This window comes from Saccostrea cucullata, unplaced genomic scaffold (assembly GCF_032062105.1).
Source record: "Saccostrea cucullata isolate Sc308-1 unplaced genomic scaffold, CSIRO_AGI_Scuc_v1 ctg473, whole genome shotgun sequence".
Taxonomy (NCBI): Eukaryota; Metazoa; Mollusca; class Bivalvia; order Ostreida; family Ostreidae; genus Saccostrea; species Saccostrea cuccullata.
Window position 1 is genome coordinate 90,373 of NW_026938446.1, and position 144,179 is coordinate 234,551.

At 33.2% G+C, this 144,179-nt stretch overlaps 8 protein-coding genes and 1 long non-coding RNA gene across 17 annotated transcripts; 5 read left to right on the forward strand and 4 right to left on the reverse strand.

Moving 5' to 3' along the window:
- Positions 1 to 3,734: 3,734 nt before the first annotated feature.
- LOC134250287 (major facilitator superfamily domain-containing protein 1-like) lies at positions 3,735 to 15,568 on the reverse strand. The gene is made up of 13 exons (XM_062732632.1): positions 15,205 to 15,568; positions 13,371 to 13,477; positions 11,550 to 11,662; positions 11,225 to 11,280; positions 10,768 to 10,911; positions 8,902 to 9,060; positions 8,492 to 8,607; positions 8,203 to 8,303; positions 6,791 to 6,899; positions 6,430 to 6,567; positions 5,890 to 6,029; positions 4,889 to 5,003; positions 3,735 to 4,647 (listed from the first exon to the last, which is right to left on the reverse strand). Exons 1-13 carry the CDS (start codon positions 15,362 to 15,364, stop codon positions 4,516 to 4,518), a joined length of 1,590 nt encoding a protein of 529 aa, XP_062588616.1. The 5' UTR covers positions 15,365 to 15,568; the 3' UTR covers positions 3,735 to 4,515.
- A 2,516-nt stretch (positions 15,569 to 18,084) lies between these two features.
- On the forward strand, positions 18,085 to 26,649 carry LOC134250288 (dynein light chain Tctex-type 5-B-like). Of its 2 annotated transcripts, none has more exons than XM_062732634.1 (2): positions 18,085 to 18,323; positions 25,856 to 26,649. In XM_062732634.1, exon 2 carries the CDS (start codon positions 25,877 to 25,879, stop codon positions 26,522 to 26,524), a length of 648 nt encoding a protein of 215 aa, XP_062588618.1. In that variant the 5' UTR covers positions 18,085 to 18,323; positions 25,856 to 25,876; the 3' UTR covers positions 26,525 to 26,649. The 2 variants fall into 2 exon arrangements, with proteins under 2 accessions (XP_062588618.1, XP_062588617.1); XM_062732633.1 differs by lacking the exon at positions 18,085 to 18,323 and adding an exon at positions 23,112 to 23,494.
- Positions 26,650 to 26,909: 260 nt separating this feature from the next.
- Positions 26,910 to 30,754, reverse strand: LOC134250289 (uncharacterized). The gene is made up of 3 exons (XM_062732635.1): positions 30,565 to 30,754; positions 27,713 to 27,931; positions 26,910 to 27,366 (listed from the first exon to the last, which is right to left on the reverse strand). Exons 1-3 carry the CDS (start codon positions 30,731 to 30,733, stop codon positions 27,134 to 27,136), a joined length of 621 nt encoding a protein of 206 aa, XP_062588619.1. The 5' UTR covers positions 30,734 to 30,754; the 3' UTR covers positions 26,910 to 27,133.
- Positions 30,755 to 31,289: 535 nt separating this feature from the next.
- LOC134250290 (phosphoglucomutase-1-like) lies at positions 31,290 to 46,280 on the forward strand. The gene is made up of 9 exons (XM_062732637.1): positions 31,290 to 31,609; positions 32,770 to 32,932; positions 33,306 to 33,566; positions 36,012 to 36,202; positions 36,605 to 36,759; positions 37,456 to 37,707; positions 40,830 to 41,013; positions 42,357 to 42,491; positions 44,981 to 46,280. The coding sequence occupies exons 1-9, from the start codon at positions 31,367 to 31,369 to the stop codon at positions 45,068 to 45,070; spliced, it is 1,674 nt and encodes a 557-aa protein (XP_062588621.1). The 5' UTR covers positions 31,290 to 31,366; the 3' UTR covers positions 45,071 to 46,280.
- A 995-nt stretch (positions 46,281 to 47,275) lies between these two features.
- Positions 47,276 to 54,277, reverse strand: LOC134250307 (MAP kinase-interacting serine/threonine-protein kinase 1-like). 3 transcript variants are annotated; one of them, XM_062732672.1, is made up of 8 exons: positions 54,191 to 54,277; positions 52,043 to 52,244; positions 51,230 to 51,327; positions 50,945 to 51,098; positions 50,513 to 50,673; positions 50,201 to 50,397; positions 49,791 to 50,090; positions 47,276 to 49,671 (listed from the first exon to the last, which is right to left on the reverse strand). In XM_062732672.1, the coding sequence occupies exons 1-8, from the start codon at positions 54,197 to 54,199 to the stop codon at positions 49,350 to 49,352; spliced, it is 1,443 nt and encodes a 480-aa protein (XP_062588656.1). In that variant the 5' UTR covers positions 54,200 to 54,277; the 3' UTR covers positions 47,276 to 49,349. The 3 variants fall into 3 exon arrangements, with proteins under 3 accessions (XP_062588656.1, XP_062588655.1, XP_062588657.1); XM_062732671.1 differs by lacking the exon at positions 54,191 to 54,277 and adding an exon at positions 53,668 to 53,894; XM_062732673.1 differs by lacking the exon at positions 54,191 to 54,277 and adding an exon at positions 52,808 to 52,934.
- Positions 54,278 to 54,490: 213 nt separating this feature from the next.
- Positions 54,491 to 107,086, forward strand: LOC134250301 (calcium homeostasis endoplasmic reticulum protein-like). Of its 2 annotated transcripts, none has more exons than XM_062732660.1 (19): positions 54,491 to 54,545; positions 55,291 to 55,461; positions 55,573 to 55,802; positions 58,366 to 58,503; positions 62,194 to 62,303; positions 65,867 to 65,941; positions 66,236 to 66,347; positions 67,564 to 67,614; positions 93,291 to 93,329; positions 93,549 to 93,762; positions 94,433 to 94,641; positions 104,314 to 104,452; positions 104,972 to 105,195; positions 105,416 to 105,549; positions 105,636 to 105,965; positions 106,088 to 106,186; positions 106,305 to 106,387; positions 106,569 to 106,763; positions 106,983 to 107,086. In XM_062732660.1, exons 1-19 carry the CDS (start codon positions 54,521 to 54,523, stop codon positions 107,009 to 107,011), a joined length of 2,607 nt encoding a protein of 868 aa, XP_062588644.1. In that variant the 5' UTR covers positions 54,491 to 54,520; the 3' UTR covers positions 107,012 to 107,086. The 2 variants fall into 2 exon arrangements, with proteins under 2 accessions (XP_062588644.1, XP_062588645.1); XM_062732661.1 differs by having other exon boundaries at positions 62,194 to 62,273.
- A 1,161-nt stretch (positions 107,087 to 108,247) lies between these two features.
- Positions 108,248 to 111,526, reverse strand: LOC134250293 (LYR motif-containing protein 1-like). Of its 4 annotated transcripts, none has more exons than XM_062732642.1 (5): positions 111,461 to 111,526; positions 110,916 to 111,135; positions 110,682 to 110,742; positions 110,152 to 110,183; positions 108,248 to 108,372 (listed from the first exon to the last, which is right to left on the reverse strand). In XM_062732642.1, the coding sequence occupies exons 2-5, from the start codon at positions 111,066 to 111,068 to the stop codon at positions 108,253 to 108,255; spliced, it is 366 nt and encodes a 121-aa protein (XP_062588626.1). In that variant the 5' UTR covers positions 111,069 to 111,135; positions 111,461 to 111,526; the 3' UTR covers positions 108,248 to 108,252. The 4 variants fall into 4 exon arrangements, with proteins under 4 accessions (XP_062588626.1, XP_062588625.1, XP_062588627.1 ...); XM_062732641.1 differs by having other exon boundaries at positions 111,448 to 111,511; XM_062732643.1 differs by having other exon boundaries at positions 111,370 to 111,506.
- Positions 111,527 to 111,535: 9 nt separating this feature from the next.
- Positions 111,536 to 116,606, forward strand: LOC134250292 (TGF-beta-activated kinase 1 and MAP3K7-binding protein 1-like). 2 transcript variants are annotated; one of them, XM_062732640.1, is made up of 8 exons: positions 111,563 to 111,652; positions 112,688 to 112,724; positions 113,390 to 113,535; positions 113,925 to 114,078; positions 114,210 to 114,296; positions 114,542 to 114,680; positions 114,976 to 115,204; positions 115,498 to 116,606. In XM_062732640.1, the coding sequence occupies exons 2-8, from the start codon at positions 112,689 to 112,691 to the stop codon at positions 116,330 to 116,332; spliced, it is 1,626 nt and encodes a 541-aa protein (XP_062588624.1). In that variant the 5' UTR covers positions 111,563 to 111,652; position 112,688; the 3' UTR covers positions 116,333 to 116,606. The 2 variants fall into 2 exon arrangements, with proteins under 2 accessions (XP_062588623.1, XP_062588624.1); XM_062732639.1 differs by lacking the exon at positions 112,688 to 112,724 and having other exon boundaries at positions 111,536 to 111,652.
- Positions 116,607 to 130,708: 14,102 nt separating this feature from the next.
- Positions 130,709 to 133,847, forward strand: LOC134250261 (uncharacterized). The gene is made up of 4 exons (XR_009988454.1): positions 130,709 to 130,985; positions 131,082 to 131,405; positions 131,707 to 132,509; positions 133,301 to 133,847. It is a non-coding gene; the product is annotated as an uncharacterized LOC134250261 (long non-coding RNA).
- Positions 133,848 to 144,179: the final 10,332 nt, after the last annotated feature.

Genomic DNA, 144,179 nt, shown 5'->3' on the forward strand with positions numbered 1-144,179 from the left:
TACTCTCGACATTAAGACTACCGTGAAAAAGGTTGAATAATAGATCTAATCCTATGAGAAATATAAATGCTCTGATGAACTCAATACACAGGAAAATCAAGACTGTGCGCAAGGGAGATTATGAGAATTTTTATTTTAATTTTGGGGGTTTATCGACATATCAAGTTCAATAACTCATGAATTATCAGTTAAGGTATAATCCGTTCCTTCCTCAGGTTAATAAAATTAGCAGTTAAGTAATCAAAATTACTCATTAAAGTATCTCTGAATCCACAAAATTATGTAAATTTATCACAATATATCTTTATAGTTAAATATTAAAGTTAATCATTTTATATAGGGAAAATTGTCAAATCTCCAATATTTTTGCAGAAAAAGCGAATAGGAATATCAGCAATGCATTTTCTAATTGCAAATTGATCAACAAATATATTTTAGGTTAAAAAATGATAGGTATCCAGGCATTCAGAGAAATTGTCATGATTTTTATACTTATTTGGTATTTTTTTGTGTTACATTTCCGTCATGTATTCTATAATACATAGTGTAAAAGGCTTTTGCTATCATTGCAAGACACCACAAATCACTTCTCATTTCACATCATGCTAATAAGCATTGGTATCTAAGGCTATTCAAGAAAATCTTATTTCTCTAAAACCGTATTAATTTTTTCTCCTTTTATAGGATACAAATGTCAACTTTTCTAAGACTTCCAAAGACCTTGAATCTTATAAAGATGAATAAAATGAAAATTGTTCCATGAAAAAAATTCATTTTCAAGCTTAATTTTGATGCATTTCAAATTTAATATTGATTTTTGGAGTTATCCTTCCTGGCTGAGGATCGGATATCCTTAAAATCACACAAGATTTTGGTAATCTGTTGAGTAAAGGTGAATTAAAGTGTTTGATAACAATACAAGAAAAACATATTCGAAATAATTATAGTTTCAAATTAATTCAAAAGTTTACTATGTGTTTCTTTTTTCTTTCAGTATTCAGTCTAAATTGTATTCCGTCTCTTTCAGATATCGGGTTTACAACTCAACTTGATAATTCGTATAACAGCAGATCTGACATTATCAAGGGTAAAAATTCTCAAATATTTAACTCGGGGAATGCCTACAATGGATCAGTGTTTACTTGTCCCAGCCAGGGATTGTACCTGTTCCAAGTGTCTCTGATATCTAACACAACAGGTTATGGTGCATGGATCTACAAAAACGGTCACCATCTTACATTTGCTTATACGAGTGAACGCAGTCAAGGCCTCAATACCGGATCGGTTTCATTGGTCATTAACTTAGATATTGGCGATCAAGTGTACCTGAAACCCAACGGTGGTTTACTCAGAGTTGACGGTGATTCTGTATTCACTGGAGTCAAAATAAATTAGTAACATTTATTCTAAAAATATTGAAATGACATATATTTACTTTCAAAAATGAAGGTATATGTGAAGCTAATCGTATATTATGGTTAATCTTATATTTGTGTGACTTGCATGCATTTGAATTTCATACATGTATGACTTTTAGGATTTATTGTCTTCTTTTAATTTATAAATATTTCAAAATTTTCTGAAAAACTAAAATTGTTCAATACTTATACTCTGTTGGGGAAGTCATCAAAGAGTTGAAAATAAATGAATTATTTTCCACCATTAAAATCTAGTTTAGTTTGACGTTGCTGAAAATAATGAAATGTATATGGTTGAAGAATGAAGATGCCTTGCATCCTTAGGTACTGGGCTTCCTCTGTAATGGGCATGGTTGTAAGATCATTGCACAATGAAAGAAAATACACTATAAAACAAACCTAAAATATGTGCCCGACCAATAAGTAAAATAGGATGAGCACCATGACGCTATATAACAAAGATCCTGTGAAAGTTTAATTTTTTAATGAATGGTATAGGAGGAGTTGCGAATAAGAGATGAGTACCCCAATGCATAACAGACGGACAGTATAATTATGGTTAGGAACTTAAAATGATGCTTGTTTTAAAACCACCACTAATTTTGATTCTTCGCTTACATAGAGGGCACAAGAAGGTGCATAAGTTGGACATTTTCACGGATTTCCTAAATTCTCTTGGAAATTGCAAATGTTGGTACTTTTCATTTCTGGAAACACAGAGCACAAGCTTGTAATCTGAGATTTGTATTTAAAAGATGCATCTGATATCAGTGTACGAAATGTATAAATTTGGTAATTAGGCAAGCTTGTGCTATATGTTTTCTGGAACAGAATTTGCTGTAAAATCAATGAAAATTTGCATAAAAATGAGAAAATTTGGAAATAGTTATTTTTCCTTACCTTCATGTGACCTCTTGTGTATCCCATAAATTAGAACCAGTACTCTTTATGTGGTAGGGCTGACAACAAATTTTTATTGAAAAACTTGCACCATTCTAAAAGAAACCCCAAACCATGGGCCAAATAGGGGTCTTAAGGTATCTTGTCCTTTATAACCTACACATACAGGTTACATTTGCTAATGCTGGCTAGTTACTGATAAGGAGAGCTTTTGCGTATTTCGAAACTCCTACCCTTTTTATGTTTAATCACTCATAATTTTTTCACCCTGAATTTTGGATTCATTTTTCATACCAAGCAAAAAAAAACTAAAGTGAATTCCATCACAAAACATAGGTAATCAAAGATTACAAAGCTCACCTCGACGAATGTTATCAGTGTAAGTAATGCAAATCTCACATCATATTTTCTTAATATCTAGTATTTATCCCAACAACAATATTCTTGCAAGTTGTGTTTAACCCCTTACAGGGCATATACACATTTCTACGCACGTAGCGTGAAAAACATGTATAGTGTAAACAAATATTTATAAATTTGATAATACTGCAGATATCAAGGACTTCAAGGTCATTGGGATTTATCTGTTCCCAAAACATTAACCTGGTCTCTTGTATGGAAAATATAGGTCAGATTCAGCATCCGAAGCAAGGCTGGTAGTGTCCATCCCTAGATGCATCATCCATGCAAGTTTGGTTAAGGTAGGGTTTATAGTTACCGTACTTGGGAATGAACATATAGGTCAGATCCAGCATCTTAAACAAGTCTGGTAGTGTCCATCCCTAGATGCATCATCCATGCAAGTTTGGTTCAGGTAAGGCTTATAGTTACTTGGGAATGAAAATATAGGTCAGATCCAGCATCCAAAGCAAGTCTGGTAGTGTCCATCCCTAGATGCATCATCCATGCAAGTTTTGTCCAAGTAGGGCTTATAGTTCCTTGGGAATGGACCTGCTCCAAAAACTTTAACCTGGTCACTCATCTGGAAAATGTAAGTCAGATCCAGCATCTGAAGCAAGTCTGGTAGTGTCCATCCCTAGATGCATCATCCATGCAAGTTTGGTCTGGGTAGGGCTTATAGTTCCTTGGGAATGGACCTGCTCCAAAAACTTTAACCTGGTCACTCATCTGGAAAATGTAGGTCAGATCCAGCATCCGAAGCAAGTCTGGTAGTGTCCATCCCTAGATGCATCATCCATGCAAGTTTGGTTCAGGTAGGTCTTATAGTTACTTGGGAATGGACTTGCTCCTAAAACTTTAACCTGGGACGCCGACGCCGGGGGTGTAGCCTAGGCTCATCTCGACTTAGTCGAGGTGAGCTAAAAATTGTGAATCAGACAAACATTTCTTCCCTGAATCCTTAATGTCTGAATAAAATATAATGTCAAAGACTTTAATTGTAATAAGTAAAAAAAAATATGCTTTATTCATCATTTAGTACAACCTTTCCAATATTGTATGGAATTACATGTAGCAAATACTTTACCGTTTCAAAGCAAATAAAATTACTTTTTAATAAAAATATATCTTGCTACTCCACTTCCCCACCCTATCCCCCAAAAATATAAGAAGCAGAAAATTCAAACTTGCATACATTAATAACAATTCCATTATTTTGGCACTTTTTATATGATAACCTTTTCACAGAAAAGTGAAGTGTTAGAGATGAGACAAGATTTTCAATGTTTCCAAAGAGTGTGAAAAAAATATCATACAATACTTATATAAGTAAAACCAGAAACTTTACAAATTGTGTGTAGTTTATGTCATACATTTTCTTTACCAAGTTACATGTAAAATGTAAAACAAAAACTTTTGCATCTAGTTTTTAAAAGTTGTTTGCACTTCCACAGTCATCTTTATTTAACCCCCCCTCCCTCTATACAGTAAGTGTCAAGGACAATAAAATATTTTTTTTTAAAAACCTAAAACATAACAATATTGTTTATATTGTATTTGATCAGCCAAAAATTTTTTTAAAAAATTCTGATGAGGTGCATTTGCAGTGCAGTTAACATTTTTTTCTTTATTTTTAATCACATAGCAAATGAACCTTCTTCCTTTATCAAAAAATCAAATATTAACTTCTTTTTTAATTCTTTTTGACAACAACATGTTTTATAATCTCATTCCAAGAAACGCTTATTTTCACTATATGTCTGTGACTAGAAGTTAAGATGATACATGACCCAGATCACTAATTGATCCTGTGCTGCTGTCGTCCTAACAATGGCTCCTCTTCATCGTCTGATTTTGTTTCACTCTCTGGTACAGATTTTTCTTGTACTTGCTGCTGTCGTTGTTTTCTGCTGATGTTTAATATTCCTCCCTGTGCAAATGAAAAATAAGAAGGTAGAAGTATAAAAAATTTGAAAGATGAAATGCACTTTTTTTTCATTTTTGTTAAAAAATTCATTCTTAAGAAATATTTCACATGCATGTACAATATATATACTGAATAAACCTAGATGCAAGATATGAGATTTATAAAACATATAAATAAAAATTTAACACTGTTCAGTAAAATTGGTGTAAAAAATTTGCAATAGCACTCCTCATGAACAACATACCCTTTTTTTGTCTGTAATGTTGAGGAAGGTAGTAGCTGCTACACAAGCTAGAGAATTGGCCAACAAAAATATCATTACATACTTCCATCTGTGTAGAATCTCCTCATCATTTAAACTGAAAACAGGAATATAAAAACTCATTCTGGAGGGAAACATTTCAAATTGTGTAAACAATAAAGTTAAAATCTGGTATTGTTATTCCGGGGGCCTTTTTACAAAAAAAAAAAACAAAACAAAAAACATTAGACTAAGACCAAATTTACATTCTGCTCATAAATTTCTATTATTAATACATGTATATTGATTTGAAAATTATTTTAATCTTTCCAAAATGAAGTTAGCAGGATTTATTTATATGCTAGCTACTGGGTATTTCAAACTAAATAATTAAATTAACAAAATTTTACAATCAGAATAAGTTTTTGGTCTTAATTGTAAGTTCTTTTGTAAAATGGGCCCCTGGATTTTATTATGTAAGACTTAATACGTGGTTTTTTCCTGTAAAAGGTCCATCTGCAAACCAAGGGTAAAACTAACATTATATTAATTATAAAGCTTGCTTTCAGGCCATTTTATTTTATTTTTTCTGCATCATCATAATAGAATAAATTGCAACACAATGGGTCTAAGGACTCTAATATATATAAATTTAAATTTGTAAGTGTTATTTGTTAAAATCAGATCCTTTGATCCGCTCGCATATATCGCTACACAAGGATCTGAAGAAACCCTTTCTAATAAAAATATCCATTAAAATTTTGACTAATCAGAAAGATCATACTTAAGCAACATTCTGGAAAAATAAATGTAAAAGTGAAAGTAGCTGTGGAAAAGATGTTATCGTTTCATATAAAACAAAGAGCCAAAAAACAAGGCAAAAGCAAGTACTTATCATGTTTCTGTACAGAGACTACCTTAAATAGGGTTTCCTCAGATCCATGAGTAAGGATCTAGGTGAGTGGATCTGATTTAATCGGATTGTACCCTGATGGAGTGCTTACCCTTCATTCTTTCCAAGAATTTGTCCCACCACCAAATTAGACACACCGATACCAATCATCTGTATGGAGGTAGTGAGACCCATGGCAGTCCCCACGGTAGCCTGGGAGACGACTAGGGGGATAGAAGGCCACATACTGGCCTGAAAATAAAATCAAAATTAAACATTACCAATAGTAATGAATGTCCCAGTCTGACTAAAGTTAGCTCCTACTTATTTCACTCCTAAAACAAAATGAAATACAGTAAAACTCTATTATAGCCAAGTCCTGGGGACCTGTGAATTTTATTCCCTTTATCCGTATAACGAATTCCTATAACTTTATATAGCGTATTCACAATATGCACATTTTCCTTCAAGTATTACTATCAAATATGTAAGAAAAAAACATTACATCGTACAAAACAAAGTGCCTTGGATAAATAAGGTTTTATGGATGAATTGAATTTTATATTCCGGCATATAGTTAACATGAAATAATTCTCGAAACATAAAATAAATATTAAAGATTCCATACAATGGAGTAAAAGTTACAACTCACAGCTGCAAATGAGTATGTGATTCCCAGCCAGATGGTACAGACTAGGGGGTACACCGTGGTGAAGGCCAGGAGTCCAAAGAGTGGGATAGTCAGCAAGGCACACAGGAGGGCCAGGATACCCCGCTTACCTATTATATCCTACAACATATAGAACAGTTTATATGCAGCAGAGGGAACTTTCAAATCAGATTTACTGACCAGTAACTGAAAAGAAAAAAATGTTTTCCAGGTTATTTTACTTAACGAAATTACTAGTAATTAGCAAAATTCTGAAAGTAAAAAAAAATGACTTTCTGTGTTCAACCATTTTGTTTAGTTTATTTGCCAAAGACATGAAGCAAAAATGTTATGATTTACTCACAATGATACCTCCCAGAAATGGAGACAGAATCATAGAGACATCATAGACAGCCCCGGCGATATAGGCACTAACATCTTTATGCATCCCATACTTCATATGAATGAACTTACTGGAAAAACAACCTCATTCAATCAAATACATGTATGAAGATATGTAACAAATTCAAACTCCTTCCATAATCTTGGGGTGCATTAGGGATGTGCAATATTACCGGTATATCGGTATATTGCGGTATTATCCACCACGATAATATATCGCGATATGAAAATCAGATACCGGTATTTCACGATATTTATAAAAATATATAAAAACTTCCTTTATTGTAGAAATTGTTAAAATAAAACTGGAAACTTCTAAGTCTTTTTGTTTCTCGTTGAAAGAATTCTTCGTCAGTTTCATTCGGGAGAGAGAAAGAGAGAGGAGAGAGAGGGGGTGGAAGCTTTTAATTCACTGTTGCAGTTTTGAATATCTTACTTTGAAATAAAATTACTAATTAATAAGGCTTTAAAATAAAATTTATAAGAAAGAAAATATATAAAACATTTTTACAGGGTGTATACCATATGCATTGCGGTTCTCAAAATCTCACATTGAATCTACACGATCGACATCGCGGTGAAATGTCAAGTTCAATATACCTGTACATATTACAAGTAAATGGTCATCCATGTTTCCACTTGTAGCAGTGTTGTTTTAATTATTTTTAATAACTTTCATGCCATTTTAAACACCTTATGCTATAGCAGGAGCAGGTATATATTAAAACAGGCCATTTCCTGATTTTACGTCTTGATCACTGTGAAATTAGGTCGGGTTAGACTAAATTACCAAAATGCACGAAAACAGGTCACAATTTCTTTCTGATTTTTTAAATTTTATTTTGTAACCACAATAAAATTATTTTCATATAGGCCTAATATGTTACTATATTGTTTTAATCTTTAATAACATTTTATGCTACTTTATTACCCCCCCCCCCAAAAAAAAAAGAATTGAATGAAAAAAGATTATATATTCTGTAAAAATTTTTATTTCAATGTGAAAATTCTCCAAGAGAGTTCATCTTGTTTTACTATTTTACCTGGCATTTGATTAAAAGTAAAGTGTTAATTTGGTGTGCAATCAATGTCTTATCCCTCCTCCCCCTTTTAAACTTAAAGATAAATTCAAATAGTCTCTGAACTTGACAGCATTTCAAATATTCTGCTCAAATTTATTAATGATAATTAATCTACAATATATTGCAATATATTGCAATATTCAAAGTAAAATATTGCAATATATCGCAATATGGATTTCCTTCGCAATACCCAACTCTAGGGTGCATATTGATTTATTTTTTTTTATTAATGAAAAATCATAACTTCATAACACCAAATGATACTACATTTGTATTATTCACATCATCTCACCTGGCATCAGCCACAAAAGGGAAGACTCCATTGTAGAAGAACATAATAGACAAGGCTAACAACCAGTAGGAAAGGGAGAAGTTCTTTATATCGGTCAGTTTCTGTTAAAAAGAAATATCATTATTCAAGTTATGTACCTGTTAGACCAAAAACCAGAGCCATTAATTATAAATTTTGCAAAAAATGTCTGCAAATTTGTCATTAACGTGTATATACTAATAAAATTCATAAAAATTTTTTTTAATGAATAATATTATATAGGCATATAACACAACATAAAAATACATACCAATTTCTTTGACTGTGATTTTAGATTGTCTTCATCCCCCAGGGCTCTGACACCCATTTTGTCCAAGAAACTGACAACTATTGCACTAACAAAACCCAATCCACACAACATGGCTCCTGTAAAAGTATTAAAACTTAAAGTAAGGGCATTGGGGATGAAGTAAGGGTATATCACAACAAATCAGCTTGATTAGGCAATTCTACAGGTTATCTTTAATTTCTTTCTAAGTCTATTGCTCTCCATTGAATTATTAAATTCATATCACAAACATAAAGTTTTTATGTTTCAGTGCTCTCCTTAGTTTGAATTTGTTTTTACTTCAAGTCTAAAGAACATAATTACTTTGAGAAAAAAAAAATCAACGACACAATATGCTTAAAATTTAATGCTCGTATTTTCCAAAATTTTACCTCCCCATAAAGTCCATGATAAACCATAAATGTCTTTGAAGTTTTGCGTAAGGAAGAAATTCAAAACACTTCCCAGTCTGGAAAATGCCAGAGTTATTCCGAATGCCAAAGCCAGCTCTTTGTTTCTGAACCAGTATGCTGTAATTCTGTTCTGCACAACTTCAATAAAAGGAAAATAAATCTTTTATAACAACTTAAATTTTACTAAAATCAATGTATATTACTCTTTTTTGTTTTCTGAAATGTAAATGTTTTTTTCCTTTTGCCAATGTGGCTCAAAGACTGGCATATTAACCCCCATTTTTTAAAAAAAAAATTTTAATTGAAAACAATTTTGCTGAAAATTTTATAGAATGGATAAGAATGATATATACAAATCTGCATTTCACTATAAAAAATAATGGCTGGATTTTGAGAAAATGCAAAATGGAAGAGGAATATGGCAAGGATGTCCGCTTTCAGCATTGTTGTATTTATTTGCAATGGAAGTTTTAAATGAAAACATAAACAGCTCATGTTTAGTTAAAGGTTTTAAGCATGAAAATATGGAAAACAAAATAAAATGCATAAAGCATGCAGATGAAGTACTTTTCCCTTAAAAGATATACACTCTTTGAAAAATGCTATAAAAATAATAGAAAAATTTGGAAATGTATCAGGAACAAAAAAACAGAATGTATATTACTAAAAGAGCTAAAAACATCGAAGAAATATTTGATAAGAATGTGGCAGCATTTAACTTTGAATTAATGCATAACTTACTGGCTTGTAATAAGTATGTTAGTAAATGGAAAAAGGACTTAAGTATAAACTGTTCGATTTGTAATGTAGAGAAGGACCTAAAGCACCTTATTTTTGATTGCTGTATAGTAAAACCCATTTGAAGTAAAATAACATTGCCTTTAAATATACTAGTAGACGTGTCATGAAAAATTATTTTCATTGGTTTTCCAGCATATTGTAATAAAAATTCCTTTATTTTAAATAATATATTGTCCTTCATTGCCTACAAAATATATAAATGTAAAATGAAATGTAGACTTTTAAATCAGAGTGTGACTAATGAGAATTTATTTTATTTCTTAAAAAATGCACTTACTCAGTTCTGTTTTATAACAGAATTATCAAAAAGTATTGAATGTTATTTCAATGTCATAAAAGAATTGGCAGAAAAATTATGATACATATTATATATTTATCCAAAGGTGACCTGGAGTATAGATTCATACGGGGAAGTGTGAACTTTTATGCATTGATGAACCCTACAATTATCTCTTGTGAAATTCAATTCTTTTCTTAAAGCTAAATATACACATATGAAAATGTTATGTAAAAGTATGTGGACTTCTGTTATTTATCTATACATATAACTTCTTTTCAAGCCTATTTTACTGAAGTGTGTTTGAAAAATCTCAAATGATTTGTACATATAAACACATGTATATCAAATATCAAATGTATTTAAATATAAATATTATTTTTTTTAAATTCTTTCTATCTGATCCAGGGAGCTCCTGGCACCCCAAGTGATGATATGTTTGTGACAGTGAGGGTCTCTGAGGAGTTACTGTCATTTGACTGGTTTCATTAATTTTCGTTGGTATCAATTTTTGTGGATTTTGTAAAACAGACGTTTTCGAGGATACATAACTTCGTGGACAAAAGCATTGCCTATACAACTGAATAACATATTTTTTAATTCAATGAACATTAAGATTTATGGATCTGCTCAACAACAAAATTCTCGAAAATTGGTGCTCAACGAATATTAATGAAACCACAATATTACCTCCACTTTCTTGTTAACAGATTATTGAAATATTTTTTTTTTTTTTAAATTTCACACACAGTGAAGGAAATTCTTACTTGTAAGAGAGCCATTGCCTGAACCAAACAACAGTCTTCCCAGTAACATGATGGGTAACATGTAGGATGTCCCCTTTAACATGGCTCCTACAGCAAAAGTGGACGACCCCAGGACACAGAGAAAGGAAAAGAGGAACACGCCCACTACAGAAACATACAGGTTTACATGAAGTAAAAAGCAAATATTTTATATAAAGTGTAGTTTGTAGGTATTTTCACTTTTAAATCATTTTTGAAGGTCATTTTATAGCTTCATTTCATAATTTTTTATCATTGTATACAAATGCACAAATAATTTTTTTTAATTTAGCTAATCTGATGCTTTTAAAAATTTTTCCTGATGACATAATCTCAAACCAAAAGCATTTCAAAAGTAACTGCCTGTTTGAATGGATCATAATAAATAATCATCTTAGTTCAAATAAAACATAAAACAATGAATGTATGTGAAACTTACATCTATTTCCTAGCTTGTCAATCAAAAATCCAGCACCAATAACTACAATGGCATTTCTGTAATGAAATACCTAGTTACAAGTATATGAATGTGAACAAGTGTATACCTCTACCACAAACAGAAACATGTAAGCCAAATTCACTCCCTCAAATCATATTATTATAATATAAGGATATTTCCAGTTGAACAAATTAGCCAAGTTAAAATCACAGGTCCTATCACTTTGTTACAACCAAATTCAACTGTACATAAAAAAAATTTCATACCATTTACTTTATGTTTCAGTTATAAGCTGTTCTGTCTTTAAAATATAGAATTAACTTACGTCCAAGCATAAATGGCATACAGCAAGTTGTAGTCATCATCTGACATTCCCAGACAACCTTCACAGACACATATGTCATGGCTTGTATTTCCAGTAGTAAAGTTGGTACAATTCTAAAAAGAAACCAAGTCACAATGATATTTTTTCAGTTTTTAAAAAATACTATTTCTGGTAATCTAAAAGCATTTTCTTTTATTAGTAAGGTCATTGTTGATGATATTGACTTAAGATGCATCAATCGTGATTATCTTTTGCTAAAGAGATGCTTATAGTCTAAATGCAACAAACATGCATTTCTTTTTTCTTTATTCTTTTTTGTCTAAAGAAAGAAATGTTTAGTCACTGATTATCAAAACCTATGTTGTTCCAAATAATGTAGTGGAACAAATTTTCATTTCTCTAACCATATGCAAGATACTTAAAGGGGGAGGAAATAAGCACCTCCTTCAAATTTACCTGGTATTAGAACCTCTGTCAATCATCTGACATTAAGCCTGGGATTGGATACTTTGATTTGATTGACATTCAGTTTGCTGCTGTTGTGTATATCTTGTGTACCTTGTCTGGAGATCGTACCGACCATGGAATTAACTTTCAGGCTTTTGATGCCTACCGCACTGTATGCCAGCGTGATAAAGAAGCCATCAAATCGTTCTTTTCTTTTTTAATTCATAAGAATATGCCATAAATATAATCAATCTATCAAATTATTAAATAAATGACAAGAAAATCATGGCTATATAATAAATATTATAAATTTAATTTTAAAAGGGAGGATTTCATATCACGATTACAATCGATAATTTTAATTTCCGTGTCAAAAAATGAGTTAACGTACATTTATTCCTCCATTAATTAACAAAATAAACCGACCTGCGTTTGAAGCTAGTATCATGAAATTAAATAAAATTATTTTTTAAAACAAGTACGACAACATTGTAACATTGTTCATGAGTCAAGCGAATTTATATTTATAAGCAAGACAAACCTGTGCGTGTCGCTTTTCCTCGAGACATGATGAAGAAGTTACAGTATATTAATAAGTTTTAGAAGAGAAATTACTCGGAATATAACATCTTGCTTTGTATTTAATGTTTGAAATTAATAGTGAATCCCGAAAGAAAAAAAAACGATGCAGATGATTCTTTTCCCGTTTCATAGCTGTCGGGGAATCAACCCCGGTCCGAAGCCCTGGCCATTTTTACCGACCATGCGTTATGGAAAAATCAAGTAGGGTTTATCTTAAAAAGATATTTATTTAGACAATAATATTTCTACTTCAACATTTTATTCTCAAAACATCGTTTCTAAGTTTCATTGTTATTTACCGAGAGACTGTTTTATGATTCACTTTCTTCTTTCGTTTTGCGTAGTCGATGTGTAATTTGAATTACTTCCCTTTTTGTCGCCAGATTACAACGACAGATTTTGGTGCTAAATGTATGTTCGTTATAACACTTCATTAAGAAATGCACTGTATATAAAAAATGTCGAATTATTAAAAATATCAATTATTTTAAAAGAAAGAAATTGAGAAGGATTCTGTCTGGAACAAAAAAATGCTTTATTTCGCATTTCAATTCATGAGCTAAACATGAAAAAAAACTGCCTCGGTTTACAAAGTCGTAGGAAAACGCATACAGGTAATACACTTAGGGGCTCAGGTAACATCCTGTGTTTATAGGTAGTATACACAAGCCTGTGTCGTTCCCTCGGGGCTTCTCAGCCGCTTCGATTAAGCTCCACCCCACACCAAACTTACCTGAGGAAAACCGTACGGTTGAAAACCTCGGCCTTTAACTATATAATGGTTTGACTTACCTCACTACTGGTGAAATCATCCTGCAAAACACTAGGCATGTCAAAACAGAAATAACTTCCAAATGTCAGCATACAGTTGAAAAATAGGATTAAAAATCTGTAATAACCTGGAAAAAAAAAATAAACATAAATTTTATTCATGATTATTTATCTTTATCCTTATCAAGAACATTTATTTATAAGTTTTAAAGTTTAAACAAATGAGATTATCAGCCTATATCATTTAAAATATAATACTAGTGAAAATATACTCTGGTTACATTGTTATTAATGACTGAGAAACTTGAAGGAAGCACAATTTTGTTCTTTTCATAAATTCATGTTATTCACAAAGGTGCAACTTTCCTGCAGGGGAATAGCATCTTTTTTCTAAAGTGAAGACCCCCCTTCCCCTAAGGTTTCATCGCTATTGGCCAGGTAGCTCAGTAATTGATAGAGAACCTGATTTGAGATTCAGGGATCTTGGATTTGAATCCTGGATCGGCCCATCACATATTCCTCCTCTCCTGTCGCCTTTAGTATTGTGACATGCCCTGGCAGTGACAGCTAAAGGACCTGCCAGGGAAGAGCATGGGTTAGAGTCTTTGGAGACCAAAAACCTTTAAGGAGGGAGGAATGTAGTGGTTAAATGGATTTCATCTTCGTTGGCTGCCAGACATCTCAGTTGGTATAATCCGAGATTCCTCTGACTCTAACCCCCGCTTTTATATTGTGACTTGTGCGGGGGAGAGATCAGCATGACTATGTTGGGCTCCATATTGAAAATGGGGAATCTGGCGAAACCACCTGGTATCGCTACTCTGCCTACCTTTTACAACTTTATTTCGCGGAGCTAACTCCCGAGACGCGAGAAATCAGTAAAATAATTATTTTCCTACTTGTTAATTGTCATTAAAAGGATGCTTCCACCGTTTAAACAGCCCTATCACCGACAAATGAAGCATCACTTGAACTAGGTCGCCTCCTCGCCATTCGACTGCTTTGCGCATGACGTCAGCACACAAATACACAAAATTCCAGTCAGTTTGAAAGTAACACGTGCTCAAACCACGTGTGGGGCTTTCGGAAAAATATGAAAGTGTTGCGAAAATACATATAAAATAACATAATGATGTTTTATTTCTTGATTGATAAGGAAAGCAACTGTCAAAAACGACTTTTATCCTAATATGAGGTTTAAAACACCAAACATGATATTTTCACGTGATAGTTTGTTTGTGTATTTGTGTGTGACGTCATGCGCAAAGAAGTCGAATGTCGAGGAGGCGACCAAATTCAAGTGATGCTTCATTTTTCGGTGATAGGGTCGTTTAAACGGCGAAGGCATAATATTTATGATGATTAACAAGTAGGTGAATAATTGTTTTATGTAATTTCTCGCGTCTCGGGAGTTAGCTCCGCATAAAATAAAGTTGTAAAAGGGAGGCAGAGCAGCGATACCAGGTGGTTTCGCCAGATTCCCAGTTTTCAATATGGAGTCCGCTCTGACTCTCCCCCGCACAAGTCACAATATAAAAGCGGGGGTTAGAGTCAGAGGAATCTCGGATTAAGTTGGTAGAGCACCGGAGTGAAGATTTGGGGAGCCTAGGTTCAAATCCAGGCCTGGTCCATTGCATCTCTCTCCTTATCACACAGACAGGATCATGTGTGAAGTTGGTTCTATAATAAGACCTGTCTAAGATCTAAGACATTTCAAGGACCGAGTCCAAATGCTGATGTGGTATGTTCTCTTTCATCTTTTCTGTTACACCATATACAACACAGTACCCCAGTTGCAACAAACAACATACTGGTTTTCTATCAGCTGTCTACAATAAATAACAAGAAAACTTACCCCTCGAGGGATCCATATTACATGGACCTTCCATCTTCCGTTCTTTTCCGATATCAAAGCCAAATACAGTAGAAATAGTAGTTTCAACTAACAGTATCACGTGTAATGAAACCTCTTCTTCTTCAGCAAGTTCAGGTCGATGAACTTCGAACCAAAACATAACATGACATATTTTCACAGTCACATAGTTTTGAATCACTCGTCAAAGATAGATAGGCTTAATATTTTTTATTTCACAGCTTCGTTTTCATGTTCAATGTATTCTTGTGAACTACATTACCAAAATATACTAAAAGATTGTACATTTCATCAACATTTCAGAAATACAGAGAAAAATTCAGAATTTTTCAAAATCCATCAGCTGATGCGATGTTAACTCGTACGAAAACTACTTTTGGTTTTTTAGTAACTCAGCCACAGAAATATTCGGAGTACAGTGCCTTGTACACCACATACCCTGGTCCAAGTCATACTGCGTGGAACAAGACCCCTTGTGATACCCGAATTGTTCAATAATCTCTTCTTTAAAGTTCGGTGTCATAATGGATGGGATGCAATTATTTCTGGCATAAACCAAATTCAAAGAATAGTGGTCCTCCGCTTTCGGTATCTAAATGCCTTAATAATTCAATAAATGGATGAAATCTATGGAGAATAATGAACAGTATTCAAGCTCAAAAGTCCAATAAACAATACAAAATTAGAGCAGAGCAAACACGGACCTCCAAATCATCAGAGGTGGGATCAGGTGCCATTGAGGTGTGAGCATCCCCTGTCCACCGTTTACAGCCTCCGTACTGTGCTCTTTGCCATGATCGGTTAAAAAAAAAAAGAAAACCGAAAAAGTCCAACAAAAATTCAGTGTGTATATAATGGCTACATACAATTCAGTCCGCACATGACTTAATAGCATTATGTTTGCTGACAATGTAATCGTATCGACCATAGATCTTACGAAATGATGACTTTAAGGGACTGCTGATATTCTTGTTTCAGCAGCTTGTTTGTCAATAATTTACCTCATTTCAGAAATTGTTCATACGTAGAGCATGCTCTCGCGTTTCGAAGCAACTGAGAGATCTACATAAAGCACGTATGCATATGTGATGAAGATATTGCTGCATAAGAAAGAGAAGTTGACGATTGAGAAAGTCAATGTTTATCATTAAGCTTGGTTGTTACATTACTATTAACGTCCTTTTCAAATATCTAGATATGAAGCAGATATAATAGATTATATAGTTATAGTATCTTTTATTTCAAGCAAAGGCTTAATTTATAGAATAGAGGGTTAAACATATGTAGATTATCATTTCGTTCTCTACAAACTTACATAGGGAGCGCCTATGATTTCAAGCTCACCGGGAAATATCATATCGACATAAGAATGGAAATAACCACTGTTATTGACAAAACGTCGTCGATATGTCTAAATTTCTATTTGAAGGCCACAGCAAGTGTTTTCTTCTTTAACATTTATGATAAATCCTGTTTCATATGAATACAAAAATAGGTCTGCCGATAACGGGGCTCAGTTTGTACCCATGGGAATTCCATTGCTTGTTGGAAGATCTGGTCTACAGAAACACATTGATATTGTCAATCAGAAACTCAAGCATCTTTTAAATATCAACTTCAGAGTACATGTGTGTGCAATCATTTTAACAAAATAATTTTACAAATGACCAATGACAAGGTAAGTAACTTTGCGAGTTCCATTTTTATTGGAAAAAAAAACAGCTGTCAATGATATAAAATAGCATGAACGTGGAGGATTGTTGTTTATAAAGTTAAAAAGTCGTAAGTTTTTATGCTGTTGATTTTGGTAAAAATTATGATTTCAAATTTTCCAAAAGTTCCTTGGAATTTTTAATTATCCACATCTGATTTACACCACTTCTCAAATATATTGTTGCATAGTACTCCTCAAGTTTGTCCTTTACTACTGTTAATGGATGGGATGCCGGTATTTATGGCATATTGTGTTAAATACAAACGCCTTATCATAATGTTATTAAAAAGTAACCATCAAAGTTAACATTTTTTTAATTAGGCCAAATATTAAGGCCAATGGCTAGGAAACATTTTATCTTGGGTAGTACACATGTCAAATATAAGTAAATCGAAAAACATACTAGTAATTGTTAACCAATTCACAGTAAATGGGCCAGTGTTAGTTCCAATTTATCGGGGAGGAGGGGTGTACAATTTTACCTAAAGACTTCCTTTTGCAGAAAAAAATAAATTTACAAAATTGTCTTGAATCTCAAGAAAAAGGTCAGAATAATTTAATTTAATACGAGATGATCCCTGTTTAACACTGTTTAATTAAGTGTTGATTCAAACGATTTATTTAAGAGACTATATATAGAGACAATTGAACGTGGAGAAAATATCTTTTTATAGTTAACGAAAGGAAAAAATCGACTTTGGATCTTATGCACTATATAAGTCCCCTCAACTAGTGAAAGACGCCTTAATATTTCAACAAATCCACTTAAGATACAAACGCTGGAAAATACCAAGACACCACATTAACATTTCGATCAAATTTTACAACAATTCCCTATAGCTATTAATTTTTCTCCGCATAACGCATTAAAAAGATCAATTCTTTGAAACCACATTAATTCAAACAGGAATTGCAATGCAATAATTCCATCAAACTTAAAAACTCACGTTTACATTTTTTATTAAAAGCTACTTTGTTGGGCAACCCGATAAACATTCGCTACAAGCTTGTAAAGGAATTTATCTGCAAAAGCGATACGGCTTGTTTGGAAACATTGAATATAATGCCATGTTCCATGGTTTCTCTCCGCTGAGAAAACAACCACATGCAATGTTTCTTCATTTACAAAATGATAACGATTTGATCAATACTTGACTTAGGGCTTTCCTATCGGACTTTGAAAATTGTTTAAAGTGGGCCTTTTCAGGATTAATTCTGATTAATTCCTTAAGCAACAGTAACGATTACCTGTTCTAAGGGCAATTTTGCAGAAGATTTCCGATTCGGGGAGAACAGATTGGAATTTTTGGGAACGGAACTTGTACATTCTATATTCCATAGAAACGTTCTTCTACTAGTGTATAGCTATTTGTGATTCTTTCAAAAAGTAAGTTAATTTCTCATTTGAAATTACTATTTTGTTATTTTTTTTATTACAGTTCCGATATTCATTATACCCCCCGCTTGAAAAGCGGGAGGGTATATAACGCACTTTGAAAAAATTTTTTTTTTCGGTATTTCCGTCCGTCTGTACGTCTGTCCGTCCGTCCGTCTGTGGTGAAGTCGTGAGAAGCTGTCCGTCTGTCCGTCCGTCCGTCTGTTACGCTTTGGGGTACCCATCTCTTATCCGCAACTCCTCTCATACCACTGAAGGAAATTTAATGAAACTTTCACAGAATCTTTATTACATATTGCCATTGTGCACCTCCTATTTTACTTTTTGATCTGACATATATTTTGGATTTTCCAGAGCAAAACATGAATCCTGCCAATATAGTCATATGGGAGGCGGGGGGTATCATTTAGTGAGCTCATTGCTCACAGTACCTCTAGTTTCAAATATTACAATTACAACCCACTTATCACTTTTTAAAAAATCTTTTGGTTTACCAATTAAATATTGATATTCTACAATCATTTCCAAATTGAAGAAAAATTAAAGGAACAAGTTTCCTTGCATGACACTTGAAACATCCTGATCAATTATAGATAAACAACTTTCTATAGTAATCTTTCAAAATGCATTTTAAATTCCGTGCCAGTTACATTTGTTATATACTTACCTGCATGGTGCATAATAAATATATGACTAAATAAATAACTGAAAAATTACATCAGTTGGCAACAAAGCTGCAAATAAAAAGAATATAATTTTCCTAGATTTGATCGTTCGATTTGTATAAAATCTGGTAAATATGCATCTCTTATTAGATTTTTTAACTGAAGAGACCTTTGGTGACGGAAAAGGGGGGGGAGGGGGGGGAGGGAAGTTCATCTTTCTTACTGAATTCATACATACGAAAGCCCTTTGAGCTCATTTTCGTAGGCCATAAAAAAAATACCGCGTTATAACGCGAAACTTTTGCGATATAACACATAACTTTCGCGAATAAACGCGTAATTTTCGCGAATAAACTGTTGAACCAAAACATTTGCATAAGTTTTAACTTTCTGTTGATTTTGTGATCTATATGTAGTTTATTCATTACAAAGAAAAGCAAAAGGCTATTTTGATCTTGGACCATCACTAGCTACAATTATAAGTTGTCTTGCTATTGAATCCATATTACCGCCACATTTTATTTTTCTCAACGCTATTCAAACCATTCAAAGTTAATGTGAGTTTTTCAAAAGTTAAACTTCATGATAATGAATTTCGGAAAAAAAAAATCAATCCTTTCAGGCGTTTTTTTATACACTATCAGGAGAACTTCAAATAAAATTGTAAAGATTTAGATCTCAGAAATTTGACAAAATAAGGTAAATCTGTCAAATGTGACACACCACATGGGTGAAATTTGAATGGCGAATTTTCATTTGTCTCTGTTAGATTCACTGTATGAATATGACGTATTTTGAGGTTGCGCCACGTGGTCATTCCATTGCCTACGAAAACATGTCAATTTTTTGAGATCTTAATCTTTACAATTTTATGTTTAAATTCCCCTGAGAGAGTATTAAAAAAAAGACGGCTGAAAGGGTTGAAATTCATTATCATGAAGCTTAACTTTTGAAAAACTCGAATTAACTTTGAATGGTTTGAACAGCGTTGAGAAAGACAAAATTGGCGGTAATATGTATGGTAAGACGGATAGCAAGAAAACTTAAAATTGTAGCTTGTGATGGTCCAAGATCAAAATAGTCTTTTGCTTTTCTTTGTAATGAATAAACTAGATGACAAAATCAAAAGAAAGTTAAGATACTTATGCAAATGGTCTTGGTTAAACAGCAAAAGCTTCGCGTTATAACGCGAAAGTTTCGCGTATATTTGCGCAAGTTAAGCGTTATAACGCGAAGGCTACGCGACATCGCAAAAGTTTCACGTTTATTCGCTAAAGTTTAGCATTGTAACGCGATTTTTATGCGCCTGGATCGATAGATCCGAGGCGTATATCGTTTTTGTCCTGTCTGTTTGTTTGTTTAGCTGTTTGTCTTTCTGTCTGTTGTCAACTGTAACCTTCGCCATAACTTTTGAACCATGAGAGATAGAGACTTCATATTTGGTATGCATACTTGACCAATGAAGCTCTTTCAAATGGCACCAAGGTCAATGACCTTGTGACCTTGACTGTGACCTATATGCTAAAAATAGCTTTTCCCAACTTTTGCCATAACTTTTTAACCATGAGAGGTAGAGACTTCATAATTGATATGCATACTCCACTAATAAAGTTCTTTCAAATGACACCAAGGCCATGACCTTGTGACCTTGACTGTGACCTATATGCTAAAAATAGCTTTTTAGACTTTTCGCCATAACTTTTGAACCATGAGAGATAGAGACTTCATATTTGGTATGCATACTCCACTAATGAAGTTCTTTCAAATGACACCAAGGTCGATGACCTTGTGACCTTGACTGTGACTTATCTGCAAAAAACAGGGTTTTTTTTTAACTTTGTTACCACTGGGCGCGTAGTGTTTCACAAACACATCTTGTTTAAAAAAATTTTACCCCATGAAAATGAACTCAATGGGCTTTCGTAGTTAATGGATAAAATAATCTTAATAGGTTTATCTAAACTTTATGCGCCCGGATCGATAGATTCGGGGCGTACATTGTTTTTGTCCTGTCTGTCTAGCTGTTTGTCTGTCTGTTGTCAACTTAAACCTTCGCCATAACTTTTGAACCGTGGGAAATGGAGACTTCATATTTGGTATGCATACTCCACTAATTAAGAACTTTTAACTGACACAAAGGTCAATGACCTTGTGACTTTGACTGTGATCTATATGCTAAAAATAGCTTTTTCGAACTTTTGCCATCTTTTGAACCATAGGAGATAGAGTTTTCATACTTGGTATGCATACTCTAATAATTAAGGTCTTTCAAATAACGCCAAGGTCAATGACCTTGTGTCCTTGACTATGACCTATATGTTAAAAATAGCTTTTTAAACTTTTGCTATTATTTTTTAACCATAGGAGATAGAGACTTCACATTTAGTATGCATACTCCACTATTGAATTTCTTTCAAATGCCAACAAGGTCAATGACCTTGTGACCTTCTTATATGCTAAAAATTGCTTTTTTCGAACTTTGTTGCCGCCGGGCGCATAGTGTTTCACAAACACATCTTGTTTGATTCTTAATATAGTACATATTGTGAACGACTAGCTGTTTTAGGAACTTGAAACCCCCGAGAATAAAATTTCTAAAACGTAGTCTTTATCTGTATCATTATTCATGTAATAATCAAATAACAGGTACACACTTCAAATGCGGACCCCAAAGGGGTTCAGCAGCCCCCCCCCCCCTGCGAAAAAACACTCTCTGAAGAGGAAAATATTAAAAGTGTTGGTAGTCTGTGTACACAATAAAAAAAGGGGGAGTAACTGACCCCTCATAAACGGTGGGGGGGGGGGGCTTTCATGTATGGAAATCTTGTCCCGTTTAAAAAATTCTTCAATCCGCCTTTGCCTAATATACTTAATATATATACTTGTATGCATGTTTGGTTACCATGATAAGTGAAATCCAACTTATGTTAAAAACCTTTAATTGGGATGTTTCTTTCGATGACACATGCTAGATACTAATACCACATGATTCGTTATTATTAATACACATGTATTTGATCAAAATGATATTTTCTTGACAGTTTACTCTACGTTTAAGATAACAAGAGGCTCCGTGGTCTCGTCTTTGATCCTGAAAATCGATTGAAAATTGTGCATACTTTTACAGGATTTTAAAGTAATAAATAGAAGTAATAAATCCAAGATTACCAAAACTACATTTCGGCAATTACACAATTTAATACCATTTAAATTTATTACTTCATTAAAAAGTGAACGTAATTTTTAAGATTCCTTGAGAGGGGGTTTATTAAACATGATTTTGTATAAAATTTAAATTCACTTTTTAGACAGCTCTTATCGTTTGCAGCTAACAAGCATATCAAATTTACGGGTACCAAGAATTCTGAATACTTTGTAGTTCGTGACGTCTTTAAAATAGGGGACCTTCAATTAAAGTTTAATCAAAAGAGAATGGAAAATATTGAGCACTTTGGATAACTACTGAGTATCGATTTCACACTATTTTCTTAAGGATATTGAACCACTTGACGAAGTTTGTCTAAATTTTATGCGGTTGTTTTGCGCCAAGTGACAATCGTCTTTACAAACGCTTGACGTATGCTATCATTAAATTATTGGGAAAAAAATCAACAAGTCCAAACAACTTTTAAAGAAATCGCCATAAGAGCGAAAGAGTTCTTTTAAATAATAGTTTGTTGCCTGGAAGTTACTTTCTCAGGTTTATTATAAAAGCTGACTTTTTTTAAAAAATAAAGGTTTTAAGTGCAATTTGAAATGCATGTACTAAGTACCTTGTGGCTAAGAAGCGAGCAAATTTTCATTATAAAGAAGATAAAAGTTATTATACGGAAGTGCATGTTTTTCCCAGCCATAGACGTTTCCACTTTAAAGTCTCTATGTCTACGAGAGAACAAGGACTTTATGTTTGGTTGAGTTTTGTATCTGTAAATTCAAATATTTGTCAAATTTATTTACATTTAAACGTTCTCCAAAACGTCAAGAAGCTCTTCTAACGATTTTTGGTCGATTTTTATTTTACAAGGAAAGTTTTTCAAACAGGTGTTTGGTATTTGTTTATACAACTCTTAAGCGTCTCTTCTCCTAAACATTTTAAATCGAAATGATTCATCATAATAAAAAAAGACAGGAACTTGGTTGTACAGTAAAAACCAATTCACAACATAAATGTTGGCATAGTGGTAGTTTAAGCATTGTAGGTAAAGTTTGACGAGTGTTAGTTCACAGTATGACAGATAGCAACTAACAACAGAAACACGTTTAAAACCAACTGGTCAAAAAGGACCGAAGGAATATAAATCCATCGGCAAATAAGAAGGGACGATTTCGTACATTTAGGGCACACCGTTCTTCACGTCCTATAGCGAGCATTCCCCTTTCGTTTTCAGACATTTATTGAAATTGGACATGAGAGATATTTCGATGTCTTTGACAAAATCTAGAATTAAGACTCCTCGCCCGAAAACGGGTAGGACAAGGAGGATTAAAAATGAGCAAGTAAGTTTTGAAATTTATTTTCAAAAAGTAGATATTTAAAATTTGAAAATGGTAAAAAGTTGAAATTTTTTCTCAATTTTTTTTCTAATTAAACAAAAGATAATACGAAGGAAAACTAAATGATTTGCTCAAAAACAACTACCAAAGGTTTCATTTCCGAAAATGATGAAAATTTCAAACGTTTAATCATAAATGTTTTAAACAAGTTTAGAAATCTAAATATTTTGTTCGCTGATTAATTTATGTATATAATGAATAAGATTTTGCAATTTTATCAATGGAAAGAAAATTGATGAAAACAATTGGTTTATTTAACCCTCTGAGAATTACTATCTCCCGGCTTTGTTACATGGGAAGAGCAGTTTTGAGAGTGCCAAATACACTTCAAGTCTTTCGCATTTTTCAAAGATAAGCGCATTACAGTTTTATTACCTGTCCCCTTTTGTCTTGTTATAGTCGGGAATACCTAAAAGATCTCTTTAAACACACTAAAAAAGAAGCGATATTATGACAACGGTATACACAAAAGTCGAATAAATGAATGTTTTTGTAATACTTTTAGAATTGAATAGGTTACTTCCAACATTTGTATGAATCGCGTTTAAAATGTATATGTGGCTTTTTAAAAGAATAACAATTTTACTGTCATTCAATTGTTATAAAGTTATCATTCTCGCCAGACTAATCTGTTTAGCCTTGGCTTACTCAATCAGCTGATTGGGAAACTAAAGAACAGCGGTTTAAAAACGGATGTCTTTTGTATGGCATGCCAAATTCACAAAAATGAGATAATCATAGTTTCACAATCGATAAACTAGGTTTATCGGTTGTAAACTATAGTTTACAAACCGTAAACTATAGTTAACAACGTTAATCTATATTTCACATCTGTAAACCATAGTTAACGCGATAATCTATGTTTCACAACCGTAAACTATACTTAACACCGAAAACAATCATTTGCGATTGCAAAACATAGATTATCTGATAAATACAGTTTCACGATTTGTAAACTATAGTTTACAAACCGTTAACTATAGTTAACGATCTGATAAATATAGTTTCACGATTTGTGAAACTATGATTAACAACTCTTAACTATAGTTTACGATTGTAAACTATAGTTTACAAACGTGAATCTATGTTTATCAACAAAATCTACTGTTAACGCTTATTACAGACAGATAAACTTAGATTATCATTCGTAAACTATAGTTTACAACCGTTAAATATAGTTTTACAGATGAAAACTATACTTAACGAATCGTTAACTATAGTTTACGGTATGTAAACTATAGTTTACAGTCGATAAACCTAGTTTATCAATTGTGAAACTAGGTTTATCTCATTTTTGTGAATTTGGCGTGCCATACTTTTGCGTAAAATTTTCTTTTCAAGAAGATCTATTACATTTTAGGATTTAAAATGAAACTACAAGGTCATGTACCTATTGAATCAATAATTGTTGATAACAGTATACATGTATATACGAGGAAGAGATAGGAATGCTAAAAAGATTGATCATCGCTTAATGGTGCTTATATAGAATCATGTGTTAACTTTTGATTTGTTTTAGCACTGAGAGATATTAAAATATTGAACATCAATTCATACCATTTTTTTCTGTAAAGATTTAATGACGTTCATCTTTTCATTGCTTCTAGGAAACCTAGGAAACAAAGCGGTACCCCCCCCCCCCCAGTCATTGTCTGCAAATTAAAAAAAATCATTTCGCGATATTTTTCTTCCTTTTGCTAACTATAGTACCAAGAGACTGGTTTTATCATTGAAATCAAGTAATCAGTTCTGAATACCAGAAATTATATAAGAACACGAAAGTAATATACTGCGCATGTAGTAAAGCCATAAACTATCCTGGAATTGCAAGTACAATGCCTTATAATCCCATAATAAATCTAGTTTCATCAGTTTATAGATACCAAGATACAATGCTTCAAGTCCTGAAAAAATCAGTCTTTCCGTGGATGAGAGAGAGAGAGACAGAGAGATTTTATGGGCATTCTTACTTGGATAACACAAAATGAGTCGATTGAAATTAAACGAAACGGGGGCAAATCAAACACAAACCTTTTAAACATTTGAGGTGGGATCAGGTGCCATGGAGGAGTAATTAAACTTAGAACTTCTGTTGCCATGAAATAAATTGAATAAACTAATAAAACCCATTCTTTCACAAACTACTTTCAACTGTATTTTCAATAAATGATTTACTTGTACTTGCATGTTTTACATTGATAGGTTAATTACTAAACTCATGTAGTGCATCAAACTATCAATTAAAATATAATCAGTAAATTTTAAATATTGTAAATCAAACTCGGATATGCATCGTCTTTGTAGGAAGATAGCGCTACACCAATCATGAAAGAAAAGGGTGACCACAAATCAGCAAAAGACAGAAAAGATCACCACAAAGACAAGCATCCACATCCCGAGGACCACCACAAGACACCACACCACGGCGATGGTCACGGAAAAGGGGCAAATACGAGCCCTGCGCATGCGTCGCACACTGCACGTCAGAGATCCTTCTCCTTCCGGGATACTTCACACTCTATCTCTTCCGTCAAAGGTCACACTAAACACCCGCCAAAGGACCACGATCGCCATAGCATAGCCACTTCCGGGGATCAATTGCCTCAAATAGATGTCAAGTATGAGAACACCTATAAAATGGTGCCTGACGCCAAATTCAGAGAATCTTCTATACGGAAAATAATATCTGATGTTCTGGAGGAAAATATCAAATCTTTAAAAGCATACGATTCCGCAACATTAGGAGGAAAATGCAAATTAGCCTGTGATGTTATAAAAGAAAGAGTAAAGCACTTGAACATTACCCGCTATAAAATCATAGCCTCTGTGATAGCAGCACAGAAGGGAAGCCAAAGCATGATCGTGACGTCACGGTGTCTTTGGGATCACAAGAACGATAACTATGTATCGGTTAAAATGGAACTTGGTGAATTCTTTGTTTTAGGGACCGTTTACGTAGTGTATGCCGAGTAATGTGTTCGTCTTGCTCTTAGTCTAAAAACATTGTTTGCTGGACTTAAAATCTACGCTTTCCTGTTCTTATTACAATGTACTTTTTAAATATGTTTTGATTCAAATTAAAAACGAAAGAAACATGATGTTTCAGATACAGATTCTTTATGAGATTGTTTACTAGTATTACTTACACCACGGAACATTAACTGGCAAGATTGGAAATATGCAGCTTACATCAATGACAGTTATTTTCTTCGTGAATTTTCATCTCTTTTGATAAAATGAACTTAGATAAGATCATGATAATGTTTCATAAATCTCAAAATTAATTTAAAATACAGAGGGAAATATTGAAGCTAGAACAGAGAAGCAAGCACTCAGTGCTGAAAAAAACTCTGCTTGAAACCGTTAAATCATCGAAATTTTAATCAATTGAGATGATAGTTGTTCCATAAATGTACCAGTATGACTTGATTTGTTTTACTTCGCTGAATTTTTAAAACTTTATACCGGTATATAAAATTAAAATAATCAAAAAAAAAATTCTGTAATTATAACTAACTTTGAATAAATAATTTCGAGTACAACTGCATTGATAAAAAATAGGATTCATGTCAACAAATATGCTTAGAAACTTTCTTGCAAAAAAGTTACGTAGATAACATATAATGTAGAAATTAAACTCAGGTTCCCATATCTTCTTGAGGCGGCGGTGATGGCGGATGCCAGAAAATGGAATACTCCGTATAGGATGCCGCCGAATTGTGGCGGCCTTTCTGTATGGCTCCAGTTAAAGCGTTCAACAATTTCTTCCAGGAAATTTACCAGTGTTTGAGTACGATGTTTCGGCAGAACAAAACCTTAAACAAATACATGTACAAAAGGTTAAAAAAATGAAGAATTTTTAAAAGTTTAGAAGAATTTGAATTATTCAGAGAATATGAAAGTTCAAACTCAAAGGTAAAAAGTCAGTTAGTCAAAAAAAAACAAAAAAAACAACTCATTCTAGTTAGTGTATATATGATACATGAATCAATTTTAAAAAAAAACTTCAACATGTGGGTGACTTAGGCATACAGTAATATACTAAAAAAAGAAAACAAGCAAACTAAATTATCTCATTTTGAAATCAACTCTTGAAAAATATATTGGACAATATTGGCAACTAATCCATACACACTTTATAATGTATTTCATATAACATACCTGAATTTCTAGTAATAGGCTGAAACCAATCTCCAACATGATTCCAGTAACAAATAAATCTTCCATTTTGTTTAATGCGTGCTTTTCTGTTTGGACCGTCTTCCCATACAAAGGGAAAGAGTGTCTCATGCCAAACCAGAACACATTTCCACTCAAACTCTATACCAAATGGAACAGTTAATCCAACGACCCATTTCCCAGAATTCTTTGGCACTTCCTCTACAACATTGCAATAGGTAATATGATAAAGTAGCAGAATAATGGTGCACTTCTGGACTTCTGATTAATAAAAAATGGTTTTTAAAACATCACTACAAAAAAATGGGGTTTTATTGTTCTAATTAGCATTTAATGATTGTTGAAAAAAATGACAATGGTAATCATGACTATGCCATTTTCACCAAACGCAACATTCAACAGAAACACGTGTTGCATTGCAACATTTCCAGCGAGACCAGAAATAATTCATGATTACACGGGTATCTGAATCTTTGAAATATGGTTTAAAAAGTTCGAGCGAAAATGTAAGAAACTTCATATCGAAATGTTACACAGCTCTTAGTCTATAATATGTATCCACTACAAACTTGAAATAGCCGTGAATCAAGCTATAGGTCCAGTTCGCCAGGTGTGTCCAACTTCCCTTTGATTTTTTTTTTTTTTTGAAATTTAGTTTGCACTACTAGTATCCTAATATAAAGGGAAAAACATTATTTGTTCAAATTTCCTCAGTTTTCCGGGAGCTTTACCCCCAAAACCAACCAGGACTTTGCCCTGGACGCACTGGGGGGGTTTCAATCATGCAGCCTCAGACCCTATACCTTCAATCCTCCCCCTTTTGATCTTCCTGTATCCGCCGCTGCGAGCATTCTTACAACGCCTGCGGTCCAGGGTCTACATGTTGCCATAGGACCTCTTACAATATCATTGATATTCTACGGGCTTGCTTCTCGCACAGGAAGCACCAAGCAGATCGGGGCTTTCATAAACAGAAAGTGGACAGTTGACACCTCAATGCTCGTCGCAAATTTTTGTTTGTAACCAAGAGGGTAAGTGTACTGTCATTGGTCGATAGACGAGAAATACAATCAAGATACTAGTATGCACTTTCTCCAGCCCGTATGATATCGAATGAAATTTGTCAGGTGTGCAACGGAAATTAACGTGTAGACGTTGAAAGGATGCTAGGAGCTAGGCTTGTTGAGCACCACGATCTTGAATGCAGTTTCCGTAAAGTAGAGCTTTATGATTGTGATTTTTTTTACCATGTTAATATAATTGTAATAAATCGGATATATTTATTTAAAACAGAGGAGGAGGGTTCGTAAATGTCGTGGACTTTTTAAGAATTAACTTCAAAAAGAAAACATACCCCCCCCCCATATGATCGACCAGGGGAAGCAGAAATGGTTCCAATGAAAACACGGGGACATTTCCCTAACAGGAGGTGATTTTAACTTTTTTTATCTCTCCCAAAACCTTGTCGTTCAGATGTGAAATAATTCTAAAAACTAAGAAGGTTAGAGTGATTTTGGTTTAGTTTGACTGGTAGATTAATCTACATGTCCGTGGGTTTGGGGAAAGGATAGAAGAGCAGCGAGTGCAGAAGATGGAAGACGGAGAAATGAAGAGGCAAGGAAGAGGAAGAGAATAAAGAAGACGAAGAAAAAAAATCCCTTAAGAAGAGCAGAGAAGAGGGACGGGATACAGTATCAAGGAGAGATTGGAGAAAAGGAACAGAATTTCAAGGACGTTATAATTTAGAAAAGGACAAACTTGACTTGACCAAACGATCGTATATTATTATCGATTATAGCTTCAGATCTGTAGATCTCTGGTTGAAAAAAATTGGATAGACAAACCAGATTTGCAGCTATATCGATTAAACTTCTAGGAGAAACTCTATTATTATAACAATCCTCCAGATACCAAGTGTTTTGTAGTAATCCCTCTTGCAATACTGAAGTTTTATAACGTATGAAAAATTCCAGATTGCAAAAATTCCCACCTAACTATAAATGGTAATGTTCCGGTTTGGAAAAACATGGCTTTTTGCTTAACAAATCCACATACACGTATCGCACTTTAACAAATTGATCGACCGATAAGAAACACGAAGTATTTACCAAATCAAACAGGAAAAGCGTTGAGGAGATTTAATTAATCAGAGTTAAAAAAAAACCCCATAATTTTGATTATTTTCCTCAAAATTAACTTAAATTTTTTGAATACGAATTGTAATAGGCCATTATTTTCACACTGAATTGTTTGCGGATTATCCGCTTAACCGAATAGAGAATTCGGCTGTGACCCGTTGGCAGGGGATGCTTACACCTCGATGGCACCTGATCCAATCTCTGTTTTCAGAAGCTCGATCGTAATTTTTATAGATTAAGCGGGCTCTTGAAATGGTCACTAGTTGTTCGTTCCTTCACATTTCATGTACACAATAAGCATGTCTAGTAATATTTAACTCGTGGCCGATCTATACAATATTGCAAATCTATACAATATTGCAAACATTATACTGGAGAATAAAAACAGGAGGGGAAGTTTTACTATGTAGCAAACATTCCTTGGAGAATATTCCATACTAGTATAGCATTTCTTCCGATTTTCCCCGATGAAATTCTGCAAGAAGGAATCATTAATGTGCCGGCATTCAAAATGCTACCGTACAGGCGTACACATAACCAAACATTAATAAAAAAAATGTTATACTTTTTCGTAGACATAAATACATGTAATATAAATTCACTGAATAATACCAATGCATTGATATGCAATATAATTTTAATAATAATAATTTTAAAAAAATCACCCTCAAATTTAGGTCCTCGTTCTACACATACCTGCTATTAAGCCCTTATTTGAATTCCAATTCCCTAACTGGGAGATTGAGCCAGTAACAACTAGGGCCAATTTTTCCGTTGGTATATTATTTAACTCACATTCCATTTCAATTTTTATCAAGCCGCGTACACGGATCTCGCCGCGTACACAGTCGCATGATAAAGCCATTTTCCGCTGGAACTAATGCGATGTATTGTGACGACAATGATACTTAACTATGACGTCACATCTGAACTTTTGATTATGACGTAGCTCCCCCTCCCTTCCCTATTTATTTATTTTTTTTATGTTGACAAGAAAGACGATGACAGACTATATTTTGTTTTAGGCCTACCTAACACAGGTAGAACAGTGGCGGATTTAAGGGGGGGCGCACCCGGCGCGCGCCCCCCCTAAAATTGTCAAAGTTAGCGTAAATCAAATATGTCTACTTGGTAGACCTCATTTTAACCCTTCAAAATCTCTAGAATCCAGGAGCTTCCGGGGGCTTCGCCCCCTGGGCCCCCACCAGGGCTTTGGTAGACCTCATTTTAACCATACAAAATCTCTAGAATCCAGGAGCTTTGCCCTGGACCCACTGGGGGCCTCAAGGCGGCCCCCAGACCCCTTGCCTAATTTTGGCGCCCCCCCTAACTCCAAATCCTGGATCCGCGCCTGTAGAAAACATTGATGGGGTTTTTCGGGAAAAAATGTTTGGATTTGAGAGGTTTTAATTTTACACTGCATGACTCATTTCCTACATGCGGCAGAGGTGACTGTCAAGGCCAGTTTCTCTGCTTTTGCACGTTATACCTTGGAGCAATGTCATACTCATCAACTACAGTGTCCACCTCCCCGTTTGAGGGTCAGAAGCCAGGGACAAGTGGACTGAGGAAGGCTGTGAAAGTGTACTTGCAGAAAAACTACACTGAAAATTTTGTGCAAAGTACTTTGGAGGGAGGTCTTGGAAAAATAGAAGGATCTACATTAGTAGTGGGAGGAGATGGTCGTTACTTTGAAAAAGAGGCAGCATCACTCATTATCAAAATGTGTGCAGCTAATGGGGTATGTAGCTAGCTAGCAGAGGATCCGTTTGCATGGTTTGGATGTTTTTAACAGGCATATCCTAGCTTCGGTCTTATTGTGTAGGTTGCTCTATTTTCGCCCCTCACTCTGTGAAAATTATTGACAATGTCTGGGCAAAGAGAAAATTTGGACTTTACACATTGGCCAAAATGATCTTTTTTTTCAGAAGTTACCTCAGGACTCAAAATGCAGCAAGACTGCAACTTAACACTAACTTCATTCTCACAATAATTGCTTTTAAAGAGTCACAAAGAATAAACTCACCTTGATTTAATGATATTGCAAGCAATAGCAATAATCCCAATACTGCATTATTGTTAGCAGAGTAGGTAAATATTGTGGATTCGCTCAGAATCATTTTTAAATTAATTTGTTGATGTCAATGTTCATGGGCAAGCAGAATTTTGTTGGCTCATGGATATTTCATGGGTAATTTGTATTAAGTTGTAGATATATGAGACTCAGTGAATAATTAAATGATAAAATAATTGTTCGTGGGGATAAAAATTTGTACTGAAAGATGACCAAAGAAAGTCAGTCAATATATCAGCTAGATATCAACAGTGGTTAGAGCCCTCGCACATCAGCCCAGAGGCCCTTCATGGGTTGAGTCCCAGTTGAGACTTTTGATTTTTTCACTACAAGTGACACTTGGCAACCAGCAAAGTTGGATACATTTAGCCCACTATTCCTTTGGAATATGATATACAGCATTTCCTGACCTGATAGAATTTGGCCCTATGGGGACGAATTTCTACAAAGAGGGGGAATACGTTACCGGTTTCACAGTTGCATGAAAATCAGCCAATATATCAGGTCTCAATAGCTCATTGGTTAGAGTGCTTGCAAGGTATGCCAGAGGAACTGGGTTTGAGTCCTGGTTGAGACTTGATTTTTCATCACCGGTGACACCAAATATTATCAGGGAGGGGAAAATTGCAGCGCACCAGACCAGGCCCCTTGAATCTCCAGTCACATGCTTTACCAACTGAGCTTTCTGGCAATTGGATGTCAAACCATCTGACTGCCAGACTTAAAATATCATTGTCAAATCTGAAGCAGTAGTCTAAGTCTTTGATCATTCTTGTCTTGAAATTAAATGCACCAAAAAACCCATGATATTCTCTTTCTTATTTTAGGTATCCAAAGTAATAGTGGCTCAGAATGCCTTGATGTCAACTCCATCTGTGTCCTGCGTGATTCGTAAATATAAAACTAATGGAGGAATTATACTGACGGCCAGTCACAACCCAGGCGGCCCTGATGCCGATTTTGGTATTAAATATAACACAGAAAATGGAGGTAAAATACTATATGGAAAGACATCTCTTTAAATTGTCAGATTCAATTTTTCATAGGCAATGTTTATTTAAAAGAAAAACAAGCTAAAAAGGGGTGCAGTGCCACATATAAAGCCTGCACTGTGAGAAGGGGAATAACTCAGGCTGATCATGAAACTTTGTGATTCAAGATAATCTTGAGTGATCCTATTTATGATTATACTTTAATATGAGAGTAAAAATGATTTGAAATTAATATGATGATAAATGAAATTTGCAATAATTTACAAAAAATGCATTTAAATTGATCTACTCTAAAGACTTAAAAGTTTTTCCAGATATGATATAGTCTATACTCTATAGTACATGTCTATATTTTCTGTATTTTTTTTCAGGTCCTGCTCCAGAAAATGTCACCAATAAAATATTTGAAAGAACAAAGAGCATAAGTCAATACAAAATCTGCCCTGATCTAAATGTTGACCTATCCAAAACTGGCCAATCAACATACACAGTTGATGGAAGAGAATTCACAGTTCAGATAATAGACTCAGTGTGCGATTATGTGGAATACATGAAGGAGATATTTGACTTTCCATTATTGAAAAGTTATCTTTCCTCAGGAAAACAAGTTCTTATTGATTCCATGAATGGAGGTCAGTTTAACTGGAACACATTACATTAATTAATTTTTTTTTCTTCAAAATTTTCCCTGAATGCAGTCTGGTTGGTAAAAAGAGTTATCTCTCTTTGCTCATTTTAAGAAATGACTTTGCCTGATATTCCAAATACCACATTGTTTTGTGAAAACAGAATAATTAGGCTACTGTAATCCAGTCTTTCTTGTAGTTTTCTCTGCAATATATTTTATTTACGACAGTAAAATTATAGAAAAATGTTACTATTCCCTACATATACATCTCTCCCATAGTAATATAATTTGAGAAAAATATTAATGCTTGCATGGTCAATGGTCATACCTAATTTATCGGCACCTGTAAAATACAATTTTTCTGCATGATTGTATTGGTTTTTCCTAGATAAGTAAAATCCAAAGGATTGCATTTAATTATTCATGATTCTCACACTATAGCAGACTAAAATCCCTACCTAAAAATACAAAATTATTGCACTTTTATCTTATTTACTACTTTGTCAAGATTACTCAAAACTCTGGTATGTAATTATGATGTCATCATTATTTCTAGTTTGATCATGATGTCATAATCTTATGACACTGGAAGTAATACTAGCTGACTTGCATAAATCTTAATTATAGGTGTTAATTAATTAAATTTTAAAAAATCCACTTAATTTGTTAATGCAGTGTATATGTTTTAATTTTTTTTTAATTTGATTAAAAAAACATTGGATTATTTTAAAGAATGATATTTATTTTACTCTTTGGGTTCATTAGCTAAACCAAGAAGTAAACAGCATGTATAATGTAGAGATCATCTCCTTACAAAATCACATTAATTAATCATTGCCTTGAGCTGTCAATCAAGTTGTGTATTGATTTATTTATTTTCACCCAAGTGATTGGACTATCATATCTTCCTAATTGCCATAGGGAAATCTTGCTTATTTTTGATTGGCTGTTGATAAAAACCACATAATATTAATCTGATGACGGGTACAAGGCGGTTACAGAAAATTACACACGTCAGTTGCGTAATGCTTTACTACAGCGTAGTATGGGTACAAACCCAGAAACTGTCATCATACCTACGAACATATTTATCTTCAGACTCATGCTGCCAGTGTTAATCGTTCTCTACCATAGTTTACCCCACCCCTGCCTGAACAAATCATCAGCATAACTTTTATACAGTGGAGCCCTCTTAATATAATGTCTTTTTAATTAGGAGGAAGGAACAGCTCGTACAAGTCAGAGACTTAGTTTATGCATCTATATAGGCTCCTTATGTACCAAAATCAAATGTATCTCACTATTAACTCTAGCATGCAGGAGTAGGACAAAGGATAATTAAGATTTTGGAATTACAGCAATTAACTTGTACATTTGTACATGAGATTGCTAAAAACATCTCTATCATGAAGGGTTTTTTTTTTAATTATCCACATAAATATGACACATTTCACAAACCAATGTTATACGTTTAATTTATTTTCAAGACATTTAAAATGTTCTTGATATTTAAAATAATTATTATGTGTGAATTAATTATTTAACATTGAAATATATAAAAAATTTCAAACTTCAAATAAGGACAACATATAAGTCACTGTAAATGAGAGTTGCAAAAAAAAAGGCAAGTCTTGGTCTTTTTTTATAATTTCTATAAATTATTGTGGACCTGTTGATATGATAATGTTCTACAAAAAATGTCATTTTTACAAGTACATATATCTTTATATTAATTTAATGCATTAATTTAAAAGTAGCCATACATTTTTTCTTTCTTAATTGATCTCCAAAGAAGATTAATGCAAATATCAGAATGTTTCCTTGCGATCGGGCTTCTGTTTTCTCATATTGTTAAATGATTCTTGAACACATCGTGTCAGTAACTCGGATGTGATTTATCTAAAACTAAACAGAATGCTTTTTAATCTATGAAATTTAGAAATATGTATGCAATTAAGAATAACAAATTCAAGTACACATTTTTCAAGAATAAAATTAAAAAGTCATATTTATAGTTAGGTTAAGACTGATAAGACATACTGAAAAGGTAGAATCAATCTGTGCATCATTAGCAAGGGGTAGATCACTAAAATTGAATATCACTAACAATTTACAATTGAACAATTAATTCATTCAATATCAATGGTTATAGCCATCTTTCTTAAAGTTAATGAATTGTTTTAAAACATTACTTTTCACTAAAAACCTATCCAATTTTTAAGGGTGTTAATTGCTAAAGTTGTGACTTGTTAAAAATTCCACTTGCAAAATACAAAAGATTTCTCTGGCTAAGAAGAAGATTGATTATTAAGGTTTGGTCATTTCACAGTTTTGTTGATATAAGTAACTAAGACACAAAAATTAGTTCTTCAAATTCGAATTAGACTTATTTTATTTTTTTAAAACAAAAAATTCAACTTCATAATTTGTACCATTCTCTCTATTATAGTTATGGGTCCATATGCTAAGAAAGTATTTTGTGAAGAGCTTGGAGCCCCAGAATCAAGTGTTGTCAACTGTGTACCCCTAGAAGACTTTGGGGGAAAACACCCCGACCCTAACCTGACCTATGCTGCAGATTTAGTGGCAGAAATGGCCAAAGGGAAACATGACTTTGGTGCTGCATTTGATGGAGATGGGGTAAGTGTGTTTTGTCTAATGCAATTATTTTAGGAAATTTTGTCTCTACTTTAGCCTATAAAGAATAAAATGTTGTATGTGAAACCATGTAAAAATAAATGTTTAGCTGTTCAGCCTGTTGTCTTCTGATCATTATTAAATTACATCTTAAAAACAAAGTACATAGTAAAACCCAATTATTATGAATGCACTTATAATGAATTGAAGCCTACAGTGAAGTTATTATCATTTTCTTGTACAAGACAATTAAATTATAATCTCGCAAGGTTAAAAAAAAAATCATTTTGAAATTTGAAAAGTGCAGATTCATTTATATGCTGGCGGCAGACAGGTTTGAATATGTTGTCCAATTTTTTGCAAAACAGAGATTTTTTATTTTAAATTAATTATTTAAATTAACAGGACAGAAACATGATTTTGGGAAAGAATGCCTTCTTTGTGACCCCGTCAGATTCCTTGGCTGTTTTGGCCCACTATCTGGAATGCATCCCATATTTCAAAAAGACAGGGGTCAAAGGTTACGCCCGAAGTATGCCAACAAGTGGAGCAGTCGACAGGTTGGCGATAAGGCAGACACAATTAATAGAGAAAAAGTGTAACAAATTAATAGAAGAATTTGGACATTATGGTGAAATATCATATAATTCATAATGCAAAGACTTTGGACAATTTTTTTTTTGTCTGCTGAACTATGGCAAGAAAATTATGCATTCCATGTTTTGCTGGGAAAATTTGTTCTTTTTTTTGTGGTTGAAGTATTTTTAACATTGGAAGCTTTGATCCTGTAGTGTTGAATGAGTGCAGATGTAATGAAGCTTCATTAGAACTGAATTACTGTCAAAAATACTTGTTCTTTAATCCAGTTTAATTTCCTTTCAACAAAACAATTTTCCACTCAGAGTGATCAAAGAGAAGAAGAGAAAAGTGAAAACTCAAATTTTCAACAAAACAAAAACTCTAATTAAATAACTGTTAACAAAAATACATATTAACTTTATTTTATGAAAAGACAATAAACACATAATACAAAGGATGAGCAGGAAATGATACTACATAATACTAGATACAGAAAGTGACAATGAAGTTGTTTAAATTCTAGTGTGAAAAACTGGGTACATGTAATTTATATAAGATCCAAGGTTAATAGCTTTGAAATTAATTTTATCACATAAAACTTTTTAATGATAATTAAATTTTACTAATAATTAACCAGTTTATGCAATCAAATATAAATAACTAAATTCGTTTTCCAGAGTTGCTAAAGCCAAAAAGCAGACCTGTTTTGAGGTCCCTACTGGATGGAAATTTTTCGGCAATTTGATGGATGCTGGACGCTTGTCCCTTTGTGGGGAGGAAAGCTTTGGTACGGGGTCAGACCACATTCGAGAGAAAGATGGACTCTGGGCAGTTCTGGCCTGGTTATCTGTCCTAGCCAATCAGAACTGCAGTGTGGAACAGTGTATAAAGAATCACTGGCAGACTTATGGGAGGAATTTTTATACAAGGCAAGTACTGGTATAACTCAGTCTGTACATTTCTTACTGAAGTTAGGGTAAATACCATAGCTGTTCTAGTTGGTGCTCTTGGTGCCTCAGAATTGTATGTTGATGTATATTGTTTAAAGATCATTATATTCTGCACAGCAGGGGAGATAAATTATGCAATTTTCAATCATAAACATTTAAACTTGATGTTTTGATTGTCAAGAGTCAATATGAAAAGTGATACGATCCCTATGTAATAGTCTAAGAGGTGATAATGGAATAAAAGGGCCTTGTATCAGTGTTCATGCGCTTACAAAAAAGATTATGAAATGAATGTCAATACGAGCCAAATTCATGCAGGTATGATTAAAAAAAAATAAAAAATAAAAAAAAAAATAGCGACTGCATTAATTGAAAAATTAACCACTGTAAATTCCAAAAGAGTCCTTGAAAAAAAATTGCAGAAAATTATCAAACAACAATTACTTTGGCAATTTAAATTTTTAAAAATTGTTTCTTTTTATGTGTTCCTGTTTAAAATGACATGTATATTTGTGTCTCTAATGGTCAAAGAGTCAAAAAAGTTGACAAGAAACCAAGCCAGACTTGTTTAAAAATCATGATTCAGTTGTTTGAATATTTTTTCTCCTCATGAAGAGAATAAAAAAGGTCTGGTAACTTTAAAGTCTTGCTTTTTATATAATATTCACCAAAATATATTCAAAATAAGCATACACTTAGTAGATAAAATCATGTGTAACATATAGAAAAAAAGAATGGAAATTAAATCACAGGACAGGATTTTTTTGGGGGTGGGGGGGTGGGGGGTTGTTTTATTTCTCAATGCCCCATTTGAGAATTTATCACTCATGCAGAGATGTCATCTGTTTTAGGTAATATGCCAGAAATTTTTACCTATTGAATTGCAGGGCACTTCTAAGTTCTTTCTGTAGCAGTGAGGGTTCTTTATTGTACATAGCCCCATGTGACACAAGATTTTAGTTTTTAATGTCTCCTTTGAAAGAATTGCCCCAGGTATGACTTTCACATCTAATATACCAGGTGCTTGTTGAATGGACAATCACTACCTATATTTCGTAGCAGCAGGGAAGAAAATCAAACTAGAACTAATCAAAAAAAGAGTGCCCCAACCACTAGCCTACCATGATCAGTAGTTTCACAAAACGTAATACATTTACATTATTCTCTTTAGAGAAGTGAACAGGCATCAATGTAGGTGAAAGCCTGTCCACTTCTCTAAAGAGAATAGATTTACATAGGCACAGTTTTGTGATGGGATTTCTTTGAACAAAAATATTGAATTCAAGCAATATACAACAGCAAACATTATTGAATGTTCTCTGATGTTTATTATAATATTGAGAAAAAAATAGGGTAATTGTGAGAAACTGGTATGACATATGTCAATATCTGAGGGAGAATTGTTTGTTCAGGGACAGCAAGAGCTCTTATCTAATAGATGGTGCTGAAATGACTTCCTTGTCAAAGAATGTGGGTGAAGATAAAGGTTAATGAAAAACAGGGAATTCAGGTGGAAATTTACGGAAGTTTTAAATTCGTGATCTCGATTCTTATTCAAACAAAGTCTTATTTGTCGGAAGGACCTCAACTACATTTTAGCAACTTTGTACAGTGTTCTGCTGTGTAAATTCATCATTAAATGGTCAAAATTATTCCAATGATTTTTGAATTAAAATTCTTTTAATTTTCTTGTACTCAGTACATTATGTTACCTTGTATCTAAATCAAGAAAATAAAATTTGGACATCCCAGTGAAAAGAATCAAACTCGATTGTATACCGTATAATCCATATTAACCGCCCCTGCCCCTACAAGCGCCCCCTTAGGACTTTTTCAATTGTCAGGAAATAAGGGCCCCCTCTACAGCAATTAAAATCATATAGAATCGTTTCAAAAATTTGAAGAAAGTGAAAATGAAACTTGTTTATAATCCATTTCTCAGTGGAAAATGAATAATTTAGCCTAATTTGGGTGGATTATTTCACGTAAAGTACAGTTAGACATTATTTAAGTGGTTCCTTGTATTTATATTTTTTTTCAAAAGATTTTTTGAAGTTTAAGTATGACATTAAATATTATAAAGACAATACGAAAATAACCGCCCCCTTTTCGCAATTTCCTAAGTGCCCAGGGTGGTTAATAGGGATTATACGGTTAATGTTTATTATTTATCTGATAAGTTGTATAAAATACCCTGCAACCATTCACATTCCATTATAAGTACATTAGATAGCTTCATAATTGATGTACAACTTTTCTGTTGTAAAATTATCATTTATCATGATGAAGAATTTTAATTATTAACCCAGATATATGTTTGCCTCCAGGGTTTTCAGAACAACACAGGTAGAATTTGATTATTACATGTACATGCATTTTTTTATACAGGCATAAGAAACAAAAATTATAAAGCATATTTCTACTGAAAGAGAAAAATGAATACTTTAAATGAAGTTCATAATTACCCAACTCTGCCAAAATAAATGAGCTAATTCCCCCCTGCCCCCTTTAATAATGAGACTAGCAGGTTATGGTAATTGCACACTGTGAATGCTGTGCTCTGAAGTGACCTCATGCTGGGAATGCTATGATAATGGAACTGTCAGAGATGCACAGTTACATTACTGTCAAATTGGTAATAGCAAATGCCATCCATATCCAGAGCTATTTCTTATCTGTGACCCACTTCACAGGCTAAAGTACTTCTGTAAAATTTATATCCTGACACCCATTGTTTGCCAAGTAGCAAATTACAGTGTTGACAAACATTGTACTATTTACAGATGCAACTTGACTATTTCTGTTTCCTTGTTAAATTATTAATCTTGAATTACTGGTACATTACTTTTTAAGAACTTTGTTTTTTTTTACCAGTTTGGTCTTGTTAAAAAAAAAATTAAGTAAAAATTCATATACTGTTTTAAAACAATTAATGATATTTGGAATTTTTGAAAATATGAGAATATTCTGAAAGTCTGAAAATATTAAACTGATTAATTATAAATCATTTATGGAAATTTGATTTGGTTGCTAAAAGACTTGAAAATGAATATCATAATAGATAGAATAATTCATTACAAATTTTTCTTTTAATTACACAGATATGACTATGAGAACTGTGAATCTGATCCAGCCAATAAAATGATGGCAAATTTAAATTTGTACGTTGCTGATCAATCAAATATCGGAAAGGTATTCAGTTCCGGGGACAAATCCTACACGCTAGCCAAGGCAGACAACTTCTCCTACACCGACCCTGTAGACAACTCTGTCAGTAAGAATCAGGTGAGCTAAAAATAACCCTCGTTCTTACTATAAATTGACCACCGTTATTTTTACTTTATTTGGAAGCAAGTATAAACAGGACCTTAGTTTCCTGCGACTGTCCCAATTTACGTCTTGACTTCTTTCTTCACCCACTCTCACCATTTCCTGAGATATTTCATCAGAAATTGTGTGGTACGACTCGGTGAAAATCAGGTTGCATCATTCATTGCGGTCAGATCGTAGCATCACGAGATGTGGAACACGTACACCGAGTTTACATACTCCCACTTACGACAATATCCTGTTGCTTATTGGTACATGCAGTACATAAGTATTTTCCGCACACCTTAAGAACTAGATGTTTACATGTATTTACTTAAAATATTAAAGCTATTTATAATGCAAACTTCTCTGAATTTTTTTTTCCAATTTGGGGGAAAGCAATTAATATAATATATATATTAATTCATTCATCAGGTTGCAAGTGGGGGTAAAAATCATCAGAAACCTTATACTCATTACGGAAAAATTATATAAATAATTCAGATATCTGATAAATGGGATTGTAATATCAGGCATTGTCTGCCACTTTCCCCAGTTTGTGACACCTTTCACCACCCACTTTCCTCAGTTTTCATTAGCATCAAGAGATATTAGGAAGAAAACATCCTTAGGTGTTGTCAAATCTTGATCTCTTGCGTGCAAAAGAAATTATTTGTCTATATAGACTCACACCTTTTCATATATTGTCTCCTCAGAGTTTAGTAAGCGTCCATGTCACACTTTAAGTTTCAAGTTCATGTAATAATCCTTAGATATTCTTGTTTTGTCATGTGTCACACTTTAAGTTTCAAGTTCATGTGAAAGTCCCAGATAACTGTAGAAATTTTTATTTTATACAGATGAAAAATGCCAATATAGTGTTAGAGGTTTAGATTTTTTTAAGCTTCTTTGAATACTTTTACAACCATTAAAAGACCAAATGTGACAACTTTTAACAAATCTAAGCCTGAAATCCTTTTCAAAGGTTTAAGTATTTTCATATATTACCAAACATCTTTATAAATTTCACAATCAAAAGTTAATTAAATTTAATGGCAATGAAATGTAAGTTTAATAAACTAAGCCATACCAGTATGGTATAAGGGTATAGCTAGGCTATGAAAGATTTGCATGCAATTTATAGTGCCGTAATTATGGAGAAAGTTTATCTTTTCAGATTAATCTAAATTAAGTTACATGTACTGTAAAACCAGCAACTCAGTTTATCAAAATATCAAAATGCAATCAATAATTTTGCAGCAGTTATATTGGATTTGAAGACAATTGTGTTGTAATTGTACTTCCTGATTTCGCTGTAGGGTATTCGTTTGATCTTTTCCGATGACTCCCGCATCATTTTCCGCCTCAGTGGGACAGGAAGCAGTGGAGCCACCATTCGGCTGTATCTGGAGGGGTACGAGAGTGATGCAGCTAAATACGAAATGGATCCACAGGTATACGACAATTTTCAAAAAATAATTAAGTCTTAATTGGCATATTCTGAGATTAGTATCGGTAGTAGTGTTGCGAATATAAAGTTATTTCAAAAGCTTAGGCTGGCTAAAATTAATTCTATACATTTAACATCACCTATAAACTTGAAATCCTCTGAGGGAGGAAGGAAAAAATAAAACAAACAAAATCTTCAAACAAATGATTATTTATTCATCAAGATGAATTAAAATTCTGTCAATACTTGTAATTATGTAGGCTTAAATTATTGTTTAATAATCATTTTCAGCAAACCTGTTTTTAAATGATAAATTAGACTCTCAGAGGGTTCAAATATTGTCTCTTTCTATGGGATGTATATTTTTGGTGCTAAAAGTAAAAGCAAACTGAGACAGAAACTTGAAAAAATGTTTGTTCTTTCAAAGTGCCAATTTCTCTGAAACCTACGCATGGGGGGTGACGATAAACGTAGAAACAACTTTGGACAGTCTTACACAAAATTAAGAGATCTAAAACAATTTCATTTCTTTTGAACTTTTGCTTGTCTTTTTAACTTCAAGAACAGATGTATGATGTAATTAATAATCATGGTGGCAGCTGGTTGTGTAATGGTTTCAAATAAGAAATTAGAAATATTGAGCTATTTTAATCCTCCCTACTTCAGATATCCAGTGTTAGCCAAGTTTAATATTGGAAGAATTTCATATGTTCTGACATAAATTTCATAATCCTCTTTTGAAACATTGAAGATTGAAGTGCACATGCCTTTCTAATAACCTGAATAACCAAATTATATAAATACATTAATTTCTTTATCATGAACTATTTAAAATAGGTTGCACTTGGGTTATGTAAAACTCAGGTATTTTAGTGATCAACAGTAATTTAATTGTTAAGTTAAAAGTACGTAAAAAGATTAATGAATGGTAATTTTACCATAAATTATACCTTCAATATATATATATTTTAATAAATGTATTTTTTTAAATACAAACATAGTTGTTTAGTTATATATCTATCATTTATTATTATAAATAAATGTGAGATGTACATGAATGTTTACTTCAAAATATAAATACAGTAGCCCATTTAATCTAGATGCTTTACATCTCGGACAAAATTTATATCTACAAATTTAAACACTTGATCAACCTGGAGATACTTGGAAATATGTCAAGTGTCCAAATTAATAAAGCACAACAACATATAAAGCATCTATTGAAGTATTGTACTTTTGCCAAGGCTATTACTGTTGGGTTAAACATAATGCATTGTTTTTCATTTTGATTTAATTAGATACTAATGAGATAAGGGGGTGTAAATTTATAGCCATTTTATTATATTGTTTATCATTTATTTCTGCCTCCTCCATGCTATAAGCATAATTTATGAATACAATAAATTCTGGGTTCCATATTCCAGAATGCTAAAGGTTTTAAATTATCCTTATTAATTATTCCTAGCCTTTATACCTGTGCAGTAAAAAACCTATAATTAAGATTTACAATCGGAAAAATGAGATCACTTGAATCAGTCTGTTTATCAAACTGTCATCTTTCTGGCAAAGGTATTTGAGTGAAATTATAAGGTGACCATTAAATATTTGTATTTGTCTTTCCCTTTTAATAAAACATTTTTAGCTGAAATCCTATATGTATAACCTAAAAGGCATCCTCAATTCATTAAGTATAATTTTCAAACAAAGATAAATTGTCTTTAACTGGATATACACTTTTCTTCCATTTATTTAAGAACTGTGTAATGAGAAACATCAATTATATTTGCATTCAAAGTTTTTATTTCTTTTATAAAAGTGCTGGTAAATATAGATACTGAAAAATTGCCAAGGTTTTATATCATTCCACTCACTTAAGGTAGTGCTATTAACAATTATATTGCTTCTCATAAGTTGTCCATAAGATCTTAAAGATTGTAAATACATATGTATACAAAGGAGTACATGTCCTGTTTATATCAATACTTAGAAAACATACCTCAATTCTATTTGGATTTTAAAAGTTCTTCAGTTTATATGCATATAATCTTAAAACTCTTATGACTTTGTTGACTTAAAAGTCTGAGAAATGATGTAAATTTATCAGATAGCAATATTTGCTTGAGTTAATTACACATGTACATGTATAGATTTCTTGCGGATTGCATTTAATTGCGATGCAATATTCACTTGATTTTATTACTGTATTGAGTTATTCTTGCTGATTAATGTATTGCGATGCAATATTCACTTGATTAATATTGAGTTATTCTTGCAGATTAATGTATTGCGATGCAAAATTCACTTGATTATTGCGTTTTTCTTGCAGGTTACATTGCGATGCAGTATTTTCTTGATTTAATTATTAAGTTCTTGCAGGTTGCATTGTGAATTTGCGATGCAGTATTCACTTGATTTAATTATTGAGTTATTCTTGCAGATTCATGTATTACGACACAATATTCACTTGATTTAATTATTGCTTTCTTTTTGCAGGTTGTATTGCGTCCACTGATTGAAATTGCACTAGATGTATCCCAGCTTCCCCAGTTGACAGGGAGAGATGCACCCACAGTCATCACGTAGACGTGTTCAACACACAAGTCTTAATTAAACGACATTTTAAATTAGCTTTACTTTATTCTAAAATAAGGCTTGTAATACTTTGATGAACACATACTGTAATCATTTTGCATAATACATGCATATTTTTGTATATTTATTAGTGCATTTTTAAAATCTTTATCTAGCTTTGTTTATATGTTAAACAAAACCCTAAAAAGCCATAATTTATGTGTTACAATTATTCTTTAACTTTAATTCAATATTTTTATTGAACTCAGCATGTTTTATTAATGTGTGTAAAATACTTTTTTTATTTTAATTTTGATTTGAATGATTGTGTACTTTACTGTTCATTTACATATAAAATGGAGCTCCTCAGGTTTGTTGATGATAAGGGTACAAAAACAAACTTGACCTCAGTTTTCTATGTCAAGTCACCACGGGTCAAGTATTGCCACACAGATATCCACTGAATAACAATTCAGATTTGTTTATCAAGGTTATCGCATGTTCAGATTTTGTAAGAGCTGTATATAATACTGTGATGAGGTCCTTGGATTTTTGCCATCTTTCTATGTTGACATAATTTCATTTACTTTAAACAAGTGTGTTGACAAAAATAGGTTAAGTACAGATTAACCAGATAATGGGGAGAGGAGTCAGGTGCTATGATTGGGGGGTCTTAGATCATCTCCCCACCATAAATTGGGCTATAGCAATAGTAAATGACGTAACCTCATCAACAGTTATTCTGCTTTTTTATGTGGCTGATGAAGAGAGCTGGTGTTTGGGTTTTTGTTTGATTGAAGTCTGGCCACATGAGGGGTGTAAAATACTGACCAGCCATGAGTGTTTGATCTTCAGTTACCCATCACCCAAGTGTGAAGTACAGTCAAAGAAAATGTGTTAATTAACTCCAATAACTTCCTCTTTTATGAATGCCCTCTGAGAAAGTTGTTTAGAGTCCCATGAAGAGTGGAAAATTTTCTCGCCAAACATACAAAGACTTTGATACTGAGTGATGTAGCCCCAGGAGTTTGTTAAGATGGTTCATTAGCACTAACTGTACCTCTCTTTTTGTAGTGTGGGCCCCAGGGAGGGAGTGCATTGGATGATAGGAGTTACTGTGTGAAAATAATTATCTAATCACTTATTTTTGCATCATTGGTGCTTTTGATTTTATTGTTATGGCTTGTTAATCAATACTGTTGAATAAAAGCAGAATTGTGAATTTTTGTTATATTAATTTATCAGTTGTCTGAAGTATGAAATTAGGTGAACCAGGGCCTCATTTTACAAAAGAACTAGTACTATAACTACTAATTAAGACCAAAATGTAAATTTTGCACTTAACTCTTTTTCTTTTTTTATGTTAATCTAAAATAGTTTTAACCTTTCTGAATATAATTTCCCAAGATATTTTTATGCGGCAATTTTCAACAAAAAACATTAATTTTACAAGATTTTCTGATCAACTAAAGGTTGTGGTGTTTAGTGGCAAGTTCTTTTGTAAAATGGGCCCCAGGGCAGTATACATTAGACTTTGCTCAATGTAAACAGTACACTGCAGCTACAAGTAATTGCATTTAAGATAGCATAAAAACTAAAAATACCGGGAATGTTTTTGTCTAAACCTGCTAATTATACAAGTATTAGCAAGGTACAGAAGATACTCTGTCTAAATACTAGAACAACATTTCATGTCATCAAGCAGTCAAAGCCAATTTACTAGTTACTAGTATTGTTACATCAACATAACCTCAAAGACTTCCTGAACTAATTATTTCAGCTCACAGCAAAAGTCAGTTATGCTGTAGATGCATCTTCTCAACAAGAGAAAATTTCAGCGAGATAAAACTTGGTCGCAAAATAATTCATGTACCAAGACATAAGTATTCTCCTTCAATTTATGTGTTAACCTTTGCATTTAAAAATGTACACTGCAGGTTTAGTTCAATTTTATAATCCTGTTGTGTATCTTGTTCTTCACTTTTAGTTTGCATACTTGGCAAGTCATCAAGGCTGTAGTACCATTGTCCTATATATATTAATCTCTCACGTATGCATGATCTATAGATTACAGTTATTGGCTCTCCTGAGTAAAAAATATATGCATATAAAACGCAGTATATATTTCCATTCCATGTCCCTTGTTTGACATTCTCTACTAGCCAACATCCATCGTAGTCGCAGTTTGCCAAGCACATATAAAACCCAACAAAGAAGTAAAATTTTATTTTCTTTATTTTTGAAATGCATCATGACTGAGTTTTACAAGTCATTTTGACAAGCTTCAGTATATCAACAATTCTGGTCCATAAACACAGTGTTGAAAACATTGGCTTCGCTAAAATTCGAAACATAGCAAGCAGTATCATTTACTTAACTCTTCGCCATAATTATGAACATAAATAATTGAAATACCTTCATTTTTTTATTTCCTAAATTTCAACAATAAAATTGCACTTAAACAAATTAAAATGCTGAATTTCAATTTCTTAGTCTAAATATGGTTAATTTTAATTTCTGTGTTAAAAATACAAAGAACTTTGATTTGGCTTATTCCAATAATTAATGAACATCATCGATCACATATGGAATGCAAATCAGAACACATGGTTATATTGAGCATTGCAAAAGTTATCAATAAATTTCCTCAGGAAATTTTAAGAGAAATAATCTTTTTTTTTAAATCACAAAAATATAGCACAAAGCTGATTCAATACAGATTTGTTTTTAAATCAAGTGGCACAATGTGTTTTGTCATCGCTGGCTTGGATTCAAGCACAGCAGCACTTTCTTTATACACCATACAAAATATAAAACCCGTTCAGCATCCAAAAGAGAAAAAAAAATTACAAGATACCATGCCCAGGGATTCCATGCAAACCTTCTAACAATAACCATACTTTGAGATCCAAGGCTTGCAAGGACCTCCATGAACATGGCCAACATATACATAAAAATTCCAGATCTTAGCATGCCAGTCTGTTCGTTTTCAGAGGTGTACTTAATTACCACACCCTGACTTTGACACTTAGCCTGATGGTAACAGTCCTTCTATCTATTTTAAAATTCTTCCTTTCACCCCCACCCACCCTACTACATTACAAGGGATCCATTTTAAAGGACATTTTGTAAAATCAAGTACCTTTTTTTTTTTTTTTACATGAAAAATGATACTAATATCTGTTGAAATTTTCTATATAAAACAAAATGTTCAGGTTTGAGAAAAAATTGTAACTAAAACATGAATAACAATCTCGCATATAAAATGCACATTTTTTAAACAATATTTTTTTTTCTTCAAACAAGAACTGGCAACAACAAGCTCAAATACAAGGCAGCTTTCTCTTAACATCACAATCACGAGAGTTAAATATCACATGAATATCCTGTTGCCATTCAGGAATTCTTCTCTTTTTTTTTTTGACTATTTTTAGCACATGGACATTGACAAAGACAAGAGGTATAATATTGTATAACAATGACGGATTTCAACTTTTTCCAGGCCTTAGCTCTTCAGACATACATTGTGTCTTTTCTTCTAACATGAACAATTCTCTATGCACAAGTTATAATGGCACCAATATGACATATATTTAAAATTTAAACACTTCTGACTTTTTTTGAAAGTTTTGTAATATCAAAAACATGGTTTTGTTCATATTTAGAAAGTTGGAAAATTATTACCGGTTTTATGTACAAAAAAAATCCTCTTAAACAAGAGTGTGGGAGATAATTTCGAAATTTACAAACTGCTAAGTCCTAGAAGTAAGACTGCTTCAATTTAAAATCATTTCTACGCAATAACTGTAAAAATACAAAATGGAAACATGGAAAAATAAACAGATAAAATCGAACACATGGACACTAAAAAATATAACAAACATTTCAGAACAGAAATGTACTTGAAAAAATACTAATCTCATTTTCACAACCATTAAGTACTCTTTTCACTTCCATACAACTCTCTGCATTCATAAATCATAAAATCATACACACACAAACTTTCACACATTGATTTCTTTGATTGCTTAATTTTTCTTTTAAGAGCACTCTTCAGTTGTTTTCAATCTTCCATCTATCTCTAATCAATTCTTCTCTCTCACAGTGAAGACAATATGTCTCAAATTATTTTTTTTCTATAAAGACTTGAAAGACATTGGATATCTTTTCTTTTTCTGCTATTCAATTGATTTTAACATAGCTAAATATACTTTGATAATAACACAAGATCCCTGAATAAGTGTTTCTATGACAGAATGTCTTAGAATGGAAATGATGAAAAAAAAAATGACTACACACTCAAGCCATAGGTTGAGGAATGTGAGCTGGGGAAAGAGTCAACACTGTCGCTCTGCTCGCCTGAAGTGTTCAGATTATGCATTGTAGTACATGTGCGTCGTTTGGCAAGTCCCGAACAGGGAGGGGAAAGTTTGATGGAGGGTACAAAGAGGTCGTCCCCAGAGTCTGTCTCATCCGATTCCTCCAGCAAATCCCCGTCTCTGTTGCCGATGAAAAACGAGGCCGGTTCTGATATTAACAAGTGTTGCTGCATCATGCGGTTGATAGATATCGCCTCGCTGGCGAAGCACTCCAGGTCTTTGGTGCTGTTGTTTCTGTAAAAGATAATAAATCATTAGTCACAATTATCATACATGTTAATCTCAATGTACTGTCTAGGAAAGACATCCTCATAAGTTGACTCAAGATTGTGCCAAAGCTGAGTAATACATACCTGGTAAGCACTCTGGGGGTGGCCAAGGGGGTGGCCGCAGGAGGGGACTGGACCCAGGGGTGGTGCAGGACCTCCACAGCGGTCAGCCTCTTCCTGGGTTCCCTCACTAGCAGCTTACGGATCAAATCCTTAGCTTCCTCGGAGATGTCGCTCCACTCGTTTTCGGGAAACTCGAAGATGCCATCCTGGATCCTGGTGAAGAGACTGTCCTGACAGTCCTGGCAAGTCTCCCCCCTCTCCCAGCCACAGTCCTCCCCACACTGACCATAAAACGGGGGGCACCCACACAGCATGATGTACCTGAAAATCCACAATCACACATATTATTGTTCTGTAAATTCTTACACCAGTGAATGTTGCTTTAATAAAATCTTTAATCATCTTGAGAAAAAATATCTTCTAATACTTACAATATAGTTCCAAGACTCCACAGATCACATTTTTTGTCATATTTAAAGGACTCCCCCACCCAGGCATCAACAACTTCGGGTGCCATGTACTCGGCTGAACCAACAGGGGTGAGTAGTTCAGGGGTGGTGCAGTTGTCATTCTGACTGACTGGAACTCCACTGGCAAGGTCAAAGTCACAGATACGAATAGGTACCACCTAAATTAAAAAAAAAATTTTAGTTCTAAATGTCTCAAAAACTTTATAAACTTGGACAAATTTGACAAAATCTCAATTTTTTTTTTACAACACAAAAATAGTATGCTATGCCTACCTCATCAGTTTTCTCACATAAAATGTTTTCAGGTTTTAAATCCCGGTGAGCAATTCCTTTTCGATGAAGAAAATCTAAAGCTCTTGCAATGTCACGAACAACCAAACTTGCTTCGCTCTCGGTCAAGTGACCTCTTCGTTCGATGTTGGCGAGTAAGGTACCTGAGAACACAAAAATAACACCCTGGTTATCATAATCGCACAAAAACCTTTACAAAAGCCGAACTCATTATCATAAATTTAAATATCCCCGAGGTAAACACAAACAAAGCACCTGTGTGACCTCAGGCACAAAATAAACACCACTGGCCTAGATTTCCTATCAATAACAAGATCTTTTCATTTGCAACGGTTTGTGCAGATCTGTGATTTTAAAAATTGCGGTTAACCATTTAACAAAGACAGAGAAAATAACCTGGTGAATTCCTCTTACCTCCTTGCATCTTATCAAAGACAAGGTAGAACCGCTCAGCCTCTTCAAAATATTCATACAGCTGCAAGATGTTATCGTGTCCTTGGCACAAATGGAATATCTCAATTTCTTTAAAAACTTTGCTTCTTGATCTTCCATTATTTTTTTCTATGATCTGCAAATAAAAATAGTCATAAATTACCTTCATTATATGTACCAGCCTATTTTTTTTCCTTGGAAGATTATAAAAGTATTTCCTTTTTGAACCTTTCTAAACAATTTCACTAATATCTAATCTATAATTACCTTTACTGCATACTCCTTGTTTGAGTGGATATTTTTGTAAGTTTGTACAGATGCATAAGATCCATTCCCAAGCATTTCCCCAGTTGGTCTGTAAAGGTCTGTAAATATAAATTGACACTGATGCAATACACATTTTCCTGCAGGATAAAAAATGTAATTATGCACATCTTGCATAGATTACTCTCTTCAGGCAAGCACCCTCTCGTCTCTCTCGTGTGAACTTGTGTTCAGTGAAACATAAAACAGTACCAGTCTTTCCTTTCTGCTCTAGTGCCAACATCAAATATATCTTTGGCAGCCCATCTTTATTTTATGAGTTGTGCGATGTTATTTAGAGTTCATTATTGTTACCGAAGGGAAAAAGCCAACATATGAAGCAATGATTCATCCCTAGCCAGATGCTGCCATAAGTCTATAACTATTGACATGGAAAAGTCACGAGGCATTGACACATCATACACATCATCCCATTGACCTATATTTACCACATCCTATATATAAACTTAGATCAAAAATGATACTTCTGGCAAATTTCCACTTAATTCAAATTATAGGAAGTAAAATTACACGATTCTATTTTTAGGGGAAAAAATTCCTGATGTCACACTGATGATGCAATTCTAAAAATAAATTGAGGTTTTTGGTGAATTTTACTTCCCCTTTAAATGATAAAATTTGATACTAAAAAAAGAACAGTCATTGAACCTAAAAAAAAAATCTGCCCACACACCTGAAAATTTTCACAATTTATCTCTTGGAGCTTTGGATTTAAAAACCTCTTTTACTGTACATTGAACTGAAAGTTATATTTACCATTAAATTGCTTTTCTGGTATGTCAGCTGCCCTCCTCCTTTTCTTCTTATTCCTGTGATTCCTGTTAAATGGACTGGTGTTGTTGTTGTCGTTGATGGAATTGTTGTTATTCTCCAGGTCGTTGTCCATTTCCAGGGTCAAGCAGCTGGTCAACTCCAGGCTGTTGGGTCGTCTTGGGGAGGGACAATACTGAGAATCCACCTGAATATTCAAAGGCATGGTTCAGAACACAGAGTGATAGATTTCAGAGTTCTTAGTTCAAGACAGACAGCTAAATGTACAAGACCCCAAGTGATTGATTTCACAGGGGCTGGCACCTTATATAGATGGCAATAATTTCAATAGCTCAAATTAATGCTGAACAAACAGTATTATAGACATTTAAAATTGAAAATGTGTTATAATCACAGTGTCTCAATCTATTTCTCTGTTTTTTCAGCCATTGGCTGCACAGCAGGGATAATTAGCAAAATGTTAATACACCTGTACAGTAAATTACATTAACTCATTTCACATTCAGACAACCTTTTTAATTCATTGCATTGAGTAATATTACATATGTCAATGTTTCATTTTGTGATTTAATTAACAGACCAGTTTTCAAAATCTAATTACTTCAAATACTGTAAGTACATTTTAGTCATTTTTCTGACATTTCAAATCAATTTTAAAAAAATAATGTAAGAAAAAAAAATTATAAAACCAAACAGAATTTTTATAAAACTGAAAGTTGTATGATATACATTTAAAAAAAAAATACTTACTTATAATTGAATAAATAATTCTATAATTGGCACCACAATCAAAATTTGTAATTAATCTCCTCCACATATCTATGATTTCCCAGTGAACACTATATAGAACTTAGTTCCCAGAAAGAGGGGGAGCCTATGAAACACATTGGCTTATATACTCCTCCTCAAGAATTCTAGTTGCATCAGATATGTGAAACTACTGACGAAACAATCTATTTATAGAACTCAGACTATTCCGGATGGTTCTATGTAAAGATTTACATATCAATGGCCAGACATTGATCATTTAAATCTCTCGTTTTATTTATACCCTACCAATGGCGTTACTTATTTCACAGTATCATTTTGTCATTCTTTGTTTAGTTTTGGGGGGTTGCCAAATTCCAAAGGAGCTTGAAATTAGAAATTTCAGCATATGTATTATTAAATTAAACCAGAATATGAAATACAAATTATAAAGTTGCAAAATTGATTTTAGCTCAATAAACTGTTCATAAAGGTTTATGAAGGTAAAATATACACTTATGAAAAAAGGCCAATAATGGCTTAATACTGTGAAATTTTCTCAAAAACATTTTTCAAGTGTTTTTATTTTTACATATCTATACCCTTGTACCATACAATGATAACACTGGAACTTGCATTGCATGAAAGTGTCACCACGATAAATTCTCTGAATATTTATATATATGTGTGTGTTGTTTATTTGCCAAAATATGATGTTTACTTTGTTAATTGACTAATTACCTTGTTTGACACCCGCAAATGGCTAAATTGTCAAACAATAGTTAAACAATCAACAACACACAAACAGTATAAACACACAATTAAGCTGTCAGTCCATTTCTTTGTTGCTACACTCTACTTACGTCAATCATTATTCCAGGCATTGATGCTTTGTAGTCGATCTATCCGAGTAAAAAATATTGCACAAAGATTTGGCTGCCTTTAAACTGTCGCTCAATATGAGACCAATATATCCAAAATGAAACCTTTAAGACCCTTGTCTATATTCATTAAGGTCTAGAGACCTACTTTCCGATGGTAATCACTCGCACATATTCACTCTCCAACAACAAACGTTCAACTGAAGATCATCCGACTGCCTCAAGCTATTTATATCTAGACTACGTGGCCTCTCCGATGACTGGCTGACTCAACGGAGTGTGGCGCAATCAATCAGCCGACACTGTTGACGTAGTAGGTTACACGTTCGTACGATTGTTTACATCCGCCATGTTTATAGAAAGACCGTGAAGGTCATAGACAAAAAAAAAAGAAAACACTGCACTGTGTGCAAAACTTGCGCAATCATTTACAGTTTTCAATCATTGAATAAGACCACTACACCAACTGTATAAATAATTAGATAAACTTAACAATGAAACTTACCTCTTTCATAGTGCAATATCGATATTTTTGTGAGCAATGTTTCTAGAAGTTCTCCCGCGAAATCCACCATCTTTTTCACAACATTCATTCGGCAATGATCGGATAATTCCGTCAATCCTCTGAAAGTTGTTTTAAAAAATCAAACTAAAATTTATTCGTCTTAATTAAGCTTATTGTTATTTAAAAAATGAGTTAAAAAATTATTTTCGTATCCTTTGTATTTTTGCTACCATATTCCTGAAGTCTCTTAAACGTTTTAAGTGAAGGTTTTATGGCTATTTTTACAAGAGCTATATCAACAAAGAATTTAAACAGCCAAATAGTGAGAGGATGGATCTTCCCAAGCCGCCAGAAGGTAAAATTGTCAATATTGATTAGAAAAAAACAAATCTTTAATGAAAAAGACAAATTTGCAAATTATATATGCAGTGAAGAAACTAACTAATACACCTGTAAGAAATCAAGTGTCTTAACTTATTCATATCAGCATAAATATGACAAGAATGAAGTACCTATATATGTAAATTTAGATAACTTTGAATATTATATTACTAGCAGAGACATTTACAGTTCTAATGTCGGTGTTTTATACATATTAAAATTATGTTTATTTAACACCACACTAATTATAAAACTGCCATCTAATTAAGTAATTATTGTTAGCTTTGACTACCAACACATCAATTTATAAATTCTCTCCTTGAATTGGAATTATCCCGATTAAATACTACTAGCCTTAACTTTTGCAGTGTTTTTCATGAATTTGAACACACAACATCTAAATATGTATATTTTATAATCGATTAAAATGGATCAAAATGTGATTGAATATTTAAAATAACGTTTTGATCTTTTCAATAAGTGATTGAAAAGGTCCAAGTGATTAGTCTACTAGTCTCTTTCATCCCTGAATAACCTTATAATTGTCCATACCCATTAGACTAACAGAAAAAAATATGGTTCTGGCTGCTTCATAAACTTAATAAAAATTCAATGTTTTTTGAGGTTTCAGACTTGCAAGAAATGAAACTGTAGTTTCAATAGTTTGACACAGCCCTGTTTGTTATCAATTAATTATATCACTATCACCTATTTTCCAGATCATGACCTGAAGAACATCATTGATAAACTGGCTCAGTTTGTTGCCAGAAATGGACCAGAATTTGAACACATGACAAAACAAAAACAAAAAGATAATCCAAAGTTTTCCTTTCTCTTTGGTGGAGAGTTCTTTAATTACTATCAATATAAAGTAACCACAGAGCAAGCAGGTAACCTTGAATTTTATTTCTTTAAAATAATTATCAAAGAAGTCTTTGATCAGAAATGATGTTCAAGTTACTGAGTTAACTGATTTCAATATTAAGAATTTTATTTTTTAGTGGCCAAAAAGCAGCAGCAACAATTAGTGCAACAACAGCAAATGGTGCAACAAGTGATGACACAACAAGCCCTTCAGACAGCACCATGGCAGCAACCTCCACAGGCCAACCAGCAAATTCAGAACCTGCAGCAACAGATTGCTCAGCATCAAGTGATGATGGATCAACAGATACAGCAAAGCGAACAGAACTTAGCTGCACAGTACCAGAGCTTCATACAGCAACAACAGGTCTAAAAATAAACTAATTTAATTCCACAATATTTTATTGACCTTTAAATTGTTTTAATGAATTTTAAAAATTTACATTCACCAAAAATGTCAAGGTACTGCAGGAAGATGCATTTGCATTTTGATTGAGATTTCATGTAAGATTCCTCTTAGTTACTGTTTAATTGCACATGCTTTTAGAATTAATTGCAATGCAGGGTTTTTATTTGCAAAATAACCTTGAATAATATTTGTCATTGCTAAAAATATTTTTTGTGGTGAATTTTAAAGAAAAGTTACGTTTTATCACTGCTCTACATGGAGATGAACAGACTTTTCAAAATTGCAGGTGGCTAGTGATTTTACTTGGCTGAAATCACAATTGTATGGACCAAAATATTTGATTGGGGGAAAAATTAAAAGCATTTCCACTTTCTACCTCCCGTTTTTGTAAAAGTACATGTATCACCTGTTTCTTAACCTTTTTAAAAGCCCAACTGGATGAATATGTAGACCATTTTTTAGAAGTCTTGATTTAATATTTATTGATTTTATCATATGATACCTATAGATTCTGTCCTTTTGTTTTTGCCGCTGATTAATGCATAACATTTTCAGAAACCTGTGTTGAATATTAATTCGATATGTTTTTGGAAATATCTTAAGAATGAATGACGTTCTTAAAAAAAAGAGCTGACAATCAATTGATAACTTAAAGAGACAAAAATTTGAATTTATGGCAAATTTATTTACGTTTTATGATAATGACGTGAAGACATAGTTGGTGTGGGTGGGTATCAATATTGCATGCTATATCAATATTATGAGAATAGCATGATATTGAATGTGTTTTTCTACTTAACCCATTGTTGTATGGTGTGCAATGCCATAAGAAAACCACTAAATGAAAATAAATTGGTCAGTGCTGATCCATTACATTTGTATTACCCATCTCGGTATATTTGTGCTTTGCACTTTGCACAGCACTTTGCTAAAAACAAAATATGATTAAGTTCTTGATCACTGCAGAGGTGGTTTTATCACGTGGACTTTATTTGCTAATACTATTAGACAGTTTGACAAAGTGTCATTGTTGTCATGAACAGACAAATTCTAATTTATAGGATGTAAGTAAATGAAACTTTTAAAATGGTTCATGTTTGTGATAAGCACCCAGTTCCTCTAATTACCAGTAATACTTCATGGACAGTATTTATTTGTTCCACAAATAGACATTTTTCTCTCAGGGAGGGGTCAGGGGAAATGTGTACCGTGTACAGTTTTAGATGAAATAAATAATCCAATAATTTTGATTAAAGAAATTTATCAGGCATGATGTGACCATGTAATTTAAAATGATCGAATCTCTTAGAATTGAAGTATGACTACTGTTTGAGTACAAACTTTCTGCATTTTTTATGAACATGAAGATTCAGAAAATCTTTTTAGTTTAAAAAAGAAAAATATATATTCAAGCATCATATGTGCATTTTGCAGGCAAGTAAAATATGGTAATGCTGGTGTCAAATTTACCAGATTTTGACCCCCATTCTAGCATCTGAAAAATTATCTGTATATATGTAAACTCCAGACTCCATACAGTTTGACTTTTGATGAAAATTTTAAAAGCAAATTAAAAAGTTTAGAAATTAGAGAGTTCTACAAAAACTATATGGAAAGAAAGGATTGAGATGTATGAGACAATATCAATAATACCTCTTGATGAAGATACTGTAAACTTGGAAATTTTAAGGAGTAAAATTTGTGACTTCTTTGTTACAAAGCATTTACATGGGGGAGGGGGGTAATTTTTGCACATGATTAGAGTTCACAAAATGAGTTGATTTGTTAAAATCATTGAGGTAATGTCCTGAAAGTTTACTTAATGAACTTATGAAATAAAAAAAATCAGGGAATTATAGAGCATTTACTTACTGAGCAAATCATGTGCATTGGCCTTCTTTTCGAAAATCCTCATGAGGTTTTGCAGGATTTATCAGCATGCCTCGACTTAAAGACATGTTTGTTAGAGAAAAATGCCTGATGCTGTGATAAATCCCATTACAAAAGGTCTTTATACGGATGGCTATCATCACACAAATGCTCGGTGGGGTACATGTAAGGCCAAAGGTTCATATAAAGGAAAGGAAAACTATTTATTCTTGAAAATAACAGTATTTCATCCATCTGTCTGTCTGTCTAGGCTAAGATCTTTGAATCTTGTCTACCAGTAAATGTACAACCGATATTTGCAGATAGTAATACATATAATGAATTCATTTCAAGGTTATACCGGTACCTGTAGGGTCAAGGTCCTTGTAATTTTCCCCTTTCCCTTTATAATTAACTTCTTGGAAAAAAAATCTTTAGAATCCAGAGATGCTCTCAAAAAGTGACTAAACAAAGTGCACATTTTTAGATTGTACATATTTTGCATAATTATAGAATTTATTTTCTTTGTAAATTTAATGGTCTAAAAACAACATCTGGTTGTTTTTTTTTTTAATTTGATTTTAACTTGGTACAATAGTTGACAAAAATTTCTATATGCACAATTTGTTTCAAAAAAATTTCTCTTTAACAGATTCAGATTGAGGAGGCCATAGTGAAGTCTAGAAATGAACAGCTGGAGAAACTGTGTGCCGAATGTGACATCAAAATGGAGGATTTGGACGGCACAGTTCAACCAATCATTGACTCCTGCACCAAGGATGCAATTCTGGTAAAAGACCTCTGGCTTTTCTTTCTTTTTCCTCTGTAGCTCTGCGGTAATATTGATTTTGGATCTTGTCTGCTCCTAAGGTCTGTGTCAATGATCAGGTTGCTTGCACTTTAGAATGTTTAGGCCATATAAAATTGAAATCTTGGTTCTCAGGCCCGCGCGCACTTTAGGAGCCGCATTGTTTATTGTATTTTTGATAAAATAAAAAAAAAAGGGCACCTCATTTGTTTTTAGTTTAGTATTCAAATATCACTTCCGGTAGCCATTTTACAATGAGATTTTGGCTACTTCGTTTGAAAATACATTCGAGGACATTACCTACGATGTTACACGCCGTTAAGCAATGGATAAAGCAGAAATTTTGATCAGAAATGGAAAGTATATCTGTGATTAAAAAATTATCTTTATGTTAAAGAAAATTCGGAAATTCAAATTAAAAAAAAAACCTCCCTCATCTACTTTATTGCCAATAAAATGAAAAATAAAATGCCGCCCTCCGCATCTGTTTTGGAGAAAATTGGCCAGAGAACCAGGGCATTAAATTTAGATAGCCTTAATTATAAAAAAAAAAAAAAGGCAATTTTAAATCAAAGGTCAATCTTTTGCCATGAGGCCCTCAGAGGGATTTTTAAAAGTCATATAAATAAAATGAGAGATACAGTCAAACAAAATTTTAGACCATGTAATGTTCACACCTTTTTCCTATTGTCTCTCAAAAAATACCGTATAAGTGGAAATTTTAGCGAGACGCAAATTTAGTGATTTCTACTTAAAATATGGTATTTTATTTTTAGCAAGAAGTAATTTTAGCGATTTTAAAATGCTAACTAAAGAAGCTATTACAAATAATACGCAATTATTTTTAAGCGATATTTAATTTTAGCGACGTCAGCACCCTCGCTAATAATGCCAAAATTAAATCCTCGCTAAAAATTCTACTTATACGGTATTTGCATGGTAAATTGTACATGCAGTGCTTTATACCAATTTTACTTATATGCAAGCTCTTGATGCTCAAAGTGTGCTGATACATATATATAAGTCTCTATTCAATAGTCCACTAGCAACCTGATTTACCTGTAAAATCCCGATTTTGTTCATAAAATGATTAGACTTTCTAATGAATTTGAATGATACTGTCTTTGAAAATATTTTGCTGAGTTCAGATGAAATGGAATTATGCATACTAAATGATATATGTATATCTTCGAGATTTCCTTTTTTGGATATAGTGCCATTTAGTACTACATAACCACAAAACCCCAGAGACGTAAAAAAAAGTGACCTTTATGGAGTCTTACCATCTTTATTTTTTACTTCCTGGAGTAGTGTAGGAGTTGTCCATTAGATGGCCGCCATGTGACCATCAGACACACTCTGGTGTCCAGCAGAAACTATTAGTGTTAACCACAAACTGGCCATAAATCGCCTCCTGCGAGTTGTCAACAAGTCTATAAAGACAAAAATAAGGCTTCTTCCATGTAAGGGGTGAAGGTCTGTGATGGCCCGTTTAGTGTGATTTTATGAAACGTGCTGGAGTAATTTACTCCCACCTAGTGATTTAGGATCAGAACAGGTGGTATACCAGCCCCCCCCCCCCCCCCCCCCAAAAAAAAAAGCAGGTGAATCAATGTTTTCCTTCTTTTAAACCCCTTTCCCTTATAATGCTGGTTTATTTTTGTAATATAATATTATTACATTATATTACAATATTACATAATACTCAGATAATGTAAGTTTATAGGGAGGGGAATATGAAATGGGGCAATTGAAAGCTGTTTTAAGAATATCTAATGACAATCAAACCTTCAGTAAATACTTTTTGGGTATGGACCAATAGTCTGTAGATGATAACCACAGAGTTAGGACTAATTACATGTACCGGTAAAATTCTGTATAAGAAGGACTATCTCTTGTCCAAAGGATTTAAACAGATTTGGAGATGTAACACAGTACTACTATAATATAAACTTCAGTAGAATCTGTCAAATCTGTACCATCTCTAATCTAGTGTTGTAGTTATTATTCTAGTATATCGGTAAATTTCACCGCAAAAATGTCAGCTTAATTTTTTTTTTTAATATGATAGTCTTGAATACATTATGTCAAGAAAAGTAGGACTCTTCTACTTAATAAGTATGAATTTTATTAACTGACTTGATGTATTGGCTTCATAACAATAAGTAGGAAATATATTCAAATACAGCATATAATACATGTAATTATGATTTAATAAGTGTTGTGAATTTAATGTTTTTACCTGACAACTTTACAATTTGATTGGATGATTTTTCAAGGTGAAAAATCACTCAATAACGGATATGATCAGATGAAGTGCAGGCAGACTTCTTGATAATTTTTAGGACTTTTATCACATACAGAATAAAAATCCTTTTGTTGATCATGATGTTATGGAAGCAAGACCCAGATGTTTTTTCGATTTAAAGAAGTCTTGAAAAAAATGAAACTGAAAGCCTTTTGATTTATCAAGGTTTTAGAACAGAGAAAGTTGCCCTAGTCATATTCTCAGACTGTACAGCATGTGGCAAATATTGAAAACAAAATTACAAAAGATATTATTATACCTCATTATAAATATTCTAAACAACGCGTTATCTGATTGGTTCTAAGATATCACGTGATCGGGCCATAAAACTTCATATTTCCCGGCCGTCGGCACGCTTTTCATCATATTCCACCTCTTCGGATACTTAGTGCATTTTCCCGCAAAAATTATTGTTCGTTTAAAGAAAACTCCCGAGAGTATAGTAGACGTCACAATGACCTGGTTTACATCATAAAATTGATGATAATGTGTTTACCAAAGGGTTTTATAGTAACTTTACGTAAAAAATGAAAGTTTTGCTTGTTTCGGTATAATAAACAATTCATTGCATGAATATTCGAGAAACATGAAGACATATTCAGCCAAGAAATACCATATTCCCCTCGGGGAATATGATTTTTCTTGGCTGAATAAGTCTTCATATTTCCCTCACTATCATGCAATAAATGTATAAAAGTACATATTCCTACCAGGAACAAGCTGCAGACAATACAAAAAGAACAGGGTACAGTTTCAATACAAATTAAGTCCTATATTTTTCTAAAATATGAAAGTGATATAAGAAATCAAAATTCATTCTTTCTGAATCATAGGAATTCCCTGCAGTAAGAATACACAATTTGTTTTTCTCAAATGACCTCCTAAATGCTAATTGTGATGTCATTAACTTGTGCATTTTCCCGTATTTTCTTAAAGAGTTGCAAAAGACATCAATTTTCAGTGGAAATTTTTTTCTGAAAACATACTCTGCCACCATCGCCCAGAAAGATTTTGAGATATGTGATTTTTCATAGCAGTTTACATAATATATCCAAAAATTAAAGTGGGTGACAGTGGCAGTCACTATTTTCTAAAGGAAAATTAGCACAGAAATGAGTTATTTTGAGGCTTTTCTGCATTAAAATTAGAAATGTCCCAAATTAATGACGTCACATTTCCAGAAAGGTCCTCCTAAATGCCATATTCTTTAATGATTTATCATATTCATCTACTCAACTATTGTTAAAGCCAATTTCATAACTTTTTAAGAACACTAAATTTTTAGGGCACAATAAAGCTCAAACTATACCTTTTTCTTTCTCTGAATTCTTCACTGATGTGACATAATTTTTTTTTATTTCTAGAATGGAAAAAGCTGGATATTTCAGCATTGCACTGCCACAGAAAAGCACTGCGACCTTGTTGCGAAATATTTGCAAAAAAGGTTGGTACAAGCCAATGTTGGCCTGAATAGGTAGGTGATATCAGAAAGAGAGGTAGTTGTCCTAGTGTTGTGACTAACACAGACTTCATCCACGTGACATAATTCCACGCTTTTTCAAATAAGGAATAAAATTTGTTTTACAATATTTAAGAGTTTAGACGATCATCTAAACAGTATAAAGATCGTACTTTTATTAACTTTCATTATTGACGATTCAAGTCTTTATAATTTAATTATTTTAAAAAACTCTATGTTTTTTTAACTGCTTAGAATACTGAATTAGCTTATTAAATTAATCCCAATGCAAGTCAATTTCAGTTTTGGCTTTTTGGTCTTAATCCGAGTGAACCTGAAGTTTTTGGTGTTTTAAATACTAAAGTGGCTTACATGTGTAGCTGTGTTCTTCTTGCCCCTTGATGCTTTTGGTTTATGTCATGTAGATGGGTAGAGTTTAGTGTAATTCTAAAGTTTGCATGCCTTATTATAGGTAGTGGTGGTGTAGACATTCCTATAACTGAATTTTACTAATCACAATATTCTAATCTTCACTGCAGACTAATAGGTGCGGGGAGTTCATATTTCTGTGTTTACCTTATAATATCATAATATCCATAAGGGCATTTATTTTTTATTCACATTTTACAGTGCAACTGCGTTGTAATTTTTTTTGCTACCTTGAGCTTGAAAATAGAACAACAACAAGAAACTCACATTTTTTTTGTTGTCCATCATGTCCATAGTGAGGAAAAAAAATAGTGCAAAAACATTACACATACAAGGCTAACTTTTGGCCTAGCACTTATTTATTAACGGAGCGGGTAATAACGGTGCTGCTTCATTACCTGTGAGGTTTTATCATATGAGATATGGATGCTCTAAATGTGTCAGTTGTCTAATATAAACCGTATATCTTTATCTTTATTTACCCTCAAGCAAAGAGTTGTAAATCGGAGGACATAGTTTTGTTAAAAAACCAAAACAAGCTTTGTATCTTTGTTTTTCAGAAAATATCTAATATATTTTGGTTGCATTGTCTTGTAAAGCAAAAGAGTTGTAAAGCAGTCTTCTCAAAACAATGCAAGGAGTCCAGTCTCTAAAGGGTGTAATTTATACAGAAGTATCTACGATTGTAAAGAAGTATTATGCTTGATATACAAAGAGTCCCTGAAACTCAGTGACAGTCTAATTTATAATGTGTAACATAAATTTATTCTATGGAAAACCACAAGTTTTTGTTGAGTTCCTTGTCCACAATCTCCATTTCAGTATTGTACCTATGACCCAATTATGATTTTGTAGATATAGGAAAAACATTGTAATTTTCTCATAATTTTTTTGTTAACTGTGCTTTCATATATATCATAGTTTTTACATCAATGTTAGATTGACAAAGATTGAGGCTTTCTAGCCCTAAGAGGTCAAATTTTGATTGAAACTTGTCTTTTGTCTGTCAGTCTGTCTATTGTTTCTCTTCTGTAAACTCTTCAGATTTTAAACTCCTTTAGAATAACAACTGGGGCCAACTCCAATAAAACTGTCACAAATCATCCTCAGGTCAAGGACACTCCAATTTGTTTCAGTGAAGAATGGTCAACTCTGCCCTCTTTCAAGGGGAAATGATTCAGAAATAGTAAAAATATTGTAGGGTCTGGAAAAAAAGTCTTCTCAGAATCCTAGGGGTAGAAATGAGAAAATGTGAAACATGTAGTGCATAAATATACTGGTAATAGCCACTGGGGCTAAGATGATGATGGAGCCACAGTGGATGTTTATTTTAACTATGGCATATATATAGTTACAGGATATGTACTAAGAAAAATTATCTCAAGACAATTTAATAAAAAAAAAATGCATAAAAGCACTTCCATGTACTGGTTGGTAATGAATACAGGGACCATCCTAGACCCAAAATTTAGGGAGACTTCACTTCTCCCTTAGAGAAATTTAGGGAGAAGTTTTGAAATTTAGGGAGACTTCTTGGCGCGCGCGGCGCTCACTGATCATTATAAATCTTTAAAATAAAAAAAAAATGGAACTATTTCATTGTTAAAAACTTGAAAAACATTTCAATATTTTTTTCTGTATTAACATGCTAGTAAAAATGATATAAAAAAGAGAAAAAGAATCTGATTTTTTTTTTCCAATTACAAGGTATTAAATGTATCTAGCAAAAAAACAAACAAACAAACAAACAAAACAATGACATTTGTTTTCATTTATTGCATAATATGTGTAGCATAGCATATGCACAGTTAACTTTTAAATTCTATCTTTTCATTTTAAATTTTTAGGCTCATTGCATAGTCATAATTATGTTATTTTCTCTTCAAAATTTGTTTTCAATATTAATGAAAAAAGTTTTGATGTACTAATTGAACTCTGTGGGCATGTATATCGGACGTGTAATTTCTTGGATAGTCAATAACTCCACAATTAACAGTGAAAGTATGTCTGTATTCACAGCATGAATTAATTATTTGGCAATAAAAATATCTAAAATCATCTTCAACATCGATAGCTGACCAGCTGTTTTTGCGTCTGGTTGTGCATAACTTGTAACAATTGGACTTTTTCATACCAGGAAGTGTAAAATCTAGAGGAGTTCCAACGGAGTATTCGATCCATTGGTCATTAGCAGCGAAACATGTGCAAGTGTCCTGCTGTTTTGGTTTATTTCAGCAGTAATAAAACAAGATTTATCAATTACTGACGATTCTACCAGGTTTTTTAATAGATTTTTAATAAAGGGGTTGCAAATGTTAAGGCGACTTAAACTTCGCTTTCAAGATAAATTACGGTGAAGTTTGGAGCCCAAAAGCGACTATTTCGCCTCAGTCGCCCCCTAGGTTGGTCCTTGTGAATATTCAAGACATTATTCAAAGCATGCTCAGCAAGGTCAAGGTTGTTGTTGCACTGATGGGGTGGAATGGGGGGTGTATTTTGCCAGAGGTTTATTACCTGGTAAAAGGCTTCAATTTGTAAAATTAATTGATATCAAACCTTTATGAATATAGTTTTTGTAATCATTAACTCTTATTTGTTGTTCACTGTTAGGAGTTAATATTCATTTAAATGTATATTTAATGAGAAGAGAAGGGTGATTGAGGTGGGTGTTGTGTACTTCGCCTGTTTGTTTACACTGTCAAAATCTTGACATCTCAACATGATATAATAAAATGTAGGTATAAGGAAGTCACTGAGACCTTGAATATATTGTCTTTTGTAATAAATGGAGATTCCTTTATATTAGGAAAGTGAAAAGTATTTTATAGAAATTGTAGAAATTCCTTATAACCAATAAATCCTTGTAAGCGAGTTCTGTATAACCAAGTTTTACTGTACAAGTATCTAAAAGCTTTGAAATTTTAAATTGAGATATTGAGGATGTTAATGTTGGGCATTTATGATTCAATTGGGAATAACAACTTACTTTAGTTTAAGCATATCCCTTCTGCATGTATGAACATTGACATACTGATGTTTTAAGATTAAGCAAGTTCTTCTGCAACTAATTGAAAGTACTTGTAGTCCTTTTGAATTAAGGTTTTACATTACAAGTTTATTAAATGTTTTTGTGTGTCTTCTTTTTACAGGATCACATCCAAGGATGCATTATTTGAGATGCGCTTACACCTGATTTACCTTATTAATGATTTACTTCACCACTGGTAAGTCCGAAATCTGCACACCACCTGTTTCTTCCAATACTGAAATTTTTGCCTCCTTTTTATTTTTGTCCTATACACAAGTGGGCGAATTTAAGACAGTACAATTTCAAACAGAATAGTGACTTGGTGAAATAAATTAGTGCAAAAATTATTTGCAAGTGTGAAAGGGCAAAATTAACATGGGATGAAAATAACCCTGTATACAGTTTCTGCTTTTATGGAATGCTGTAGTTTTATTCACCATTTTCATACTGATTATGACGTACATTTTTTTTTATCTCATGCACATTGCAGCATAAGAAAAAATGCTGGTGAGTTGAAGGTCAGTTTGGAGAAAGTAGTGGTTCCGATATTCTGTACAGCAAGTTCAGGGATAGAGGAAGACAAGAAACAAAAACTTAATAAGGTAAATAGAAAAAGTTCATGAATATATGATTTAAAAAATAACTATCAAAAGAAATTGTTCAGTTACCTGATACTACATAAATGCAATTACCCCCCCCCCCCCCCCCAAATTTGAAACTCCCCCCCCCCCCCCCCCTCCCCTTATTTTTATATTGTACATTTGTGCAGTTTTGCATTTGGCTGAAATTTGAAATCAACTTCATCTAGTACAGATATGCAAATTTGGGTGGTTACGTTTAAGTTGACATTTATGTTGTAAGAAAATAAATGCTCTTTTGCATAAGTTGTAATGTATGAAAATGATATTAATGGATTCTGAGAGATCTTAAGAATTTAGAAAGATGTTCGTTTAAGCTCTGGTGTGGTTAGATCCTAGTACGACTTTAATGAAGGCAGAAAGAATAATTCTTTGACATGGGCCTGTCGCGGTGAATGATGTACAATTACATAACAGCAAAGTTCAGTGTTAACGTCACCGCTACAAGAAATGGAATATCTATGAAGTCAACATCACATGAGTCTGCATATAAACAAAGGAATCTTAGAGATTGTGTTATTTTTGTGGATTTCTGCTTTTGTTAAAGAAACAAGCCTTTATTTTGGGTAAATGAGTGTGTAATATTTTATGCATGCAGTGATATATACAGAACTTATAGAATATTCTGTCCTGTCCACCCAATGATTTACTTAACAAAATAAATTTGTTGAGTATAGATTTTGACATTTAACAAGTGCATTTTTTGACCACACACAGACTTAGTACCATTGTGGGATTAACAATTAAAACTTACAAATTTGTTTGTTCTGTCACAGTCACCTGATTTCATGTAAAGGATAGGTGAATTTTTGGAAGCCAATTTGAAAAATAAATGCATAAAGATTAATTATCAAAGTTTATAATCAATGAATGTAAAAAAAACAATTAGAACATTTAATGTTCCCCATTGAATAAAAGGGGAGGGGGCTTTTATTTTGCCCTTATTTATATTTCCACATTGGGAACATATATGTTTCAAAATCATATTTTTCTCAATTTTGCCTTGATTGTGTAGCAGTTTATCTCTTAGGAAATTTCTTGGCATCTACTTCATTAATGCAAGTCTTAGCTTCATATAAAAAAAAATATCAGTCTCAACTACAGAAAAAATTATCTTCCTTTAAATTGTGTCTTCAAGGATGTCATGAAATATGATTTTATTTTTTTGCTTTTCCTCTAGCTATTGAACCTCTGGGAACAGAACAAGTATTTTTCTCCGGAAACCATTGAGGTAGGTACAAAAAATCTCAGCTACACGGCACCTTCTAGCTTTTACAGGATCAAGCTAAAACAATCCGTCTATCCATATATTAATTGAGCGGAACACATTTGGAGAACCACAACTACTAGAAAATTGACATATCTCCTTCAAAACGGTGTGAAAAAAAGACAGCGAAAAATGAATTGCTTTTGTCATGCATTATGCATGATAAACCTTTTGTAGTCTGATCGTACAAGCTAAGGTTAAAGCAGAACCTATTGATCAAGTCTCCCGTTCCACTGACTGTTTCTTCCGATTTATGAATTTTTACAAATGCGGGCTTGAAATATGGTTGCAATTAAGATGACATATCCAAATGACACATGCAATAAAAAGAATTGAATATGTTGATGAATTGGAGAACAGAAAATATATTGAAACAAGGAATTACTTAGGTAATTCTTATACAACGGGATTAAATGAAAAGAAATAATGTTGCTGTCAGTAATTTATCACTCTTCAATTTTTTGGTGATGGTAGGATTCATATGTGGTTTTCACTCGATTAAACAAAATTGATCATTTGTATTGGAAAGTGAAGTTTCTTTTTCAAAGAAATATCTAGATGTAGTCCTTTGCATTGATTGTTTCCCTGTCCCATCACAAAATAATTATACAAGACTGTCTTTTCTGGAGTGGTAAATAAGCTAATTTTTCATCTAATTAAGCGCTAAGCGCGCATGCGCAAGCGCTTACTAGGGTGTCTTCAGATTCCATGATGATTTGCATGATCTTTTAATCAACGACCTCTACCGGCCATATATACGGCTGCGCTCAGTACCATAGGTGCTAGTAAACTAATGCTACATACTCAATCGTTTTGAAAACACAGCTCGTCTACCTGTAAATTGTTAATTCTATTATACAATCATATGCATTTTATTTATAACTATATGTGAAAAAAAGAATGCCAAAATTAAATGTGTGAGATTTTACGGTTAGATAAAGAAAATTCCTTCATTTAGAATACCGGTATATACAGCATGTCGCGTGATGCAAAGTGTAATCCAAGTAGGATTGCAGGATTTTAAACTTACCATAAATACTTATAATACAAATTCTTTACGTGGCTGCTAGGCTAGCAAAATTCTTGTTCGAAATTCTTATCTGTACTTAAATTCCGTCTACCACTAAGATCTTGAACGCGCCCATAGCGCGCCCTCTATGAATAATGATATAATTATGTAAACAAATGGAGTTCTATAATGCCTTTGCGTGGCCTCCTATTGTTGACCTAACTTATCTCCGTGGTGTAATATATATGGTTCTTTTTAAAGGTGATTATCCTTTTTAAAATAAATGTTGTATTATATGTTCGATTTCAAAATGACGAACTCAATTTCGAGGAGTGATCACGCTAAGCTTACGAAATACAGCGCCACTGAGCAAGTTATGTAACTCTACCAAGTCGTCTAAAAATATACAACTGGAAATCCCCGACCCTCTGTCGGCTACTTTATTGTAGGAGCTAGCATAATAGGTGTTCATTAGTACAGTCGATATTAACTTTCGTATGTACGGAAATCCTGTGTTTGTGGATAATGGCGAATCTTATCTCTGAACAATATGGTGCATATCAATAAGTACTGGCAAACAACAATTATGTCACAAATCCTATTTCTGCAATGTAATTTGAAAAAGTTAATACAAGTACCGTAAAAAGATTTAATGCGCACGTGTATTTAAAAGTTTCAATAAGTATTTAAAAATCAAATTGGAATCAAATCTATTAGTAGTACATGTACGATTCCATTAAAATAAATGTTTAACTAGGTTCTATATATAGTCTTTATCTGTAATAAAATATTTTGATGCAAAAAATTCCTTTAGACTGAACGCTTGGGTGTTTTGGCTATTTCATTCTTGTCAGCATATTTTACATAGCGAAGAAAAAAAGGAAGCATTTTAAAGTAATTCCGCCAAAATGAGTCAAAGGAAAATACTCACGAATTTTAATATGCTATATTTTTATTTCTAAATAGGAAAGTATACTAGAATTTCATAAATAGAAATTTAATAAATTAAATTTAATAGAAATATTGACAAAAATATTGTTATTTTATTCAACTATAGTATATTCAATACAAAATTTAAAAGTTCAATTTCTATTCATTATTTGTATACCCAGTAACTTTTATTGATTGCCTGTATATATTTACAAGTTCCCATGCTAGGGATTTTTTTTTGTAAAATCGTTTATATAAAAATTATTATAACTTTATAAATATCTATGACTAAATAAAAACAGTTCAAACAAAATATTAAGGCATTTTAAAAATCTTTTATTCATAATCCTAATTACATGTTATCATTAACATGATTAAGGATGTTTTAAATGGAACAAATAAAAAATAATATCTAATTTCTCCCTGTGCACTTTCAAACGCAACTGCCAATAGATCGATCACCTATGCGGCCGATAATAACAAAGACAGGCACGGTCGCCGACAGTCAATTTTGAATTTTAGTAAGTACGAATAATATTCTTGAGAGTAGAATGATTTATTGTTCAAAATTTCACTAGAAGGTTTTGTGTTCTCCACTTTACATTCAAGATAAGGATATCAGCAACATCTTAGGTATCCAAAATTTGTCTAAAAAACCAGCTTTCCAGCTAATGTAGAGCTATAAACATAATCTGAAATGAGATGAGTTAAAAGAAGGGAAAAAATTGTACTGTAAAATTGATATAAATTTAATTTTATCGCAGAAACCTGGACCCACAATGCAATGCAAGTAATCTTGTTCTCTGGACGGGTAACTGTGTTACTGCCCTATGGTGCAAAAAACAAAGAGAGATTATAAAAGTAACCCACTTGCTTTAAAAAAATTGCACAGAGATGGTAAATTAGATTATCTTTCATTTAATTTTTTAGCATATTTAAAGACTTTGTTGTAGTAATACAATTTACATTCGATGTTATTTAAAGTAACAGTCAAGGCAATCAAGAGCTGAGTTTATTTCAGTTAAACAACTGAGGGCCCCCCCCCCCCCCCCCCCCTCCCCTTTACAGCTGCATCGTCAAAATATTACATGTACTTATTCCAATGCAATAAGGAATTTCAATTCCGATGACTTTCAAATTCAAGCCATGCTTAGCGCTTCCCAGTACTTTCAGTACTTTGATTTTTGTTGTGGTGGACGGGATCAATAAATACTGGACATAATGACCCCTGGCCACTCTGCGGTCAGATGACCTTGCATTTTTGTGTGTGTTAGCAAATTTTTTTTGTCTGAAGATGAACTGACAGAAAGCAGTTGTTGGTAAACAAGATGTATTTTTCCTACTTTATTTTACGGACACTTTATAAGACGTAAACTTTCCATAGATTTTTTTTAAATATAGCTTATATAAAATAACTTCTTTTCAATTCACTAATTTCTAAAATGTAAATTTAAGAGAATTATCAAGTCTACAGTAAATTGTGTGATTGCTATCGTGAAGGTTAAAAGTACCTGTTTATCTTTCATTGAATGGGAATTTTTATCTTATTTATGCAAAGTGCTGCACCAATAAAGTTGGTTAGTATTTTCCTGAGGGGTGTATGAATCAGAGAAATCCTACAAGATGTTGCATTGAAGATCACTAAGCAGTTGATTCATATTTTATTGATCTGAATGAAATTCAAATTGTAAAAAAAAAAATGGATGAAAAAAAAATCATGAACAAGGAAATCCTAGATTTTCGATTTTCTTGGAAAGTGAATAATTTTAACAGTCCATTTATCTATTAGATAAAAACAATCTTGTGTGAAATTTAGAATTTGCTGAGACACAGTTATCAATCAACATGTAAATACATGGAATGCCATCCAGAAGATAGATTTGTTTCTATTATTATAATAGTAAAGTGCTTGCCCAACTGTTTTTCCTATTGTATTATTTTCTATTATGGAAGAAAGTATGATGCTAAATAGGGTGGAAACTTGATAGAAGACTACCTAGTATGCATTTGTTTTATTTACATTTGATATATTGTACATGGAAGGAAAGTCCAGACATATTTTGACGTCAAAAAATTCTAAATATTTGGGAAAACTGAAAGAATTAATAAAGCTTTGTCACAATTAAAGTAGGTTTTCCATGATTAACAGAGCAAAGGATTGTAAAAAAAAAATACTTATTGAGACTCCTTTGTGCCATGTTAGATGCGGAGACACCACCACTTGCCTGTGCAAATTTTGACTTGAGCACACGAGGCCATTGAGCAGGGAGGGATCTTTTTTGTGCCAGCACCTACTGCAACATGTAACCTCTGTTTATACGGTCTTATACGAATGAATGGTCCCCACATCCATATTCAACTAAAACTAAATCCTAGTTACAAAAGGATTGAATAAATTACATTGAAATGACCAAGTGGGTGCACATAGTCATGCACTTACATTAAGCCTAGTAAATCTAACTACCAATGTTAAGACTAAAAGAAATACTGTGAAATCACAAATTTTCATGGGGGTTTAATTTTCGTTGTTTTCGAGGTATGAAGAAACCCACGAATTCATGTCCACCACGAAATGTAAAATGTTACATACATATCTACTCAACAATTCTTCATCCACAAATTCAAATCCCCACGAACCAAAAGTTTTTCCTCAAACTACGAAAATTTGACCCCACGAAATATGTGATTTTACAGTATATAAGAATATTAATAGGACAGAATTTGCAATATAAACAAAGACATCTGTGGACATCTGTATATTCTATGCTCACAATAGTATCTGTTTATCACAGTACATTCCTCAGAGGTTTCTGACCTTTTGGTCAGATGCTTGGAATTCTGCAGTTGTTGTGGCTATGGTCTACAGATGGGTACTATGTAATGTATGTAAAACATGTCCTTGATAAGACATGTTACCCTACCTTGAGTTGCACCTGGGTAAAAAGGGGGAGTTTATCAGTTGGCCAATAGACATTTACTGAGAAAACTAATTTAGAAAAAATGATGGCAAAATTATGTTGCACATTAAATTCATACTTTTCAGGAGAATGACAGAGTTTAAAGGATATCTAAAATATCTGTAAATGGATAAAGGTCAACGTTTGCTTAGTAACTAGCATGTGATATCATATTTTGCCTATGGCTTAATTGTTGTACGTATGTATTTTATCATACTATGAGAATGGAGCCTCAGTATAGCACTTGTACTTTTGGGAAGTTGAACAACACACAAGTTTAATTTAGTTGATACATCATGTAAAAGGATCAAAGTGTGATGTAATTCGACAATGAATTGATGTCTGGTGCTTCAAAAAAACAACCCAGGATGTTAACGAAGCTTATTATATCATTAGAATATGAATTTAAAAGTGATTTGCCCTTCAGTTTTGGAAAATATGTTCAGTAAGATCTAATCACTAAAAAATTTATCTGATAATGCATTAATGGTGCTAATAGAGCAAAAATTGTTGACAGCAGTCTTGTTTTATCAAAAATACATAGGAAAACCCCACTGAAATTTAACAGATTAACCTAGTATTTCTTTGATTTACCAGTGTATGTTAAATCAGGTCCTGGAATGTTGTTTCCTGTTTACAGTTGTACAGTGACTGTCACTTGGCGAGCGGAGGACGAGGGGAGATGTCAGTGGTAGAATTGATGGTGCAGTTAAACTGCCCGATCTCTGACATAGTTATATAAGCTTGGGGGAACCACCGGGTTTTCGTAGATTTCTTGGAAAAATGCTTAGTTTTTGTGCCCAGCAGGTTTATATGTTTATAATTATGTTATATAAATAAAGTTGAACTGTTTAAATGATTATTCTTTTCAAGAAGAATATGCTTTAACTGATTAAGTGGAGATGAGCCTTATAAATCTAGCATTGAAGAATTTGTTTTTGAGGTCATTATGGACTGTTCAAATAGCTGACTTTATTATGGATGTTCTGTCTACCTGAACAGTACACAATGGGTGTGACAGGCCAAAGGGGATGCTTAGTCCTCCCAGGCACCTGATCCCACCTCTGGAATTTCCAGAAGGCCCTCTTCATGGATATTGTTTATTAAATTTCTGAGATTGATCTCTGTTCATTACCTTTGCTTTTTTTCAATCTTAATTCATATAGAATATGCTTTTATTGATTGAAAGTGGAAATAATTAAGCCTTAAATCTAGAGCATTGCAGTTTTGTCTTCAGAATATTATTCCGAACTGAAGCACATTGAAAACAGTGACTCATAAAAGACTATGAATATTACATGTATTTCTACAGAAGAATGTAGTCATGGTGCTTAAATTTTTTCTTGAAGAATAGAAGCTAGGTGGAGTAAGTATTTGTTTACAAGGAACCAAGACCCCTAAAAAATGCATAAATATTTGTGTCATTGTAACATAAATGACAAAGTCAGGACCAACACCCATTAGAAGATGGAAAGTTAGGTTCCACCTTGCTTGAGGTCCAGAGAGCAATGTGCATATTAAAATCCTCAAGTCAGAGAACATTCATCTTCATAAATACATATCATTAGGATTAAAATTATAATGGTGTCTCCATCGGGTTCAAGGTTTCCTTCAAGATTAATGATTTGAATTCTTTTAACGATAAATTGCGTAAACATTGTTATTGAAAATTCTGGTTTTTGAAAACAAGTTCTGCAAAAGTGCTTGAAATTTTTTTTTTTTGTCTGCTAGAAATGAATAATTTAGCTTTGAAATTGTTTGTTATAAGAGGTATGATGTCACTCACTGGAAGTGATCAATCTTTCACTTTGGTAAAATACTTCAAAAATTTCCCCTATATAAATTGTAGTCAACAATAATGTGTCCTAGTTAAAACCAAAATTCTTGAATATTAATGATGTTTTGCAATGCATCAATGATGGGATCTATAGATTGAGGCATGCCGTCAACATTTGTCTGTCTGTTCGTTTTAAATATAGCTATGCAAAATGTCTTAATCAAAGATGTCTGTCTCTGACTTGAAAGCTTCAGTATATACAGTCAAACATCATTATTCTGAACACACATAACTTAATTAATCTTCAAACCAGATTCAAGTAACTTGGCAATCCCAATTAATTACTTTTTATGCCCCCCTTCGAAGAAGGGAGGGCATATTGCTTTGCTGCTCCATCGGGTTCAAGGTTTCATTTTCTTCGCAACCGTTGCACATACTGAAATGAAATTTGGTATACAGATATATCACATGAATATCTAGGTCAAGTTTTGTTTCGGGTACGATCGCGCCATTTTTGACAGAGTTATGCAGGCCTTTCAAAATCTGCCAGTACATTACCCGGTTATTGAAAATTACCGGCCAAAATGGTTTTTGAAAAAAATCGCGTAAGATAGGCCCTACCATGTTTTACAAAAGTGGTGGTTACGTAGCTTTGTATTATTCTTTAGTCCGTAATGGTATCTAATAACGTTTTTGATTGGTTAGTCAAGAAGATCATTAAAGCGTTTGAATAAATGAAACAAAAGAGATTGCGTAACGCGTCTTATAGATCTTGTCGAAAACGAAAGTAGATTTTGATATCAAATGCCACCGTCACTGATTTTGACAAAAGCTAATGACTAGGAATATATTTTAAATAAATACGGCCAAAAAAATAAAAAATAGGAATCCAGGTGTCAGAAATAAAAGTGTCAATTTAAAGCCATGGTAATGAGTTTCACAAAATATTTAAGATACTAGGAACTAGACCACGGAAAGTCTTCAACACAATTGACCGATAGAGAGACGGACATGAACAGTAGTGTGTCTTTGACCACCTCTGTACATTTTAATAGCCTCAACTCTTCCTGACGATATAAATTACTTACAATTCTTGAATATTAACTTTCTGATGAAACAAAAGGACATAAAACAGAAACTATTTCTTTTGCCACACATTGGATTCTTTGATTCAGCAGTTTTCTATTGGTTAAGAGAATGACCTTGCGGACGTTTACTTTCTTCCCAATATTGTAACCATATCCAGTAAAGTGAGGGAGTCATATCTAAATTTTTTTGTCTCCAGTCTTGATGTCATCTTTGTCTAACTTACACATGTATATTATTTTATATGTACATGTACCAGTGCATTAAAAATATGCTGAATTTATTGGTACATGCTATGCATCATGCAGTGCTTCTTCTAATTTTTTCTTTAAAATCTGCACTGTAGAACAGGAATGAATTTAATTTAATGCAAGTACAATTTCATTTCTCTTTTATTAAATTTAAATTTAAATTTTGAATTTCCATTTCCTTTCGTGACTCAATAATTTTTTTATATTTAAAACATAACACTTCCAACTCAAACCTTGCAAAATTTTTTTGAACACATTTATATAAACAAATATAGGATAGAACTTAGAAGTTTTACCTAAATCTTATTCTTACTCTGCTCAAATAACTAATTTTTTCTATGTAATTTCACCCATCCAGTGCTAAACTTCACATGTAATGTGTATTGACCAAAAATAAACTTTGAAACATGGCATAAAAATAACACTGATAGCAGCATACTTCTATGTGGCAGGAAATCTGGTGGCCAATTTCAAAATTATTTTTTGCGTTCGCCAAGTGGTACCTCCTATTTTTAATAAAGTACTACCTGGTTCAAATCTTTTTGAAAGCTCTGGTTATGCCCCTTGGACTTGGAAAAATTCCAATTATTTGCAGTTTCGGTTCATATTATTGAATGAAATTGAGTATACAGATTTATCAAATGAATATCTAGGTCAAATGCCATTTTTGAGTTTTGCCCCTTGGACTTGGAAAAATTCCAATTTGGGGGGAGGGGGGCATAAGTGTTTTACAAACATCTCTTGTTTGTTATGCATTTTCGCTTGTTTACCTTGAACTATTGGATATCTTGAAGTTTAATCGTATAGTCTAATGAGTTTGAGAAAACAAGGTTTGACTCTACTTGCATTTTCTTGCAGATTGATAATCAGGACAAGACATCATTTGACCCTTGGGCATTTTTAAAAGATTCATGTGCATCAGTTTCAATGTAAAGTCAAATGTATTAGAAGATTTCTTAAAGTTTTACGCAGAAATAAAAAAAAATGGCTTACATAAATAGTTTAAATAAGAAGCAAAAAAGTCTACAAAATATATGATAGTTTCTAACAATAAAGTTATTTGAAAAGAAAAATCCATTACATGTATTTTGTTGATTAATTCTTGGTTCAGGTCTTTACAGTATTTGTTGATGTATAGGTAGTGAGATCCTGTCACGATTTCTGTTAGGAGATGCCTTCAGTTAAATCGTTAATCTATCTTCATTAACAAAGCTCATCCATCTGAGGAAGGTTTGTCCATCACTTCAATGCAAGCATTTTAATTTTCGGTGTGTCATTCTGATTTTAAAAAGTTAGAAAAACAACATAAAATTAAGATAACATTTGAGTTAATTTCACTCCTTTTTCTGTGAAATCTATTTGAAGATAATTCAATGAACTGTTGAAAATTAACTAAATTTCGATTGTTCTGTTATTTAGAATTAAATTAATTACATACACTAATCAAAGTAGACAGTATCTATCATTTATAAAGATTTGATTGATGTTAAAAGATTGAAAGTTTGATTGGAGAACTTTCCTCTGCTTTCGATCATTTCAAGAAAACCTCATAAGATGAAATGGCCTTGAAAAAAAAGTGCAGGTTTGAAGTGAACGTTCATTGACTTTTGACACACTGATCTAGATTAATTAATGGTTGAGAAAGGCAACTGTGGTGGATTTTAATTACATGCTTGTTTTCCTTGGATGTTGGACATTAATTTCTTATTTGTGTTTCCGCATTGACCAGAATACTAAGTAAAAGCCTGGGGGTTGTGTTTAGACATTGTTTTATTAATGTAGAAGAAATAACATCGCTGTATGGAGAGAAAAATTATAAGTGATTCATTAAAAGTTAGATATTAATTGTAAGTATTCATCTCTTTAGGGAAAGATGTGAATTTAAAGAAATGAGTAATTGTAGTTTATCCTCTGTTGAGTCCATCTCAACTGCAGTGACAGTGAATCTTAAATTTAATTTGTCAATCTTTTTTGTTGTAAAACAGGTAAAAATTCACATATATATATTTTTGGGGGGGGGGGATTTTTAAGTAGGAGCTTGTTTTTTTCTTATTTTTTTCTTATTTTTCTTTGGTGCCCATTTGTGCTTTCAACCTTAAATGCAAAAGTTCACAGAAAACTTTTACAATTTATGCATGCACATATTTCCAATTTTTTTGGAAGTTAACACTAATTTTCCACAAAAAATACTGCTTTTTAGCAACAAATGATTATTCCAGGATTCTATTTTTTGCTTTTCTTAGATTTATTTTAACATGTGCCTCTTTCGTTAGCCAGATGAAAATCTTACCACAATAACTCCTGACCAAAGTGAACTTTGAAATTCATGCAATATTTATCACTCCAATCCCTGAGTTCATTATAACTTAGTACTATTGACTAGAACTGTATGAGGAAATACAAGAAGATATTGGTAAATATAGATGTTATAATAAGCACTACCTTTTGCAATTCAAAAATTGCATAAAGAATATATCAAATACAGGAAATCATACAGAAATAAACAAGAATAGATATGGGTTACCCCATATCCAAAGATATTCGACTTTTAGATTTAATATGTTTATCAGTGTTTATAATGACGTTAATAAAAAAACTGCAATGTCTAATTATGGAACTGGTGTAAATTTCGTGAGGTCACCCAGTCTCCTAACAAACAGTACACATAGGCCTACATGTACCTGTGTCCGCAAGACCAACATTAGCGTTGATCTACACACGTGCGATGGAGCTGTCAAACGCATCCAGCGAGCTCGGAGAAACACGTTTTGTTTTGCAGAGAGGTTACGATGGCAGACAAAACTTTTCTTTTCTTAATTAGATCATATGAATACGAATTCTGATTAATAAAAATTATACAATCCCTGTTGAACTATATATAGTTTGTTCTAACATTTGCATCTGCAACAACTTGTGTTTAAAATGGCCGGGTTAGGAAAATCAGGACCGGATCGGAAAATTCTAAACTGAAAACCTTTTTTTTTGTTTTGAAAATTACTGAAATATACTAATGTATTCGTCGCAGAAATTACTTACATTATTCAAGTTCTATATAAAATGGTATGCTGAACTTCAACACGAACCCGAATCTCCGACCCAGTTCTCGTTTAGCTACACATTTTATACCCTACAGTTTACAAAGTGTACACACGAGCAGAATCCAGCCAGGGATTGAAAATTCCGTCATTTAATAATACACACACACAGAATGATTAATTTTTTCTTTAAGAGGAAATTGTATGATAATTAACGGACTATAAACATGTACTTAATACAATTGTTGATATAGTATTATCAATTCATCGGTGAAAAAATATGAATCGAAGAATGACCTAAATATTCTCTGTTATCAAACATGTAAAAAAAAAAAAAAGGCTGAGGAGGGAGCGAGCGTAGGAATATTGATATTTTTTATTTGCATTTCGGGGGGAAAGTGACTTTCTAATAATATTTTGACGTTATTTTTGATTTCTTTAACGTATGACATACACAACTTTACTCTTATCATGAACAATAATGTTGTATCTACTTATCATGATGGAACTATTTTGGTCGGACCGATTTGTGTGAGCCGCCGCTGAATACAGTAATATATCTTGCATAAATAGTATGCACTGATCGAATATATTAAAAAAACCAATCACAGAAAACCAGCAGAATTAAGGCAAAGATGAGTAGACAGGGCTTTGAGATAAAATTGTGGAAAAGCAGAACTGTCTTTACGCAACAAGAAGCTCTTTTACATTTATGTTTGCCTATCTGCATGTTTCCTGATTTTTTTAAGAGATTGAAAATGTTGAGAATTTGTGAACTCCAAATGTGTCATAAAATTGTCAAACAGTGTTTGGATGACTTCCCAATACAACTATGAGAAAAATTTTTGGGTCAAAATCGTAAAACTTTGTTGGAGCCTTTCTAGACATCTTATTCTCTGTAGGTGATCAAAGCCCAGGCAGTTTTTAACCTTGTTACAGCATATTAAGGCACCATTGGTGACATCAGACCCTGTGTAAGATTACAGGTTCTCTTGACCATGTTTTGCTGGTGTCATCATTAATTTATCTCATTGAGACCTTAAAGCTGTAATACATTTTGGCCACTGACGTACATTTGCAATTATTACAAGGTGTAGGCCCTAATTAATTGTGAGATTGTCGCCAAGGACATCAAGGGGAGAGAAAAAATCTGTGCATAATATCTGCAAGAGCTGTCATCATAAAAAATGATGTTTTGGGGCCCTTAATTGCAGTGTTCATAGACTTGTGTATTGAATGATTTATTACTGTGGAAATTAAGGCTTAGTCCAGAAGCAATGTCATGTGCATTATTATAACCATTAAGCTAATTATTGTATTGAGTATCATTTATTCTAATTTAACCCACTTTTAGGATAAGTCTGAATATAATCAGATTATGTATTATCATGTTGGATACATAAATCATAGAACAAATTAATTTTATGCTGACAAATCAATCATTTCATTCTATCTTAGGCATTATAATAGCAGATGTACATTTTTTGGTAGTTTTTGCTCTACTGATGATGCACTGACTTATAATTTTGTCTGCATTGTATACAGTATAATACAACAGATCGCATGGCCGAGTCTCCTGCTAAAAAAAATTCTATCAGACAAGTATACCAATTGTGGATCTAAAAAAAATTCAGTTGGGGGGGGGGGTATTGAAGAGGAGCTGAAATAGAAAAAATATAATGGATTACCTGAATTTTTTTTTTACAAAAAAAGGAAATATACCTACAAAACTGTAAATCATAGTTCCGTGGAAGGGGGGGGGGGGGGTTACAACAGAATTTCAATTTTTTCATTCATAACTACATAAGCCATTTACTGAAATATAGAATAAAAATTTGGGACTCTCACCTCTCTCTCTCTCTGTTTTTATTTAGAAAATCTAAAGGTGTGTTGCAACCTCTTCCATACCCCCCTCCCTTGGATCCACCACTGTATACATTTGTTCTTGATAATTTTTGAAGTAAATTTAAGGACTTATTAAGACATACATAAAATCTGAAAATTATTGCTCTTGAAAAAAGAACACTTGTTTGAATCTGACTTCAAATACAGTTTATATAATAAATGTCAACGTTCATACCCTAACAGAGACTTCAACTCAACTAGCAATCATACAGATAGTTTGGTAGAGACATCCTTGTGTGTTCCCAGTACAGTGAATGTCCTATAGGCTGATCGGCGGGATTTAATCTTCCGCAGGTGCTACTGGTGTACGATAAGTGGATCCGCAGTTGATCGTCCTCTCTATATTAGTGTCTCTACATGTCACTAGCTGTCGAGGTGGAGGTGTTGACTTGATAGTTTTGGCAGTACTTCCTTGTTCTCGGGATTATGTGTTCTCAGTTTTACTATACTCATGTTTTATTATATGATGCGGTTATGAAATAAGTGATTTATCTGCAATTTTCCTTTACTTAAAATGTGTGGGTTTTTTTTCAGTAGATAATTCGATAAAACAAGAGAGTTGAATTGTTTACGTTTTCTTAGGATATCTGCGATTTTCCCCTATTAAAGTTTTTTCTGAGTAGTAGATAATCTTATAAAACAAGAGAGTTGAATTGTTTACGTTTTCTTAGGATATCTGTGATTTTCCCCTTTTAAAGTTTTTTCTGAGTAGTAGATAATCTTATAAAACAAGAGAGTTATATTGTTTATGTTTTCTTAAGTATATAAAGTCGGTGAATCTGTGATTTTCCTCAATTAAAATTTTTTTTTGAGTTGTAGATAATCTGATTAAAGCAAGCTAGTTGAATTGCTTATGTTTTCTCAGGTAAAGTCGGTGAAGTGAGAAATAAACAAAGTTTTAGAGCCTACTGATAATCATTAGAAGATTAACCGGATTGTATGATCCGAACTTGATCCATCGATCATTATAGTGTATAACAGCTATTGAAATGGTTTGAAAAAGATATATATATATATCCGTATTTGGACCATCCGTGAACATAATTAACCTACAAGTTAAACATACGTGTAATTAACCTTCAAGTTCACCATATATATATAATTTCTATTGACTGTCCGATAGTTGAACTTGCTGAGTGGCTGTTGATCTTGTTTTTATTGGCTGTTTGTATGAAGGAAATCATTCAATGTAGACGGTATACCAGATACATAGTAACTTATGAAGTACAAAGAAATCGGAGCCTGGGTGAAGTTTTATTGATAGTTTATATATTGACACATAAGTAATTAGCATTAAAAGATAAGTATCCTTAGTTTATCACCAAAGCTATGAAATCAAGAATTGCCCTCAGAATGCAAAGTCATTCCTTGTTTGTAATGTCCATTTAAAAACAATCAATATAATGTTTTGTGATTTGAATTATTTCAGTCTTCTAGGTATCAATTTCTGCAAAATAAAAGGTTTCTCCTTGGTACAATATTTCAAACTCTTGTGACAGCTAGAAATTTTACCCCAAGCCAAGAAAACAAGATTTTATAAGTCATTTTAACTATCAAGGGGGTGTATTGCCTTGCATTAAAAAGAACTAGGTACATTTAAGCCCCCTATAAGACTCTGATAATAGTTAGTAGCTAACAAAGAGTGGTTTATTACACTGAGTGAATTATGTGAATCAGCCAGACACTCAGCACAAAGGACATGAAGCCAGTGATGGAGTTTGTCCCCTGTGGGCCGTCAGCAAATTCTGTCACGGACACATATCATTTACAAACGTTTTGCTGATCTCAGCTGATATCACATCACTCAGGTGCAGTGCACTGTAGCAGAAAAAAAATCTGTGTCAACTATACTCTTTATAACAAATTTATGCACTTAAAATGTGTGTTCATTTGTCAAAGAGCAAATTTTCAGTATTTCTTTTAAATGGGCATTAAGTGCATTAGATCGCATCTTGAGTTTACATTGTGGAGTATAGTATGTTAACTGACAACAGCAGAGCTTAGATTACAATGTCAAATCAAAGATCTGCACAGTAATGAGTTTGACATTGAAGAATTAATTTATTTGTCTCTGAACTTTTTTGTGTAATTAACAGATCGTTAAGAATGCCACCATAATAACTTGGCGCTTTTGATTTAGAGCTAAAAGACCTGGACCAGAGTTGTACGCAAAAAGATTGATGCCCTATTTTAAGAAATCTATACCGTAGTTCTGTTTGGTGACAAATATGGGAAGGAATACAGATGTTTTCATTAAGTTAATGGCTACTTCACCTTAGGATGTCAACAGAGTACACAAGAACATATATTACTCATACTTTGACTTTGACTTATTACAAAATCTCTGGGAAAACCATTGTATTCAGGTGAAAGTTAATGTACAACGTGAACTCATATTTTGCAACAAAACATCAAATTCTGTTTTCATTTATATATATAAGCTTCAACCATGGATAATGGAAAATGTTTTATGAGACACTTTTGTTTTATATTTATGAATTTATATGACTTCTGTTTTATTTTGGAGACTTTAGTATCACTAATCTCTTTATAAGATATTAGCTTGCCTACTGATAATAGACAAACTTCCAACAAAATTTATACATGTTGAAAATGTGTGCACTCATGTTTATATGATGGAGTTTTGTGATGCCATTCAGTGTGATGAAAGTCAATAAAAGATTTTTTTTTAATTATACAAAAAATTGTATATTATTCCATGCATTTGTAATTTTAGAAATCTTTAATTTCAGTATTCTTGTTTTTACGTCAAAATCGAAATGCATACCGTGCTCATATTTGTGGTTAGCATGAATATTGAACTTTCTAAATTTGGAAGGGAGGTAGACAAAAATTATGAGATTGCAAATTTTTGTACGGTATCAGTTGATTAGTATAATATAACAATTTAGTCACCAGACTTTAGAATTGACCCATGCAGTTGCAAGTTTCTTCATAGATATCAGAATTTATTTTAAAAATTGACATACAGAATTGATGATTTTTTGGAAATTGCATAGTAAAACTTAAATTTAACCTCATAGATTTTTGCTGTGCCATTTTTATCAGATTTAGAAGTACAGTTGATCTATATATGGAACACTGATATTTGGAATACCTTGCGGATATATGATAAAGTGAATCTTTTGTCTAAGCTTCATTGTGAATCTGAATATCATCTTGAAAACTTTTAACCCTCTGATGTCTTCAAGTTTTAGTCAGTTTTGTACTGGAGTTGACAAAGTACGGGTATTATGCTTCTGTAAATTGGTATTTTTCAGTATCAATTCTTTAATTTAGAGGCATCTTATTTTTTATTCAAATATTTTTTTCCCAGCCTTATAATAAACATCTAAAAGATCCTGATGTACTTTAACAATGTTATTTCTTGAGTTTTTACCCTAACTTATTACTAATAATAAATGGTAGTAAAGTGAGCTAGAATTCCCGAGGTAACAAATAGTTTTATTTTTAGATATAAATAAAATTAACGATTGTATTCTACACTTATGCAAATAAAAAGAAAGGATCCTTTATTTTACACAGATAATTGTGTTAAAAATATTAAATTATTCCAGATTTGGTGACCTAGATCCGTGATTGATATGAAGTGGAACAAAAAGTGAATTGAACATGATAAATATTTTCTGTCATTTAAAACGAAATAACCTATATATAAATTTCAAATTTTCTATTTATTTCGCATTTTATTTGGTGGAAAGTGGCACAGTTAACACTATATCTTGTAATTAGCATATCCTATGATTAGATTTGAATATTGTCTCATTAACTAATTTAACCACAAAATAATTTTTTGAAACAATTCGTGTGTTTTGATGATTATAGAATCAATTCATTTTAAAATCAGGGGCACAGTTTCCAGTATTTTGGCACTCATGGAAGCAAAGCGGAACTGAAATTAGTAATTATAAATGCTGATTGAACAACTTAATTAACGATGTGTGGAACTTACGTCAGTGTACTGTTATAAATATATTTATATCCGAATTGGAAACAATGCCTGCATGCAGTTGACGGATACCTTTTGTTGTTCCATCATCTGATGTTGACAGAATGTGATACTACAGACTGTATATATCTGCTATTGCCAAAACCAAGAACGGAATGACATCACTGGGTTTTAAGTTTGTTGAGTGCTTCCATTAGTTCTGCCATGTTCATCTTTCTTGTCTTGAAGATTAAATGTGGCATATTGAAGAGTTTTAGAATGCTTCAAGAGTTTTGGGAATTATTTCTAGGGACATTTGTATCAGACTTTTCACTCTCCAACTTTGATGGTTTTAAAAGAACAGTTCACAGATTTCAAGGTTATCTAATTAGCATGAACAATGTCCTGATTAAAATTCATAGTCTAATGTATATGGAAGATTTATTATAAGGTGGAGATATGCTTTCTTGTCAAGTTTTTTTTAATGGTTATAAATGTAATTATATACTTGTGTTATATAGAATGCATGGGCAAAAAAAAAAAACAAAAAAATGCAACAGGACACATTTTTCACGAGTTATGCCCCCCTTCGAAGAAGGGAGGGCATATAGTAAATTACAACCGCTGCATATACTGAAATGAAAAAGGTTTATTTATTAGGCCAAGATCTGTTTTGGGTACGATCAACCAACAGAGTTATGCCCCTTGTAGAAAAATCATTTATTTGCAGTTTCCGTTCATTTTCTTTGCAGAGGTTGCTCAAATTGAAATGAAAATTGGTATAATACAGATTTATCAGCTGAATATCTAGGTCGAGTTCTGTTTTGGGTTTGATCGCACCTTTTTTGATAGAGTTATGCCCCTTGGACTTATAAGAATTCCACTTATTTGCCGTTTCCATCCATTTTCTTTGCAGAGGTTGCACATATTCAAATGAAATTTAGTATACGGATGTTTCAGCTGAATATCTAGGACAAGTTCTGTTTTGGGTTCGATCACAACCTTTTTGTCAGAGTTATGCCCCTTTGACTTAGAAAAATTCCAATTATTTGCAGTTTCCGTTCATTTTCTTTGCAGAGGTTGAAAGAAATAAAATTTGTTTACAATTCAGCTGAAACTAAGTCAAGGGGTTAGACAGAGTTATGCACACACAATTGGGGGAGGGAGGCATAAGTGTTTTACAAACATCTCTTGTTAACTATAGGGGTTGATCACTCACTTCATAGGAATGTCTACATATTGACATACTTACTATGATTATGATATATATTCTTTAATTCTGTGTTGAATAAATCATCAAAATGTCTAAAAAAATTTTAAATCTTTTTGGCTAAGAATTCGGGAGAAGGAGGGAAGCTAGAAAGCTCAGAAATAACCCAAATTCAATTTCCACACAATGCCATGTGCCTGAAAATTTCTATATGTTTCTTTTCATCTTTATAATAGTGTTGAGTATTGCATCTATCAATACCTAAATAGAAGTTGGGGTTTGACATACAGTGTGCTTTTGCATTACATACATGTACATGTACTTCAAACTTTGACTCTTGGGTATTCAGGCATAGTACATGCAATACAGAAAACACTATTTTTATGGGTAGGGTTAGCTAAAAGACCTTTGATGTTAGCTTTGACCTTTGATTTTTGAGTTATTTTATGGTTATTATAATTTTATAAAATATGTGTCAATAATTTACGTTCTATTGACACTAATGAATAAGACGTAGAATTTTCTAAAAACAAAAAGAGTGAAAAATAAACGAATAACAATTATCTATTGTCCCTTAAAGCTTGATCTTTTATTTATAAATTCTTATCACTGCCTTTGATAAGTGGCCTTCACTATAAATCAAACATAACATCAGTTTGTACTTCTACGATTTAACCTAGTAAAACGTATTCACGTGAAACATCGATGTTCCGTTCCACTTGACTGAGTTTCGTTTAATCAACATAAGATTTACCTGGTCTGAGCGTAATTTATGACGAAAGTGAGGTTGTTGATGCTGTACTCATTATGAAATTTACACTGGTATATTGCATTTTATTACCGAACATTCCGAAGTTAAATCGGTTGTTAAACAAAAGTGTACTTTCAACTGTTACACAAGACAGCCATGTTGCCTGCAATTTTATGGCTTGTAAATTGAAATAAGGAAAATGGCCATTCATGATTGTTTTATGTAGAAATATTTCATTTTAGAGAAAGTGCATATTTGTAACATAATTGTAAAATCAAAGAAAAATGATCTATGATCAATTACACTAGAGTTCTTGTGGGGTCTATCATTTGATGACCATGTACAATTTTCTTAAGGTGCACAATTGGTTTGTGGGTGTTTGCTTTGTCTTTAAGTCGCATTTTGAGGGGATATGGATGGGGGGGGGGGGGTCTTTATCTACTTTACATGAAAAAATGTGTTCCAAAATAATTTCAATTTGAGAGGATGAAAGCTGAATGATGTTTTATTTTTCTTGAGTTAAGTGATGCTGATTGTCAGTGATTTATTACAGCTATCAAATAAATCTTTTAAACTTGAAAAACATCAAATGAAAGAAATCTTGTATAACTTGAAGTGTTCATCTTTCATCAGGAAAGAAAAATGTGCCTTAAAAGAAAGCTGATAATTTTTCTGAAGTATGACATTTCATTGTTTGATATCTACGATTTAATTAAAGTAGTTCAAAATAACAGGATATTGCAGATACTGAAAGTGTTAATTGATGTATTAATATTTAATAAAAAGAAATAACAGTCATATGGACATATGGAGAGCAGTTATAATTATAATTTTTTTTTTATACATATTGTCTTTCTTTTGGCCTGAAACATCTGTAATTATAATTTGCAAGAGTTTAGGCTAATTATCAAGTGATTCATATAATTCTGTTAGAATGGGAATTGTCACAAATCTTGTTAATGAGAAAGGAATGCTTGCTGCAAATTGAATTTATAAAAAAAAAAAAATGAAATTATGAGGGCAATATTCATACTAAATGCCATGCATATTAAAGGAATTTTAAACAAAATGTAAATTTAATGCTTAATTGAACTCTTTGCTGTGCATCTATTATTATTTCCTTGCAATGAAGTTGGAGCTGATATGGTAGTATACATGGGTCAGAAATTCAGTGAGTGCATGTATAAGGGAAGTAATAGTTTACATCAGGATCAATTTGAAAGTACTGTTTTCCAAGGGGACACTGATAACTATGCAATGTCCTTTTTGTTTTTAATCAATAGTCAACCCCTCATTTTGCTGGACAAAATCTTTGCCTGTGTTGACATTTCTTTACATTATGTTTCCAATAATGGACAGAATTGAGGTCATTGCTGTCATACTATGCAGGTACATTATATTTTTGTTCTATAAACAAGATGGAAAGGACAATAATTAGTACCTATATGAAGCATATTATAGAACAATTCAATCAAGTTGAATGACAGCATATTATTTTAGCACAGCTAGAATTTCTTGTTATTGCAAAACATTTATAAGAATGACAATTACACCTATATTTTATTAGTTTTTCTACACCTATATTTTTTTATTCGTTTTTCATTCACAAGAGCTGAAGACAACATTTTTGCACACGATTTGTTAATTGTTTCAATATTCCTAGCATGTTATCAAATGCGTAAATTTGTTGGCATACATTGTTCCATTGGCGTCATTGGGGCATATCACAAGTTCTCAGCAGGCATTCCGGAGCAAAGGGAAAAAAATATTTATATATTGTACGTGTGTGTTCTATTTTCTTCAGCAGAATTTTCCATGCACTTTCTCTAATTGAGATGTTTTCTAGGATATTAATGAATGAGACTCGATATTAATGTTTGTCTTTCCACCGTCAGGTGAAGAGTTTAACATGGCCGCGCCTCTTTGTATTTACATCTCTGACAAGGCACTCGAGACAAGTCTTTGCGATAGAATGGTCTGGGTCACTTCCATTTACATTTTGATTGACAATTTCGGCAAATGTTTTTCCTGATGTTCATAATTCATCATTAATATTTGTTTTTGAAAAATTGTTACATGTATTGTTTCGAGTTGTTTATTCGAACTTCAAAAAGTTTTGAATTTGTAATCGTGATTTTTTTTCATAGAGTACAAATTTATTTCGTTGAAGTACAAAGCAAAAGGAGCAGTATGTCTGTAAAGATAAAGCTTTATGAAAATAATTATGATATTTGTTAAATTAGACAGTTCAGTCATACCCATCTTGTACGGACATTGTTAACGTTACTTAATTACCTTTCATTAGTATTGTAAATTTATTGTGGTGCACATATCCATGATATATTAGATTTGATATAGTTCTTTGAAATTCATTGATTTTAAACGTAGCATGTTTTTTGAAAGATGGCAATAATTTTTCAAGAAATACAGATTATATACTCCTCAAAATATATCAAAATAAAATAAGAATGCCCTAAAAGTTGTCTTTGCATTTCACTCCCCCCCCCTTTTCAATTTCATTGAAAAGATTTCAGAAGCTGATTTTCATTTATCAACAAAGTGCATTGTCCCAGGTGCAGTTGGATACAAAAAGCCTTGAATTGAATTGAATTGAAAAGCCTTGAATTAAGACCTTGAAAAAATTAGTTTAGGGTGAAAAGAACATAATTAGAGTATCAATTCTATAATACTTGTACAATAAATGTTAACAAACAATTGAATCGTATTATAAGTTGGGGAGTTTGCTTGTACCTAGTTTAACATGTACAAGGTCCTGTTGCAGAGCAAGGCCAGACCAGGAAATCATGACTTGTTTACATTGTAGAGCATTGCTCTTCTGATAAGTTTGTTTATGGTGAATTTTTCTCCTAGACCTTAGGATTTTTTTTTTTTATTTTAAACTGATTATGCCAAAAAAAAAAAAGAATAAAAAAAACAAATGGTAATGTAATCATGACCAATTAAAAAAAAAAAGATTGAGTATGGGTGAGATGTTCAAGGTGAATTTGTTGTTTATTTGTATATTTTTATTTGACCTTTTTGTATACTTTGTATATGTCGACCTTGAGTCTCTCCTGAACACTAATTATTGCTAATTGTCAAATATCAGGAATGATGAAAATAATATACTAGGGTTTTCTTTAAAATAATGATGTAAAAACCAGGAAAAAAGGAACCTTTTTCATGATTTTAAAGCAAAAGATACCATATATATACGGTAATTATAATATTTATATTCGCATAAATGCAATCCTTAGCAACTAAATGTATTTAGGTCCAAGGAACTTTTCCAAGTTCAAAACCAAAGAAGATGTTTACATTGGTTGAACCCACGTAAGTTATTTCAGTGCTAACTACTAATGAGGGATGCATGAGAACTCGGTGAATGTTACTTTATTTTGGCTCTGATAAACTGAAGCCAAGAGGTGCAGCCATTGGTACGTCATTGCAATCTGATAGAATTACGATAGATAAATTAAAAGTATTTGTTGTTGTTTCAAGTTATTTTCTTTCTTTGTTCTAAAGCTTTTTTTTTTAGATTTATGGAAAAGCAGGGAGGGGTGTTCTATGATATATAATTTTTCTGTGGATAGCCAGATTGATCAACCATTTTTTTTTCTGTTTTATGAAACGTACTGTGGAATCATTATAATTTGAAGGGGTCACTGTGTTCATAGGCATGCAAGCAAAATCTTACTTTTTCATAGTGACACAATATCAGAGATTAATATTATCATTTATATGAAGGTAGATTTAAGGAATAAATATTTTTTACACAAAATAAATGTTCTTGGGGATGTAAAATTGTGGATTAGGTTGACCCATGAAATCCAAGAACATTGATCTCCAATGAACAATAATGATTCCTCAGAACTTCAAAATTTTAATTTTTTTCCTGGAAACATACATATTTTTTATTTGGCCTTACAGGTAAATTATGAAGGAAAATTCAGTTTAATTGGTGGTTGTGCAAAACTAGTGACTTGAAAGTTTATCTATTTAATGCCAAAACTACATATTAAATCATTTAATCTCCATTAACTGACAAAGAATTTGCAATTTTTGGAGAAATTTGCATACTTTTACCTTATTCGTTAGAAAAACATTATGACTCAAAAGTTTATGATTATAATATATTTTCAAAAGACAGAAGAGATAATCTAAAGATTTGAGAATTTAATATTCCATATATTATTGTTAATAAGCATTAAATGCTAATTAGAACCTAGTTTATAAAACCCAGAAGGCTTACAGCCATAACTCACTTCATTTGGGTTGTCATCACTGACACTTGTTTTGTACGCAGACATTCATTTTGCAAAGCAGGTGGATATGTAATGAAAATTTATGTTCAGACTTTTGAAATTTATGCCGGTTTTATGAAATTAGATAACGAGGTTGTTTACTTTTACAGACCTGCATACTCATCGTAAATAATAAATCTTTTGATCAAATTACATGTAGAAATGCATTCTGATTTTGTCATTCATCTATAAACAGATATAGATATCATTAGTCCTTGACTAGTCATTAGTGTAAATTTATGCAAATTATTGATTCGTTAGAGAGGTAGAGGACTGCAGTGGGTTTTTTTTTATCGATAACATGGTTTATTTTCAAAAGAAAACAAGAATTGTTGAGCGAATCTGTTTTAGATACTGTATACACTATGAACGGTGAAACAATCTGCATGTAATTGCTCTAGTTCTTTCAGAGAAAAATGAACTGATGTAATGGAATGCTTTTTGCTGCCATACAGTTTATGAATCAGCTTCATAAAAAAAAGTTTGATCGTAATGCAGTTCTTGATGCTAAGATTTTATCTGTTAGGTTTGACTTGGATTAAAAATAGAACGATGTTAGAATTTCCTTTGTTCTGCCAAAACAAATATATTTTACATGTGCATCAGCAGAAACTTGCAAATGTTTTTATCTGATCTAAGGTGCATCACCCAGTGCAGGATTAAAACTTACAAGGAAAAAAGTGTTTCCCCAAATTATCTAAATATGATAAAAATATACGATAGGAAAGATATGTTAGAATTAAATAAATAATATTTTATAAGATATTATGTTAAGTATCTCATACCCAGACTTGATCATGACTGTAAAAGTCGGAACTAAGATTACAGAAACTATAATACATAGAAGGCTCGATCAGTAAGGAGATTGCAATTATAAGATTATATAGGAATTTCCTGGCTGGATAAATGTCTTCTGTCATCACATTTTCAAAAATGTGCTCAGTCAGTTTGATCCTTATCTAGGAAAATGGTGATTATATAGAACCAAATGTTGGCTAAGCAAAATATTTGTGCAATAATACTGCGTTTTATTTATTTGAAGGACACAGCTAGCTGGCATTTAAGAACGTAGTAGTCTAATTCCTTTTTATCTGAATGGAATACATGTTATTTCAAGCGTACACTTCATCAGTTAATACTAAGAATGAAGATCAAACAAATTCTTGTTAATTAATGTTTATGGTCTTTTAACATTTCTGTACAGATCATAGATTGATTTCTGTAAAAATGTTACAATAACAAAAACATGTGAATTGTCAGGTTAAATCAATTAAGAACTTACTGGTGAAATAAAAGTTTTGGTTTATAGTTATCATTTTTGTGAGACCTTAATTATAGTTAATGTATAAATCTGAGATTCAAACGCCTGTAAATAAATTAGTTCCACAGAAATACTTGTGTAATTGTTATTACTGCCAAAGATCTAAAAGTCGTTTACACTTTCTCAATTCAGTAAATTTGATCAGGCATGTTTACAAAAATTTCTCCACAAAAGGGGCATGACCTGCCGAGTGATGCAATTTCGAGAGTTTTGACTTCAGTCCCAGAAAGATAAAATTCCGAAACAGAGTTCAATATCCCACGAAAGGGAGATTTCCTCTGTAAATTCATGACGTCAGGAATTCTTGGTTGAATGAAAATAATCATGCATGCACAATACCCCATACACAATACTGCACTTAAAAAAGGCCAAGGGGGAATTTGTAAACTGGGGGATTTAAATATGGGGAATTTATAATGTAGGCCATGTAAATATGTTTTGGTTCAGCATATAGATCGAATTATTAAATCACTCTTGGTTCTAGTGCTGATAAGTATATGGGTCATATATTACCGACAATTGGTCATTTTGTCTTTGTATAGTGATGGATTTGAAAGAAAAGTGAGAAGGTTGATTTAATAAAAAACATTTTTTTACTTGGTGTGATTATTAATATCTCTGTATACGGGAAGAAATATAAAGAACATGCATCTGACACAAATATAAAACATAAAACGTGTTTGGAAATCCGTACATGTGCCAATAAGTCACATGCGAGATTACCGATATTCCTGGTGCTCAGTAATTATACCAATACATATAGGTCAATAGATTATTGTCTAAAACCATGAAGACAAGTCATTATAGACAATTCTCATAGGCAGGAAGGTCATCAAAATGTCTAGTTCTCTTCAAAAAAAAAATCTTGACTTTCTCTTCAAGAAATTAGTACATGCATTATGGAAATAAATCAACATATTTCTATATTCATAAAGAAATTGATTTAAGAATTCTTTTAATTACCTTTATTTTGAACTGAAATTTATACATCCTGACATGTATGGATATGTTAAACACTTGACAAACATGTACATTTTGCAGTTATCGAATGAAATATCTGGCTGATGTACACTTTATTTGTACTTTTAGAATAAAATAGAGTAGTTTGAGATTGAAAAGTTATTTATTCATATGTTACTGTTTTTATTTTTTCAGCAATTAAAGAATCCAACTCTAGCTCTAACAAATTATCAGGTATGATCTTGTAAAAAATATTTTTAAAATGTACAGTATATATATATATACATAAATATAATTTTTTAAAAATTATCTTTGCAACTTTTTTGAGAATTTTTAAAAGTAGATAGAGGGAAAATGGAATCATTTTTGAATGACAATGTGTTTTAAGATTCCTACTTTTCTATGGATTCCACTTTATGCTTAAGACAGGTGCATTTTATTTGTACTTTTCAGACAAACTTGCTGAATGAACATGCAGCAGTGGTCAGTCAGATCAGTGCAGCAACACAGCAAAAGTATGGCAACCTGCAAAAGCAGCACCAGGACTTCATGGCTCACCTTAACAATCAGCTCCAGCAACTTCAGCAACAGTTGCAGATGTTACAGCAACAACAAGGTCCGCCCCCTCCCCAGGTGATCAGCCCCATGGTAGAGGGACTGCCCCCAGGTAAAGTTAATTAATTAATTAATGGCTAAAACAGTCCATCCCTCCCCCCACATATTTAAAAGGATGGAACATCTTATTGGATTCATTTTCGAATAATGTTTTAAGTCATCTGCAGTTCAAATAATTAAAATTCCTGAATTTTTTTTTTTTAGCAATTTAAAAAAAGGCACAATGTATCTTCTTGGAATTTGCAGTGGGCATTCATTATATATACACATAATTTGTTCAAAGTTATCGAGTTATGATTTTCTTTGATAAAAATGTGCTGTACAGAAGCATGCTAATAAAAAACTTATGATAATATGCTGCATCTTCCTCATGCTAAAATGTAATTTATCTCAGAGTTGAGGTAAAGAATGAAATCAAATTTCTGCAAGCCTAGCTAGCATATAAAACCTTTGTTTTGATAGTGAACCAGAGAAGTGGGGAAATTGAATCTATCAGTTGTGAAATGAACTTATATCAGACATTAAAAAAAAACATGAGTTTGTACAAATTTCCTATGGGAGTTTGTATTATAGAAGCAATTTATTCCTGGCCAGAAATTTAAGAAGTCTGAAATTTTTATCATATTGATTTTAACTAAACACTTTTTTTCTGACTGAAAAGAAATTGCCTTCTGACATGCATTCTATACTCCGAACCACAATTATTGATTTTTATCACTCAGGGAGTGCCATTCCTCCAATAATACCACACTCAGCTCCCCTCCCTGCCTCGATGGGCCCCGGGCCCCAACAGATCCCATCCTCAGCCCCCATGGCTGTCCCTGGCCTTGGGGACCCTCAGGTGGTGCAGGTTTCGCAGATAATGCCAACACCCTCTGTTGTCGGAGAGCAGCCCCCACCCGTGACGTCAGAACCACCACCTCTGATGCAGGTTCGTATCACACTCTGACCAGATTAATTAACGATTAAGTACGGGTCTCTGTAAGAATCAGACAATATGTGTATAAAAGTGAATCACGAGGGTTCTCAGAATTGGATGATTTTACACACATAGGTTTCTCTTACACTATGAACCACTTATGTAAAATGAAAATTATTTTGGGTACTGGTTACTATGGAAACATGGTCAAAGAAATTTTCCCTAGCAACCGATCAATTTTCAATGTGGATGGGCAAATATATCACTAAACTTAGAGGCTTGAAATTGAATGTGAATATTACCAGAGGGGTTCTTAAATAATGTTATCATAAAGATAAACATTTCAAGTGATAAAACCATGTAATACATAGAATTTTTATTTTAAGATATTTCTTTTACGGGCAATGGAAGATATGCATGTTTTGCATTTTTTGCTGATTCAGCATTTTTGTTAATTTGGGCAATTTTCAAGGCCATATATCTCAAACTTCTGGCACAATACAAAAGTATGGTATATTTTACATAAAGGCAGAGGAATATCCTTTTTGGAATTTAAATTCAAAAACGTGTGTTTTTTAATATTTACAATCGGTTGCCTAGCAACAAAAATGGATGTTTTGATTAAGAGAAAGAGACAATTTGTCAAATATGCGAGTTATTTACGGAATTAAATCTTATCGATGGATAACAAAATCAATTTTTAAAGTAAAAACATATTTCTGAGACTTCTTTATGAATTCAGGAATATTTTGCAAATACTAATCGCCATAGCAACAGAAAATTCCCCATAGTAACAAAGAAAATAAATCAACTTTTGACACGAACTCATATATGTTTGTAAAGATTATTCAGTGTTTGACAGACCACAGTGATTTAAGAGCCTCAGTACATTTTTTGTACTTTATTAGTCACCAACCGGTGAAACTGGAAGGCTATAGGTTTCCTCTGAGTCTGTCCGTCGGACTAGCTGTCCCCATGTCTGTGTGTAAGTCTGTCCTACTTGGGTTTCCGCACTTATTTTCTGAACGCTTGAAGATATTGAGCTGAATTTCGGCATGTGAGTGTATCTTGGTGAGTTACAGATTAAGTTTGAATTTCGTTACGCCTCATTAATTTTTGATAGATTTATGCCGTTTTAATTTTTTCATAATGGTTTAAGATCGGGTTCGTGCTGCGCTAAATTCCAAAGGTCAACATGGTAAACCAATCGTAACTTCTCGGGCCTTTCCGACTAGCGGAAAAACAACCTCGAATGTATATGGTAGACGCCATGACAACCCTCCTTTTTCACGATCTTTGAAATAAATGCATTGAGAACTTTTATCTGTGGAATATGGAGCTTTACTTTATTAAATGTAATGATATCACCTAAAATATACTATAGAAGGAACTTCTAAATCCGTCTAGCCTGTATTTGAATAAACAGGAAATGTATAAATTTTTAACATCCGGTGATGTTAATACATTCGAGGTTGTTTTTCCGACCTCTGACGGAAAGACCCGAGATGATGCGATTGCATGGTAAACATGAAGCCAAAAGATGTTGAAAAAATAAGTTGAATTTCCGTTATGTGTTTTATTTCTTTTTTAGATTAAAGTCATGCATAACCTCAAAATTTTAACATCATGGTCATAACTTTTGCATAGTATAAAATGACATTCTAGAGAAAAGGGGGAACCCGGTAGGGGACATGTATTGTTATGCAATAATCTCAGAATGCTTGTAAGGTAAACCCATGGCAATAACATTGAGCATGTAGCTATCATGAAAAGTTATTAAAGCTCCATATCATCTATAATGACCTGAACATTTATATAGGAGCTGTACATGTGGTATGTAGTGTCTCTGAATTTCTTAAAACTCCTTTAAAATCTCTGACATTGTTACTAAAAGTTATGCAAAAAATTGGTTGTTATGTGTCATTGTTACCATGGCAACATGTCATAAATTTTGAAAAAAATATGGCATATTTTAACATGATAAGAGTGTTATAGTTAACATTTGTACCTAAACAAACAAGTGGCAGGGTTCCAGGCCATAAAAGTTAGACGAGTTATCATTCGATGTCAGTCTCACAGTTACATGTAGCTGCAGATCTGCAGATTGGACCGAATTATCTTTGAAACCAAAATGGCAGTATAAATAAGCGAAATGTCCGATGATTGCAATATCAGGGCCAGGAGGATTATTAACAACAATTATGAGGAATATTTAATTTGTTGTGGAAAGAGTCAAAGAATATGTTAGAAACACATGGTTAGTAATATTTTGAGATTACAGCTTTAAAAACATGTAGAAATAAATCGAGAACCGAGCGCATTATTTTGTGCGCAATAAATATACAGTTTTTTCAATGGGTGGCCCTGTAGCTCTCCAGTCTATCAATAATTTTTTTCGGATAGCTACAGATCTGCAGCTATCTCTACAACTGATAAACTCACTTGACTGAAATATTATGTTAGATTGCTAAAAATTCACTTCAAGCGAGTTTATTGCCTGTAGAGACAACTATAAATGGTTGGGAGGTAGATAATATATATATATATATATATATACATTGGCTACAGAATGTGTCTAGAATAAGGGAATGAAAGGTATTTGATTAACCAATGCTAGAAAAAGGAGAAATTCTCCCCAAAAGCGTGCAAGAAATATTGCGCCGTAAATTGCACCTTTTTCGCATTACGGGATCTGTAGCGTTATGGTCAAAGACAAGTATATAAAACCATAACGCTACAGATCTGCAGCTAAATTACATGTAAAGGTTGAAATACATGTACAACAAAATATTAGAGAAAAGAGACTTGAAACATTTTCCAGGGACGAAACCACAACAAGCCTTCAACTGTAAAATATGCATGTTTTTATTTCATCCTAAATTTAAAAAAAAAATCACATTTCTATATAACTCACTCAGATGATCAATATAAAGACATTGTTTTGGTCATAATTAATATAGATTTTCACATTTCAAAATTTTCAAACTTTATTCTTCCAAAAATAGCAGTGCTAGGGAATTAAGCAGAAAAGAATATGCATCAATTAAATTTGAATCAAAAGGCCCAGGGACCACATCCCTCACCTGAGCACCGTAGCTGGGATCAAAGCAAAAATCAGTTTAGCCTTGGAAAGATTAAATGTATTTGTGGTCCCAACTACCCCTAAAAGGGAGGGGGTATTATGTCTTATTTCTTAAGTGATACATGTATCCAATATAACTTAAGTTCTTCCATGCAGAAAAGTATTATTTAAGGTGAGTCAAATAACACGTTTCTTGATTAAAGCTGAACACTACTCGTAAAAAGGCATAGTCCGCCATATTTCCTGTTCTTCAAAGCTCTTCCTACAACCCATATATAAGGAGCAGATTGCTTATCACTTCAATGTATTTTGCTGTAAAGATCCGATGAGTGTAGACGTACATCTCACATAGCCGTGCTACTCGGTCGTGATGAAATTATTAAAGTTAACGTACTTTTTCCAAAACAGGACAAAAGTATTATGAAAAATACAGGTCGATACATCATTTACAAACAGAAAATGCACATAAAAACAAGGAATAAACGCAAAAAATCTAAAACCACACAAGGAGTACTACATGTCGGCCACGCATTTCGAGTGTGCAATCGGGTGTAACAAAATCATGTCACATGTCACAAATGCAGATCCAGGGCCGGTGTGCCGGTTACCCTCCCCCCCCCCCCCCCCCCCCCCCCCCCTCCGTTTGAAGATTTTGTACATGTACAGTAGTGTATATAAAATTTATATGTCCACTATCCTAAAACAAGGAGAAAACATCTTTCATTTGTGGACCCCCACTAATGCCTTGCCCTAAACCCACTGCAGCTGGAGACTTCAGTGCAGCCCAGGACCCCCTGCCTTCTACTACCCCCACCCCCACCTAAACCCATCCCACGACAAAATTCCTTGATCGACTTTCTTGAATTTTCCTGTTTTTTTTTTTCTCAAGATAGGAGCATTTGCCAAATTTCAGTAAAGTAAACACTCAGACAGCTAATGAAACATGCAAATTTATGCTGAAGTCAGAAAATCTAGTGGGTACTGGTATTTTAAATAGTGCATGAAGTAGAAATCAGATTTTGCAAATATAAAAAAAAAACATTTTTTTTTCATAAAATTCAAACATTTGAAAATGAATTTATTCTTTGAAAATTAAGGTACATTGATGAAATTAGGCATTCTATTTATTTCATCTGTTTAGTTCAGTTTATTGAAGTCAAGAGACATATATCTCACAATTATACATGTTTAATAACAAATATAACATGTATAATAATGAGTTTAACATGCAACATGTATAGTACATATTATATTTTCTATAATGTATAAACAAATGAAAGGCGCTGTTCTTGCTGCACTCGCTAGTTGCACAAATTTTCCTAGATTACATAATTCTTTTTTATTCTGTGTAATAATGACTAAGTAACTGTACTAATTTGAGGGCATTTGGTCTTCGGGAGTTTAGCACATATGTACATTGTGTTACAGTTTCTACTGAACATGTACAATTAACTTTGCTAAGCCTAGCCAATGAAATTCATTTTTAATATTTGTTATACAATTTTTAGTGTATTGATGTATACGTACAGGGTGTTTCACAATATATGTCACACATCTAAAGACAGATAGATAAATAACAACAAAAGCTACATACACATTTTATATATCATTTTAATCGGCATATATTCAAAATTATTTTTTTTAGTCAGAAGTATCCAAAATCCACCACCTCAGTTACTATGGCAACAAATCCTAAAATGTTATTCAAGTGTTTTCCCAACATTGTCCTAAATAACTTAAGAGACTAATGTTTATAAATTTCTGATCACTGTTTTGTAAGTTTCCCAAGATTTCTGAGACTTTTCTTGTTTTATATCTGGCTTTTTAGAACCCCCAAAGTGCATATCTATTTTTATTTAAAGTTGCATTTAAATAAATGTTTCGTTTCAGAACTACCGGTATGTGTTAATTGGTGCCCACTTCTTTCACTCTTCCTTTCAGTCAATCTTGCAAACTTTTACCCCGGTTCTGAATGTCATTTGACTTTAAACGTTGAACTCTTGTATGCAGACATACTTAACTCTAATTTAAGATTTCGAAATACTCTTGATACACTTACTGGCATTGTTACAACCCATCTTCCTAAACTCAGATGTGACTTTCATGAGGTTTTCTCAATGATTGACTTCACTCTGATATTGTTCTCATCTCTTCTTGAATTTTTTGGGGTAGGGTGGGGTGAAGAGGATGGCAAGTTTAACTGTCTTTCATCTTTACATTATAATATAATTTAAACCCTCTAATTATTCTTAAAGAAGAAAAGTAAACAGTAATTTCTGGTCTAGTTATTTTTTATCATCACCCCCTGTAAAATACCGGTATATAAAATATCGTAAACGGTTCTTATAATAAAAAATTACAACAAAATTTTGCTGCAAGTTTTACGCAATTTTGAGAATAACTGAAATTATGACATCACTGATTATATCATCAGTTACTTCCTGGTTTATTATAATTTTCCCGATATTTTGCAACATAATAATTTTAGATCAATATGCTTAACTATCGTGTTTTGGTATTTTTGGTATCATGTTCGATATTCAGATTATGCCCATTTAGATGTGTGACATATATTGTGAAACACCCTGTATATACCTATTGAATACATCAAAACAACCCTCTTTTTAAATAACACTATATCATTGTAAGTTACAAAAAACAGTTTGATTAATCTTTTGAAATAAATGCTTTTCAAGTTTAAAACACACACACACACAAAATTACAGAGAATTTGTACACTTCGATTGATTGATTGTGTATATTGTTAAACGTCTCTCTCACGAGAATTTTTCACTCACATGGAGACGCCACCACTTGCTGGTCGAGAGCTGCAAATTTTGTCCTATTCTTGGCACTGAGGGCCATTGAGCAGGGAGGGATCCTTTTTCGTGCCAGCACCTACTGCGACACGGGTCTCATCCGAAGGACCGGTCTCCACGTCCCACAGTGGGATTCGAACCCGGGACGTAAGGATTGACTCCATACTTCACGACTCTCGAGCAGACGCTTTAACCACTGCGCCACGCAGGCGACTGTAGACATCGAAAGATGTATTTTGATTTTCGAAATCCATTGCTTGGTAAAAAATATATATCATTTCATGCAAAGTGATAAAAAATGCTATGAACGCTAGGGATAGAAATTTACAGTGCAAAATATTAGGCTATATTTTTTTTAGTCCCATATTTATATGGCAAGTATTGACTTTGGACAATTGCAGGCAATTTTTCTGTATTTGTCCTGCTTAGGGCATTGATTCCCTAATGATGTATTGTAGATTTATTAAACCCAATTTGGACAATTGTTTTAAATCAGAGATGTAGCACCAGGAGGCCCTGGGGATGCCCCCCCCCCCCCCCAAGTTTTTTCGAACGTAACTTATCACTGTAGGAAATGTTTATTGAAAGGTACCCCGCCCCCACAACTTTACAGTTAAGGGAAATAAAGGAATTGTATTTTTGCATTTAAAAAAATTTGGTGCTAGCTGAAGGTGTGCTTTTATTGTAAAAAAAAAATTGAAATAAAAACATCATATACCAATTATACAAACAATGATATTTCAAAAAAAATTTTAAACAGCTGGAGCAAGCCCCTGTACACCAAGATGCATTTTGTGACTTCATAAAAAGATTGCTCATGAGGAAAACTTAGTGTGGTAAAAATTGTAAATCATGCTAGTTTGAACATCTAACCGTCTAAAAAGCAAGCTACTGTAAGTATATACATACAGTGTTACGTAGAGATTGTGTCGGTCACTGTCTGACCTGACATATGTCTTCATTGTCTCTCATCAAGGTGTTTTTAATGTTATATATTTATTGCGAAATGTACCGGGGTAAGGGGAGAGTCAGGGCAGAGGACCCTTCAGGTGTCACAATTTTCAAAGCAGAGGAATCTCGGGTTAAATGCATGAAAGCCAAAAAATGGAAAGAAAAATGCACAGGGGCTTGCTCCCGGCGTGATTTATTAAAAAAAATTATATAGAATGCAGAAAAAATTAATTTTCACCTTTAAATTCTTGTATGCATATCATTTGCCAACCGATATTTTTTATTTAAAATGTTTAATATAATAAGATATTGACCTTTATTTTTCTATGCTTCATTTGTAAATGATCGTACTATATATGTACTATGCCTTTAAAAAGCAAAATTTTCCATATTTTGATATTTACCAGTACCTAACATGATAGCTGCAGAACTGTAGCTCTCCGAAAAATATATTGATAGACTGGAGAGCTACAATGCCACCTATTGAAAAAACTAATTATTTATTGCGCACAAAAAGTTGCGCTTTTGTATGGATTAATTCTTCCAAATTCTTACCTCAATTGCAAAAAATGTAGATTTCAAAAAATTCCGTACTCTTCAATTAAGTACTTTTGTAGTTGACATCTACACGAAGCGCGTTGGGTAGAATTGTCTTACAAACCAAAATGGCAGTATAAACGGACGAAATTTTCGATGATATCGATTTCAGGGCCAGGAGGGCTATAAACAACAACTATAAGGTATGTTTTGTTGTGGAAACAGTGAAAAATTAGGCTAGGAATACACCATTAGTAATATTTTGAGATTATAGTTTTAAAGATATGGAGAAATAAATCGATAAACAGCGCACTTTTTTGTGCGCAATAAATATACAGTTTTCTCAATGGGTGGCACTGTAGCTCTCCGATCTGTCAAATTATTTTTTCGGAGAGCTACAGATCTGCAGCTACTAACATCATTGACCTCTGACAAGTGTGAAATTAAAATTGAACCGTAAACACTTGTTTGAATCTCTAGCATTGATTAAAAAAAAATAAACACAAATTTAACGAGGCTAGGGGGTGGCAGCCATTTTTAGACTATTTCAATCTCCTTTAAAAGGAGAGCTACATATAAATATATACAAAATGATAAAATTTTAAAATTAAAATATATGAATTTTTTCATTGCCAAATGATAGTTGACAGCTAAATATACCATATCTAAAAAAATAAGTTAAATCTGGTGGTTAATTTAAGATTAAATTTTTGACCCGCCAGCCTCCTTAATTATCTCTTTTCATTTCTGGACATCTTCATGAAAAGAGCAGATTTTCATGCTTTACAGAAATGAGAAAGTTTGTATCCCGTTTCCATGGCAACCGAGGTTATAATTCAAAATTACTTCTACATTTCACAATCAATCACACATTTGTTTAAAACTATGATAGAAAAAATCCAAATCTTTAACTATGAGTTGCCAACTAATTTTGATAATTACGGAGAATTGGTCTTAAAATGCTTATCTACAGAGACTTTAGAGAATAACTTTAGCTCCTTGTAATGTATAATTTTATTAACGTTATAAGCTCAGTAATATTGCTATGCATTAATTAAGATCAAAAACTACTATTGTTTTAAGTTCAACACTATTTTTTTAATATTTACCAAGTCATCATATCTAGACGAAAATAATCAAATCTGTGAATGAGTGCATGTCAAATGTGGATTTATTTTCTTTGTTGCTATGGGGAATTTTCTGTTGCCATGGCGATTAGTATTTGCAAAATATTCCTGAATTCATAAAGAAGTCTCAGAAATATGTTTTTACTTTAAAAATTGATTTTGTTATCCACCGATAATATTTAATTCCTTAAATAACTCGCATATTTGACAATTTGTCTCTTTCTCTTAATCAAAACATCCATTTTTGTTGCTAGGCAACCGATTGTAAATATTAAAAAACACACGTTTTTGAATTTAAATTGCAAAAAGGATATTCCTCTGCCTTTATGTAAAATATACCATACTCTTGTATTGTGCCAGAAGTTTGAGATATATGGCCTTGAAAATTGCCCAAATTAACAAAAATGCTGAATCAGCAAAAAATGCAAAACATGCATATCTTCCATTGCCCGTAAAAGAAATATCTTAAAATAAAAATTCTATGTATTATATGGTTTTATCACTTGAAATGTTTATTCTTATGATAACATTATTTAAGAACCCCTCTTGTAATATTCACATCCAATTTCAAGCCTCTAAGTTTAGTGATATATTTGCCCATCCACATTGAAAATTGACCGGTTGCTAGGGAAAATTTCTTTGGCCATGTTTCCATAGTAACCAGGACCCAAAATAATTTTCATTTTACATAAGTGGTTCATAGTGTAAGAGAAACCTATGTGTGTAAAATCATCCAATTCTGAGAACCCTCATGATTCACCTTTCGTCTGATTCTTACAGAGACCTGTACTTAATGATGATTAAATGGTATTAGTTATGGAAAGAATCATCAATTCTGACCATAAACTCAATAAGAAATTTTATAGGCCTATAACTATAAGAATGACGTATTGAGAAGGATAGAAAAACATTCCGCCGGCCACATTTCTGAAATGTTTTACAGCAAGTTTCTAAGGAAATTGCCTTCATGACATTTGAAATTAGTGTCTTTTAATTAGTGTCTTTGAATTTCTTTTAAAAAAGAAAATATAGACTCTGTTACTATTAATAAGGGTAGCATAAAATATTGTTTTTTAAGACAACCTAAGAGAGAGCAATTTGATTACAGTTTAACATAATTTTGTATGAAGATTGTATCTTGGGATTGATATTTTATTTTTCTTTTCAGCAACAGCTAGGTCCAATGCCAGGGGGTCAGCCACTCCAGGGACTGCCTCCAGGATCCACCCCTCAACAGTTTGGTCCACCACCCGGGGGATTTGGTGGACCCCCTCCAGGCTTTAGAGGGCCACCCCCTCAAAATGTTGGTAAGCGAAGTCATATCCTAATAAATAAAAAATCTATGAAATACTGTCAAATCTGGTTGTCTTGAACTTGATGGGACTGGGAGAAGACTGAGATATCCATAGATTTGAAATAAATCAAAGGTTAAAAATTTTAAGAATAAGTAGTTGGGAACTCAAAATGGAAGTCAACATATCAAGGTATTCAAGATATCAGTGTTCAAGATACCTAAGTTCTACTGTATGTGGTTTTTCAGTTTTACTGGAAAGATAATTATTGGTAGAAAAAAATTAATGCTGTTCCAAAACATAATTATCACCATCTGTAAAATTCTATATATATCTCAATTAATGCTTCCATTATTTGTTATAATCATGATTATATAATTGTTTAAAAATATATATGCCCCCTGAGGACCTTTCGTTGACGAATGAATACACAGTGCTAATAATGTACATTTATATACATAATGATCGAGTTAAAGTACATGTACCATGATATTATGTGTAAATTCTCTCTGACGTAAGTCTGTATCTTACCAGGTCCCAGTGGCCCCCCAGGAGGTTTACCCCCAGGATTTACCCCAGGGCCCCCTGCACCAGGCCCCAACCAGAATCAGTTTGCCCTCCCAGATCTTAGCAAACCTCCCCCAGGATTCCCTGCTGGACCACCCCCCTTTGCAGGGCCACCCCCCTCAGATATTGACCTGACACCTTCAGTGCCATACTATGAACTACCTGCTGGACTCATGGCTCCACTGGTCAAGGTAAAGTGTATGTTTGAAATATTAATGTTTTATTATCATCACCCTTATAATCGGGTAATTATCAAAGATAATGTTTTAAACACGATAGATAATAAGACCTTGAACTATCAAATGAATCCCTCTATTCATAGACGAATTTTTTTCATTAAAAATTTTTAAAATCAACCACTAATGTTCTTTTTATTGCAAAAATGTTTTAACATTAACCTACATATTACAGCTTGAAGACCATGAGTACCGTCCTTTAGATCCCAAAGACATCCGTTTACCACCTCCTATGCCACCAAGTGAAAGGCTATTATTAGCTGTTGAGGCCTTCTACAGTGCTCCAACTCATGAAAGACCAAGAGACAGGTGTGATAATGAGTCTTAGTCATGCACAAATGATGAGATATGTATGGTAGATTTTATATTTGATTTTTTCTTCAATTCTTTCCTAGTGAGGGATGGGAAAAATTGGGTCTGTACGAGTTCTTCAAAGCCAAGCAAAGAGCAAGGAAATTAAAAGAGGAGGAAAAAGAAGCAGAAAGACAACAAAGGGGTCGACGATCAAGGTCAAGGTCACGTTCCAGGTCTCCCTCCAGGTCGAGGTCAAGATCACGCTCCCGATCAAGAGAAAGGGAAAAGTTTAGAGACAGAGAGGAGAGAAGATCCAGAAGTAGAACAAGGTCAAGATCAAGGTCACCATCACCTTCACCCCGGGCTCGCAGGTCACCATCGCCTTCACCCCGAGCTCGCAGGAGGCGCAGTGGCAGGAGAAGCAGGTCAAGGTAACTAACCAATTTAAAATGCTATTTGGCAATTTGAAATTTAGAGTTAATGTTTACAGCATACTCGAATCTGAAAAATTTGACATTATGGAATAGAAAGTACTATTTTTCTGTGTTTACAGGTCAGAGTCACCTTTACCTTATCAAAGAAGCAGCAGGTCGCCTTCACCACCACCGCGACAGAGAAGGGTGTCTCGGAGTCCAACTCCCACAAATGAATTGTATGTTTACATTTTGATGCATTTTCATTGGAAGCTATTGATGCTGAAGAAAGAAAGAAGCATTTAGTTTCGATACCTTCAATCTGATTTTATGTACCTTGTAACGTTATCATTGTAGTGTTGGGATGGGAGCATCACAAACATTGGGAGACTCCAAGTTGGGAGAGGACAATAAAGGACACCAGATGCTGATGAAGATGGGTAAGAAATTCAGGAGATTTAGGCGATTAAAAATTGTGTGTACCCCCCCGGTAATATTTTTACTTCATTTCTGTATTCTTGGTTAAAGTGGCAGTTTTCTAACTCTAATTACATGTACATAGTTTATTTTTGAGTGTTTACAGAGTTCAGAATTTTATCCTTCTTCAAAAACTTTTCTTAGGTTGGGGAGGTAAGGGTTTGGGAGCCACTGAGCAGGGGATTGTGAATCCCATCTCTGGTGGGGATGTTAGGGACAGACAGGATATGTTCAAAGGAGTGGGATCAGATCTGAGGGATCCATTTGAACAGTTCAGAAAGAACAAGAGCCATGGCTTCATTGCCAGAATGAAGGCCAGGGATGAATTGAGGGAAAAAAGTAAGACTGTGATATTTCATGAATTTTTTTATGCAGATGAATGAGCATTATATCTTGCATTAGAAATTACTTGTAATGCTAAATTTCACTACATGTGTAATGTAAAATGTCAGAAAAAGATCAGACTTGTATGGTGATTTTAAAAAGCTCATATGTTTGATAGAACTGTAGTATCTTTTATTTCACTCTGTGCTTTAATAATTTTGGTTTAATTTTCAGGTAAGAAAGATCGGGACCAGGATAACTGATATCTGGAATTTGTTGTACATAGATAATCATATATCATCATGTGTTAACTTCACAATAAAATCATGACAAAAGTGTTCCAATTTTTTTTTTGTGGGTGTAAATGAGTTTAGAAGGTGGAAATGAAAGGTTGGAGTAAAAAGTCAGCATATGATTATGGAGTGTGTGGATATATACATGGATATTGTCTCGAAATATGCCTTTTAGTGATATTTTGGTGAGGGTAAGAAAATGTAAAAGGGGGCCCTACCCATGTATTTTGTTTACCCTGCAAAATTTTTTTTTATATCTGGCCTCCTGAATGAGCTTTTGTCAACCTGATTTAGGCACATCTCTGCAGATGAAACTAAGACGCCATAGCCTAAACATTTCAATATACATGACATCACAATGCTTTTAGAGTGTCAGAATACATGCACAAGTCTATATAAGGGCATAGACTGAAAACACTTTGTTTTATTAGGCTACCTCCATTAGGTCAATGCAAGGGGTAGTTGCAGGATAAAAGAAAATAGGCTGCTAGGTCAGACCAGTTGGAAATTAAGTTAAAATTATTTACCTTTACCAAGTTTCCCATACTGAGAATAACATCAAAGGTAAAACCATTACCAAGTGTTGCCCCTACATTAAGGTAGAAAATATTTTCTACTGTATAATCAAGTTTATCTCAATGGATGCAAAAATGAATGCGAGTCGTGTCATTTCCCTCTCCTATTAAAACTAGATATTCAATGGTGGATGCAGGAAATTTAGGTGGGGGGAGGCAAAGTAGAAGGCAGGGTGTCTGGGGCCTGCAGCCTCAAGTAGGTCCAAGGCAAAGCTCTGCTGGAGGTCCTGAGGCAAAGGCCCTGGAGGCTGACAAATTCATATGCTGCATTGGACGAAATTGAAGAGAGAAGATGAATTTTTTTTTTAAAAATTCAAATTGAAGGGGGGGGATTGCATCTGCCTTTGGTATCCTAGATGAACTTCACATTATGTCTTATATACATGTACCATTATATGAAAAGGGGAGATTATAGATAAAACATGCAATCTAACCAGGTGTTGATTTTATTATATTTTTGGAAATAAAAATTACTATGTATTTTGTATGTTTGGTTTATTGTAGTATTAATCCAGGAAATGAAATAATATAATTACTCAACAAGAAGTATATTGCAGTCTTTACAAAGTATTCTGTACATTGAGAATTTACCAATGTCAAAAATGTCACAATACATTTAAGTCTTTTAAAAAAATTTCACTTTGTTGAGTCTTCATAAGATTTCCAGTAAAGTGGTATAGATTCTTTGATCTGTCTCTTTTGAGCTTTCTTTAATTTTGAGCTCAATGGTGCCAACACATGCTGAGGAAAGTTGACCTGAAACACATGATAAGAAAGATAACTCTTACATGTCAAAAAGAAAATACTTTAGTGCAAGGGGAATAACTGCTACAGGGTTTAAATCCTAAAAAATTTTATCTCAGGGGTTTGTCAAAGAGTTTTTAGCTCTACTGGTCAGAGACCAGAAGAGCTTATGCGATAGTAATGCGTCCGTCGTCCGTCCCTCTGTCTAGCTGTTTGTCTGTCTGTCTGTCTGTAAACAATTTTTCAAAATGCTACTCCTCCTACAGTTTTGGTCTGATTTCAAAATGCTACTCCTCCTACAGTTTTGGTCTGATTTCAATAGTAGACTACATTTAGATACATAATTCTGTGCATCGGTTTTTGATTTCGATGAACGATGTTGCCATGGTTACTAAAAATAGAAATTTCTGTGAAATTCTTTCAAAATGCTACTCCTCCTCCAGTTTTGGTCTGATTTCAATATATCTTGGCACACAAGTAGACTACACTAAGATACATAATTCTGTGCATGGGTGTTTACTTTCGATGAAAGGTGTTGCCATGGTTACTAAAAATAGGAATTTCTGTGAAATTCTTTCAAAATGCTACTCCTCCAACAGTTTTGGTCCGATTTCAATATAATTTGGCACACAAGTAGACTACACTAAGATACATAATTCTGTGCATCGGTTTTTGCCTTGATGAACGGTGTTGACATGGTTACTAAAAAAAGAAATTTCTGTGAAATTTTTTCAAAATGCTACTCCTCCTACAGGTTTGGTCCGATTTCAATATAACTTGGCACACAAGTAGACTATACTAAGATACATAATTCTGTGCATCAGTTTTTTTGATGAGTGGCAAGGATCATTTTTCTATTTATTGCTGTTTTAAAGTTTCAAGTCCCAACTGCTACTTTTCTCTACCTTTAATTGTTTTAAGTATAAACCAGTAGAGCTACAGTCTCGACAGAGACTTCTGGTTCATATATTTATCTTACAGTACTGTCCTTTTCAAAATGGTGCTATGTGTCTGACATTATATTTTTTTTTATATACATTGCACCTAAAATTCAACCTTTTTCTCTGATCTCTGCATTGGGCTAGGGCATAGCAAATGTAAACAAGATGGCATATTGGTTTGCTTCGAATTAGTTTATGCAGTGTACCTATAATAAATAGCAATAACTACTGTTTTTTCAGTCAATATGAAGTTTTAGTTTCCCTTTAAGTTTGATTACATTATGAGCCTTAAACTCAGGAGACTAAATCATCCTATTGACTTCAAAAACAGCAATGTAAGTTGTAATATGTTAGCCATTTTTTCTCTGCTCCAGTTTATAGAGGCCGGGTTATATTTATTTAGTAGTAGATCCAGATTCTAAAATCAGGAGTCTTTCAGTTCACCTGCACCACACTCACACTTTTGCTATGCAAACACTCCCAAGTCGACTGGATTATTTTCTTTAAGCACAATGTGATAGAGTTGGCCAAAAGAGGGATCAAATTTTTTACATACTTAGTATTAAATGCATCTACTGGTATACAGGAGAATTTCCTTCTTCATTACAGGAAGGCTAAGTTATTAATCATAATGATATCAAATCATTGCAATGTTGTAAAAAATTATGGCTCTTTTAGAGTTAGAAAGGGGTTACAATATGGGGTAATAATTTTTCATAGGAATATAAATATGAAGAACAATAGGACTGAAGTTATTCACGACAGGTTAACATTATGAACTACAGGCCTCTTCTTAAAAAATTCTTCATGACATCTTCCAGGATTTATCAAAACAGACCATTATACTTACATGTCTTGGATATGGTGTCCCATAATGCAAAGCTGAAAAATATAAAATTAGGTAAATTAATTACAAGATACATTCTGAATTTCACATTAATTTTGACACTCAGTAAAACTTGAAGCAAGCGTGTTCAATCGGCAATTAAATCACCACACCTAGATTACTGTAGATTTCTTATTTTTCGCGAGTACTTTTTATCGCAAATGGGCTCTTCAACAGCAAATCGCGAGAATAAGAATTTGCGAATGGACGATTAATATCAAGAGTTTCAACATAGATTTCAGCACCATAAAAATAAAAACGTGTAATTTTATTTCGCATTTGATGCTTCTCACAAAATTACGCGATAATTAATTCCATGCATAAATTAAGGAATCTACAGTAATTATTCATATATGTATTAGTTTCATGTTTTTTTTTTAGTTTTCTTAAGGATAAAGAAAACTAAAAAAACATGACACTTAGGTCAAACAATAAAGTTATTCGTTGTTCTCAATTTCACTCAGTACTGGATGTATAAATATGCAATCAATTACCCATTTCTATTCTTGTAACTGCTTCCTTTATGTGCTCTTGTATTTCTTTTTCATCTGTGAGCTGTAATATTTCAATATCATTGTGATATAATTATTATTATATATTATAAATTTAAATCACCAGAAAATTCTTAAAAATTGACAAAAGTTAATGATTTAGTTTAAAATAATTGTCCTCAGATGTCACTCAGGGACAGTTAAAATCATCATATATATAATAATCAAACATCTTACATTTTGATTCTTCCTAAACAGTGTTCGAGCTTCGTCTTTTATGTACTGTTTTTCTGCAGCTGTTTCCTTGATGTCTCCTGTAGCAGACTGCCAGGTTCTGGACAAACGGAAAATCCTTCTGTAAAGTCTGAGGACTTCCTTACGGAGACTCATGTCCTCTCTCCTTTACATATGAGCAGCCAGAATAATAATATTCAAATGACCATAACTGTGCAAATTTCTGCAACAGAATTATGAATTAAATAGAGAGACATATTCATTTAAAATACAGTGATTCATATTTCTAGATTTTTTAAAACCATATTTTTAGTTTTTTGGTGCACATTTAACCTGATTTGATACAATACTTTATAACAACCTGTGCCTATAAATATCAGTTGTAAAATACATTTACCGGTACAACAACAGTGCTAACTCTGCATTTCTAAACAAGACTGCTAAAATTTGATTTTACCTATTAAGATATACATCACTCAAAAGCTCTTGTTAATCATTAAACAGTTATCACCATTCCACAAATTATTATACCAACCTGTAAATCTTACAGCGAAGACACGATGGAAAGGTCTACTGCAAAACAAAACGAAAGCAACACATGCCCTTGCAAAACGAAAGCGGAAGTGACGCTTTCAATTGCTAAACATCCGGGATTTTCCCTATGTGGGGAAATTATGTCTGGTGGTTTGCTGTCAAATGGTGTTGTGGTAGTAGGATCGCCTCCACGAATTGGTTCACATGTGTGTATAAAATATATTTTTGCATGTTTATACTACGAAAATTTTCCTTACTAGGTCCTATACTCTGACAAATGATTCTTCCCACAATGTCGGATCGAAGGTAGTGCTCTTGTCAGATCTGCCACCACTGGCACCAGTCACATTTTAATATGAAAGAACCGAGTTTATCTCAGTACTAGGCTAACTGAAACAAAATCCCATTATTCGGGGCTTGTTGAACAATGTTTACTTACTGTCAGTTTCTATTCATTCTAAAAGTTGATTGACAAACAAGTTTTCTTGTTATAGTAACAATACCATGAAAATTCTCCTCAAAGTTGTTATAACAACAAGCTCATCGTATTGCAATACTTAGGAACATCAGAATTTATGCAGATAATCAGCTTGCTATTACTTGCAATGCATTTGTCATACTAGGAAAGGAGAAATGTGTAACCGTTTGGGCTGTGGATATCCAGGTTTGGATAGGGAGACAGTGGGTAGAGCACTTGACAAGTGATGCTGGGGTCCTGGGTTTAATTACTGGTTCAGCCAAAGATTTCCCCTAACCTGTTACAGATTTGGTGCCAGGACGAGAAAATCTGCAACAGGAAAGGAGAAAATGTGTGACTGGGCCATAAGTAGAACCCAGAAACCCTGCATGACTAGTCAGATGCTCTACTGACTAAGCTATCCAGACCAATATCCATGCCCAAACAATTTCCATAATCATCCCTCCTTAAATGGTCTTTGCCCTTGAAGACATAACCCAAATATCTGTAGCAGGAAATTAAAAATGTATGGATGGACTGGAAATAGAACCCGGGACCCCTGCATCAGTAGTCAGGTGCTCTACCGACTAAGCTTCCCAGGCTTATATCAACTTTCCGTCTGACACATCTCTTCTGTTCATGTTGCTAACTTTAATTTTTAAAACCTCTTTTTGTGTTTTTCATTACTTCACCGAATGAAGATGAAGCAGAAGTCAGTGTTTCTTTTAGTCAATTCAATTGGTATAGTTTCTGTTTTTAAAGTTTGATCTTTGTTTATCTTCAGCATGCTGAAATATCCAAGTTTCAAGATGTTTCCACTAGTAAGATAATTGTGAAAATAAGATTAGAAATTTCTCTTTGTTTGTGCTGCATGTTAATTGTCCTGCATCTCTATTATCCCAGTATTCTCAAGACATGTTAATGATTTCTGTTATACATGTATGCAGTATTTCTTCAATTTTGAATTTTACTTAAATGTTAATATGTTCAGAGTTGTTATTTACATTTTGATTAAAGCTATGCAAAATTTTTTCAGAGATAAGTATAAAGAGAGACTAACAAATATGTTTAAATTTACCACTTATTTGCTTCTATTGTATAAATAAAGGCTTGTATTCAGAAGGAGATATTTGTGTTAAAAGCAGTGGGTTACTAGGTGAACATGAAAAAAAGAAAATGCTAGCAATAAATTAAATTGATGATGACTGCGGCATGGCCATGATGCTGATGATGGGTGCTTTGCTTTTAAGATGAGAAACTTCAGTTTAGAAAAAATCATTAAAAATATTGATCCATAATTTACCGGTACATTTGTTTTCATGTACTCTTTCCTTTATTAGACAAATGTACAATTTAATTAGTGAACTTAATCATTGACTTCTTTAAAAATTTTGAAGTATTTACTCAGGGAAATGTCTTAAGTTTGACTGATGACTGATCTTGATAACCATTGACTTCTTTAACACAGTTTGTTTTGTTTACTTAGGGACATGCCTTGAGTTGGACTGATGACTTGCCCGTGTGCCCGCTATCGGGAGTGGGCTTCTCCACCAATCAGATCTACAGAGAGGATGGCATCAGACGAGAGGAACATGAATTCGAGGACTGCAGCTTCCATTTCAAATTCAAAATGTAAGAGTATTATTCTGTGTGTTTAAGAAATAATCCTGCACAGGATGAATTGTTGGAGAACATATCCTGATAATTGAGAGATTTTTTGGCAAGTAAAAATCAACCTTGAAGGACGACTGAAATTTATTGCCAACAAAATATGCAAAGTGAGAGAGGTATAAAATCCAACAATTGAAAAAAGGTGGGAATAACATGTTTTTCTGATAGGTCACATATTTAATATCATGAAAGAGAAATTCAGAAGCTAGATTCTGTTTTATCAGAAATGTCATATAATGTCACAATCAGTTACAATGTACTCCTATTTCATCTGTATCTTGAGCAGCAGAAAATGTGTAATGAAATCCGAAATCCCAGGAATTTTTTTTCAAAAGGATGTGATATTGTAGGCATGATGAGGACTGCTATCTATATGGAGTGTTTGATGGACATGACGGCAGCAGAGCTGCTAACTTTGCCGCCCAGAGGATGCCAGCCGAGCTGTTGCTAGGGCAACTGTCAGGGAAGACAACTGATGAGGATATTAAAGATCTCCTGAATCAGGTTAATGCACTGTATGGTCTAGAATTTTTTTTAAAGGAAAGGAAATATTGCCATTGAATGTGAAGAAGGGTTGCAGAGACAATATCATCTGAATAACTTGAGAGAAAAAAATTTCATTTTCTATTTTGCAGGCATTTATAGCTGTTGAGAAGAGTTTCTTTGAGTCTATTGATCACATTTTTGCAGAGAAAACAACAATACAGCTACAGCTGCCTGAGGTATGTACCAAGAAAAATATGTGTTTAGGGGATCAGGATGTTGTTCTTTGAATATATAGGAACAAAAACAAAAAAAGGGCAATTAAGTTAATACAGTTGTGGTATTAAAAGCCATGTAATAACTCAAGTTTTCTGAAAACAGTTTCATATGATAAAATGTACGAAAATAAATGAAAACCGTTGTAAGTTATATTTGTGAGACATTCTTGTAACGTGCTTGATCTTTGACCCTATTTTTACTATAGGGTATAGGGCACTATGAGGCTTTAAATCAGTTCCCAGACGTCATGAAGAAACTAGACGACCTGGAGCGGGAAATAACAGGGGGGACAACTGCAACTGTAGCTCTGGTGTATAAATGCAAGTTATATGTTGCCAATGTTGGTAAGTTAAAATTAAGTTTTAAAAAAATGAACGCCATTTGTTGAAATTTATCATTTACTTTCAACATACTTTTTTCAGCAGGTTCAGAATTCCATGCAATCACAATTTTTATTCAAACCACAAGTAGAAAATTACATGGATTTCTTAGATTGCTTTATCTATATGTTTCAAATATACTTTAGAAACCCTTAAGAAAAATTCCATGGAGAATTTATGACTGCATACGTAGCGTAAATTAATACCACACAGCAGATAGTACTTTTACAGAATATTCATAGTTCTAATTTAATTTCAGGGGACACACGAGCCTTGTTCTGTCAGACAGACGAGGGCGGTGTTTTTAAGGTGATCCAGCTCTCCGTGGACCATTCTCTCTCCAACGAGGAGGAGCTGAACAGACTGTCTCATTTAGGGGTGGACGTGGAGAAGCTGAAACAGCACAGGAGGGTGGGCAGTTCTGACAGCACCAGGTGTATAGGGGACTACCACGTTAAAGGGGGGTACAAAGACATTGAGACTCTACGGTACGTTTCACAAGTCTTCTGGGTTAGTGTCAGATATCTTTCCATCTATATGTTTTTTATTTGCCCTGCCATGATATGAGAGAGGCATTTTGCTTTGCCATTCATTCTGTTGGTATATCTTTGGATTTTATCCCTTTGCCTATGTGTCAGGTCAGACTTGAAAAATAACCACCCATACTTGGGTTGGAAGGTAGGAGTGTGGTAGCAAATTCTGAGAAATAATTATATTATTTTGATATTTTCTATGCAGCTGTAAATATCGTAATTGATATATTTTTTTTTCTGTGTTTTAGAAATGCAATAAGGGAGCCTGTGATTGCTGACCCCTTTGTTCATGGAAGCATTGAGATTGGAAGCCGTCCCAGTTTTCTGATCATTATGTCAGACGGTCTCTACCAGGCTTTACAAGCTGCCACCAACACAGATCGTGTGAACATTGACATTGCCCGAATGGTGGCAGCCGAATTTTCTCAGCAGTCCACACTTAATGGTGTAGCCCAGGCAGTGGTAGATAAAGTTGTCCGAATTCACCACGACGCCTTCATCGGAGGAACGCCAGAAATGAAACAGATTTGTCAGAAACGTGGAGACATTACACTGTTAGTGAGAAACTTTAATTACCCTCTTGCCAATGCAATAAGCAGTCCAACTGCTGGTGGGGCCTATCACCCAGTGTCTGTGCCATTTTACAGTCCCCGCCCCACAAACCTGCCACCCACAGTGACCATACCCAACCTCAGCACTGCCGAGAGGGTGGAGAACCACAGTGGGTCTGGTGGATCTTCTACCCCAGGAACCCCCACCCCCGCTCAGACACCACCTCGGGACACACTCTCGTCCACTCTGGAATCTACTTTCAATGAGACCAACCACACCTACACCAGCACGGAGTCCTCCACTCAGAGCAGTGGAGAAATGAGATTTCCCACCAGGTTCTATAATCCCAATAAGCTGGAACTGGACGAAAATGGCAGAGTGGAGGCCTATGTGGATTTCTCTGAATTTTATGAGGCCATTAAAAAACTGACTGACTCACAAATTGAATCTCTGCATGCAGAAACCAAACCCAAATCAGCATATGAACCCATTACTGAAGAACTTGATTCCATGTCAGCACCTGAAAATTGAAGCTGAACTCTTAGCCAGGGAGAAAAATATCAGTCAAAAAATCAAAGTCATAGAAGATCCTTCGTATTTTGAATTCTAGGATAATATTTTCTCGAAAGGAGTTATATTCTCTTGACATTTCTTTCATGAAATGTTTTTTCTACAGTTATTAATATTGTCTAGTGTTACATGTAATGTACCGATACATTTTACATGGAAAAGCCTTACAGTGTTGTTAAGGTGTAATTTACTTATATTAACTTAGACAATTAAAAAAATTTGAAAGTGTTCAAAATTTTCAGAGTTTTGTACCTCGTGCCTCTCCATATAGGTGATAAACTGAAAAAATGGCCGACCAAAGTTTTACATAGAAATATATAGGAAAATTCTTTAAGCATCTTCTAAAGAATGACAAAGCCATAATTCATCATATTTATATGGAAGCATGCTCAGGTAGGGTAGATTCAAGTTTGTTCAAATTCATGACCCCCAGGGGTAGGGCGGGGCCAAAAAATGGCCGACCAAATTTTTACATAGAAATATATAGGAAAATTCTTTAAACATCTTCTCAAGAAAGACAAAGCCATAATTCATCATATTTATATGGAAGCATGCTCAGGTAGGGTAGATTCAAGTTTGTTCAAATCATGACCCCAAGGGGTAGGGCGGGGCCAAAATGGCCGACCAAGGTTTTTAAAGATCTATATACGAAAATTCTTTAAAAATCATTTTCTAAAAAATAGCAAATCCATGATTGGTCATGGGACTACTTTTGGATTTAAACTTTACAATAAAAAGCCATTTTCTACTTTTTCCTACCCTTAGTGCTCAGGTGAGCGATGTGGCCCATGGGCCTCTTGTTAAAAACCCCATTCTATCATTAATACTGAAAAAAGTTCTTATTGTAACTTTAGAAGAAAATGATGAGAGAGGTTCAATTAATCCATTGGGATTAATTATCTAGCCTGCTGCTGAAAATTTCGTAGGCTTCTCTTCATCTGTCACTTTAAGATTAATGAAAACCTTTGTCTGCTGTTTGTTTTGAAGTTAAGGTCAAGCCTTCATGATATTTGCATTCAATGATGGCTGGCAATGTATATACTTAGTAACATACATTCTATGTTTAGTGTTCTTAACTGCCTAATGTAAATACAAGGATATTATTTACAGGTTTTTGGATATTCCGGAATTAATGTCTTGAAATTTTAAGAATACAGTTGCTGTTGCTTATCCATTGTATATTCTTTAATTGTATACATAATGCACAAACAGGTGTATTACTAGTATAATGCAGGGGAAATGGGCAGATCTGAGATGATGTTACTGTAGTATTTGGTAATGGGAGCACAAAGAACAAGGTTCACCATGGGCCTCTTTTGACCTTGTGAATTTCTGAATAATCAGATCTGTTCATTATACCCCCCGCTTGAAAAGTGGGAGGGTATATAGTAATTTGTATTTCCGTCCGTCCGTCTGTTACGCTTTGGGGTACCCATCTCTTATCCGCAACTCCTCTCATACCACTGAAGGAAATTTAATGAAACTTTCACAGATTCTTAATTACATATTGCCATTGTGACCTCCTATTTTACTTTTTGATCTGACATATACTCAGTATTTTTAATTTTCCAGAGCAAAACATGGACACTGCCATTATATCCATATGGGAGGCGGGGGGTATCATTTAGTGAGCTCATTGCTCACAGTACCTCTAGTTTTTAGATGAAAATATGTTAAATTTTACTTGGACCCTTGGTGACTTTATATCAAATAAAAAATGACATCATTTAAAGCTCACCTGAGCCGAAGGCTAAAGTGAGCTTTTCTGATCACAGTTTGTCCAGCGTCCGTCTGACTGTCTGTCCATCTGTCTGTAAACTTTTCACATTTTCGACTTCTCAAGAACCGCTAGGCAATTTCAACCAAACTTGCCACAAAGTATCCTTGGGTGAAGTGGATTCAAATTTGTTCAAATGAAGGGTCACACCCTCATTCAAGGGGAGATAATAGGGAATTAATGAAAATTTGGTGACATGTTTTAAAAATCTTCTTCTCAAGAACCACTGTGCCAGGAAAGATGAAACTTATGGGGAAAATCTTCAGGTAGTGTAGATTCAAGTTTGTTCAAAACATGACCCCCAGGGGGTAGGGCGAGGCCACAATGGCCAACCAAATTTTACATAGAAATATATAGGAAAATTCTTTAAAAATCTTCTCAAGAATAAAAAAGCCATAATTCATCATATTTATATGGAAGCATCCTCAGGTAGTGTAGATTCAAGTTTGTTCAAATCATGACCCCCGGGAGTAGGGCCAAAATGGCCGACCAAAGTTTTATATAGAAATATATAGGAAAATTCTTTAAGAATCTTCTTCTCAAGAATAACAAAGCCATAATTTATCATATTTATATAAGAACATCCTCGGTTTGTGTAGAATAGCAAAGCCATGACTGGTCATGGAACTACTTTTGGATTTAAACTTTTCATTAATAAACCAATTTCTACTTTTTCCTAGCCACAGTACTCAGGTGAGCGATGTGGCCCATTGGCCTCTTGTGATCAATGTTTATAATTGGTCGTACTAAGCATGGGCAATATATTTTACTTGGCTAACGACAGAGGGATGTGTTAAAATATAAGTCCCCGAAAAGCAAAAACTAAACATATAATTATATTAATATAATATAATATTAGAAAAGCAGTATTATTTGTTGCGGAAAAGCAGATTTTTTTTTAATGGAAAATCAATGTCGTTTTGAGATAAGTAGAACTGTGACGGTAATGTTTTAAAATGAAGTATCAAAGAAATAAAGAATGTTATAATTGAGAGTTAATTTTATCACTTTTATATTTGTCGCAAAAAAGGCATTCTGCTCGCCTTGATCGCCCATCTTACATAACTATTTTTTTTTTCAGACATTCTCTCTATTCCGTCTAAGCCCACTTTAATTAAATTCAACTCATTTCGACGCGTATACGAAACAGAGCGGAATATAACGTATTCATCCCTGGGTATTTTAATTTTAAAAAATATAATTTTTCTACTAACACTGGAGGCACGTAGCATCAGAGGGTACGTGGAAGGGGACAAAGGGATCTGGCCCCTCCGTATTTTTTTTCAAATATAACTTTTTACCATTGAAAATGCTCTTTGAAAGCTAGGCTGGTCCTCCTCTTTTTCTTTCTTGCAATATACTAGTAGTAAAAATTTGGTACTGAAAGATAAAGTCGCAATTTTTTCTCTCTGACTGCCCCTTTCAAAAACGATGCTACGTCCTTGTACTAATTACCGGTACTTGCTCAAAGAAATACGTCTCAAATTAGCAATCTTTGAAATGCATCTATGGCTTTTTCCATCATTCATGCTCATTTTTAACCCCCGCTTGAAAAGTGGGAGGGTAAACTGTAATCAGTATGTCCGTCCGTCTGTCTGTTACGCTTTGGGGTACCCATCTCTTATCCTCATATTGTGCACCTCCTATTTTACGTTATGATCCGATACATATTTTTGGTTTTCCCGCCCACAGCAAGACATGGACTTTGCAATAATAATCATATGGGAGGCGGGGGTATCATTTAGTGAGTTCATTGTTCACAGTGCCTCGAGTTTTTTTTTTTCTCTTATCGTTTTCTTTTATTCGTTCCTTCATTTTCTATTACTTGTTAATTTCATTTTATATCATATTACATTTATTACTGTTTTAATTGACATACGATTCTTCTTTGAGGGTGGCTAAATCATCCTATTGACCAAAAAACCCCAACAATATTATCATATTAAAACAAACCATATATCTTTCTTGATATTTCACATTTGATAACGCCCTAGCCAAAAGCAATTAAAAAATAAAGAGTGAAAAAATCTAAAATATATTAATCTGAAATATCGTAATCTATCATATAGATGAAACATTGATGATATCATTCGGGATTTTTCTTTCTTTCTTTTTTTTTATGAAGTAACAAGTCAAGCAGTTCAATATTGCGCAAGAGATAGTGCAGACATATTGAAGTGGAGGGGGGGGGGTAATTGAAAGGGGGCGGACTAAACCAACAAAAATTGTAAACCCCAATTTTCAATGCCTATATTATGTATATATTTGCAAAAAAAGTGTGTGTGTGTTGGGGCTAAGCCAGAGTAGCATCCTCCCCTCTCCGGCTCCAACGCCTATGATTAAAAAAGTTTCAGGCACGTAGCATCGTTTTTGAAAGTGGGGGACTAGCCAGACAATTTTTTTTACTTACCTGGAAAACTTGACAAGCAAAAAAAAACGTAGCCCAAACTCGAAAATCCTATTTTGTGTGTGTGTGTGGGGGGGGGGGTTAGTCTAGGCCAACTTTTTTCTGATGCCGACTTCTTTTATTTATTTATTTATTTTTTTTTGCATACAATACAACATTTCCCTTATATTACTTTACCGTAGTATTAACTGAGGGGGGCAACCTGTAATTCAATGAACATTTTCGGCAAAAGTTATGTTAGGAAAAAATTGGGGGGCCCTCCCCCTGTTGCTACGTTTCTGAGTTTCTCATAATGTCAATGTAAATTGAATAAATAAAACTCATACTTCAGAAAATGTCGTATCATATGTGCTAAAAATAAAATGTGATTCAAACTATATAAAGAAAAAGTAAGGTTGATTCTCTTTTGAATGCAAGAGAGCATTACTCACAGAACGGTCAAATCACTTTGATATCTATAAATAGAATATATCGATTGACACTATGGTCAGGCAAAAGAATCAATTTTCATTGGGCGCACTTTGGTCGTTTGATCTTCAGTCACGTGTTCATTTTGGTGGGAATTTTTTTGTTGTCCTTTCGTTTGAAAAGTCGCCCCGCGGAATGTGCGTGTGAGATGTTTCTGTTGAATCTCTTGTCTTGTTCTGAAGTTGACATGGATTTATAAATTCTTACATCGGGTGAGTTGTCTTGAAATGAATGCATTTAGTTCCATTTTGTAGTGCAAGTTTGATATATATATATTTTTTTGGTTCCAAACTTATCAGTACTGAGAACACAGGACAGTTGGGCAATGTTTCAATGATTTTTCCTTGTTTATCAGATGTACGTCCTGAACGATGTGGTGAAATGGGAAATGCCCAGTTGACGGTATCTCTTCATTCGAGTAGCGGTCCCCAAGACGGCTAGAGAAATTTGTCTCTCTGCAGTCCTCAGCAGGTAAGATTACGTGACAGTTACAAAGTGAACACAATTGGCACTGTTTTAGTAGTTCTTGGTAGTTGCTTGGAATATGAAGATCAGGCCCATCGGAAATCCTGGGGGCATATTTCATATATTTTCAGTTGGGTACTATCAACCAGCAAAACATTTTTAACAAGCATTCAAAAAAAGGCCATCGAGCATTTTAATTGAGGGGACAGAACATATAGCATGTATAATAGCAATCTTTTCTATAGTATTACTATTACTACATGTTTTCTATAGTATACTGTATGTTTTCTGTAGTATAATATATCAGCAAAATTAAGGGGGGGGGTGTGTTTGCTATGGCCATGAAGATAACAAAGAGTACACTATGATCAGGCAAAAGAGTCAATTACAGAGGTCTGTTATAATCACTAGATTTGGCCACATATACTCACTGAAAGGAAAAAGAAATGCAGGGTAAACTTTTGAGGTGAATTCAATTCATTTTTCTTTTCAATTTTTTCAGTATTCATATCTAAAATTTAAAATCATCTTTCAAAAAGATATAACCCAAATCCCATCTGATTTTGTTTAATAATTAATGAGTTATTGAAGCTCATATGACTATACCCCCCAAAAGTGAAAATCAAAAACTCTCATTGTCTTCAATGTCGCTCCCGTGCATCTGTCATGAGCCTTATTTCTCCTTTGCATGGAATTCATCAGAGTGTTTATCTTTCAATCCCTGGCTATATTGGGCATGGGTAACTACGCTAAAAAATTAGTCATACGACGCGCGCATGCGCCAGTGAGAGGAACACAACAGTAAGTTGACCGGCTCAAAAAACCAAACTGCGGAATTGTTTTCTTTCAGTTTTCGTGTGAATATGTAATGATTATAATAGTCTACTGTATAAAAGGCGGTTTTGGGGGTAATAAGGTGGCGATTTGAGAGATGGCAGGACAAATAACCTGCTCGTAACATGACTCTCTTTCGCGTTAACGTCATCATCACGGTTGATTGAAAACCATTCCAGATCCTCTCTGACAAAGGATAGCAAGTTTTATGGGGGGAAATTTACAAGAATCGGCTTAGTTACCCGTTGTTGACTTTTTCATTAATTAGTCATTTCGAAAACCAGACCTCATGAAACTTTTGTTAACTGTACCAAGATTGCAAAAAAACTAATATCGTCTCTAAATATTGAAAAACAATATGTATGTACCTCAGGTGGATCAAATAGTGCACTAAGATTTGTTGACAAACTCGTCGTCATTGCACGTGTTTTGGGTTTTTTAGCGTTTTCCCTATGTGCCATCATAATTTTTACAGTTGAATAATTTTGAACACTAAATTTTGGTGCATAGTAACTAAATTTTCTCATCTGACCAATTTTCGTAATTTTCAGTCTTGAGGTCAAATTTTTTTTCGAATATTATGCTACCCTGCATTTCTTTTTCCTTTCAGTATACATTGAATTAGTTATACAGTATTTCTTTCTCTGGTTTATCCAAAATAGATTGAATTGATTAAATTAGCTATTATAAGTGAGCTTTTTTCCACAAACTGCATGGCTTTTAATATTGGAATAATATTGCAAGAATGCATATGTAGCTCCTTATTAATGATTTGTCAGGGATTTCAAAAGAATTACTGTCCCTTCCGAAAAGATTTGTTTGTGTTTTGTAATTTCCGATTGAAAATTGATTGGGCGGCAGCCTCAATATAAAGTGAGGGGTTCCCCGGTGAAACAACAGTAAATATCTATATAGGCCAATATAATTTTAAGACCTTAATTAAGAAAAAATGTATCAATTCTTGCAGAATTTACTCAAACTGAAAATCTCAAATGTTAATTAAGCTAAGAGGTAATAATTACGAATAAAAGTCTTAATTAATATATTTTAATCGTGACTCAGACATAGAAATCTTACAGAATTACAAAAAACAATTGAATTTAATAAAATGATTGCATGATAAAATTAATTTTTATACAAATAGTGTTCATTTTCAAATAAACAGTTTACAAATGAATCAAATTATACCGTATAAGTGGAAATTTTAGCGAGACGCAAATTTAGCGATTTGACTTTAAAAACTGGTAATTTATTTTTAGCGAGATGTTAATTTAGCGATTTTAAAATGCACATTAATGTAGCTATTAGAAATAAAACGCGATTAATTTTTAGCGATATTCAATTTTAGCGATCTTGGCACCCTCGCTAATAATGCCAAAATTAAATCCTCGCTAAAAATTCTACTTATACGGTATTATGATCATTTAAACAAATTTAATGTTACAACAAGAGAGGATTATCTGAGTTGTGTTTTATAATATTTTGATTTTTTTTTTTTTGGTCAACAATTTAAAATACTTATATTTTTATCAGATAACAGCTACTATGGCATTGTACCATAGGCACTTGTTTGAGATTTTTTTTAACCCATACTATGATAATAACATACTATTGGTTAAAATTTTACTCCCAAACAAGTGCATATGCATTGTACTTATGCGTATAAGAAATTATAAGCATACGTGTGCATAAAACCACTTATCTCAGTTTCAATCATGTAAATACATAAGTTCAAATAAATTTTTTTGATCTCAATGTTGATAAATGAATGTATTAAATCATTTTTAAATTGATTTATTTAGATAAATCATACTTAACTTTCGATCTCCATTCTCTTTTCATAACTAGTGCTTTAATTAAAATATAAAATTATTCTTTCTTTTTTTTTTTTTTTTAAATTTAAGTGATATTATGTATGCATTTTATAATAATTAATAAGTTGAACTTTATTAATTAGTCTTATATCTATAAAACAAATATTCATGATATTTATTTATATGATTAATGAACCAGTACACCACAGGTAAATATTACAGGTAATAAGCCTAAAACAGACTATACACAGGTGACCAATCCCAATTTTGGCTAGATGGGAATAAGAAATTCAGAATTTTGGCTAGGTGGGAATAAACCACACATAAATAAAGACACATAATTCTTAATAATGTCTTTATGGACATAAGCTTAATTTGTATTCTTTTTTAAACAAACAAACTAGAGATCTATTTTTGTTGATTTTAAGCATGTTTCTCCTTTTCAAATTTTACTTTTTTAAAATTTTGCAAAGAATGATTGAAAAATTTGATGTTCCGTAATATCCGGGGTGAGTATGCATGTTCAAAATGCTGTTTTGTTAATTTTTTCTGGTCAACAATAATAAGATATGTGCTTTTGTTAACCTTTATATAATTCTTTATAGTTTTAAAGAAAAAATGGTACATAAACAATTTAAATTTGAAGATTTTTAAAAATAAAGATATTTTGAGATTTTTTTCTGACAGACGTGGACAGATGCAACATCAATTTTCAATGTTTTCCAGAGAAATTTTCAAATATTCTCCTGGAAAATTAATTATATCTGATTTTCACAAGTTTTAACATTGATTTGGTGCATTAAGCAAAATAAAATATGATATCAGACTTTATGTTCAATTTTGGCTATTAACTTCTAAGAGGTAGGTACTCTTGTTGTATGAAAAATAACCTGCAAAGATGTGTCTTTTATGGGTGTTTTACTTCCTTTATGAGTTATTTAAGGTATCTAAATAGAAATTTTTTTTAGTTTGACAGAAATTAAAAGTACCTACCTTAAGGTACAGAAATTTTTAAAAGTACCTACCTTAAGGTACAGAAATTTTAAAAGTACCTACCTTAAGCATGAGTTAATTGTTTACAACATACAGTCACAAAAAAAGAAAATGAAATATTTTTTGTTTGTAGTTTCCTTCCTGACATTTTAAATTGGCCCGGGACAGCTAGCATATTCTGCTGTAATGGAGGTTCATTTTTTACTCATCAACCAAATAGTAAAGGTACAACTTTTTAATTTTATTTGTGATTTTGTGCACTTGTAAGAGCTTGAAGTATGATTTTTTTAGCTCACCTCAACGAAGTTTGGGGGAGCTTAATTATGTAATACCCCGGCCCCGGCATCCGTGTCCCAGTTTAAGGTTTTTGGAGCGCTTTTCTTTGCAAGTAGTTCTATGCCCTATATTGATCATACATGCTTCTATTGTGTTTTATTGTACCAAATTAGGTTTCAGATATGCTGTAATTTCAGCAAAGGAATGACCAGGTTAATGTTTTTGGAACAGGTTAACATTTTTGGTGCAGTTTTTGGTGAAATTTTAAGTCTTATTTCCAAGTAACTATAACCCCCATGATGACCAAACTTGAATGGATGATACACCGAAGGATGCATACAACCAGACTTGCTTAGGGTGCGGGATCTGACTTATATTTTCCAGATGAGTGAAACAGGTAAATATTTTTGGTACAGTTCTCATTTCCTAGTAACTATGAGCCCTATGATGACCAAACTTGCATGGATGATACATCTAAGGATGCACGCTTCCAGACTTGCTTTGGATGCTGGATCTGACCTATATTTTCTGGATGAGTGAACAGCTTAATGTTTTTGGTGCAGTTCTCATTTCCAAGTAACTGTGAGCCCTATGATGACCAAACTTGCATGAATGATACATATAAGGATGCATACAACAGACTATTACTTTCTTCGGATGCTGGATCTGACCTACATTTTCTGTATAAGTGAACAGGTTAATGTTTTTAGTGCAGTTCTCATTTCCAAGTATAACTATGAACCCTATGATGACCATGCAGACTTGTCGAAATTTTTTAATCGCTGTCAGACATTTGATCCGTTAAAGTTGAATGTTCTTTCAGACCAGTCAATATTTTGTCAGACCAGATACATGTACACTGTACCTTATTTTGATGGTGAGAAAGACATGTGAATAACAGCACCAAAATGCCCTTTATAAATTTCAATAGCATTCAGTCTAACAAGTTTACTTTCTAGGGATAGAGAGTCATTAACATTAGACATAATGACATGAACTCAGACTTTGCCAACAACGCTGGAATGGATTTCTTTGTTCTCTCCTTGCGTAGACTTCATCGTTGGAGATGATGTTACAAGGACTTGGAGGAGGCTGGGCATATTGGATTGGAACAGCATGCCAACAACGCTGGACTGGAGGTATTGCTAAGTCGTTAAGGAAAAGCAGAGGTGAGTTGGTTTCATTATCATTTGTGCACTCTTACTAATTATTACTAACATTTCCCTCCCGTCCCTCACTCTCAACACATATTTTGTAGTAGTTCTTTTGTTTTGTTTTCTATTCTTTTGTTTTTCTTTGTCTAATCTTCTCTGTTCTCTCTTTGCCGGGATATCATCGTTGGAAATGGTGCAGTTGGAATCGACTGGCTCTTCATCTTTGGAGGACTTGGAGGAGGCTGGGCATATTGGAACAGCATGCCAACAACGCTGGAGTAGAGGTATTGCTAAGTTGTTAAGGAAAAGCAAAGGTGAGTTGGTTTCGTTGTCATTTGTGCACTCTTACTAATTTGTACTAACATTTCCCTTCCCTTCCCCACTCTCAACACATATTTTTTAGTAGTTCTTTCTTTCTGTTTTTTTGTTCTGTTTGTTTTTTCTTTGTCTAATCTTCTCTGTTCTCTCTTTGCCGGGATATCATCGTTGGAAATGGTACAGTTGGAGGCGGTTGGCTCTTCATTGTTGGAGGAGGCAGGGCATATTGGAACAGCATGCCAACAACGCTGGAGTAGAGGTATTGCTTAGTTGTTAAGGAAAAGCAAAGGTGAGTTGGTTTCATTATCATTTGTGCACTCTTACTAATTTGTACTAACATTTCCCTTCCCTCCCCCACTCTCAACACATATTTTTTAGTAGTTCTTTCTGTTTTTTTGTTCTATTGTTTTTTCTTTGTCTAATCTTCTCTGTTCTATCTTTGCCGGGATATCATCGTTGGAAATGGTGCAGTTGGAATCGACTGGCTCTTCATCATTGGAGGACTTGGAGGAGGCTGGGCATATTGGAACAGCATGCCAACAACGCTGGAGTAGAGGTATTCCTTAGTTGTTAAGGAAAAGCAAAGGTGAGTTGGTTTCATTATCATTTGTGCACTCTTACTAATTTGTACTAACATTTCCCTTCCCTCCCCCACTCTCAACACATATTTTTTAGTAGTTCTTTCTTTCTGTTTTTTTTGTTCTGTTGTTTTTTCTTTGTCTAATCTTCTCTGTTCTCTCTTTGCCGGGATATCATCGTTGGAAATGGTACAGTTGGAGGCAGTTGGCTCTTCATTGTTGGAGGAGTCTGGGCATATTGGAACAGCATGCCAACAACGCTGGAGTAGAGGTATTGCTAAGTTGTTAAGGAAAAGCAAAGGTGAGTTGGTTTCATTATCATTTGTGCACTCTTACTAATTTGTACTAACATTTCCCTTCCCTCCCCCACTCTCAACACATATTTTTTAGTAGTTCTTTCTTTCTGTTTTTTTGTTCTGTTGTTTTTTTCTTTGTCTAATCTTCTCTGTTCTCTCTTTGCCGGGATATCATCGTTGGAAATGGTACAGTTGGAGGCGGTTGGCTCTTCATCGTTGGAGGAGGCTGGGCATATTGGAACAGCATGCCAACAACGCTGGAGTAGAGGTATTGCTAAGTTGTTAAGGAAAAGCAAAGGTGAGTTGGTTTCATTATCACTTGTGCACTCTTACTAATTTGTACTAACATTTCCTTTCCCTCCCCCACTCTCAACACATATTTTTTAGTAGTTCTTTCTTTCTGTTTGTTTGTTCTGTTGTTTTTTCTTTGTCTAATCTTCTCTTTTATCTCTTTGCCGGGATATCATCATTGGAAATGGTGCAGTTGGAGGCGGTTGGCTCTTCATCGATGGAGTAGGCTGGGCATATTGGAACAGCATACCAACAACGCTGGAGTAGAGGTATTGCTAAGTTGTTAAGGTAAAGCAAAGGTGAGTTAGTTTCATTATCATTTGTGCACTCTTACTAATTAGTACTAACATTTCCCTTCCCTCCCCCACTCTCAACACATATTTTTTAGTAGTTCTTTCTTTCTGTTTTTTTGTTCTGTTGTTTTTTCTTTGTCTAATCTTCTCTTTTCTCTCTTTGCCGTGATATCATCGTTGGAAATGGTGCAGTTGGAGGCGGTTGGCTCTTCATCGTTGGAGGAGGTTGGGCATATTGGAACAGCATGCCCACAACACTGGAGTAGAGGTATTGCTAAGTTGTTAAGGAAAAGCAAAGGTGAGTTGGTTTCATTATCATTTGTGCACTCTTACTAATTTGTACTAACATTTCCCTTCCCTCCCCCACTCTCAACACATATTTTTTAGTAGTTCTTTCTTTCTGTTTTTTTTTGTTCTGTTGTTTTTTCTTTGTCTAATCTTCTCTTTTCTCTCTTTGCCGGGATATCATCGTTGGAAATGGTACAGTTGGAGGCGGTTGGCTCTTCATTGTTGGAGGACTTGGAGGAGGCTGGGCATATTGGAACAGCATGCCAACAACGCTGGAGTAGAGGTATTGTTAAGTTGTTAAGGAAAAGCAAAGGTGAGTTGGTTTCATTATCATTTATGCACTCTTACTAATTTGTACTAACATTTCCCTTCCCTCCCCCACTCTCAACACATATTTTTTAGTAGTTCTTTCTTTCTGTTTTTTTGTTCTGTTGTTTTTTCTTTGTCTAATCTTCTATTTTCTCTCTTTGCCGGGATATCATCGTTGGAAATGGTGCAGTTGGAGACGGCTGGCTCTTCATCGTTGGAGGACTATGATTGGAACAGCATGCCAACAACGCTGGACTGGAGGTTTTCTTTGTATTATTTTGATGTCAGGTCTCTGTTATTTTAGTTCTTACTTTTGATTTCTATTTTGTTTTCTTTGTTAGTATTTGTTGTTATTTGTTCATTAGGTTTTTATTATTGTTTTTTGTTTATTGAGTTGTTATTATTGTTTTTTGTTTATGAGGGTTGTTAAAGTTGTTAATTTTCATGTTTTATTTGTTATTTGTTACATTATGTTTTTAAGGTTTTTATTAGTTGACAACGTTATGAGTTTCAGTTATTTGTTTTTGAGGCAGTCATGAGTTTTACTTGTTAGGAGCTTAAGTTATTTGCTTTTGTTGTGATTTTTAATTATTTGTTATTGTTGTGAGTGTTGGTTATAAGTTGTTATTGTTATGAGTTTTATTTAGTTGTTATGAGTTTAGTTATTTGTTTTAAGTATGAGTTTTAGTTATTTGCTTTAGTTGAGATTTTTTGTTATTGGTTATAATAGTTATGAATTTATGTTAATTATTATTGTTCTGAGCTTTTTTTGATATTGCATTTATTATTTCTAAGAATATGTCTAATGTTTATTGTGGTGTTGTGCATTAGCATCAACATTAGACATTTTGGATAAGGAGGAAACAGTGTATTTCACCCAAAGCGTCTGTCTTATTGAGGGCTTTATTACATTAAAACTTGGTTTTAACAAAGTCGCTGGAACCTATGACATTACTTCGCTATATCCATAATTTGTTATATCTGTGAAATGATTTCATAAAATTTTTATAGCTAGGGATTAAGATAATTTCACTATATCTGTGAATTCACAATATCTGTGTTTGTACCAAACGAGTTTTACTGTATCTATTATTTCAGCTCTATTTTAAAATTTTGTTAGTATTTTATAGTTGGACAGTGTTCACTAAAGATGAAGAGAAATAAGCCAAATTCTAAACCATCATTGATAAGGTAAGATAGAAAATATTGAATTGATAATAATTGAAAAATACAGTAAAACTCGGTTAAAACAAAGTCACCGGGACCTGTAAAATTACTTCACTTTATCCATAATTCATTATATTCGTATAAGGAATTTGTTAAATTTATTAAGCTGGGAGGTCCAAGTTAACTTCGCTATAACCGTAATTTGGCAACATCTGTGTTCATACTTAACGAGTTTTGCTGTATATAGAAAACTAAAATGTAGTATTATTTTTAGATTATAGCTTTATAATATTCCATTTCAAATCGATGATATATACAGCCAAATTCATAGTAATCATCTTTATACAGCAGAGATCTTTCTTAGGTGGTCATTTTATTTTTTCAATGAAATATCCTATAAAACTTTATTAAATGGTCACCTTTATTATTTATTCATTTTAAACAAATTAAAGACAAAAAATTTAAGAAACAGAATAAAAGTTATGTAAATCTAGGAAATTAAGGAAACGAAATCTTAGGTGAAAGGGACTGACTAGGGTATTTTCAGTGTAAAATGCATGCAGTGAAATAAAGCTGTTGATATTTTTAGCAGATGCACCCTACGTTCTTGGTGGAAACAGCAGATGCATCGAAAAGGACTTGTTGGATACAGAAGATGCACTCCACTGGACTTGTTGAATACAGAAGATGCACTCCACTGGACTTGGTGGAAACAGTAGATGCACTCCTCAGACTTGGTGGAAACAGCAGATGCACCCAACTGAACTTGGTGGATACAGAAGATATGGACCCAACAGGACATGGTGAATACAACTGGAGGAGACTTGCCTGATGATGTTGACCTTCCAAACAAGACATATCAAAGGAGATAATTGACACTGATCAGGTACATGTTTATGAGAAAATCATGATTAAAGATCATTTAATTAACCATTTCAAATTTACTAGCTGACGTATTATTTTTAGCCTGGCTTATTTTTAGGTCTACTGGTCAGAGACGAAAAGGCTTGCGATTGTAAACAAGCTAGGGCATGACATGGTGGAAACAGCTGGAGGAGGTAGGGCCAATGGATGCTAATCTTCCAAGATGTTGAAACAGCAGATGTCCTCAACAAGACCTGCACCCAACTGGAGACTGATGGAAACAACTGGATGATGCATAGCCAGTACTTGCTGATCTTCCAAGATGTGGAAACAGCAAATGCACCCAAGAATACATGGTGAAAACAGTAGATGAACCCAAAAGGACCTGATAGAAACAACTGGAGGATGAATAGCCAAAGGATGCTGATATGACATTTATCAGGTGTGTTACATTATTGAATCTAAGATCAGTTTATTAACAAAGTCAAGTTAACTAGCTGGCTAAAATTTTAGCTGATCTTGTTTCTTAAAATCAGCAATACCTGACTTTTGTTATGATGTTCACTTAGATAAACCAACTCTTTACACCAATATTGAATGTTTGCTTAATAATATAAAGCATATATGTTAAACCACTGTTGAGACAACATAACAATTGTTAAAAAAGTTAATAGAGGATTTTCCTAAAAAAAAACTTCAGTGATGTATTTTCTCCATTTATTTTCTTCTGACTCTTACTGCAGCTGCAGCCAACAGAACCTTGTGGAAACTGCTGGAATAGAAAAGCTTGATGAACCTCTTTTAAGATGGAAATACAGCAAATACTTCTAAAAGGACTTAGTAAAATAAATCTTGAGGAGGCAAGGCCATTATGAATCTTGAGGCAAACTTGATGGACAATGAGTTTCCAATATGTGAAAACACCAGCTACACCTAAAGAAATTGGCGGAAAGAAGTGAAAACAGCAAATACTTCTAAAAGGACTTAGTCTTGAGGAGGCAAGGCCATTATGAATCTTGAGGCAAACTTGATAAACAATGGTTTTCCAATATGTGGAAACACCAGCTACACCTAAAGAAATTGGCAGAAAGAAGGGAAAACAGCAAATACTTCTAAAAAGACTTAGTGAAATAAATCTTGAGGAGGCAAGGCCATTATGAATCTTGAGGCAAACTTGATGGACAATGAATTTCCAATATGTGAAAACACCAGCTACACCTAAAGAAATTGGCAGAAAGAAGGGAAAACAGCAAATACTTCTAAAAAGACTTGGTGAAATAAATCTTGAGGAGGCAAGGCCATTATGAATCTTGAGGCAAACTCGATGGACAATGAATTTCCAATATGTGAAAACACCAGCTACACCCAAAAGGAATTGGTGGAAACAATAAACACAGACAAGCTTGATGGACAATGATCTTCAAAATGTGGAAACAGGAGATATCCCCAACAAGACCTGGTGGAAACACCTGGAGGACAATTTATGCCTGATGGATGTGGACTTTTCCACCAAGACATACCACAGTGGATAACTGATACTGATCAGGTATATAACATTATCATATTCCAAATCATCTCATTGTTTATATTAAGCAAAGTCTAGTTAACTAGTAGACCAAATTTTTAGTCCAGGACTCTTTTTTTGTAGTCGGCAATATATATAGCATGATTTTGTAATGGTGTTCAGCCATATATGCTGACTCTTAATTCATACCAATAATACTCGAGAATGATACATTTGAAATAATTTATGTGTGAAATTCTAATTAAATTTCACATTGTTGTTGTTGTTGCATGGCACAGTGGTATTTAAGAGCATCTGCTATAGAGTAGCATAGTAAGGAGTTGATCCTACCATTGTGGGTTTGAATCCCACTGTGGGACAAGAAGACCGCTTTTTTTTTTACTGAGAATGTATAAACAGTGATGCCATGTTGCAGTAGGTGAAAAAAAAAATCCCTCACTGCTCAATAGCCTCAATACCAAGTATAGGTCTACATTTGTAGCCCTCCCCTGAAAAATGTTGCAGTGCTATATGAGTGAAAATTTCTCAAAAGGGACTGTCTGCTCATGAAAAATTTATTCTCGTGTATATTTGTATTATTAATGTTTATAAACAACAGAAACAATAGCTAGCGAAAATGTTGTTTCACTAATTAATACCAAATAGCTAAGTCACTATACTAAGGTGTTGTGAAAATACGGTGATCTAAAGTACTGTATTGATTTGTACTTTTTCCTACCTTTAGAGCTCAGGTGAGCAATGTAGCTTAAAGGTCTCTTCTTAATTTTTTTTATTCAAACCTGACAATTACCTCTTGCCTTGTTCATTTACAGAAAATCAAAGAAACTTTTAGAAGGAACATCCTTGAGATCATATGTGTGGATGAAGAAGCAGGACTTAATCAATGCAGGATTAATCCACATCTTCAAAGCACTGATGTAAATCCATTTTATATACAATGTTTTTTTCAAAGACTTTTTTAAAAATATAAATTTTTGTAAAGGGTGTCCGAATTATGTTAGGGTATGGGGTCGCCCATTCGGACACGTGGGTTCTCTACGGGTACTCCGTCTTCCTCCCACACTGACCCCCTGCTTTTCTTTTTCTTCATCATTAGCTAATTATATTCATATTGTTAAGATGAAGTAGTTGAAGGCTAGTTGTAAGTAGGTTTTTACGATACCCTGGGGCATTACTGGCTGGAACTTAAGTTCCTTCACCGCCACGGTTGCCAGGCTGGCCCGGGGAGGAGAAGCTGAAAGGGACTAGTTGGAGGTTGCTTTGTCTTTATCTTTTTATTATTATGCCAATGAGATAACAGTTTGTTATTGTAATTGTTTTGATGAAGTTAAATATGTTCCAGATGTAATGATTGTTAAATATGACATAAGTATTCTATTGTTAAATATGACATAAGTATTCATAGAATGTGTAAATTCTGTCAGCTGTTGTAGAAAGAATAATTTGTATAGTCACCTTTTCATTATTATAGTTTATTGTGAAATTGAATCCCTCAATTAGTCAATATACTGCTGTGACTAAATATTCAGAAAGAAATATATATAATATTGTATTTGAAAGTGTAATATAGTGATTTGCCTCTAAAAATGTTAAATTGTGATATATTTTAATGCAATTGTGAATTGTTGATGTGTCAAATTGTGAATTTTAGTGTGGAATTTTGAATTGTAAATGTGAAATTATTTTAATCTCATTGGCAAGTTTTGTGCTAAAAAAAAAACAAAAAGAAAAAAGAATGAAAAAAAAAACAAGCAAAAAAAAAAAAAAAAAAAAAAAAACAAAACAAAAGCAAAAAACAAAAAAAATTAAAAATATATATATATGTGAAAAAAAAATTAAAAAAAGAGAGAAAAAAAAAACAAAAACAAAAACAACAACAAAAAAAAAAAGAGAGATAGAAAGAAAATGAAAATAACTGAAAAAAGGCACAAAACTTTTAATGCTGCCTGCTTGAATTAACAATTGTTATTTCAAGCAGAAGGTTCCAAGCCCTTAAAAGCAGAGGAGAAGGTTTGGTGTTTATATGTACAATGCATTACTGAATGTGCGTGCTATGGAGTGCTAATTTAATGAACACTCAAATGATCAAACTTTTAAAAATCATTGTAAAATATCAGTTCATACGGTATGTACAATGCATCAATTATCTTATCAAACAATTTCTAGCAAATGGTATCTTCAATAATCTAGCGGTGTTTTGCTGAAATGAATGCAAAATCATTATTTTTATATATATGCAACTTAATTTGTTATACCTTTAAAAATTTGTTACCATACAAATCTATATGAAAAAAAGTCTAACATTTTTAGCTCACCTGAGCCAAAATGTCCGTTGTCTGTCGTCATTGTGGTCGTCATCGTTGTTGGCGTTGTTGTAAACTTTTCACATTTTCATATTCTTCTCAAGAATCACTGGTCCAATTTCAACCAAACTTGCTACAAAGTATCCTTGGGTAAAGGGATTCAAGTTTGTTCAAATGAAGGGCCACATTCTCTTCCAAAGGGAGATAATTATAAATTAGTGAAAAATTGATGGAATTTTTACAAAATCTTCTTGTCAAGAACCACTGGGCCAGTAAAGATGAAAGTACAGAAACTCATCTTAAATCGTCCTCAGGAAGTTAAGATTTCAGTTTGTTCAAATCATGACCCCCGGGGGTAGGGTGGGGCCACAATGGCCGATCAAAGTTTTACATAGGAATATATAGGAAAAATCTTTAAAAACTTCCTTTCAAGAACCATTGGGACAGGAAAGATGAAACTCATGTTAAATCATCCTCAGATAATGTACATTCAAGTTTGTTGAAATCATGGCCCCGGGGTAGGGTGGGGCCACAATGGCCGATCAAAATTTTACATAGGAATAATAGAGAGAAATCTTTGAAAATATTTCTCAAGATCAATAGGGACAGGAAAGATGACACTCAAATTTCATCATCCTCAGGTAGTGTACATTCAAGTTTGTTTAAATCATGGCCCCTGGGGGTAGGGCGGGGCCACAATGGCCGATCAAAGTTTTACATTAAGGAATAGATAGAAAAAATCTTCCTTTCAAGAACCATTGGGACAGGAAAAATGAAACTGACATGTTGAATCATCCTCAGATAGTGTACATTCAAGTTTGTTCAAATCATGACCCCCGGGGATAGGTTGGGGCCAAAATGGCTGATCAAAGTTTTACATAGGAATATAGAGGGAAATCTTTAAAAATTTTCTTCACAAGTACTGCAAAGCCATGATTAGTGATATTTTTATGGAAGCATCTTCAGATACTGTAGATTCTTGTTTGTTCAAATCATAACCCCATAGGAATAGGGTGGGGCCACAATAGGGGATCCAAGTTTTACATTAAAATATATTTTTAAAAATCTTTTTCTAAAGAATAGCAAAGCCATATTAGTGATATTTATATGGAAGCATCCTCAGGTACATGTAATATAGAATTAAATTTGCTCACATCATAACCTCCAAGGGTAGGGAAGGGTCTCAATGGTGGTTTAAGTCACATTGACATGTAAGCATTTTCATGTATTGAAGATTTAAATTTGTTCAAATCATAGATACCCTTTGGGGTAGGAAGGGAAATGATGGGGAGTCAAATTCAAATTATTACAAAGTAATACCGGTATATACAAACAAATTGTTAAAGAAATCTATAAAAATCTTTTTCTCAAGAACTTTCTTGTTCAAAGTTATATGCAGAATTGATATGGAAGCATTCTCAAGCAGTATTAGAATACAATCCCCCTCCCCCACCCCCACCCTCTCAGTAAACTTTTCATTTCTAATCTGATTTGTGTGTTTTCCAAACCGATGTGCTCAGGTGAGCGATGTGGACCCTCGGCCTCTTGTTACACTTATGATGACATTTATACAAAGTATGTTGAATTGAAAAAAATACAACTACTTGAACTAAGAAATAAAATTTGCTTAAAATATTAGTGTGCTTATTTTAATATAGATGTGGACAAGCATTACTGTTTCTTGAGAAAATTTCTGAGATTTATTCTCAATGAAAAGTTCTCAGATTTATTCTCAATATTCTCATTTAAAATTTTAATGCTTTATTGTGGTTTAACCCTACTGCTGGGAGTCATTATTTGAACTTTTTTTTTCAACTGGGGATGTTTGCAGACAATAAAATTTGACCTATATGTTTACAAAAAAAATTATTTAGTTTATTTCAGAATTTATTTCCTTTATTATACACTACATTATGTACATTGAGAAAATGTGACTGACTTTGAGTTAATTTGAGAAGGTATCAGTCATAAATGATAACCATCATCCACTGAGTAAATCTTTAATTAACTAAGGATGACTGATACCTGAAACATATAGAAGTAATATTACGTTACATAAATGATTAGTTAATTCTGGATTTTAGTTTCCACAGACACTTTGATCACTTTAATCAGTTAACAATTTTGTTTAGTTTTTTTTAAAAAACGCATAATCAACAACAGTTGAAAAATTAACGGCAAAAGCCAAATATTTCACACCAGCTTTTTATGATTATTTATTTTTTTAAATAGACTCCACTCAAGTTGCATGTAAGCCAGTGGATTATAGAAATCTAAAGGTCTTTACTTCTTTATATGAAAACATCTGCTTTAGATTAATGCATTACATGTTGGGACTTGTTCCACACAGAATAACAGTCGATATGTACAACCTCAAACTTTGGAAATTTCTAATGGAATTTTTTAAAAATAATTTTTTTTAAATTAATTAGATGAAATATACATGATACTTCTAATATGGTAAATATTTTTACGATGAGTTTGAGTGGTCATATAATTAGAAAGTTTTCACATTGATATGTTGTTTTACTGTTGTAACGGTGTAGGCCTGGTCGAGTGGTTACTTCGTTTACTTCTCACAGTTGTTCCACATACAACAGTAGGTGTAATCTCTGTTGAGATTCTGCTGGGCTAGATATTGGGACTGACGCGTGGCGACAGTCCAGATATCTAGCCCAGCAGAATCTCAGCAGAGATTACAGTAGGTGTACCCTCATAACCACTGATGTTATCCTGCTATTAAAATATTCAGACTGTGAGAAAATGTTGAAAACATTTTTTTCACGAAGAATTTTTTTTTTTGGCGATTACGATAGGACTAACAGGCTAAAACAAAATTTTTTGACTATTTCTCTTTTGATAATATAAATTATAAAAGAATAATAATTTATTCAAAGCAAATGTATACTGATCGTAGGATTGAATTCTTATTTTCCGAAATCATTCAAATGATCATTTTTATTAATTTATTACATTTAATGAAATGTTCTAATTCAAAGTAGGCCTACCAAAATAAAAGAAAAATCAATCGTCTAATATTGATAGAGGAGAGAAATGCAGCCGGTGTGGAAATGAAAATTTATCACAATTATTGTGCACAATAATTAGCCTTATCTCAGACATGCGACCTAGACCAATTCATATTCTGATGTAAAATCAAATGTCCTCTATCTGACAATAAAACTAAACACACGTCCCCCCTTTTTGTTAGCAACGATATATAAGTTATGCTTTTGTATGGGTTTAAAGAGAGGTAACTCGAATTTTGTTATAGTGTTATTAGATTGCGCAACTCCAGGATTTATAAATAATGAAATTCAAGACAGTAGTTACTATTAAAATTTGAAAAATTCAATGATTATGTATCTATATTTTTCAAAAAGCTAGATCAATCACTGAAACGAAAAATTGCATACTCCGGCATATTATTAGTATACAAATCATATTCCACACGTCACTGGTCGCAGGCTTAGTCATGTGGTTACTTCGTTAACAAAAATGTTGATTCTCATGCAGCCTTTTGGCCAACCATAGCACCACAGACGCCATCCTGCCCATTTTTGCACCCGCAGAAGTTTATATATTTGTTTGAAACAAAAATTAATATGAAAGTAATGACCTTAATTAATTCTTAAAGAAATCTAGAAATCTGACAAGTACAACTCGGACCATCTTCCCAAGTCAAGAGTTTCTGATATGCTCCGCTCCACATAAACCCTTGACCGAATAGGCTAAGTTTGTTATTTTATATTGATTGGTAAAATGCAAGTCTGCATGAACCAATCAAAATCATTGTTTTATTTAAACTTAAACTAAATTGTAAATAAAAAATAATTTGTAGCCCCAAGGATAACGTCTTTATCATTAAATACAGTTAAAGGTTTGTCTAAGATTTTTATATTATATTGAATTTATTACCAACTTCCAATAAGAATTCTCTGTTGAATTCGTTTATTTATTGGCCAAAAGAGGTCATTGTTTATCGATATATATTTCTCACAATGGTTTTTAAAACCCCATCAACAAATGTATACACTGTATATTATAACATAATATCACACTGTTTAATTCGAACAAAACGTAAGTTTATGGGAATTAGTGTTCGCTCCTGCGTTCACACAGAGAATTTAATGCGAATTAGTTTAATTCGAATTAATTTACTGCGCATTAAATTACTTGTCATTTAGCCCCGTGTTGTAAGCGAAGCTAATTCGAATTAAAGAAGAAGCTTTGTTTCCATACAAAATTTGTGTATTTTTCTGAAAAATGAAACTGGTGTAAAAGTTGAAAACTCGTGCTTTTTAAATAATTGAATTTCAATGTGTCATACAAGTATTTTTGTCACATGTGTTTTGAAGGTAATAACATAATGTGCATTTTGTATTTTCTTAAAAAGTTGCAGAAGTACCAATTTTCAATGGAATTTTCTTTCAGATAACATTGTCCACAGGCATCGCCCACATAGTTTTTTTATTTGTAATTTTTTTGCACAAAATATCAAAAATTTAATGTATGGGCGACGGCTTTATATGTTTTCAGTATAGGAAAATCTATATAAAATATTTTGAGGCTTTTTTGCATGAAAATTCATAAATTGATGCATTAATTCAGTTTGCAAAAATGATAAACCTTCAATAATTCTTTCCTGATTTATCAGAGTCATTTATTTAACTAATATTTAAGCCAGTTTCAAAACTTCTTGATGTCATTACATTTTTAAGGCGCAATAAAGCTAAAACCATACCTTCTTCTTTGACCCATGCGTAAGGCCAGAATTAAGTCACAGGACACGTGTTGGTGGTTATATATAGGTATTTGTGCTATATTTGGTTCAAAAATTGAGTTAAAAGGTTGGATACCAACAAGTATGCTCATGATGCTAGTGTTACTTTATATTCTGTAAAGTGCCGTTGATCCAGTTTCAGTGCTAGCTGCAGATCAGTAGCTCTCATAAAAAATAATTTGTCAGACCGGAGAGCTACAGTGCCACCCATTGAAAAACTGTATATTTATTGGAAAGATAACTCCTGACCGCCGTCCAGGCGGTACCAAAAAAGCCTCGACCATATTTATTGCGCACAAAAAGTGCACTGTTTATCGATTTATTTCTCCAAGTTTTTAAAACTACAATCTCAAAATATTACTAACTGTGTATTCCTAACATAATATTTCACTGTTTCCACAACAAAACATACCTTATGGGTGTTGTGTATAGCCCTCCTGTCCCTGAAATCGAGATCATCGAAAATTTCGTCTGTTTGTACTGTCATTTTGGTTTGTAAGATAATTCGGCCCAACGCGCTTTGTTTAGATTTCAACTACCAAAGTACTTGATAGAAGTGTAGGGAATTTTTTGATATCTAATTTTTTTTTTTACATTTAAAGTAAAATTGGTTTTAAATAATTAATCCACACACAAGCGCAACTTTTTGTGCGCAATAAATATACAGTTTTTTATTGTTTAAACTTTTATCAATATAAACTAGTTCTGCAGCTATTTCAGTGCCTGCAATTGGGGAAATAATTCATAAACGATGCTGGAATGAGTTTGATTTATGCAAGTACTTTTTAAGATCACCCGAATCACTCTAGGTGACAAACTGCTATCTGTTTTTGTCCGTAGTCGTTCATCGTAAATCGATGGGTTTTTGGGGAAAAACTTTCATTGACACCGTATTCTGTTGAACAAATGAACCAATTTCATCCATTTTTTGCATGTAGCATCCATTGATGAAGGGTAGTAAAATTGTGAAATTCATAGCCCCCCTCCCCCGGGAGGGGGGATGAGGTTAGGGGGTTATAAAACATCAAAAGTAAAAAGTTTCTTTACTCCTGGACATCAAGCAATCAAACTCTTGATATAATTGTAATAAGCATTTAGTCCTCTATCAAAATTGTGAAATTCACGACCATAGGGTCAGGTTTCTGGCGTTAAGGCGGGGCTATTACTGAATTAAAATGCAATATTTCTTTTAAAAAATCTTCATCTGCTCCTGGATATGTATCCAATGAACAAAGTACACAGTTATGATGAGCTAGGGTGCCTCTTCCAATATTGTGAAATGCATGGCCCCTCGGTCAGAGGTTCTGGTGTTAAGGCGGTGACTATACATAGTGAAATTTATGCATTAATTTTTTGAAAATCTTCTCCAAAATTATGAATTTTATGGCCCTTAGGTCAGAGGTTATGGTGTTAGGGCGGGGATCTAATGATTATAATGAAAATGCATTAATTTTTTGAATATTATAGTTTGCAGCTTATAGTTTCGCGTTACGTCCCAATCTTTTTCGTCAGATGCATCCAGCGTAAACAATTTACGTGATTGGTCAACTCAAATTAGCAACATTGACACGGAAATATTCTGTTGCACGGGCAACCAATCAGGGATAAGAAGAAAGTTCCAGTCGTATAAAGCTTGCAGTCAGGAGGCGTGTACAATTTAATTTGAGCGCAACTGTCAACTAGATCGTGACGTAACGTGATCCAACTTTACAGTTAGCTGCAAACTATAATATCTTTTCCTCTGTGCCTGGGTATTATGCCGATAATCTTAGTACATAGTTCTGATTAGCAAGGGTTGTGAATTTCAAGGCTCTTGGGTTTCAAGGGTGTATATCAATGATTATATACCGAAAATTAATGAATGCTTTGAAATCTGCTCCTTGGAATTAAACATTTATATATGAGAAATCAGCATGCAAGGTTGCCATTTCCGAAATTGTGAAATGTGTATCCAAAAGGCCAATGGCTCTTTTGGGTTGGAACTTACACTACTGATAATGGAGATGCATTTTCCCTTAATTTGTTCCTCTGCTCTGTCTCTAGGTATTAGAAAATCAAACGAAGCATGCTAAGTATAAAAACATCCATATATGTTTTGATAAGTTATGATGGACAATGGGCCTTTTTTAAAATTGTGAATATATCACGTCCTCTGGTTTTCAAACACGAACCGAATTCAGAGTTGTTGGAAATAAAGTTGTTGCATGATACTTTTATACATAATATAAAAATTGAAAAGTAATGTTTGTAAAAAGACAACCCCTGGATACCACCCTGATCATGATAAAACATGTGTAGACGTCAATTCCAGATGTTGGGGTAATGCGGGTGCCATAGAGAAGACAGCATTACTTGTCGACCAGTCACATCCGAGCCGTTCGTATTGATATGATAGAGTGTGAAATCAAATAAGATATAATTAATATAATTTAAATATACGAAAGATTTAAGATTCGTAGTACTATTCAAAATAAATAAAATTAAATAACTCAAATGAAACGCCGCCAGGTAGAAATTAAGAGAGTAGGGCAATATATATTTAACATTCTATTTAAAAAGCTTTCATTTTATTGCATCATTTAAACCTTATTAAAATTCCTCTGAAAATTGATTTGATCCATACTCCGAAAAAAAATTACATTCACTGAATAATCATTCCTCAAGCACTACAGTACCTGAAAATCGTTCATTGTATTTTTATAATAAATTATGTTGATTAGGTGTATGTATACAAACTCTTCTCTATTTATGTCTTATTTACACCATCGATCCGTGTGCAGGCCTTAGTTATGTGGTTACTTCGTTTACTTAACAGTTGAATGTCACTCAACCCAGTTGGTTTCCCTACTAGAACCACTGACGCTACCCTGCATTTTTACACCCGCCGGAGATGAAACTATGTCACAGCAGTGGGAAATGTTAAGAAATACTGACCATTTAAGGCAAAAATCTAGAAAACATCAATATGTCAAAGAGAGACAACTCGATCCAATGAAGTAAATTGTTTAATTAATGTAAAGACACAGTATTTTTAAAATTTTTATTTTCTGTGTTTTTTTTTTTCTTTTTTACAATATAAACAATCTTGAACAAAAAAAAACAAACAAACAAACAAACAAAACAAAACAAAACAAAAAAACAAACAAACAAACAATTCCTTGCTCACAAATTAATTGCTTGAACTGTTAATTAGTTCTTAACATTGCACCATGTTGAACAACCGGACAACCCATTGGTGTGAATTGCTTTCAAAAACACATCTTCGTTCGCCAATGGTTTCCGATCCGGATTCTACTCTTCTGGTCCGAACCTCTTGGCTAGGGAAGATGGAAACAAATTCAATGACAATTTTGAAAGGTAATGCTACTTTGAATGAATTTATCACCAGTTTTTAATCAACATCAGGTAAATTAATATTACATTATATCTGAAGTATCTTTACGAATTTGAAAAAAATCAATATTTATTAGTTCTTCTTTGGAATTCAATCAGAAGGCATGAAAATGCAATTTTTAGCTACTAAGTATTAAAAAGGTATTAACAAGCGATGTTATATTAGCAATTGCGAGAAATTTTCAAAAATTTCATTAATTAAGCAGTAGTTAATTAACAAAGATTTCAAAACAAAATAAAAATTCAAATAATTTGAATATCAATAAATCCTGCGGTGGAAAGATGCATTAAAACATTAAAAATAGATTGACAATTTAAAATAATTTTTTTACCCGCTAAAATTTTTTAATTGATTTTTTTTAATTAATTAAAAAAAGGGAGATAACTGTTACCAAAATTCAAGGTCATGAATTAGGACACATCCCACTATACAAAAAATAAAAAGTACTAAATAAAAAAAAAATCTGTTATGTTTTCAATTTCAAAAACAAAAACAAAACAAACAAAAAAAAAACAAACAAACAAACAAACAAACAAACAACAACAACAAAAAAAATCTTAATTACGATCAAACGAGAGGTGTATTTCATAATAGTCTGGTGTGAAAAAGTTAAAATCATCATTAATGAGTAATTTTCAAACAATTAGAAACCTTTCATCAAGTTGCAACAATTCCTGATGTTAAAAAAAAAACACCCAACATCCTTTATCGCAGTTCATCAACTTTTGTTTATCATTTTAAATCAAAAGATGCATAAATCAAACCAAAATAATCATGTTTCTTATAATCTCACTTATTTAGAATTTATTTATTTTTTTTAAGCGTAAATTTTGAACGAAAAGAAATATGGTGAGAAATAAAGAAATAAATTTTAACTATTTGTCATTGATTCTGATGCTATATTGTTGCTGATGAGAAATCAATGTTGGGAATTTTAAAAAAAATTGAAAATTTTGAGCGGAGTATATTTCACCTAACGGTGTATAAACGTTTGACCCGGCAATTAATCCGGCGAAGTATGTCATATCGACCCATACTACCTTCCTAACAAAATATTTACATTTTCATGTTATGGTCTTTTTTCTAGCCAATAAACATGATAAAGCCAGGTTAACATTTTTTGTTACGTTCTTTAAGCAGATAATCGAAGCAGTAATTTTGTATCCTGATAAAAAATGTTAACGATTGGGTGTAAGAATGTAGACTAGTCT

Coding starts and splice junctions, on each gene's coding strand:
- LOC134250287 (XM_062732632.1), bottom strand. CDS start 15,364: ATGTTTTGGTTCGAAGTTCATCGACCTGAACTTGCTGAAGAAGAAGAG. Junction 8,304..8,491: donor AATCACAGTCAAAGAAATTG/GTATGTATTTTT, acceptor TCTTTTTAACAG/AAACTGACCGATATAAAGAA. Junction 6,568..6,790: donor CATTTCTGGGAGGTATCATT/GTGAGTAAATCA, acceptor TATATGTTGTAG/GATATAATAGGTAAGCGGGG.
- LOC134250288 (XM_062732633.1), top strand. CDS start 23,405: ATGAGAGATATTTCGATGTCTTTGACAAAATCTAGAATTAAGACTCCT. Junction 23,495..25,855: donor GGAGGATTAAAAATGAGCAA/GTAAGTTTTGAA, acceptor TCGTCTTTGTAG/GAAGATAGCGCTACACCAAT.
- LOC134250289 (XM_062732635.1), bottom strand. CDS start 30,733: ATGGCTTTATCATGCGACTGTGTACGCGGCGAGATCCGTGTACGCGGC. Junction 27,932..30,564: donor AAATAAGGGCTTAATAGCAG/GTATGTGTAGAA, acceptor GCAATGTTGTAG/AGGAAGTGCCAAAGAATTCT. Junction 27,367..27,712: donor GCCTATTACTAGAAATTCAG/GTATGTTATATG, acceptor TATTTGTTTAAG/GTTTTGTTCTGCCGAAACAT.
- LOC134250290 (XM_062732637.1), top strand. CDS start 31,367: ATGTCATACTCATCAACTACAGTGTCCACCTCCCCGTTTGAGGGTCAG. Junction 37,708..40,829: donor GGGAGGAATTTTTATACAAG/GCAAGTACTGGT, acceptor TTAATTACACAG/ATATGACTATGAGAACTGTG. Junction 42,492..44,980: donor AATACGAAATGGATCCACAG/GTATACGACAAT, acceptor TTCTTTTTGCAG/GTTGTATTGCGTCCACTGAT.
- LOC134250307 (XM_062732671.1), bottom strand. CDS start 53,688: ATGCCTGGAATAATGATTGAC. Junction 51,099..51,229: donor ACAAGGAGTATGCAGTAAAG/GTAATTATAGAT, acceptor TTTTATTTGCAG/ATCATAGAAAAAAATAATGG. Junction 50,398..50,512: donor TATGTGAGAAAACTGATGAG/GTAGGCATAGCA, acceptor TTTTTAATTTAG/GTGGTACCTATTCGTATCTG.
- LOC134250301 (XM_062732660.1), top strand. CDS start 54,521: ATGGATCTTCCCAAGCCGCCAGAAG. Junction 93,330..93,548: donor TAGCTCTAACAAATTATCAG/GTATGATCTTGT, acceptor TGTACTTTTCAG/ACAAACTTGCTGAATGAACA. Junction 105,966..106,087: donor GGCAGGAGAAGCAGGTCAAG/GTAACTAACCAA, acceptor CTGTGTTTACAG/GTCAGAGTCACCTTTACCTT.
- LOC134250293 (XM_062732642.1), bottom strand. CDS start 111,068: ATGAGTCTCCGTAAGGAAGTCCTCAGACTTTACAGAAGGATTTTCCGT. Junction 110,184..110,681: donor AGTTACAAGAATAGAAATGG/GTAATTGATTGC, acceptor TATATTTTTCAG/CTTTGCATTATGGGACACCA. Junction 108,373..110,151: donor GGACACCATATCCAAGACAT/GTAAGTATAATG, acceptor CATGTGTTTCAG/GTCAACTTTCCTCAGCATGT.
- LOC134250292 (XM_062732639.1), top strand. CDS start 111,587: ATGTCTGGTGGTTTGCTGTCAAATGGTGTTGTGGTAGTAGGATCGCCT. Junction 111,653..113,389: donor CTCCACGAATTGGTTCACAT/GTGTGTATAAAA, acceptor TTGTTTACTTAG/GGACATGCCTTGAGTTGGAC. Junction 114,079..114,209: donor TTAAAGATCTCCTGAATCAG/GTTAATGCACTG, acceptor TCTATTTTGCAG/GCATTTATAGCTGTTGAGAA.